General features: G+C 34.2%; 7 protein-coding genes, 3 long non-coding RNA genes and 1 pseudogene across 13 annotated transcripts; 4 read left to right on the forward strand and 7 right to left on the reverse strand.

The window, feature by feature from the left end:
• Nucleotides 1–1,658: 1,658 nt before the first annotated feature.
• On the reverse strand, nucleotides 1,659–4,880 carry LOC112718365 (uncharacterized). Its single transcript, XM_025770140.3, has 4 exons — nucleotides 4,749–4,880; nucleotides 4,370–4,612; nucleotides 3,034–3,193; nucleotides 1,659–2,223 (listed from the first exon to the last, which is right to left on the reverse strand). The coding sequence occupies exons 1-4, from the start codon at nucleotides 4,842–4,844 to the stop codon at nucleotides 2,099–2,101; spliced, it is 624 nt and encodes a 207-aa protein (XP_025625925.1). The 5' UTR covers nucleotides 4,845–4,880; the 3' UTR covers nucleotides 1,659–2,098.
• Nucleotides 4,881–13,135: 8,255 nt separating this feature from the next.
• LOC112716586 (uncharacterized) lies at nucleotides 13,136–15,538 on the forward strand. The gene is made up of 4 exons (XR_003160410.2): nucleotides 13,136–13,731; nucleotides 14,516–14,649; nucleotides 14,890–14,990; nucleotides 15,350–15,538. It is a non-coding gene; the product is annotated as an uncharacterized lncRNA (long non-coding RNA).
• A 9,200-nt stretch (nucleotides 15,539–24,738) lies between these two features.
• LOC140175771 (uncharacterized) lies at nucleotides 24,739–25,287 on the forward strand. The gene has a single exon (XM_072204324.1). It carries the CDS (start codon nucleotides 24,739–24,741, stop codon nucleotides 25,285–25,287), a length of 549 nt encoding a protein of 182 aa, XP_072060425.1.
• A 15,971-nt stretch (nucleotides 25,288–41,258) lies between these two features.
• On the reverse strand, nucleotides 41,259–43,486 carry LOC112716588 (protein CHROMOSOME TRANSMISSION FIDELITY 7). The gene is made up of 5 exons (XM_025768518.3): nucleotides 43,016–43,486; nucleotides 42,844–42,939; nucleotides 42,689–42,757; nucleotides 42,021–42,355; nucleotides 41,259–41,520 (listed from the first exon to the last, which is right to left on the reverse strand). Exons 1-5 carry the CDS (start codon nucleotides 43,421–43,423, stop codon nucleotides 41,331–41,333), a joined length of 1,098 nt encoding a protein of 365 aa, XP_025624303.1. The 5' UTR covers nucleotides 43,424–43,486; the 3' UTR covers nucleotides 41,259–41,330.
• Nucleotides 43,487–44,916: 1,430 nt separating this feature from the next.
• On the reverse strand, nucleotides 44,917–56,947 carry LOC112716589 (thioredoxin domain-containing protein PLP3B-like; annotated as a pseudogene).
• Nucleotides 56,948–65,497: 8,550 nt separating this feature from the next.
• LOC114924560 (uncharacterized) lies at nucleotides 65,498–66,436 on the forward strand. Its single transcript, XM_029289435.1, has one exon. It carries the CDS (start codon nucleotides 65,498–65,500, stop codon nucleotides 66,434–66,436), a length of 939 nt encoding a protein of 312 aa, XP_029145268.1.
• A 4,840-nt stretch (nucleotides 66,437–71,276) lies between these two features.
• Nucleotides 71,277–79,378, reverse strand: LOC112716590 (uncharacterized). 3 transcript variants are annotated; one of them, XM_029289798.2, is made up of 18 exons: nucleotides 79,132–79,378; nucleotides 78,356–78,525; nucleotides 78,079–78,228; nucleotides 77,361–77,504; nucleotides 76,593–76,653; nucleotides 76,132–76,442; nucleotides 75,402–75,533; nucleotides 75,200–75,319; nucleotides 74,441–74,527; nucleotides 74,182–74,313; nucleotides 73,910–74,033; nucleotides 73,701–73,826; nucleotides 73,378–73,512; nucleotides 72,924–73,063; nucleotides 72,659–72,799; nucleotides 72,017–72,343; nucleotides 71,721–71,886; nucleotides 71,277–71,574 (listed from the first exon to the last, which is right to left on the reverse strand). In XM_029289798.2, the coding sequence occupies exons 1-17, from the start codon at nucleotides 79,376–79,378 to the stop codon at nucleotides 71,803–71,805; spliced, it is 2,631 nt and encodes an 876-aa protein (XP_029145631.1). In that variant the 3' UTR covers nucleotides 71,277–71,574; nucleotides 71,721–71,802. The 3 variants fall into 3 exon arrangements, with proteins under 3 accessions (XP_029145631.1, XP_029145632.1, XP_025624305.1); XM_029289799.2 differs by having other exon boundaries at nucleotides 71,701–71,886; XM_025768520.3 differs by having other exon boundaries at nucleotides 71,694–71,886.
• A 144-nt stretch (nucleotides 79,379–79,522) lies between these two features.
• Nucleotides 79,523–82,840, forward strand: LOC112716591 (mediator of RNA polymerase II transcription subunit 27). 2 transcript variants are annotated; one of them, XM_025768521.3, is made up of 8 exons: nucleotides 79,523–80,022; nucleotides 80,183–80,348; nucleotides 80,799–81,246; nucleotides 81,383–81,442; nucleotides 81,534–81,602; nucleotides 81,706–81,749; nucleotides 81,846–82,041; nucleotides 82,149–82,840. In XM_025768521.3, the coding sequence occupies exons 1-7, from the start codon at nucleotides 79,689–79,691 to the stop codon at nucleotides 82,018–82,020; spliced, it is 1,296 nt and encodes a 431-aa protein (XP_025624306.1). In that variant the 5' UTR covers nucleotides 79,523–79,688; the 3' UTR covers nucleotides 82,021–82,041; nucleotides 82,149–82,840. The 2 variants fall into 2 exon arrangements, with proteins under 2 accessions (XP_025624306.1, XP_025624307.1); XM_025768522.3 differs by having other exon boundaries at nucleotides 79,682–80,022; nucleotides 82,135–82,840.
• Nucleotides 82,841–92,415: 9,575 nt separating this feature from the next.
• LOC112716592 (receptor protein kinase TMK1) lies at nucleotides 92,416–96,384 on the reverse strand. The gene is made up of 2 exons (XM_025768523.3): nucleotides 93,561–96,384; nucleotides 92,416–93,218 (listed from the first exon to the last, which is right to left on the reverse strand). Exons 1-2 carry the CDS (start codon nucleotides 95,911–95,913, stop codon nucleotides 92,710–92,712), a joined length of 2,862 nt encoding a protein of 953 aa, XP_025624308.1. The 5' UTR covers nucleotides 95,914–96,384; the 3' UTR covers nucleotides 92,416–92,709.
• A 9,350-nt stretch (nucleotides 96,385–105,734) lies between these two features.
• On the reverse strand, nucleotides 105,735–108,085 carry LOC112718366 (uncharacterized). The gene is made up of 4 exons (XR_003160782.3): nucleotides 107,905–108,085; nucleotides 107,759–107,813; nucleotides 107,534–107,662; nucleotides 105,735–106,061 (listed from the first exon to the last, which is right to left on the reverse strand). It is a non-coding gene; the product is annotated as an uncharacterized lncRNA (long non-coding RNA).
• A 4,229-nt stretch (nucleotides 108,086–112,314) lies between these two features.
• LOC140175906 (uncharacterized) lies at nucleotides 112,315–114,630 on the reverse strand. The gene is made up of 4 exons (XR_011866932.1): nucleotides 114,462–114,630; nucleotides 114,316–114,370; nucleotides 114,089–114,217; nucleotides 112,315–112,616 (listed from the first exon to the last, which is right to left on the reverse strand). It is a non-coding gene; the product is annotated as an uncharacterized lncRNA (long non-coding RNA).
• Nucleotides 114,631–144,179: the final 29,549 nt, after the last annotated feature.

Consider the following 144,179-nt stretch of genomic DNA (forward strand, 5'->3'; position numbering starts at 1 on the left):
TGTGGTTCAAAAGAAAGACATTTGCTTCCACTGCATAGGGACAGTGCAGTTCCTGTTAGGGTTTGCTAACCTGCCAGAATAATCTTTTTCATTCCGAAATTGAATCTTCAAGTCTTCGCAACGGGGACTCATTTCCACATCCGACACCCATATTTCACCGTAATAGATTGCCTCAACCTTAATCTGCATCCCGAAATTAAGAGACCCATCTTTCACCCTATCTTTCTCTATCTCCTCCACCAAACTATCCGTCGTCGTCCTCTCGAAGTTCAAGCGCAGTTTGACGTACTCCCCTTTGTCCAAATAAAAAGGGTACGACGAAGCGGAAGAAAGAACATCTTCGGGGTTGGTTTTGTAGAATAGGGTGAAATCAATGGTTCTGAAGTAAATGGATGAGACGTTGGTGTTGATGATGGTAAACTTTGCGTGCCACGTGGCACCGTTGGAGAGGTACATGGAATTGATGGTAAAAACGGGTGGAACAGGGTCCTGGGTGGGTGTCCCTAAGCTCCTATAGATAGGCAAGAAGATGAGAACGATGAAGACGGTTATGCCGAAGATGTCTTGAATCGTCTCGCATGTTCTTTCATACAATGTCTCGTCCTCCAAGCAGTAATATTTTGGCAACACCGGGGCTTTGGGTTCCACGGCAATTGACAATCCTTCATCTTCTTCATCTTCATCATCATGTTGGGTTTCTGATTGAGGCAAAGGGGAAAACCTGTAAGCATGGTCTCGCTCGTTTTGGGGCTCGCCGGAGGCCATGCTTATTGGCTCCTTCATGAATACGGCCGTACCAAGGGGAGGAGAAAACAAATGCAGAGAGATACAACAATAATAGCTAATTAATAGCTATATATGAGAGGCGTTATTTGTAGAAATTCATATAGTAATTACCCAGACCAACATGTTTAAACAATGTGAATAACTATAGTCCAGTAATAATAATTAGTTTCTTACAGCTAGTTAATATTAATTAATGTGGGACATTATATATATAATGCGGTTTGTAGGTGGCAATTGTTGTTTGGTAATTAATTACAATGGCTAGCCTCCATTGATCAATCCTATCTGTAGCTGATACGTGGACAGGTGTAGCTCTAATGATTTTTGTTTTCAAGTTGCTAATAATGACAGTAAATTATTGGTTAACCACACATGGGAAATATAGTTTAGCGTGATAAGAATTAAAAAATATCATGAATTTGTTCTAGAATAAAATTTAAAGTAAAAAAATTCAACCCAGAATCTGTGTAGGGCATTTTCTTATAAAAAATTTGTTCCTAATAATTCAAATGAAAGGTTAAGTTAAAAAAGTCAGGTAATATATTAGCATCTACAGTTTAATCTGTGTTTAACTAATTTGATCTAATTTATTATAAAATAGACACAAATTTAAATTTTTATAAAAGTCTTAAATTATTAATTTATTAAATTTAGATTTATTAATTAATCTTATTAGTCTGTCAAACCTGTTTATATTTGTTAACACATAATTATATATATAAATAATTTTTTATTATTAATAAAATTATAAAATATTTTAAATTTATTATATTTAATTATAAATACTTTAAAAATTTAAAAATTAAATATGACATATTATATATAAATATTTTAATTAAAAAAAGTTTTTTTAAATAATATTTTTATTTTTATAAAAAAATTATCAGCCTTTTAACAAGCTTCAAGTCATATCAGACTAAATAGTATGCCAAACTTAATACTTTAAGAAAAATCTATAACAAACTATATATAAACTAAACTCAAACTAATTAACTACATGATAGATCATATCCGTTAAGAACAAAGCCAAGCCTATTTTCACCCTTATACGAAAGTAAGGATTGATCTATGGAATTCAACTATATACAGCATCAAGCATAATAAAAGAGAAGGATATATCATCAAGGGAGCTATTTATCTTTTATTTATTATGCATATCAGAGCAAACATCGATAAGTTCAAAACCTTTATTATTAAACAGATTTCCAAAGGAAAAAAAAAAAAAAAACCACTTATATCATCTTTGTATTTTCCTCATATTTGGGCCATTAATTAAGACTTAATTCCTTTTTCTAGACTCACTAAAATTGAGCTAGTATGTCCACTCCTTAGGCAATCCCATAAGATCAGGAGGAGAAGGAATAGTAGTATTTTCCTGCCCTTCCATTTGCTGCTTCACCACTTCATCATCGTTTTTGTTTACGCGTTTCCAGATTCCTGCCATAAAACCAAAGATAATTAGTGATGAATAATCCTCTTTCAGGATATCACTGTTACTATATTATTTATTTACTTTTTTTTTTTGTAAAAGTGTTAATATATTATTTGTGGTTGGAGATATGTCAGACGTCTCATTAATTGAAATTATTATATTTTTTAAAAAAAATCTATAAAAACTTATGATCAAATTTTAAATACATTGGTGAACGAAGCGTTTTCGCCATTTTTATACAAATAAAGCTACAATAATAAACCCCTTTATGTAAGCAAACATTTGGGTAATAATGTCTATGCATGATATTCATCACAAATATTGCAATTAATTTGGATAAATTGGAGTTCTAACAAATGATTTATAGTCAGGTTAGTAAAGGGACGGAATTTTGTACAATCAATTTAACTCATCTAAATCTTGATGATTTCACTCCAGCAACATTGTTTGATATTTTCTGGCCGGATCAAGATCTTTTAAAAAAATGATAAATGGTAAAATGTGTAGTAGTTAAAATTATTTTTAAATTAAAATAATAAGATACATATTTTATAAAATTATAAAATAATGATAATTACTCTTTTTGATGTGTCAATTTTTGATTGGTTTATTTAAATGAGCGATTATTTAAAAAAAATAATTCTTAATAAAAGAAAAGAATAGTCAAATAATTTTTATACATAAAGTATTTGATAATTTAATAATAAAATTGTGTATCAAAGCAAATATATTAAATAGAATAGTACAAATAAATTAAAGTAGGTAAAGAAAAAGAAAAGTTAAACGCGGTAATATGAAATGACGAGAACACTAACCTTTGCAACGGGTGAGTTTGTTATTATGGTTGGTGTGTGACTTTTGAATTGGAAGTGGAGGATGATGGGTTGAAGAATGAGGAGGAGGAAGAAACACACCAGTGCCCCGGCTACCTGATGAGTCAGAGAAGGAGCCACTTGTCTGCTGTTTTCCATTTACCTACACATTGAAACCATTCATATTCATTGTGTTTATATTTTTTTTTAATTAAAGATAAAAAAACTCAAATTCGCGACTTATTAAGTGACTATGAAAAAGAGATTATTTCGTTTGAGTTATAATACATTGGCTATTGTGTTTATATCTTTTCATATATATTCCAAAAATATTTTACAATATGCAGGAAAATATACAGTATTACACAGGTGATGTTAAATCTATGAGAAAGTCTTTGAGTCAACGTTCCACAATTGAAGTCAATATTTAATACAAGAAAAAATATTAAAAATCTTATAAATAAGAATATTTAAAATTCAAACTTAACAGAAATTTATTTTTAGTAAGTTTTATGTTAAATTTATTTAATAATTTGTTATATGTTGACTGAAATTGATTGTCATAGAATTAATGTTCCTATATTAGTCTAAATAAATATTATTAAACAATAAATACAAATATAAAATTACACGTTAAAAATAGAAAAATATAACTTAAATGAATAGAAATAATAAAATTATGCTTTAATCAAATTAGTATTTAGTGTTAAAAACAATATATTATTGCCTACCCGAAACAAGATTATTATTCAAAAGGCAATATAATTAATATTCTACAAATTATTTAAAATTAATATTTGAGATCTAAGTTATATATTGTATAGCACCACTTTTAAGTATAACTTTTTAAATAAAATAGTTATAATTTATAATATATAATAACTACAATTAATTATGTGATTAGTCATTTTATAAAATATATATGAAAATATAAAATATACATAAAAAATAAATTAAATATTATCTATATTTATATACAAATATACAGCGATAAATTTAAGAAAAATTTCTAATATGCACATAATATTTTTGTAATAATTATTATGTGTATAAAGTAAAAAAAATTGTTTCATATTACATATACCAAAAGATGGAATAAATATCACTAATTTCCCTTCATTATTTAATATATATAACGATGAATATAATGAATAAAGGAGTGAAGCAATAATGCAAGCCAAAAACGCCAAAAATGAAGGTTAAGCGAAACAAGGAGAACAGAACAATTGATTTCCGGATAATATGGCCTAATAAAGGCCTTAAAAAAAAAGAAGAAATTAAAGAAAGAGAATATGACCATCTAGTGCATGTTCTGGTTTGGTTATTGGCTTTAAAATACCTGAAGGGGTTGAGGGCGTTGAGGCGGTGAGATGGGATGAATCGTCAGCGGAGGCAGTGGCTGATGAGTTGGCGTAAAACATTGATAACTGTAAATGCAAGGTGCAACTCCACTAAAACCACCAGATGGTGGTGGTGGTGGTGGTAGCGGCAGAATTTGTGCTACCGGCAGAAGAGGTGCTGGTGTAATAGTCCAAACAATTTGTCCAGCTGCTGCTAGCGGCGGTGTCAGAATTATAGCTCCCTATGAAATTAATCACAAAACAAATTAAAGAAAGAAAAAAAATAAATAAATAATTCGCGCCTACGCGGTATAGCAACTCAGCTCATTTTTTTGCTGTGTCTTGAAAGAGGAGAGAAAAAGAGAGAAGGAAGCAAACCTGTGGATACGGTGGTGGTGGTGGTGGTAGTGTCGGAACAGGGTTTGATATGCGAGAAAAGTGTTGTGGTGGTGGGAGTGGCTCCGCCATATTCATCAGGTCTTTGGAAAACAAGGTGCGCGAACAGCACTCACTCACTCACATATAAAGCTGGGAACCAAATACAATTTCACACCTTCAATTCTTCAATTATTATTATTATTATTATTATTATATTTTTTATTTTTTATTTGAGTTAATACTAGTTAATTTTTTTATTGGATTTTTCATATTTTCTAATACTTAATTAATTATTAGGAATAATAGAATTTCATTTTTATTTAATTTTAATAGAATAAAATTTACTGTTAAAAAATTTAGATCAATCTTTTCTAAAATAAAAACGTCAATAAAGTGAGTGACTAATACTATTGAATCAAGATAATAGACTAATACATAATATAAATTATAAATTTAATAATAATTAATTCTTTATCTTTTCACTTTATATGCTCATCACTTTAAAAGATTTTTTTTTTAAAACATTACAGCAATATATATATATATATATATATATATATATATATATATATATATCTAATTAATAAATATTATTATTTTTTGTTAATATTTAGTCAGTAATAATTTGTATTCATATTTATAGGAATTTTACACGTATACAAAAGTATATAATTTGTATTTATATTTATCAGAATTTTGTACACATATAATTTATACCCATATTTTTTTAGAATTTTCACACATAAATCAATAAAATTTATTTATTAAAAATAATTTAATATTTGTGTTATTCAAATAATTGACAAAAAAATATTAAAAATTACTAATCCCAATAATTTCTATATATATATATATATATATATATATTAATTAGAATGTAAAGTATTTATCATCTTAATTAACATACAGTAATATTAACTTTAAACTATATATTATTGATGCCAAGTCTCTATATAATCGTAAATTCAAATAAAGTACTAAATAAAAAAAAATATAAATAACTTGTGTTAAACAATATCAATTCATAATTCTTTTAAACAATTTGTTTAATTTTAATTTGGTCAATATTTTAAATTAATAAAACAATTTTTCCATCATACATTTATAATTTAATTTTTATAAGAGAAAAACTTTCTTGTTAATACTTATTATTGATTACTAAGTTGACTCAAATTTTACTAATATTAAATACTATAATATTATGTATATACAAAAAAATCAACTACCAAAATTATTATTTGTATAAAATATATTAAAGTATAAAATACATATTAAAAATAAATTAAAAAATATTTATTTATACATAAATATATAATAATTTATTTTTTATATGTATATGATATTTTTGTATTAAATATTATAATGAATCAATTAAATTATGTTTTATGTTATCAAATAATAGAAAAAACAAATTGACTTAATATACTAAAAATGATAAATTATTTATATAACTCATAAACTCAACTCTTCCTAAAAAAATTAAGAATATCTAGGCATATTAATGCCACTTTTTAATTTTGTTATGGAGATTAAAATGGGGTAGGATTCCAATATGGAGAGTAGACGTGTTTTACCTGCCTGTAGTGTCAGCGATGGAGTAATCGGACGGTGCGAATTGGAGCTGACAAATCACACGGTCCGAGTTCCTCGTGACAAAATAAATGGTCTGAGTTGTTCCTCTCCAACCACGTGTTGCATACGTGTTGCATACGTGTTGCTCTCATAAACAGTGCCCTTTTAACCCCACACCCCCTTCATTGCATGCACATCCACGCCCTCCGAGTCACTTTCTCCTTCATTCCCACCCAGCATCCATTCCTTCTTCTTCTTCCTCTTTGAACGCTGTCTGCTTCATTTACTTCACTCAAAAAAATTTAAAATGTCAAAGAAACAAAAATCTAAAAATGTTGATCGTCTTGAACTTCACATTGTAAAATATCTCAACCATTTTAATTATGTAAGTTTATTTCACTATAAGAAAATGGAACATTTGTAACAAAAAATTTGTATCAAATTTAAAATTGTTACAAATTACAGTTTTTTCGTAACAATAATTAATTATTGTTACAAAATAAGAATATTTTGTAACAACGTGATTGCTTTTGTTACAAATTATGTTGGCTTTCGTATCAAATCGTTGTTTTGTTACAAAATGTTATAATATTTTATAACAAAAGATTATATTGTTGCAAAAATTTATAACATTTTGTAACAAAATATCTATTTGTTTCAAAATTACTAATCCCATAATTTATATATATATATATATATATATATATATATATTAATTAGAATGTAAAGTATTTATCATCTTAATTAACATACAGTAATATTAACTTTAAACTATATATTATTGATGCCAAGTCTCTGTATAATCGTAAATTCAAATAAAGTACTAAATAAAAAAAGAAAATATAAATAACTTGTGTTAACAATATCAATTCATAATTCTTTTAAACAATTTGTTTAATTTTAATTTGGTCAATATTTTAAATTAATAAAACAATTTTTCCATCATACATTTATAATTTAATTTCTATAAGAGAAAAACTTTCTTGTTAATACTTATTATTGATTACTAAGTTGACTCAAATTTTACTAATATTAAATACTATAATATTATGTATATACAAAAAAATCAACTACCAAAATTATTATTTGTATAAAATATATTAAAGTATAAAATACATATTAAAAATAAATTAAAAAAATATTTATTTATATATAAATATATAATAATTTATTTTTTATATGTATATGATATTTTTGTATTAAATATTATAATGAATCAATTAAATTATGTTTTATGTTATCAAATAATAGAAAAAAAAAATTAACTTAATATACTAAAAATGATAAATTATTTATATAACTCATAAACTCAACTCTTCCTAAAAAAGTTAAGAATATCTAGGCATATTAATGCCACTTTTTAATTTTGTTATGGAGATTAGAATGGGGTAGGATTCCGATATGGAGAGTAGACGTGTTTTACCTGCCTGTGGTGTCAGTGATGGAGTAATCGGACGGTGCGAATTGGAGCTGACAAATCAGACGGTCCGAGTTTCTCGTGACAAAACAAATGGTCTGAGTTGTTCCTCTCCAACCACGTGTTGCATACGTGTTGCTCTCATAAACAGTGCCCTTTTAACCCCACACCCCCTTCATTGCATGCACATCCACGCCCTCCGAGTCACTTTCTCCTTCATTCCCACCCAGCATCCATTCCTTCTTCTTCTTCCTCTTTGAACGCTGTCTGCTTCATTTACTTCACTCAAAAAAAATTTAAAATGTCAAAGAAACAAAAATCTAAAAATGTTGATCGTCTTGAACTTCACATTGTAAAATATCTCAACCATTTTAATTATGTAAGTTTATTTCACTATAAGAAAATGGAACATTTGTAACAAAAAATTTGTATCAAATTTAAAATTGTTACAAATTACAGTTTTTTCGTAACAATAATTAATTATTGTTACAAAATAAGAATATTTTGTAACAACGTGATTGCTTTTGTTACAAATTATGTTGGCTTTCGTATCAAATCGTTGTTTTGTTACAAAATGTTATAATATTTTATAACAAAAGATTATATTGTTGCAAAAATTTATAACATTTTGTAACAAAATATCTATTTGTTTCAAAATTACTAATCCCATAATTTATATATATATATATATATATTAATTAGAATGTAAAGTATTTATCATCTTAATTAACATACAGTAATATTAACTTTAAACTATATATTATTGATGCCAAGTCTCTGTATAATCGTAAATTCAAATAAAGTACTAAATAAAAAAGAAAATATAAATAACTTGTGTTAACAATATCAATTCATAATTCTTTTAAACAATTTGTTTAATTTTAATTTGGTCAATATTTTAAATTAATAAAACAATTTTTCCATCATACATTTATAATTTAATTTCTATAAGAGAAAAACTTTCTTGTTAATACTTATTATTGATTACTAAGTTGACTCAAATTTTACTAATATTAAATACTATAATATTATGTATATACAAAAAAATCAACTACCAAAATTATTATTTGTATAAAATATATTAAAGTATAAAATACATATTAAAAATAAATTAAAAAAATATTTATTTATACATAAATATATAATAATTTATTTTTTATATGTATATGATATTTTTGTATTAAATATTATAATGAATCAATTAAATTATGTTTTATGTTATCAAATAATAGAAAAAAAAAATTAACTTAATATACTAAAAATGATAAATTATTTATATAACTCATAAACTCAACTCTTCCTAAAAAAGTTAAGAATATCTAGGCATATTAATGCCACTTTTTAATTTTGTTATAGAGATTAGAATGGGGTAGGATTCCGATATGGAGAGTAGACGTGTTTTACCTGCCTGTGGTGTCAGTGATGGAGTAATCGGACGGTGCGAATTGGAGCTGACAAATCAGACGGTCCGAGTTTCTCGTGACAAAACAAATGGTCTGAGTTGTTCCTCTCCAACCACGTGTTGCATACGTGTTGCTCTCATAAACAGTGCCCTTTTAACCCCACACCCCCTTCATTGCATGCACATCCACGCCCTCCGAGTCACTTTCTCCTTCATTCCCATCCAGCATCCATTCTTTCTTCTTCTTCCTCTTTGAACGCTGTCTGCTTCATTTACTTCACTCAAAAAAAATTTAAAATGTCAAAGAAACAAAAATCTAAAAATGTTGATCGTCCTGAACTTCACATTGTAAAATATCTCAGCCATTTTAATTATGTAAGTTTATTTCACTGCAAGAAAATGGAACATTTGTAACAAAAAATTTGTATCAAATTTAAAATTGTTACAAATTACAGTTTTTTCGTAACAATAATTAATTATTGTTACAAAATATTCTTATTTTGTAACAACGTGATTGCTTTTGTTATAAACTATGTTGACTTTCGTATCAAATCATTGTTTTGTTGCAAAATGTTATAAATTTTTGCAACAAAAGATTATATTGTTGCAAAAATTTATAACATTTTGTAACAAAATATCTATTTGTTTCAAAATTACTAATCCCAATAATTTCTATATATATATATATATATATATATATATATATATATATATATATTAATTAGAATGTAAAGTATTTATCATCTTAATTAACATACAGTAATATTAACTTTAAACTATATATTATTGATGCCAAGTCTCTATATAATCGTAAATTCAAATAAAGTACTAAATAAAAAAAAGAAAATATAAATAACTTGTGTTAAACAATATCAATTCATAATTCTTTTAAACAATTTGTTTAATTTTAATTTGGTCAATATTTTAAATTAATAAAACAATTTTTCCATCATACATTTATAATTTAATTTCTATAAGAGAAAAACTTTCTTGTTAATACTTATTATTGATTACTAAGTTGACTCAAATTTTACTAATATTAAATACTATAATATTTTGTATATACAAAAAAATTAACTACCAAAATTATTATTTGTATAAAATATATTAAAGTATAAAATACATATTAAAAATAAATTAAAAAAATATTTATTTATACATAAATAAATAATAATTTATTTTTTATATGTATATGATATTTTTGTATTAAATATTATAATGAATCAATTAAATTATGTTTTATGTTATCAAATAATAGAAAAAACAAATTGACTTAATATACTAAAAATGATAAATTATTTATATAACTCATAAACTCAACTCTTCCTAAAAAAGTTAAGAATATCTAGGCATATTAATGCCACTTTTTAATTTTGTTATGGAGATTAGAATGGGGTAGGATTCCGATATGGAGAGTAGACGTGTTTTACCTGCCTGTGGTGTCAGTGATGGAGTAATCGGACGGTGCGAATTGGAGCTGACAAATCAGACGGTCCGAGTTCCTCGTGACAAAACGAATGGTCTGAGTTGTTCCTCTCCAACCACGTGTTGCATACGTGTTGCTCCCATAAACAGTACCTTTTTAACCCCACACCCCCTTCATTGCATGCACACCCACGCCCCTCCGAGTCACTTTCTCCTTCATTCCCACCCAACATTCATTCCTTCTTCTTCTTTCTCTTTGAACGATGTCTGCTTCATTTACTTCACTCAAAAAAAAATTAAAATGTCAAAGAAACAAAAATCTAAAAATGTTGATCATCTTGAACTTCACATTGTAAAATATCTCAGCCATTTTGATTATGTAAGTTTATTTCACTACAAGAAAATGAAACATTTGTAACAAAAAATTTGTATCAAATTTAAAATTGTTACAAATTACGGTTTTTTCGTGACAATAATTAATTATTGTTACAAAATAAGAATATTTTGTAATAACGTGATTGCTTTTGTTACAAATTATGTTGGCTTTCGTATCAAATCGTTGTTTTGTTGCAAAATGTTATAATATTTTGTAACAAAAGATTATATTGTTGCAAAAATTCATAATATTTTATAACAAAATATCTATTTGTTTCAAAAGCTCTAAATATTTTGTAAAAAAAAATTAATTTATCACAAAATACTATATTTTTTTAACAAGTTATTTATTTGTCACAAAATTCAAAGATTTTTTGTAACTGATAAAAAATTTTGTTTCAACATATTAAATGCAAGACTTCAAATTTTTAAAAATTAATATAATAATTTATTATATTTATTTAAGATTTTATATTCAAACATTTATTCTACTAAAAATATTTAAGTCAAATTAATAATATTTTAAATTTAAAATTATTTTAAAAATTAAATAATAAGTCATTTATGATTTATTATATTTATTCAAAATAAATTTTTAGAGATTTATATATTAAATAGAATATTTTCTTATTTATAATTTAAAATTTTAGTAATTAAAAAATATAAAAATTTTATATAATTTAATTTGAATATTTAAGATTTTTGCTTTTAATAATTTAAATTTTATGAATAAAAAAAATTAATTTGAGTATCTGCAATTTTATCTTAATTAGTAATTATTTAAAATAATTATAAAATAATAATAAAATAATATTTTAAGAATAATTAATTTAATTACTCTAATTCTTAAAATTAAAATATTTATTTAAAAATAATTTAAAAATTTATAGTTAAATAATATCTGTATATAATTATTAAATTAAAATTAATTTTCAGTTACTATACTACCTTTATTTTTATTGAAAATAATTAAATTACCCAATCCCTAATTGTAATACAACTCACGTACCCCACTCCCTAACATTCTGAGTTTTTGGATAATTAAATTTATTATATTATTGATGATTTTTTTTAAAAAAAAATTATTTTATTGAAAGTAATTAAATAAAAACTTTATGATACTTTGAATTTAAAAATAATAGGTAAAGGACATTTTCGTCCCTTACCTTTTTTTTTACGGACATTTTCGTCCTCAAAGAATGGAAAATACATTCAAGTTCCTGACCTCTGAAAAACGTGGACATTTATATCCTTCCGTTGAATTCAGCCGTTTGTACTGAACGGAAAAGGATGAGCTGGCAGAGGTGGCGCTGAGGTGACCGTAACGGAGTACAGGTAGCATGGAGCATTTCGTAACAAGACGTATAAGTCCCTGTTACGAAATGATCCATGCCACCTATCCTCCGTTACGCCCACCTCAGCGCCACCTCTGCCAGCTCATCCTTTTTCGTTAAGTGCAAACGGCTGAATTCAACGGAAGGACATAAATGTCCACGTTTTTCAGGGGTCAGGGACTTGAATGTATTTTTCATTCCTTGAGGACGAAAATGTCCGTGAAAAAAAAGGTTAGGGACGAAAATGTCCTTTACTCTAAAAATAATTAGGAGAAATTATCTTTTTTGTGATTGAAAAATAAAAAAGAATTGTACGATTCAATTTAAGTAATTTCTATTATAAATAAATTATGTTTTATTTTATTCATTTACACTCTTAGAGATTAATTTATTAGAAATGATTAGATTAATTTTTATAAATATTTTAATTTTAAGTCAATTAATATTTATGTATAATTTTTATTATAATTAATTATTTTATAAATTGAAATTAAAGTTTCAGTTATAGAAAAATAATAAAAAGTTATATCATTTAATTGGAATAAATAATATTTTGAGTTTACATTATATTTTATAAAATATGATAATATGTTTATTTTATAATTTAAATTAAAAATAATTAATTGAACTTGATAATATGTTGATAAATAATGTTCTTAAATATTTTTAATAGAGTACATTTAATTTTAAAATTATTCTATTCCCTAATTTTATCAAAATATTTATTTATATCTATCCTTTATTCTTTTATAAAATTATATTTTATTTTAAAAATTATTCTACTCTTTAATTTTATCAAAATATCTATTCATATCTATCCTTTATTCTTTTATAAAATTTCTAATTTCTAATCATAATTCCCAAATTAAAAATTAGAAACCTAATTCTCAAATTAAGAAACCTAACCCTAAAATCCCCCTTTCAGCTTCGCATAACAGCCTTCAACACACATACCCCTTACAGCGGAGAAGAGAGAAAGAGAAAGTGAGGATCTGAGAGAACAGAGGAGAAGGTGGAGGGCTGCTGCCTCGCCGCCGCCGCTGTCGCACGCATCGCCACTCCGTGGAGCCGTACCTTGCTGCCGGTCTGCCATCGAACTGCCGCAGGCGTTGTCACCGCGGAGAGAGGGAGTAACGCATTGAAGAGAGGAGGAGGAAGGAGACCCGTGCACTGTCGGAGCCAATGTCACCCAGTCGCCGCTGTTCTCCGTTCAAGCCTCTGCCAAGTCACCGTCGATGAAGCTTCTACCACCGCCGAGAATCGCGAGCAGACGCATAGAGGGAGGAAGATGCAGGGAGAAGAAGGAGGCGCTGTTCGAGTTGCTGTGCCCAGTTGCCTTCCGCGGAGCCACCGCCGTCGATTGTCACTGGGGAACTACCGCCGTGCCTCTTGTCACTGGAATCACGGACTAGAGAGAAGGGGCTGCCTCTTCTATTGCTGCTGCTTCGTTCTTTTATCGTAAGCGATCTCTGTTTTCAGTTCCATTGAATTCATTTCTATTTTCGATTCCATTGAGTTTGAATTCTCCATTTTGCTGTTATTAATAATTGTAATGTTATTAAGTTTGGATTATTGCTGTGAATGTGACTGATTTTGTTGTTATGAGAGATTAATTGGTAGATTTAAGCTTGGATTGAGGTTGTGAAAATGTGATTGGTGTGGTGTTGAGACTATTTTGATTTGAGGCTGTGATTTGTGAATAATGATTTTAATTGTTTGAAAGTGACTAATTACTCGAATTCCTGGTTACACTGATTTCTTGATTTAGTTGTGAAATTGAGATTTATTTGATGATGGTAGATATTGTTAAAAGATTGTTTGAGAAATTATTGGTTATTGGATATGTTAATTTGAGAAATTATTGGTTTCTGATAGATCTCTGATAAGAACAGGTTTGGATTGGTCTATAGGAGGAGAGGTAAGGAGTAGATAAACTGAATTTTCATTGCTTTCACTACTTAGTTCATAATTGTTGCTGGTTGGCTGCTGGTTAGCTCCTTTAAGCTAGTTTAGCAGGTTAGGAGCAAGCATTCTAGGCTTAACTGCTGCATATAAATACTGGGGTTTAGTTGGTTTTAGTTAGATAATTTTTGTTCAGTTTGGTAGTTCAGGAGAAGGAAACTTTCTCCAGAGTTGGTTAGATCTAATAGTGTACTTCAATAAGGGATTGTGAAAATCTCCTATTTTCTGCTGGACACTATCAATCTCAAATGCTAATCTGTCCTAAACCTGTGATGTGCAGTGTATCGATCCTTGGCTTCATAGGAAAACATCATGCCCGGTGTGCAAGTCATCTATCACCTAATTTACCGCTGGTTTCAGATGGATAATTTCTTATTCTACTACAGAATGTTGGCTGTCCCATTTTGGTCTGAGGTATAGCAATAGATGATAATATATTTTCATTAGTTGATAAGTAATAGAAATGCTTCCTTTTTTCAGTATGCTGTTACTATCTGGCCTGTTAGATATATAAAAAGTGAATACAAAGGGTCTAGAACTTAAAGTTGGTGTTTTGTTTCTAAACTGCTCTGAGATATGATTCATTTTGCGGTATGCATATATAGGTAACTATTCTGATTCATGGTCTTGTAAGATGTAATTGATCACTTGTAGGTCCTAATGAAGTCTGCCAAACCAGTGGCAAGTCTGAAGGCCGCAGTTTTTTCCCCATGACAGATGAGTTACAAATATATCTGGTTGATGGGGCTATACAGGTATATACTGGGATTTAGACTTAGTAAATTTGTATCACACTATTAAGGGCTTGCTTGCTTTTCTACTTTTTGGAGGCATGCTACTGTTCGCATATAATATCTTGTGATTCCTAGTACAGTTTCATGAAACTAGTCATCACATCACATTTATGATTTATCTCACGTTACTTGATGAACAAACCCTTTAATTTACTTGATTATGTGCTCTACACATACATGTGTATCACTTGTTTTGGCATTTTGAATTGTTGAGAAGTGAATACAAACTTGCTTGTTTTGAAAATTTAGAAACTTTCTGAACTTAAGGAACTTTTGACTATGCACCTAACTTTTTGTTTTGTTTTTTTTTTTATTTACAGGAGTGCTGAAATGGTGACCACATGCTACTTTGAGAGCTCAAGAATATTTTGATTCATAGTGACACTAATCTATGTTAGAACTTTTAACTTTTGGTTGAACTTTTATGTTAGAACTTTTATGTTTTTGTTGAACTAATCAATGTACTCACTAGCTAATGTTATTTTGTTTCAAGACAATTTTAGCTAAAAGGATCTTATTTAACTTATGTATGTTTTTGCATATTATATACATGTAAACTTGCTTATTAAAATCGTTAATATATTAGTTAATTTAAAAAATAATTTAGTAAATTATGCATGTAATTTGTAATTAAAAAAAGTTGTTACAAAATAATTAATTTGTTTTCGTAATTAAAGAAAAAAATGTTACAAAATCATGTTACATTTTGTAACAAAATCTTTTGATAGGAAAAAAATTGACTGTCATGAAAAATACCTTCAAGATCAAAATTTGTTACCACTTTTTTAACAGCTTCTGGTTTTTTGTATCAGAAAAAATTGTTACAAAATATGGTATTGAATTGTAACAGTTCCATTTTTCGTTACAAAAATTTTTTGTAACGGGACTTGCTGCAATGGACCCTTTTTTTGTTACAAAAAACTTTTGTTTCAAAATTTTGACGTTTTGTAACAATATTTTTTGTTACAAATGCGCCTTTTTCTTGTAGTATTTGTTAAATTTTTTTATATTTTAAAATTATAATTATTATTTTTAGAAATTTAATTATAATTATTGTTGTTATAAGTTGAATTGAAGAAGATATATGTGACTTAATTATTATTTTTATTGATAAAAATTTAGAAATATATGTTTAAATAAAGTGTAAATGTAGTTGATTCTTGTTTAGAATTTTTTGTAATATAATAGATTAGTAATAAAAAATACTATTTTAGAATTTTTTGCAATAATATTAGAAGTTATAATTAAGTAGTTAGCTGTTATAATTAAGTTTAGAAATTTAAGAATATATGTTTAAATAATAATTAGAAATATCTATGTTTAAATGTAGTTAATTTTTGTTTAGATTTTTTTGTAATATAATAGATTAGTAATAAAAAATACTTGTATAGAATTTTTTGTAATAATATTAGAAATTATAATTAAGTAGTTAATTGTTATAATTAATTTTAGAAATTTAGGAATATATGTTTAAATAATAGTTAGAAATATGTGTGTTTAAATGTAATTAATTCTTGTTTAGAATTTTTCTCAATATAATAGATTAGTATTAAAAATGACTTGTTTAGAATTTTTTATAATAATTTTAGAAAATATAATTAATTAGTTAACTGTTATAATTAATTTTAAAAATTATAATTTTATAAAGCATAATAATTTTTCGTAACAATAGATAAACTAAATCGGTGTATAATTTTTTGAAATAATGTTGATCATTTTGATTAATAATTAGGATCTGTAAAGTATAATGTATTTACATTTTCGGTAATAATTATTTATTTATTATTAGCCTTTTAATTGACAGAAATATGTTATTGTAGTTGAGGTTTTAATATTATTACTGTAGAATATTATTAGTTAAACAGAAATTGAAAGTATCTATTAATTATTATTATTTGTAGTAAGTTAGAAATAAGCTCTAGGAATATTAATTAAATTTAGAAGTTAAAATATTATTACTTAGTAAATTGGATTCAGTAAAATTATTTGTTTTAATTAGATTTTTTAAAATTATCTATGATAGTTGTGGAATTTCAATTAATATTTGCTATGCTTTTGTAGAATTCACAGATATTGACATGTGATCACTCTGTCCCTCCGGATCGATACAATGAGAGGATGGAAGAGCATTTACGATCTACTGATTTTTACCATGTGGCCCAGATTGGAGTAGTCCAATATCAGAAAGTACTCGTAAATACTCTAGTCAAAAGGTGGCACCCGGACACACATATCTTTCACCTTCCTGTTGGTGAATGTGCCATGACACTGGAAGACGTGGCTATGATTCTCGGTCTTCCGACGGACGATCTTCCAGTCACAAGAATGACTCTGAGTAGTTTTGAAGCCTTAGAGATGGAGTGTCTACACCAATTTGGGGTTGCATCGAGAAGTCGAACTGTAGACGAAGCTGCATAAAACTGACGTGGCTACAGAATTTAAAAGAACGGTTACAGTTGACTGATGAAAGCAGTATACAGGTATATGTGAAGTACCACATTATGTTGTTGATCGGTACGATCTTGTTTGGAGACAAGTCTGGGGAATCTGTGCACTGGAAGTTTCTGCCTCTGCTCCGTGATTTTGCTAGTACCGGACAGTACAATTGGGGATCAACATGCCTAGTACGGGGCGTTATGCAGGGCATCACATTTTGACTATAAGAAAATTGATGGTCTGCTAACACTTCTGCTCGGTTGGGCTTGGATTCGCCTACCATATCTAGCGCCGGTTCCTAGAAAACCCCGCAGTTTTTCGCTTGCAAACAGCAAGTAACATTATCTTACATTTACCCCGTATCTTCATATTTAGAATCCATTTGTGTTAATGAAACAAGTTATATTAGGTGGCGTAACTGCGAGCGTGGAGACCGACTCATTCATTTCGACTGATGCAGTAGACAAACAGGTATAATCACGTTCTTACTGAGTTTCTCATGGCTCCACAGCATCCCTTAGATATTTACATGTACTAGTACCGTTCAAAATATGGCAATCACTTGAACTTGTCGGATCTTGTGATTAATTAAAGTGTATACAGGTGAGGCATGTACTCCAAGTGAGACAGGCAAAGGCTACAATCTCAGGGTTGATCCACCACGTCGTAGCGCTAGTCGATACACTCCATTTGTGTTCAATAAGGCTTTTGCAGGTATGATGCCTTGAATTTTCTCAAGAAGTTCGACTCTATATGCCTGATGCAAAACATGTGGAAAGCTCTAGGAGGTGACCAAGCTCTGTTACTGCGTGCCACAGCTGCATTTATGGATTCGTGTTGGTCCATCCCACACCATCCCGAGTAACATGTTGTCGCAGGTTACTAAAAAAAAAAAGTATCACGCATCAGAAGTCTCTCCCTCCACAATAGTAAATGCAATTGAGATGATATTGTTGTTACCATCCTTTGAAACAACCACTAACAGGCAACCCTTATACTTTCCGTACAAGTGAGTCTCATCCACCTGGACAAATGGCTTACAATGTCTGAATCTCTAATGCAGGGGTAAGAGCTCCAGAAGACTCGATGCAATACCCGGATATCACTTACCAAATCATCGCCTTGATATGCAGGCATAATCTCAAAATGGACGACAGATGATGGCTCTTTATGACACATGGCCTCAAACCATATGGGCAACGCTTCGTACGATACTTCCTAGCCTCCAAATATTTTTTCTACTGACTTTTGCTTAGCCAACCAAACTTTCCGATAACTGATGGTGTAGTTGAAATTCGATTTCACTTTTGTAATAACTGATTTTATCTTTAACGAGGGGTCAGGCTCAACCAACGGTTTTATGGCATCTGCAATTGTATTCGTATCCAGCTTCGAATGATCCTGAGAAATGGTAGCTCTAGTACAAGGATGACTGCCATTATACCTCCTTATAACCCAACAGTACTTTCTGCTGATCATGCTAACTCTGATAAGTCAATCACACCCTGACCCGTACTGTATACAATTGGCATAAAATGTCAACGGCTCCAACTCATACACCCGGTAGTCTACACTTCTTCAGAGGGTATACTCTTTCATCACCTTAATAACAGTTTCCCTAGAACTGAATTTCATCCCCATGGCAAATTCACCATCTGCGACAATAGAAATTTCTGTCACGACGGCAGCCATACCATAAGTATTTAATACGCGATTATTTAATAACCGAAATTAAAAGTAAATCAGTACTCACTACATCAATAATGATATAAATAAACTTTATATTAGGTTATTATCTCAATCTTAATAAAATAAAAACATAAACACATAAATAAATACTAATTAATAAATACAAATTAACTAAATAACTAAAAATAAATACTAATAAACTAAATAACTTAATAATACTAAAATAAATACCAATTAATAGATATTAATTAACTAAATAACTAAATAAATATTGATTCCTAAATACTAATTAACTAAAAATATTATCTTAAACTTGACTAAATAAACACTTTTACAAATGTTAATTGAGTATATTTTCACAAATCACTTAATTATTTGGTCCATCGATCAATATCAACTATTATAAAATTCTAATCCTTCTTATAAATATAGAAAATTACGTACCTGCACTCATATATTTCGGAAACTCCTGAGCATGTATGGCTTCCAAATCCAAAACTCGTATGAAAGATGGCTCCTCAAACGGCACTTCGTTTGCGAGTGCATTTGCCACGTCTGTCACATTCGGAGTCACAGTGCCGTCACCTTGATCTTCATCTCCATTTGAACCAACTTCGTAATTGCTTTCGAACTCTTTCTCACTGTCACTATTGTAATCTTCCCGTACAATATTTCGGTTCGCCTCAAATTGTTCGAATTCAATGTACAACTCGATGAACGAGATTTGAGCACGACTTTTAATATACATTGAAAACATCTCTTGCATACTCGCTTCGTTCGTTATATATTTGGTTTGAAATTGAACGAATCCACCAAATACTGGTATGGAATATCTGTATAAAATACATGATATTTTTCTTGACATCTCCGAATCTATCTTCTCACAAATCACACATTTGACCTCTTCAAATGAGATTGTGAAGTGAATAACAACATCTAATGGATATTTACAAATAAATTTTACTCCTTCAGATATTTGCAACAACATCTGACTAAAATAATACACCTTCAAAAGAATTCTATCATCCATTTCTCTCACTCACTTAAACAGAAACAGAAACTTTACTATCAATTTTTTTTCTTTATACCCAACAAGAGAGATATAGGACCATAACAAAGAAGAAGAACAAGTCGAAGAAGATGAAGAAAATTGGATTTAATAAGCTGTTTACGCGTTACACACCTTTATATATATATATATATATATATATATATATATATATATATATATATATATATATATATATATATATATATATATATATATATATATATATATATACATTCAAACTCATTCAAAAATTTTTAAACTCATTCAAAAATAATATATAATAATTAACTCGGACCATCAGATTTGATTTTTCAAAAATAAAAAAATTACTACATATACAAAATAGACGGTTCGATTAACTTCTATTAAAATTCAAATCATCCCTCCATAAAAAATAAATCCTCCAATTTATTTACAAAATTTTTCTCCTAAAAAAATCAGATGACCAAAACTGAGCAAAAACTGTCCTATAATCTAATACATCTAAAATTCATAACCAAACACAATTTTCATAACAAAAAAAATGACCCTAATAATGCTATTAAACTTTTTCCCGTTTCATATGGTCAATGATTCCTTAGTCCCCATATAGATTTGACCTACGACACACTGATTTTGTTTCTTCTGGATCTTAGTTTTAGTTTTTAAAAAATAAAATAAAATAAATTAACAATTAAATTTTGTCTAGGATTAATTAGTTTTTGAAAAAAAAATATCAATTACATCATTTTCAATTATAAACAGTGAATATATATATATATATATATTATTAATAGATAGCACAAAACAGAACAAAATTATCTATATATTTTGTTATTTACAGTAGTATATTACTATCACATGATGAGTATGAAAACGATATAGTTTTAAATAATGAAATATTCATTATCGGTTGAGTTTCTATAAACTTTTATCAACAGTATTCTATTTATTACGAATCTTACTAAAACAGGTGAAGTTTTATTTTAAAAGTTGTTATCTACATAACAATCTTTCATAAATAGACACGTTATAGTAATTAACGATATATATAAACATCACTGTTAAATTTTACATAATAAATTAAAAGAATAACATAACATATCCATGGTAAGCTATTATGAAAGACCAATTGATATTTTTTAAGAGCTAATTAGTTTAAAATAAAAAATTTTAAAGACCTAATTATCAATTTACTCAAAAAAATATTCCAATAATAAAAAATGTCATAAGTACTTACAGATAATAAACATAAATTAAATTTAAATATAAAAAATTACATTATATATATATATCCTATACTAAACTGTAAATTTAAAGTAAGTCCAAAATTTTAGTTTTAAAAAATTTTAAAAGATAAAAATAGAGATAGATCTATCAACACAAAAAGTGATGCAACATATTAAAAAAAATCGCTTAATACTAAATTCTCATTTGATCCGAAGATATTTTTCTAAACAAAAAGCAAACTTCAATATATTCTCCCAAATTTAATACATTATTATACTCACAGTACTCGTAAAAGAAAGAACAATAAAATACTATATAAAAAAAGAAAATATGAGTAAATTTTTATAGTAATTTTTTAGATTCACTCAATTACCTAATTTGATTTTCGAGATTTCAATTTTTTTATAGTGGTCCTTTACATTTAGTTTCGAGTACCATAATGATCTCTGGATTCATTTTCGGTATTGACTCAGCTAACGGGTGTTAATGTGACTATTTCTTACCATGCTGTAAGTAACCAAAACGACATCATTTTAATTTGGCGCCCAATATTGAAAAAAACGACACCTTTGAAGTTCAGTTTCTTGCGATTGATCAAACATAGAAATTCGATTGTCTTCTGCACTTTCACTATCGTTTTCTCTCTTTTTCTTATCTTCTTCTTCAATAATAAAAAGTTAGGGTTCAGCTTCTTGCTTGCAATTATTTGTGTTACGACTACCCTGATGATAATAATAAACTAGTGGGTTAGGTTATCTTCTCTTCACCTGGAAGCAAGTATTTGCGATATTATTATCTACAATAAAAATAACCTTTGTTTTTTATTTTTTAAAAAAAATATTGATTATTTCGTACAATAGTTCTGTCGGTGAATTATGATATAATGAATTTTTATAATTTTTTTGCTTACTAAGGTTTAAAAAATTTTGATAGTAAATTAGAATTTATATTTTGTTTTACAAGGGGACTGAATTGATCATTTAGAATAAATGACTTACAATAAAATCATTCAAAGAGACTTATAACTATCACATCTATTCAATTCTTGGACTATTTTTATAGAAAAAATATATGAATGCAATATGTCTCATGCTCCCACTTCCTATTATAGTTTCAGAAAGTTTTGATTAAGAAGAAAAAATAAAAATAAAAAGAAGAGAAATATAATTTAGATAATTGGGGATGAATTAAAATTTTATAATAAAACTAGAATTAAATTGAGTTCAATTATAATCTTGTCATTTTATCTAATTATTGGTAATTTTTAGCGTGATAAAAAATAATTATATCAATATTTGGTCAGTTGAGATAATATTGAAAATAAATTTAGAGACCATTATATTATTTGGAACTAAATGTAAAAAATTATTGTAAAAGAATAAAAAAGTTAAAAAATTAAATTAAATAATTAAGTGAATCTTAAAAATTATTATAAAAATTTATTAAAAAATATATCACACAAAAATAAACAAATTTAAGAATAAAATAGTAAAATAAAAGGAGGAGGAAAGAAAAAAATAAATGAGACAAAGAAAAAAGGAATAGAAGAAGGGAGGAGAGAGGCTAAACGAGGGCGGCACGGGGAAGGAGAACATAGGAAAAAAGGAAAAAGATGGTAGAAATGGTGAATGAAAAAAAAAGGACAAAAAGAAATTAAAAAATATGGGTAAAGAAGCGGAGAGAAGAAGGTGAAAGAGAGGAGAAGGTAAAAGAGAGGAGAAGGAGATCACCGTTTTTTTTTTTTTTTTTTATCTTACTACCATAGTATATATAAGATACACATTTAGGGCAATTCATTTAAATAAATTGTTTCATCTTTAAAATTATGTAAATGTATTGTTTCCAAAATAAAGATGCAAATGCATTGTTTCACATATCTATGGAAATTGCTATTCGTAATAGCGGTTTACACAAACATAGAATCAAAACACAGAATCTGCTGCTGTCAGCCGCGGATTACGTTGAATTGTGACAGCATGGAAACCACTATTACCTGCCGCTGCTGCTCTCTAACAGTTTACACACGTATCCCAATGCACATAAACCGCTACTAGTAGTAGCAGTTTATGACCAATCATAATCATACAGAAACCGTGACAAACAACAACAGTTTCTATGCTACCACAACTTAATGTAATCTGCAACTGACAGCAACGGATTCTGTGTTTCTGTAAACCGCTACTGTTAGTAGCGATTTCCATAAATATATGAAACAATATATTTGTGTCTTCATTTTAAAGACAATACATTTACATAATTTTAAAAGTAAAACAATTTATTTAAGTGAATTACCCTACACACTCACCGGATAAATTCGTTTTTATTTTTACACATCTGAGTAAAGCCGAATTCAAACTATGATATAATTCTTTGGAGGCACCTAATGTACCCCTTAAATTAATTCCAACTGCAACTTATTAACCCGTCACTTTATGGTCTTTCATTTGCAGCTAAACATTATTTTTTTTCTCTCTTAGTTTGACACATCAAAAATTAATTTATCGTAAATTCTATTTAAAAATATACTATTAGTTAATAAATTACTATATACACAAGACGAGATTCAAATTCTAATATTTATTTAAATAAATTAATGTCAGCTTAAATTGAGTTTTAAAAGAAGTACGTATTTTTTCTCTTTTCAAAAAATAATTAACAAAAAAAATTATTTCATATTTGAATAAGTTTTTTAAAAAGAATTTCAGGTGTTAAAAATATTTTTTGTTTATGTTTTATTTTTAAAAGTAAAATATTATTAGCTTTTAAATAAAATAAATAAAAAATTTATTTTTTTAATAGAAATATTTTATTTAACTAATATACTAACCCAAGTAAATTTGTAACAAAACATTATTGTTGGATCTTATTTTGGAAGTTAGGTGTTTTTGTTTTCGGTATTGTTCTTGGTTTATAGGCCTTTGGGCCGTGAACCCATTAAAAAGAAGTATCTCTCATGTACCACACATTGAAATTTAGTTCAGAAGTTCCAGACCAAAAAAGGAAAAAAATTAGTTCAGAAGTTGGTTAATGTAGAAAATAATGCAAGCATGCAACTTAACCCAAATAGGCTGCATATACAAGGTTTTAATACTGCTTCATAGTTAACTCCGTTTCTCTCAATAGGAGAGTCTTCAAAGAACTTCGGGTTCTTCTCCAAATTTAAGGGAGTTTATTCTCAATCTTGTTTTCAACAATCAAATCCACATTTTTACATAATCCTCATCTTTCTTGAACCGTCAAACCACTGAAACCTGAAACACATTACATTTTCCACATTAACCTCTGAACCTGGAACACATAACTTTTTCTACATCAACTTTCAACATGAACAACATCGAAGGAAAAGTCATAAAGCTCAACAAGCCGGGAGAAATGGGATATAAGAAAGATTGCTTAAACGTGGTGGGAAAGCTAATAAGTGACAAGGAGATAAATTTCAAAACTTGCAAAAATGCCTTACTCGAAATGTGGGGAAACCCTCAAGGAGTGGCAGTTACAGATATTGGAAGAAAGAAGATACTTTTCAGCTTTAAAGACAGGAAGAAAGGGTTGCAGATCATTCAGAATGGACCATGGAATGTCAAAGGTAATATGATTAATCTCAGGTTGTGGAGGGAGGGCGAGTCTGTTTTTGAAGTTGACCATGACTTCATGGAATTTTGGATTCAAGTGCACGGCATACCACTTGAATTCATGGAGAAAGAAACTGCTAGGCTTATCGGAGAAATGTTAGGAGTCTTAGTCGAAGCTGAAGAACCAAAGACAGATGGAATCCTCAAAAAGCCATATCTGAGAATTAGGGTGAGCATCGACATCACAAAGGCATTACCTACAGGATTCTGGTTAGATAGAGAGAGTCTGCCTCCACTGTGAATTTTTTTCAAGTATGAGAGACTGCCGGACAGCTACTGCTTCAACTGTGGCATACTAGGGCATGAGAAGAAGTCATGCAAGAATCCAACAGCCATGGCATGCTGGGATCCTACAAAAAAGAAATATGAACTGGGACTGGGAGCAAGTCAGGGTCGAACAGGATCAACCATGGGAGGAGGTGCCCCAAATCAAGGAGGACGGAACCAGGATGGGGAGATGCAGGCGCGTGAACAAAGGAATCCGGAGAGAGAGAGTAGCGATGAACGAAGCTCTGAAGAGAGTAGGATGAGGTCAGAAAGAGTTTCGCAGCAGAAAATCTGGGAGGAAAGTGTATGGGAAAACCAAATGAAGAGAGAAGAAGAGATGGCAGATGCAGAGGAGCAGGTAGAAGAAGTACCAAGAATCTCTGATTTTCAGGAAGAGGGGGATACGCATCATGACCTAGAAGCAGCCTATAAAATTAGCAATCTGATTGAAGAGATAAGAGAGAGGAAGAATGAATGGGCCAACTTCAAAAAGGCCCAGATGCAAGAAAGGAGGAATCAGGAAAAGGAATCAGATGGAATTGGTCAAGCAAGGGATATTGGGCCCAATACAGGGGCTTCACACCAGCAAGAAAGGATTGCGGGAAAAGTGGGCTAAATAAGTATGCAATGGAAAGAGAAGAAGTGAACAGCTATAAAATAGAAGATTGGAGAATGGGCCCAGGAAAAAAAGGAAAGGAAACTATAGGCCAAGAATTAAAAAGGCTTATGTTAGCAAGGAAGCTGGATAAACAGGAATGTGTAGCCAGAACAGAGGAAAAAGAGAAACAAGAACTTCTGAAGGGGGAAACAGAGGAGAATGCTAATGGAAGACTATCCAAAGAAGATCAGATGACAGAACATAAAGGAGAGTACCAAAAAACAAAGCCAGGGGATAATATCTATTATGTTGAGTTAGCAAGTGATGAAGATGAAGAAAAGGAAGCGGAAGCACAGACAGATTGGGAGACGCGACTTGCAAAGAAATTGGAACTGAATTTGAATCTGAAGAGAAAACGAGAAACCAAACAGATTCCAATGCTAACTTACAGAGAGAGACAAGAGGAACAAGAGGATAGAGAACCCAAGAAAACAAAGAACAACATCAATTCTAATGGTTCAGGGGAGTATCAGTTAGCTAGGTTTGTTACTGGTCAGATTACTGAAATGCAAATGGCTGAGGAGGTGGGCCTTATCAAGCCCCACCCTCAGCCATGAGTATCATCAGTTGGAATTGTCGGGGAATAGCGGCTGCCCCGACAATTTCTGAGTTGTATAACCTTTGTAAAAAAGTAAAGCCGCTTATAGTGTTTTTGATGGAAACCAGGGCCAGTCAAGAAAGAATGAGTAGGATAAGAAGAATGTTGAATTTTGACAAGCTTTTTTGTGTAGAACCCTGGGGCTTGTCCGGTGGGCTATGTTTGCTTTGGAAATCCAATATAAATATTGATGTTTATGAGTGGTGTGATAATTATATTAAAGCAAGTATTAATATCAATAATGTTATGAAATGGCAGGGTATTTTTGTGTATGGCAACCCAATTTTCCAAAAGCGAAGGAAACTCTGGCAGGAGCTTACGGTAAGTAATAGAAACAAGGAAGAACCTCAAGCTGTTTTGGGAGATTTCAATGATATCCTAAGTCAAGATGAAAAGGTAGGCCTTCATCATCAACCAAAAATTTATTTGGATACCTTCAGAAAATTTGTAGATGATAATGGTTTAATAGATATTGATCTTAAAGGAAGTAGGTTCACATGGTACAGCAACCCAAGAAACAACATTGTCACTAGGGAAAGACTAGATAGGGTATTAGTGAATTGGAAATGGCTTAGTCTACATTAGAATGTTGTTCTAAAAGCTGCTTCGACCATAAGTTCGGATCATTGTGCCTTAATTTTGGAAACACAGCCGAAAGTTAGGATAAAAAAAGAATTCAGGTATGAGGCCTTTTGGACTGAACATGAGGAATGTGAAGAGGTTATTAGGAGGAGCTGGCAGCAGGAAGATGGAAATAGAAACTGCTGGAATCAATTCATCAAAAAGAGTGGTAGATGCATAAGGGAATTGACGGAGTGGAGCAGAAGAAAGTTCAAAAGAGTAGACAAAGAAATAGAAAAAAAGAAGAACGAGCTACTTCAGATACAAAAAGGTGATATGACGGACAGGGATCAAAAAAGAGAGAAAGAATTGAAGAACCAGATAAATGATCTTTGGAAGCAAGAAGAAAAATACTGGGGGCAAAGATCAAGGTTGAAATGGCTCAAATGGGGAGACAAAAACACAGCTTTTTTTCATGCAACAACCATACAGAGAAGAATGCGAAACAGAATTGATAAACTAAAAGATGAGGCTGGACATTGGATACAGGGAGAAGCAGAAATCATGAGACTAGTAGAAACACATTTTGCCAAACTGTTCACCTCGGAAGGGGATAGGAACATGGAAGAATGCTTAAAACATATACCTATGAAGGTCACGAGTAAGATGAATGATAACCTAATGGCAAAGATCAAAGATGAGGAAATCAAGGAAGCAGTCTTTAGCATGGGAAGCTTAAAAGCCCCAGGTCCTGATGGGTTAAATGGTCTTTTCTTCCAACAGCATTGGGATATCCTGAATAAAGAAGTGTGTGGCGTGGTGAGGCAGATTTTTGAAGAAGGCAGCTTACCAGAGGACTTAGGAGAAACAACTGTGGTTTTAATTCCGAAAGTGAGGCAACCGGAGAATCTGAATCAACTCAGACCCATCAGCTGCTGTAACTTCATATACAAGATTGTAACAAGGGTCTTAGTCGGAAGATTGAGGAAAGTGCTTGATACTATCATATCTCCGGTTCAGAGCGCTTTCATAAAAGGAAGGCTCATACAGGACAATATAGTAGTAGTGCAGGAAGTGTTTCACAAATTAAACAGAAAAGGAAATCACGGAAGTAATGATTTAGCCATCAAATTGGATATGAATAAGGCTTATGACAGATTGGAATGGAATTTTTTGCAAAAGGTCATGGATAAGTTCAGCTTCAGTACAGAATGGGTGAAGCTGATGATGAGTTGTGTTAAGAGTGCCACTTATAGATTTAAAATTAATGGAAAATTATCGGCCAAGATCCACCCTCAAAGGGGACTTAGACAGGGAGATCCGCTATCGCCATATCTCTTTATCTTAGCAGCGGAAAGTTTTACTATTCTCATGGAAAGGGCATTGAAGGATAACCTGATTTCAGGAATAAAATTAGCTCCAACTGCACCAGTTATAACCCATTTGCTATTCGCTGATGATTGTATCATTTTTGCAGGTGCGCAAGAAGAGGAGATTTATCAACTAATTCAGATCATAAACAAATACACAGAGGCATCAGGACAGAGAATAAATACAGAAAAATCTGGACTGATCTTTGGAAGCCAAGTATCGATTCAGAGGAGAGTTAATATTGAAGAAATCACCGGAATAGCGTCATGGGAAGAGCCAGGAAAATACCTAGGATTACCAGCCACATGGGGGAGATCCAAGAACAAAGCACTAGAGTGGATTCAAGAAAAAATACTAGATAAAATGCAAGGATGGAAGGAGAAACTCTTAAATCAAGCGGGAAAGGAGGTTCTGATAAAGGCAGTTATACATGCGATTCCGGTCTATGCCATGAACATCATCAAATTTCCAAAGTCTTTTTGCAGGAAAATTGAATCAATAATTGCAAATTTCTGGTGGACAAAGAACGATAAGGAAAGAAGCATACACTGGAAGAGCTGGACAAAGATGACCAGGAGCAAATTAAATGGAGGCTTAGGATTTAAAGATTTTGAATGCCAAAACATAGCACTCTTGGCTAAGCAAGCTTGGAGACTGGTAAAGGAGGAAGATGCAATATGGGCTCGGATTCTAAAGGCCATATACTATCCAAATTGTAGCCTATGGGAAGCTGGAAGAGGAGGCAACGCATCATGGATTTGGAGGAGTATGTTAGAGGGTAGAGATTTTCTCAGAAGGAAGGTGGAGTGTAGGAAATGGAGCAGGGATAGATATCTGGAAAGATAATTGGGTGGTAGGAATAGACAAGTTGAGGAAAGTGAACGAGCTAATAAGAGAGGGCGAGGGATGGGATTTAGACAAAATTCGAAAAATTTTTCATGGAAATGAGACTGAGCTGATAACAAGAACGCCCATTAGTTTGATCAACAAGAAGGATCATTTGGTTTGGCCGTATAGGAATGACGGACAATATTCAGTCAAATCAGGATATCAGGCAGCGAAGGAGGAGAAGGATACAATGGAAGTCACAACACTAGGCAAAGCTTCAACAAGTTAGAATTCGAAGGAGATATGGGAGAGGATTTGGAGATTACCGGTACCGGAGAAGGTTAAAATGTTTCTTTGGAAAGCAGCACATGGAATTCTGCCAGTGAACGCGAATTTATATCAGCGCAAAAGTGCTCTCACTCCCAAGTGCAGCATATGTCATGAACAAGATGAGACAATTGAACATGTGTTGCTATTATGCCCGTGGACGAGAGCGGTATGGTTTGGATCTAGTATTCAAATCGTGCCTACGGCTTATGAGGTCAAATCTTTTGAAAAATGGTTGATAAACACAACTGACAAAATTAAGAAACTGGCAGGAGGTGAACAAGACAAAATTTTGTGCAAATTAGGATGTGTTTGTTGGTGCATTTGGAAAGCTAAGAACCAGTACATATTCCAGCAAAAGAAACTCAATCCACAAAATACAATAATTCATTCAGAACAGATTGCAACAGAATATCATAATGCAACAAAAGATCTCAACAAAGACATTAAAGCTATGGCAGATAGGAATGGAGAGAAGCGGAGGATTACCTGGAGGCCTCCACCCCGCAACAAGATAAAAGTAAACATAGACGCGGCTTTTCAAAGGGAGACAGGAATCGCAACAACAGCAGCAGTGTTCAGGGACTGGCAAGGCAAAATCATAACCGGAGCTTCATCAAAATTCAAATCAATATCAGCTTTAGCAGCTGAAGCACAAGCATACAGAGAAGCTCTTATTCTCACAAAAAATTTACAGATAAGGAACTGCATAATTGAATCAGATTGTTTACCTTTGGTTCAAGCGATCAAGGCAAGAACACCATTAGCTGAAGCAGACGCAATTATCAGGGACATTCTGCAACTGCTGGAAGAGGCGCCGGATGTGGGAGCTACTTGGACTCCACGAGAAGGCAACACCTTAGCTCACCAACTGGCAGCGATGGCAACAGTAAATCAGCTACAGAGGCAATGGACATTTACTCCGCCTGTACAGATCATGAATATTATCAGAACAGAGGCAGGATTCGCAATTCTTCAGAACAATCAACGCAATCGAATTCAAGACAATCAGGTTTCAAGTTCAACCAACCTTCAAGGAAATCAAAGAGACGAAGGATTACCTGGGCGGGTGGAAAGGGAAACCTGGAACAGCCATGCAACTCAAGGGAATCGGCGACTTCACAACCCGGTTTCAACTCGGCAAACGAAACCCACCAGCAGAGACACGTTCAATAACACAAATAGCCACAACAAAGGGAACGAAGACTCATTTCATATTGGGCAGATGCTCTCTCAGCACAAGTGCAGCAATGGTCACAACGCGGTTGAGAATTCAGCAAACTTAGGACGTGCTCAACGGCAGCAGGGGGAGCTTCAACGAGGAGGAGAACTCGCGCCGGATGAAGATGGGACACACACAATGATTGGCGAGAGAATCGAAGCTGGAGATATAACTCTGGACGGCCCGCAGCAGCATCGTAATTTTCACAGGGAGGCGCTGTGACGTAGGAGAAGCGAAGACGCACTCATCGGAACGATGAAGAGGGTGACGTTGCTTAGGGTTCTGGGTTTGGTCGGGCCTGGGAGTGGGTAAGATGAGCGGGTTCGGGTTCTGGATCTAGGCCAAGTTTGTTCTTCAGGCCCATGGCCATGTCCAAAAAAAAAAAAATACTGCTTCATAGTTCATACTTCATAACATGGTGGTTACATATGTTTAATCATTTGACTTCTCTAGATTTGTTAGCTAGACTTTTGTTGCACTATATTTCTCTTTTACTTGTAGTTGTAGATTTATCCAGATGAATCTAGATCTTTCTATGCATTACAGCAATGTGCAAAATGCATCATAGAAACTCATTTGAAGGGGCTGCAATAATTTTATATAATTAATTAATTGAAGCATAGGATTTTATATATCGCAAGACAAGGTAAAAGTGAAAAGTAGTTCAGTCTTATTAGGTTTTGCAAAGCCTAGCTAAATCGCTAGATATACACTTCAAAAAGCCACCACATATTAGTAGTGCTTGCCTGCTTGGTGCTATTGCCGCTAGCTAGTTATATTAGTGGTAGATAACTAGAGATAATGACGGATATGCACCAAGCAATTAACTGCTAATGACACCAGTGCTCTCTTGGAATTGGAGTATTGGACCAAGGGTTTTAGAAATTTACTGTACCGAAAAGATAATTAAACGAATAAATAAATTATCAAAAAATAAAAAATGTTAAAAATCAACAAATATTAAATATACATTTTTAAGATGTGATTTTTTTTTTCAATTTTTCGTTCTAAATATGCATCTAAATATTCTCACCACAATATAAAATTCATTTGTTACTTGTTAAAAAAATATTTTCTAATTATTTTTTTCAAGCATATAGATTCTCTCTTCCTCTCACTTTTATTTCCGCAACTTCGCACATTGGTATTTCAATCAAGAGAATTTGTTTTCCTAAACTCTTCATCTACCTTTTTTTTAACGTTTTTATGCTAAATGAGATTTAACAACCTGACTAATCCATTATCCATTATGTCAGCGAGTTGGACATACTAACGGACACACATTCAATAGCCAAACGATGGAGAACACACAGGAAATCTTCAACTAACAATTTATGAAACGTTAAACGCAAGAAAACAATATAAATTTAAAAAACCCCAAAAGGGGGAAAAAGCAGCATCTTTTTCTTAAATATTATTGCTGGATTTGCCTTCAACCTAGAGATTGAAATCACCATCTCAACTTAGAAGAATGATATAAAAAAGCAGCCCTTGCTGTCCCACGCCCACCATTCTGTTACAACTCATAATAATCCTTTCCCATCATAAACCATAACGACCAATTTTCCCACCTCAAACAAAACAAAAAAGAAAGAAAAGAAAATTGATCAAATAACAGAAAGCACCCTCTCTCCAAGCAAGGTCACAAAAACCATCGTCCTACGCCCAAAGTGTATAACCAATTATCAAAACTATAGACTAATGTTCACCTAATTATTAATTAATTGTATAATCAATGTCAAAAAAAGCAGTGTGGAAGTTACACCTTCCGTTTGCTATAGTAAACCACACCGCATCCGATAACTATCGCTTTTTTCTTAGTTTCCGAAAAAGCCCCCGAGCTTTTTCCATCTATGCTCAACTAATATTCACACCATACCATACGAGTCACCACCACCGAGAGGCATAAAGAGAAATTTGAAGTTTAAAACACGTCATTCTTACCCGGAACCCCTTACGGGACGGGCAACCGGACCAGCCGGTGACCTAAACCCAACTGTCACCGCATCATAAACGCACCAATGAAAACCGCTATCCATTCCCGCCGAACAGTGCTTGCAAGCCGCACCGCTGCCAGTGGCCATCTTCCACACGAACCTCTCCTTCTCCATCTGTAACTCCATCAACCGTTTCTCGTACTCCACTCGACTCAAAACCGAAACCCCCGCGCCGGCGTACGGAACGACGTTGTTCCGGCGAAGGAGAACCACGTTCGCCGGCGACGAGATGTTGTGATTGATGATGTTGTTGGCGCTGCCGTTGCGGGAGCCTTTGTTGCGTGTCCGGTTCCGCTTTGGACGCCGGGATCGCTTGACGTAGAAGAAGGATGAGGCGGCCGCGGATCTTTCGGCGGCGACTATGGCGGCGACGTTAACCTTTGCGGTGATTGGGATTTTGCGACTGGTGCCGAAGGTAGCGAGATAGACGGAGAAGTGGTGTGGGGACATTCCGATCTTCTGGCTGAGGAAGGAGAGGAACTTGTTGAAGTTGAAGGAAGCGTCGACGGTGAATTGGCCGAGGGTGGACTCGGTGTCGCCGTCGAAGTAGACGACGGAGATGGGGGCACCTTCGCTGTCGAACATTGTGTTTTGGGATGAAAATTGAAGTGACGACGACGCGAGAGGAATGATTGAAGGAGTGAAGATGTGGGGGGAATTAGAGGGTTCTGAACTAATCGAATATATATAAAAGAATAAAACGTATAAATAAATATGGGGTAAAAGAATGTGCCGTGGCAGTTTGGTAATTTCAGAATGGCGGTGAGGGGTAACATTGGAATTGGAAGTATGTGGAGACTGAATTGGTGACTTGGGGGTCAAGGAAAAAGGCAAAACCGAATTTTTTTGTGGGCTGCTGGGCTTCCCATGGGATCATCTATTTATTTAGGTAAAAAATACGTATCTTTTATCGTATAATTACTCAAAAAAACCATATAATTAGATAATAATTTAGCTAAATTTATTAAATTATATAATGATTCTTAGTTATTAATATCGTAAAGAAATAAATCTAGGTGAGTTTTTGTTATTTATTTATTATGAATAAATTACCTTTTCTTTAACTCTTGATTGACATTAGTATTTAAAAAAAACACTATTCATATTTTAAAACTTGGAAGTAGTATAAAATTACGTTGTTATTAATTAATTATATATTTAAATTATTTTTTTAATTAATAACATAAAAAATTTGTATTTAATTATTAAAAAAATATGATATAAAAACAATATTTATTATAAAATATATAGACATAATAGAATTGATACAGTTTTATATATTTGGAAAGGTTAATAATAATAATAATAATAATAATAATAATAATAATAATAATAATAATAATAATAATTTATCAAAAGCAATACGAGAAAGGAGATGTAAATTGAATATAAAACAAACTCCTAAATTTATATGAAAAAAAATTAACCATCAACTCAATATAAGTGTGTATTTGTATGTAAAGTTAATATAATATTTTTTTAAAACGAAATTTTAATTAAGCTCTTCAATATAGATAAAAATGATTATTTTTACACCCCTATTCTTAAAAGTTAAACTTATGTGGCATTCAAATAGAACCTTTGTAAATTTAACCGCGTAGAATTTAAAATCATATTATAAGATATAAGATTTCCACAGAAAGAGGTACATTGACATAGTGAATTTTACTCTCAACAAAATAATTGAATGGGATTCTAATTTAGACGAAAAGTATTTGTCTCCAATCAATCTTGCTAATGCTAACACATGTTTATAGAGGCCCTTTGAAAAGGATATTAAAATTAAATATAAACACACAGAGAATCATGCACCTCCTACATTAATCTTAGATTTGCATCAAAGAATAAATTATAATTAATTTTTGTGTGGTCTAACACTTAATTTTGAAGGTCACGTGTTATTAAAATATTTTAATTTTGTGGGATTACTCATAATGTCGTACGTTATGTTATTAAATCTATTGAATTCGTATTAAAATTATCTCAAATTTCATACATAAAATACAATGGGATGTTAATTGATAGTATATACAAAAAGTTAATTTTGTTTTTTCATACAATAACACTAACAGTAATAGTAATAATATTAAAAATTAGAATTTCATGCGTATTATCCACACACCCTGATCACTACTAGACTACTAGCTAGTAGGATTGGCAACACTATCCGAATCTGTAGATACCCATTCCGTCTCTATCTGTTCAGGGCGAATAATTACCTGCTCCCGCACCAGAACGGATTTTAGCGGAACGAGTTCTTGGAGGGGGGCAGGACGGGATCGAGTTTATGTTAAACCCGTCCCTACCCTCCCCGATATATATAATATATATAAAATAATTAGTAAAATGATTAATAATATTGTATCATATTTAAATTTTTACTTTAATTTATATTATGTATGTAAATAATGGTTATATAATTTTTAAAATTTAATTTTATTTATTGAATTTAATAATTATATGGGCGAGTAGGAGCGGAGTAGGTACCTGCAAGAGCGGGTTAGGATTTAACATTTTATTACCCGCAGAGCGAGTTCGATGCGGATTTTTGTAGGATGAGACGGGACCGAATAGAGCAAAAACACACCTCTATCCGCCCCATTGCCACCCCCTAACTACTGGTTAAATAATAAGGTTTTAAACTAAATAAATAATAAAGTCAAGTTTAGTAATAATTTGAGCAAATAATAATAAAAAAAAGTGATTCAATCTTCAAACGTTCCCTACTAATTCATGGGTCGTTTCCGTGGATATGTTTTGGCTGATAGTAGAATTTTCTACAATTTGGTTATAATTTTTTTTACTACTTTTTATAGTCTTCAAACTAGGAAAATTTCCTTTGATTGAATACAAAGGTGGATTTGCTGCTGCTGCTAGCAGTTAACTTGTAGAGATTAGAACAATGTAATCTTCACACACACACACATATATATATATGGTGAGTTCTATGGTGTAGAAAGAAAAAAATTTCTACACCTATAGATATGTGTTGGCTCATTGGAGAATTTGACAAGTGTTTAAAGAAGGAGACAAAGTTTATACTCTTTGTAGGAATGATATAAAAAAATTCTCTTTTTTATATAGAATTTAAGTGAGTAATTATTTTCATTATGACTAATTATGTTGACATAATAATAGACCTCATCATAAATTGGATTTCTGTTTTATTATTGTTCGAAAAATAACGACTCAGTTTAAGCTATTAACCATTTAATCTAAATTTATTTTTTATTTACAAAATATATAGTAAATTATTTTATATAGCAATATTGTTTAAAAATAAAGGGTTGTATGATATCTAATAAAAAAAATATTTGTGTCATAAATTTTATATTATTAAATTGTCTTAAAAGTATGTTTACCGTCACAAAATTTAAAAATTGTAAATAACAATATAATAAATAATTTTTTTATTGTTAACTTTTAATTTAATTAAACGTATTTAGTGAATTTAGATGCTAGCAAAAATTAGTGTAATTTATTTTATTTTAATAATAAAAAGATCATTAAGTATGTATTGCTCATAATATAAAAAAAAATTAATTACAAATGGATATTATTAGTATGACTAATTATGTAATATGTGAGTCATATTTCTGGAATACATTACAATTGTATTTTGGCTTACAATATAACACAATGAATATATTTTTTATTTGGAGCTTATTTATTCCATTGATTTTTATAATTTTATGAAATTTTTAATTAAGTTTTTATATTTTTTTTTAATTGAGTCTTTGCTCTAAAGTTTTTTTAGTTGAGTCTCTATACGGAAAAAAGGACCTAATTAAAAAAAATTAATGCATAAACCAAATTAAAAAAACATAAAGACCTAATTGAAAATTTTACAAAATTATAAAAACTAACAAAATAATTAAACATTTATTTGGATTTAACAAAGTTTACTATAATAGTAATAACAATAATAAATATGGATTAAAAATAAAAATAATAAATTAGTTTATTAAAAGATTAAAATGATTCAAAGTTCAAACAAAATAAAATATATAAACTGAAGCCTTTTATTGTAGTTGTTAAAGATCGATAAAAAAATAATTTTGTGGTGAGGTTTATCATCTTACTAAATTTAATTTTAATTAGTATAATTAGTCAATCAAAATTTTGACCTAACTACTTGCAGAAAAAACAAGGCCCTTGTACTTCTCCTGCAAAGAGTACAGATTTTGTCCTCCTTTAAACACTTGTCAAACTCTCCAATGAACCAACACATATCTATAGGTATAGAAATTTTTTTCTTTCTACACCATAGAACTCACCATATATATATATATATCCTTTCACTCTGATGTAAAAATTGGGGCCTTAGCATTTGGCATGATGGGAAAATGCTAGGAAATTGTAGTTCCTTTTGTCACCTTATATGCGAGTCACGAGAAAAGAATGGAGTAACAACAATCGATACATTGCGAAATGACAGAGTACATGAAAAATAATTTATAATGAGATAATATTAGTCAATTTATATTTATAATATTTATAATTACAAATTTATAATTTAAAGTTTTATAATTTAAGATAATTAAAATCATTTTTAACAATTAGTTGATATTAATAAAAAAAAATAATTATTTAATATTATTAATTGTTTTTTCTTAGAATCTTAGTTTCGTTCCTCTCATTTGCTTAAACCACGTAAAAAAATTTAAAAAATATAAATAAATAATTCATCCACTTTTATAAATAAGATAATTTCCCATGGTTAAACAGAATTACTAAAATAGAAAATAAACATTAATGTATATAAATATATATGTGCAGTAAAATTGAGCCAGGTTTAACAAGTTCGATAGAAGGTTTAGTTATAGAGAAAATTTTCTGTTTCTTGAGTATGCTTCCAAATTTCTTGAATAGTTATGGTATTTGCAATGCAAGCACCAACCATATGCAAGTTTATTCCCAAACTTACAATTTCTTTGCATTGACAATTTAATTATTCACAATTTGCTATGCTGTTTAAACCATCAATCCATTACTTAAATCTAATCTAAGAACAAACTAGACACCTATCCTAATCCTTATTAAGCCTAAGGGTGATTAACATCAGATCATGTCACTTCTACTAAACCTTTCAGAACGTCCTTTTATATATCACAATCTTTATATAAATTAATATATATATATATATATATATATATATATATATATATATATATATATATATATTAAAACTTTAATCTTACTAAGAATTTTTAGAGGCTTTTTTAATAAACAAATAAATTACAGAGTATAGATAATTAACTTTGCAGCTTATGTCATTCATTGCTTAACTCCTTATTCATTAGTAAGTCCAAATTTTCATCTATATGTTTCATATATATGAATCTAAAGTGTTTTTTTTATTAGATGTTAATCCAGTCTCAGTATCTCAGCATCTCTTTATTCGTCAATAGGTTTAAGTTCTTATCTATATATTTTATATACATGAATCTAAAGTGTTTTTTTAGTTAGATATGAATCCAGTCATACTATCTTCACCACGCCTTTATTCACTAATAGGTCTAAGTTCTTGTCTATACATTCCATATACATGAATCTATGAATCTAAATATTTTTTTATTGGATGTGAATTCAGTCACAGTCACAGTATCTCACTATCCCCTTATTCACTAATAGGTCCAAGTTCTTATCTATACATTCCATATACACGAATCTATAGTGTTTTTTTAGTTGGATGTGAATCCAGTCACACAATTCTCACCACGCTCTTATTCACTAATAGGTCCAAGTTCTTATCTATATATTTCATATACATGAATCTAAAGTGTTTTTTTGGTTGGATGTAAATTCCGTCATACTATCATCACCACGCCTTTATTCACTAATAGGTCCAAGTTCTTGTCTATATATTCCGTATACATGAATCTATGAATCTAAATATTTTTTTATTGGATGTGAATCCAATCACAGTATCTCACTACCCCCTTATTCACCAATAGGTCCAAGTTCTTATCTATACATTACATATACACAAATCTAAAGTGTTTTTTTGGTTGGATGTGAATCCAGTCACACTATTCTCACCACGCTCTTATTCACTAATAGGTCAAAGTTTTTGTCTATATGTTCCATATACATAAATTTAAAGTGTTTTTTTGTTGGACGTGAATTCAGTCAGAGTATCTCACCAACTTGTTATTCATCAATAGGTCCAAGTTTTTATCTATAAATTTCATATATACAAATCTAAAGTGTTTTTTTGGTTGGATCTGAATCCAGTCACATTATCCTCACCACCCCCTTATTCACTAGTAGATTCAAGTTCTTGTCTATACATTTCATACAGGGTTGGAAGTGAGCTGAGCTGAGTCGAACTAGACCAAGCTCAAGCTCGGCTCACCAAAATTAAGCTTGGCTCATGGCTAAACTCATTAACAATCGAGCTTATTTCTTAAGCTTAAACTCGGCTCACCGAAAGCTCACGAGCTGGCTCAAATAATAGAAATATAAATACAAAATCTATAATTTTATATCAATAAATTATAACTTATATATTTTAAAAAATATTTAAAAAGAACAATTTTATATATTGTTTATCTATCAATAAATATAAATTTTTTATTTATGTCCTACATCAAAATTATATGTAATAAATAAATATAAAATTTTAGGTGAATTATAGCATACAGATGTAAATTTATACAGAGACATATAGATATTCATTTTAAACCATACAAATTATTATTTAATAATGTTAGTGTCACTGTTGATATAGATGTGTAGTTATTTTTAACCACAAAAACTTAATCTGTACAAAACAAATCTTTACAGTAGTGCTTCCCAAAATTTTAAATAATTAAGATCATTAATATATATAATTATATATTATTATTTCATATGTATATATATAATATTAAAAATATAGACTAAATGCATATAGGATATATATATATATATATATATATATATATATATATATATCGAGCCAGCTCACGAGCTAATGACTGAGTTTATCCAAGCTCAAACTCAACTTATTTAATTTATGAGTTCAATTCCAGGCTCAAATTTGGCTCATCAGCTCACGAGCTTAGAGCTATTAACGAGCCGAACTCGAGCTGACTCATGAGTTGGCTTGACTAACTTCCAGCCCTAGTTCCATATACATAAATCTAAAGTGTTTTTTTATCCAATTACAGTATTCTCCTCAAACTTTTCGCATTTCTTCGATCTAACATGTTTTTATAAATATATATATATATATATATATATATATATATATATATATATATATATATATATATATATTACCCCACTTTTAGAATTGTGATCTCACCTGAGAAATTTTCACGATAGACAAATGAATTGCAGAGTACAGATAATCCAACTTTGTAACTTATGTCATCCATTGCTTAATCCCTTGTTCGTGCAAGTTGTTATCTATGTGTTCTATATACATAAATTTAAAAGTGTTTTCTTATGTGAATGTAGTCCCAATGTTCTCCCTAAATTTTTTCGCATTCCTTCAATCAACATACTTTCATTGAGAATTTTCATGACTTTTGATAGACAAATGAATTGCAGAGTACAATAATTCAATTTTGTAATTTATGTCATTCATCACTTAATTCTTTATCCATCGATAAATCCAAGTTCTAACTTACATCTTTCATATATTTAAGGAATTTTTTCTTTTGTAAAATATAAAAAATTTTAATTTTTAATATAACTTAAAATCACATTATTTGTTAAGAGTTAATTCTTTTTACCAAAAATAAGATACTACTTCTTAAATGAATATAAAAAGAGTCACTAAAAAAATAATATGAAAAGAGTATATCATTTGAACTATAACTCATTTAAACTAAAAAAATAAATGAACTCGTATTTTTTTAACTTAAAAATTTTACGTTAAAAACTTTTAAATAAAGGTTTTCTTATTATTTTAAAAAATTTAAATAAACATCTTCATATCATTTAAAAGAAATATATTCTTTTAATTTAAAAATAATATGAATGTATTTATTTTTTTAATTTAAAATTAAGTTTTTAAAATCGAATAAACATAATTAATCATACGAGTACAATAGTATAAATATATTTATTTTTATTAAATTAAATTAAATTGTTAATTCCAATTATATTTATTTAAAATTTATATTAAAAATTTTATAATTTAAAATTATTTAAATAAAATTGAATTAATTGTAAAAACTAAAAACATAAGTAAATTCGCCAAACTTATAGGCAAGTTCATAGATGTGATGGGTGAACTTTATAAAAACACAAGAAAATTGAATTTTGAAAAATAATTGTTTTTATTTATTTTGGAAATTAAAAATTTTATATTTTATAAAAGTTTCCCTAATAACAAAATTAAGTCAGTGATAACCTAGTCTTAAAAAAAGTGATGACTGATTGAAAATTGAGCAAAATTATATGGAAGGATAATAGCATAAATTAGTATAAGTAAACAGACAATAGAGATAGTTTTTAATTACTAATCACTAATCAAAGTATGGGTTGTTTGTTGGGTTCCTTTTTCTCTATCTACAACTGTTTTATCAGCTTTATACACCAAGAATGATCCAGTGCCAGTGTAACTAGAAGCTAATGCCTTTCCAGATGAGGTTGGCTGAGAGAAAGCTAGCTGAGTGCGCTCAAGTGCAGAGCCAGCGCAGAAGCTTTTCCTGCCATCAATCCAAAACAGGCAAATTGGCAAAAGAAAACAAATCAATGTGCTGCACAATTTATTTAAGATTAAGAATAAACAAGATTAAATCCAAGGGGGAGGATATTATCACTCTCAATACAAAAGAACAAACGTTTACAATAAAATCTTGTCAAATTGAGAGTGACATTATAAAAAATAAAGTGGCAATATCCACTCCTAAACAAAGGTAGTATTGAAAACTTGTAAGATGTGACATGTTTTTCATTTTAGGGTACGGAAACATAATAATCTTTCCGTTCTCTTTTATCTATTACTGTGAAAATTTGGTACATAGATATAAGAATGTGCCAAATTTCCATAGTTATAGATAAAAGAAAATGGAGTATTGCTTATTCCATCATTATTAGCATGTACTGGAGGTTGGAACTTTTGGTTAATGAATTGCCATGAGTTGGTTCAAATGATCTTTAATTTCACATGAGAAATAGACCTACTATATAACTATTATAAGTTTACCTCACTGCATCTAGCATATGGACTGCAATGTGTTTTCTCCTGTTGGAGGGAGTAACCCAAACGGCTCGAATGCCACAAACACCTGCAACTGCCTTGTCTTCGCAGAAGATTGCCCCACCAAGCTCCATCACATCAGAGTTATTCGCTGAAACTGTTCTTTTCTTGACCTCTCTTTGAAAAACTATACTCCCAAACTGGAGAGTGGTTGATTTTGTTTCCCTTTTCTTTCCAATATCAGAATGTCCGGTAAAAGAAGAGATCACTTTAAATGCTTCTTTGATTGGTTCAGCAACTAGACACCCTACAATCCTCTGCTGAGATATGAACAGATAGACCTGCACAAATACATAGTGTACACCAATGAACAAATCATTGAGATATATTCACTCAATATTATAGTATCCCCAATACTTGTTCAATAGGAACAGAATTTCAAACAGAAGCAAAATAAAGGCATAAGTTTGTAAGAACTACTAAGAAGTAATAGGTTACACGTGCGATTTTGATGAATTACACTTGAATTGGTGAATTGTAACAATAGTAATCTACTTACTAAAATGAACTTTAGCCGTTTTAAAATTTTCAATTTTTGTCAACAGATTCAACATTACTTCTCAAGCTATGAGAAAGGGGAAAAATGATGATACGGAATGTAAGAATTGGTCAACCTTACAGAGTTGATGAAGAATCCATCCAGTTCCAAGCTCAATTTCCATCATTCTCACCACATCTTCAACCTGCCACCACCAACAAAATCCCAATTACGCTACCCAAAAATCAGCAAAGAAGAGTGAAAATGTTGATAAGAAACATCGAAAAGTACCTTGTTTCTGTGAGCAGGAGGGTCAGTGTCCAAGACCAAAACGATTCGATCCGTTTTGAGGGTTGGCATCGTCAGAACCCTTTCATTGCTCCAACCCTAAACACAAAACATACCAACTAGGAATCAAATCATCAATAGAATGAACACAAGTACAAATTGAAATTGAAATTACTCTGAAAGGGATCCCCTGAGTGTAGCATTTGTGGAAATCGTTGTGCGACTTCTCGCCGTCGAGGTCGCCGGGAGTGAAATTGAAGCCGCAGATGGAACAAGTTCGCAAGAGGAAATCGGATTGACCGAAATCGAGATGAACCTGGGCGTAGCTCCTCTTCTTGTTCTTAACGACAGTTGTTCCGGTTATGGCGGCGGCGGTGGACGGTGAAGAGGAAGAAGAAGCAGCCTTAGGGTTGGGGCGCGTTCTCTTGGTGTAAGTGATGGAGATGTGATGCTTCGTGTTCTCCCACGTGGTGAGAGGATCGTCATTGTCGTGGGGAAGGGGTTTGGGATGGGAGACAGAAGCAGAAGCTGAAGCTGAAGAGGAAGAAGAAGATTTGAAGAAAGCGCTTATTTTAGACTGCATCTCTTCTCTTGCAATGGAATATGCACATTCTCTTCTAAGTTCTGAATCTGAAGCCACCCACTTTGATTCATATTTGCCGCCAAAACCACCATCAAATTTTCGAGTCAGGTTGCCAGTTTTTGTTTCCCGCGCTCGTTGTATTGTATCTTTGAATAAAGAAGATTAATTTTATTCTCCGGTGAAAAATTAATAAAATGAGAGAATAATTACAATTGAATTTATAACTTTTATTACAGATCAGTGTTGTTATCTTGATTATAGGTCAGTGTTGTTATCTTTATTGTAAATACATTTAATAAAGAGATCAAATAAAAATAATAGTTAATAAATAAAATAATAGTTAATTTAATATAAAAATAAAAAAATAATTGTTATGAAAATTAAAAAATAAATTTTATATAATTATTTAACCAATAATTCAATAATTAAATAAAATATATAATAATTAAATCAGTTCAATATATCACTCACCAATTAAACTAATAATTTGACAATTTGATTACTAATTTGGTTATGGTAACTGTGTATAAATATATGCACATTGAACTTTTAAATATGTATATATACTTAGGCCCAACAAAGAACAAACAAGGGTGTATTTGTTTAGGAGGATGGAATACGGGGATATAATACAAAAATATAAAATCGTGTTTGATAAGTGAGATATAAACAAAAATATTATATTCTAGAATATTGAATTAGTATATTTTTTGTCTTTTCTGTTAGAAAAGACACAAAAATAGGTCAGTTCATTCGTCTGCTTAAACAAGTATGGGAGTTCGAATCCCGCTTTGTACATGCAGTAACTCATTGGCCAGCGACAGATCTTTAAATGGAGTTCAGATCCGCGAATATAGTTTTTGACTTGTAAAATTGAGGAATACCGTTCGGATAAACAAAAAAAAACACAAGTTATTTTTTCATTATTTTTCTTTTATTATCCGTTTAATACTATCAAATTTTTATGATTATATTTTTTATTATTTTATTTTTTATTCTAAATTTTGTGTGAAAAAAAAATAAAGGTCAATTAAACTTTTTATTATTTATTTATCTTATATTTAGTTTATCACCAAATAAAATATAAAAATACTATTTTTTGTTTCATATTCTCTAAACCAAACACAATCCTAATGTTGCCACGTAAGAAGATGCATATTATATTAACGTAGTAATGGCAATTTAAGCTTGTTTATTAAATATTAAATACACCTAGTCCTATGCTAATCACCACTTCCAACATGTACATTCCTTGGGATAATGCAAGGCTTGTCCCCTTAAAGGAACACGTCCCTGACCTTTTGTAAGTTCGGATGTATAAAAAATTCTTTCTATACAATAACATTACCCTTAAATAAAAAGGTTAATTTTCATATACTATTTAAACCCACTATTTAAATCTAACCGCATGAATCAGATTGGTAATGGATAACCATGTAAAACTCTTTTAAAAGTTTAAATTAAACTCTAGTATATGAAATGTTGTACTCATGGCTTACTAAGGAACTTTCAAATAACAATCCTACTTTGACTGGGTGGAAATCTCTCAACTTGGTTTGGCCCTAAAGCAATTCAAACCGGTTATACAAGCATGGTTTCAGTATTGATTGCCACGGATTTAATTTTCCTCTCATAAATAAACATCAATTTAACAATGATGATTATACAAACCAGAGATCATGAAAAATAAAATATGAACAATTAGTAGATATTTATTTGATCAGAATCTGAATCAGCAACGACCGATGATCTGACCATTCTGCGTGTATTTTCATCATATCCATCATTTTCATCATCGTCATCTTTCTTCTCATCAATTATGCCTGTCAACCAACAGTTAGAGAACTTTCCAGTCCATAAGAAGTGAAAGGAATGCAATGCAAACATTACCCTTCTTTATGAGCAGAGCTTCCAGTGTTCTTGTGGAAAAATCATCTTTCCCTCCCAAATCTTGAAATCCTACCAATCTATCCACCGCAATGCCTTGCCTGAGAAAAAGAAACACCATAGCCAATATATTGAGATATTAAGTTGTTAATCTTCTATATATAAAGGTGATTCAGGGGAATTTAGTACTCAATTTCTTCCATAGAATAGCCTTCTCATGTACTAATAAAACAACATTTTATTATTTCTTATAAAACTTGAACCTAAGACCTCTTAATAGAAGAATAAAGTACTTGCTATTTTGACTATTCCATAATTATTACTATTATACACATTACAAAGGTGGACTGATAGACATATTAGTCCATAAAAAAGATATCATTATTCAGTTGAAAATGGTAAAAATTAGTATTAAAAAGAAAAGATAGGTAGTTATTTTAGCTAGTTCATATAGGCAGTTATTTTTAAAATAGTATGGGTCCACTTACACCATATTTAAATCTTATTGACTTACAATGCTGAAACACTAATGTATTCTAAATTTCATCAATTCAACCATTGAATCATGTCATACTATTTTGATAATCAAACTCACCAAATTTCGAGAAATTCGAACATCAATAAATGAGTTATCTTAAAGTAGATATTTACTTGTACTTTTAATACTATATTATAGTTCAAAATTAAATGAAGTTTTATATTTTTGCAAAATTAATCTATATGATAAATGTCTTATTTTAACAGATGAAAACTGAGTCTATAAAAAGTTATTCACATGTGTAAGTCTTGTTGAGTTACATCGTCAAATAACTTCTTAACAAAAAGATGGGAAGTTAAAGAGAGATCATTTTTGGATTTTGACACAAATGCGAGAATCCCCTATACATATGTAACCGATAATAGATATTAGATAATAAGGATTAATAGTCAAATTCGTCCTTGAACAATCATTCATTCTTCAAATTGGTCCCAAAAAGGCTAAAAGATTAAATTAGTCATATTAGTTCTTGAAAGATAAAACCTAAGTCAAATCGGTGTTTTCGTTAGTTAGATAATGACATGTCATATTAAATGCCATGTGACACAATGACATGATAGATTAATACCACATGTTACAAGATGATCAGTTGACGTGTCAAGTTATTGACATATGGCATGCTATGACTTATCTGACATGTCATAAATTTATTTATAATCGAATCAATCCCTAAAAATACACAGGTAAGTCATTTCCGCCCCAAAAATATTAAAAATTGATCAAATTTGTCGTCATATAAATGGCTCTTATTTTTTTTATAATATTAAAGTTTTAATATTTGTTAATCCTACTAATTTTAGTTTCATTTTTTACACCTTAATAACAAAATTTCCTTCAGATAAAATAATAAAAATAATCAAATTATTACAAAGTTATTTTCTCATTTGCATTTTCAGATTTTACATTTTCAAATTCTAGTTTTTTGTAGTGAGATTTTTTTATATAAATAATTTTATCAGACTATTGTTAATTATATACTAAAAGTTTTAATCTTTTGGATCTCACTAAATAAACATAGTAGTATTTTAAAATTTTAATCATTTAGATTTCACCCAAAATTTAGTTCAATCTATCACTAATTGTCCATTTTTATCTTTCTATATTTATTTTAGTTTAAAATTCTTTTTAACAATTTTTTTTTAAAATCTGACAATTAAAAAGATAAAGAGAAATGAGGGCAATTTACGCATCTAAATTGTTTGAGCCCCAATATTACGCAAATACATTGTTTCCAAATTCAATACGCAAATGCATTGTTTCACTATTTTATGTAAACCGCTACTGGCAGTAGCGGTTTATAGGTGTGCATAAACCGCTACTACCTACCGCGGTTTATGTGTGGGAGTGTGTGAGTGTAAACCGCTGCTGCCAGCAGCGGTTTACGTGCGTGTGTGTGAGTGTAAACCGCTACTGGCAGTAGCGGTTTACGTGTGTGTGTGTGTAAACCGCTACTACCAGTAGCGGTTTACGTGTGATACTTTGCCTATATAAACCGTGGTTGTAGCTGCGGATTATGCATTTAGATGGTTTGTGGAGTTTTTTAGAGAGAGGAAATTCTAGAGAGAGGTCAGAGCAAGTTGTGAGCGGGCCCGAGGTTTCTCAGCGGCGACTTCTGGCGAGTTATCATGGCAGGCAGGACCCTGTACCGACTGAACGGTGTTGCGCATATTGCCGGTTCTATTGGTGACGAGGTTAGTTAACATTTATTTTTTTCTAGGCTTTGCATATGTTAGTCAGAAAAATGGTAGGTTAGGTAGACGAATTAGAATTTATAGATTATTCCCTCTAGTTTGAAATTAGGCTTCGCATGCTAGGATGTTAGTTCACTGATTTTGGTTTAGTATTTTGAGTTTTTCTTGGTAAGTTATAAATATGCCTAGTTACCTGAATTTCAAATCCCTTCAATGAATGTTATGCTATATGGTGTTGGTTTAGTTTAGGGAAAGGGATAGTTGACGTTAGTGAATTATTATAGTTTGTTTAGGATATTTGTATGATATGAAGTTTTAAATTTTAAAGCTTTACAATATTTTAAAATTTCTGGATGTTATTTAGTAAAGTATGTGTGTTGTTATTTTCCCTATCCTGACTAGGAAATTTTTTTTAATACTATATAGGAGAATTTGTTGTTGGTTTAAGGTTAGATATGGGAATTTGTTTAAGGATAGGAGAATTTAATTGGACTCTGTTTTTCTTTGTTGTTCTGTGCAGCCCACTAGGTGTATATACAGTGTGAGACGGCAACAGAATATGCCCATGCATGACAGGATCATCCCGTATTTAGAGAGGGTTGGATTGTACCATTTGGCAAGGCTAAACAGCCAATGGTTCTGGTTGGATGAGCCACTTGTTAGTGCGTTCGTTGAGAGGTGGCGTCCTGAGACGCATACGTTCCACATGCCTTTCGGAGAATGCACAGTGACATTGCAGGACGTGGCATTTCAGCTAGGGCTGCCTGTGGATGGGGAGGCTGTGAGTGGTTGCCTTGGTGAGTTTGAGAAATACATGGAGGGTGGCCGACCAGCTTGAGAGTGGTTTGAGGACCTATTCGGTGAGCGGCCTCCACCGAATAAGGTCAAGCAGATGACAGTACACTTTACATGGTTTCACGAGAGGTTTAGGGTGCTACCACCATATGCGAGCGAGGAGACTGTCCGCATCTACGCACGGGCCTACATCATGATGCTGTTATCGACTCAGTTATTTGGGGACAAGAGTGCGAACCGGGTACATATACGGTGGTTGCCATTTGTGGCAAACCTTGATGACATGGGCAGGTATAGCTGGGGGTCGGCCGCTTTGGCGTGGCTGTACCGATGCATGTGTCGAGTAGCGAACAAAAATGTGACTAATCTTGCGGGCCCGCTCCAGTTGCTACAGAGTTGGATATTCTGGCGGTTTCCGTCTTTGAGGCCGGCCGGGTTTGAGGTTTTCTCTTTCCCGCTAGCATCCAGGTATGGGTTATGCTTTTTTAAGTTTAACAAATTTCTTGGGGTTTTTTTTAAGTTTGTGTCTCATATGACTTAAATTTAGGTGGTCTGCCTACTTACCTCCTAACGATGGAAAGGAGCAGAGGGTCATTAGGTATCGGCTTGCGTTGGATCGATTGACCGCTCGTGATGTAAGTTTTATAGCAGTTAGAGTTTCATTTTTTGTTTGCTCTCTAGTCGTGACTAGATATATACTTGTTATTGTAATGTATGATGAGTTCTGAAATTTCAGATTGTATGGGAGCCCTACTCCGCGCTTGATGTACTTGCCGTGGTCCATCCAGAGATACTTACAGAGGAGCATAGTCGCATGTGGCGAGCCGTGACTACTTTGATATACTTTGCGGTCATCGAGTGGCATCAGGTTGACAGGGTTGTTCCACAGCTGGGTGGAGTACAGCATATCCCCGAGGATGCTTTGAACGCAGACTGGCTGCATGCTAAGGACGGTAGGGGAGGGGATAGGTGGTTTCCCCACTACTATCGGGTATGGCATGAGCACTGGGGGAACCAACTTGATGCAGTCATTTCCATTGAGCGAGTGGCAGATCCTGGCCCATCTGCTGATTACCTAGATTGGTGGTACCACGAGGCTGAGCGGTTCCTTAGCCCGGGCGCTGCATTCGCGGATCCTAGAGGCACCCAGATACCTCCGGAGGCATTTCAGAGAGGATCCCCGCAGGTCCCACGCAGATCACAACTACCTGATATGCCGGACAACCGTCGTGTTGAGAGACACCGTCGTGTTGGTACTAGGGACACCGGTCGAGAGTGGAGGTGGTTACGTGATGCTTTGCAGGAGGATGATGCAGGCGGAGAGCCTAGAGCTGAGGTCGATCACCGTGTTCGTCGGTCTAATGCCAGACGTGGGAGAACTGCAGATGCTACACAGTTCGGAGGTGGAGTTAGTGGGACCGCAGCGACTGAGGCTGGAGGGGAGACATTCACCAGCAGATCTTACTCTCAGATGCCGGAGTTGACGCCGATGATGACTATGGATTTAGATGATCAGCTGGTGAGTCCACAGTTTTATGCAGACTTTGCTGAGTTGATTAGGGATGATGCTGGCACGTCGAACGTGCAGTTTGGTGGCCAGTCTTACCAGCGGCAGATGCCGGAGGTGCAGATGGAGACCGCAGCTTACCAGCCACATATGACGGAGATGCATTCCCAGTCACCTGATTATTAGGGTCAGTATGGGGTGGATCTGAACGTGCCTGCAGGTAGCCCGTTGGATACTTGGTTCACCATAGGGGGCACCCCCAGTCCGCGATCGGGTTAGACCATTCAGGTGATGACATTGGACAGGAGGCGGCCCGACCGACTCGAGTCAGGCGTCCCGCTCGATGTGGGACAGGATCTCATCTCCTTGGTGACTTTCATGATGCTGCTAGAGATGATCGCGATGGTTAGCACCATGTGTTATTGTTTTTTATTTGTCGTTATGTTGTTTATGTTCCGCTTACGGACTTTATGTTTATTCTCGTTGGATGACTGTTATTTTGGTTAGTTGTTACTTTATGTTTATGTCGATGGACTTTATGTTTATTCTCGATGGAGGACTTTTACTTTGGTTAGTTTTTACTTTATGTTTATGTTGATGGAATTTATGTTTATCGATCGTATAACTATGATGGAAATTAAGCACGATAAGTCTAGAAAAGTGAAAAATAACTACTGATATTATCATTAACATTGAAACCAATAAGACTTAAAACTCATAACTGATACAAGCAGACACGTTTGTAATCACGAAGACTACGACAAACGAACTAAATAAAGATAAATCTATATCCCGCTAGTAGAACCTCGCTGAGGGCAAACCCTTCGGGTATGACCGGGCTGCCTGCACAGGCCACACCTCTTAGGTCGGCTAGTGTCGGCTTCGTCCATGTTGTTGCGGATGCGGGTGGACCATGGTCGTCCTTTTCTTGCCCTTCTCATGCCCGGGTCGGGGATCATTGTCGGCCCGTCATATGGTGGCCAAAGCCCCTCTGGAATACAAGGTGAAAAGGACATCTCATACACCTTAAAGACCTCAGACATGGTGTACACCTCATCGATATATGTGGCCCAATCTAGCCGTGACTGCGCACAGCATGCGAGGGCATGGCAACAGGGGTAGTGCAGCGCCTGGAAGTATCCACAATCGCAGGTGCGATCCCTTAGAGAAACCCGATCGCTACCCAAAGAGAATTTGCCGGTGGGCGTCGTCTCAGCCACTGTATAGTCAAGGTGATGTCTATCAAACACAGTCACCGTGAAGCACCTCGAATCCTTCAGATTACGCTCAATGGCCTTAACTACTGCCTGTGAAAACCGGTGACCGGACCCTAACTGTGCCTCTGCCGTCTGCCCCCGGACAACAAACAACTCGGCCAGCCGGAGATATGTCGACTTAACCAGAGACGTCACGGGTAGGTTTCTTGTGCCCTTCAAGACAGAGTTCACACACTCAGAAATGTTGGTCGTCATGTGACCGTATCTTCTCCCCCCATCCTTGTGCTGTGTCCACCTCTCATACTCTATTCTGTTTGCCCAATCGCACATGGTCGGGTTCTCCGTCCTCATTATATCAAACCAATAGTCGAATTCTGCTTCCGTCTTCGCATACGCGGCATTTACCAACCACCTCCTCGCATCCTGTCCCTTGAAAGTGAGGGCAAAATTTGCAGCAACATGTCGAATACAAAATGCCCGATAAGCATGGGGAGGTTGCCAACCACTATCGGGGGACTCTAGTGCAGCCTTGATGCCGTTGTGTCTATCAAAGATCACGAGAATACCTTGCTGTGGAGTGACATGCCTTTTAAGGTTCGAAAGAAAGTATGACCAAGACTCTGCGTTCTCCCCCTCCACGAGTGCAAATGCAACAAGCAAAATATTCGAGTTACCATCCTGTGCGATTGCCAACAACAATGTCCCGCCATACTTGCCATACAGGTGTGTGCCGTCGATGCTTACCAGCGGCTTACAGTAGCAGAAAGCCTCAATACACGGAGGGAATGTCCAAAACATCCGACGAAAGAAGACTCTATCTTCGTCAACTTGGTCACTCACCCTAACCGGGGATGTCTTCAGTAGAGCAATGGAACCTTCCATCGTGCATGTGACCCCAAGGATCCACCGAGGCAGATCAGCATATGACTCCTCCCAATCGCCATATATTTGCGCTACTGCCTTCTGCTTCGCCAACCACACCTTCTGATAACTAGGCCTGAATCCATAAGTCGCCTCCGTTGCCTCTTGCAACACCTTAATAGACACCGACGCATCTGCTCGAACCAATGGATAGATTCTCGCACAGATGACATGATAATCAAGCTGCTTGTGGTCGCTTGATATCGATGTGGCCATACACGTGTGCGGACCGTTGTACCTCCTAACTTCCCATATGCTCTTCATTTTCCGCATGACTATCCGAATCAACCACGTGCACCCGTTACCAAACTCCTTGCATCTCCCTTGGTATTTCAGATTGTCGGACTCCATAACCTTGTACTCAACTCCACACCGAATACTGTAATCTTTTACACTCAACACAGCTTTCTCTTTACTCTGGAAGGATTGGCCAATCTGAAATTCAGTCATAGATGTCCCATCATGCATCCCCTGCCCATCAAATGTTGCATCAGCATTCTGCTGTTGGCCGATGGCTTCCAAGTTCAAAGAAGAGAGGTGGGGAGGGTACTCCTGTGTTGCAGAACCGGAACCTCCATGGGCTGAACGTCCACCTCTTGGAATATCATCATCACTGTCCCCACCAATATCGACAGGCTCCTCATCCGAATCATCGTCAAACAGTGCATTCTCAACTCGATCCGTTCCGGCATCGCATTCAAAATCAGGAACAACAGAACCAACATATGCATGAACAGCCCCAACACGTTCGGGCTCCGCATTCGGAACTGCCACTGCTACCACAGGCATCGATGTTGATGCACCACCAGTTGGGGTCGACTGAGGATTAGGTGCCGATGCCCCAGAGCTATCCACACCATCTTCCAACTTCGCAAACAGCTCAGTTACCCTCACCTCCGGAAAACTACGCCTGCAGTGAAACAAGACCTGCAAGTCTTCATCCGACCCGATCACGAAGGTCTCATATCTCACACCAGTTGAGACAACATCAATGGGAATCTTGTAAAATAATTTTTTACCCACTTCGTCCCACAGGTACCGAGCTTCCGTAATATGCTTTGCTTAATCTCCGCCAACGTATTCGACGATCGGATAAAAACACTAAGCGGTTCTCTATCTGTGAATTTTACACCATGCCTTTTGCTCTTTTGAATTTTTCCAGAGCAGTGAACCAGAGCCACAAAACTATTCTCCCCCTCCATTTGTGAATAACACTCTATCTCTCCACATTTGGCCCCTCTACGGTTTATATAGGCAGCCCCATTCAGCCTATCACACGTAAACCGCTACTGGCAGTAGCGGTTTACACACACACGTAAACCACTACTGCCAGTAGCGGTTTACACTCACACACACACACGCACGTAAACCGCTGGTGGCAGCAGCGGTTTACACTCACACACTCCCACACATAAACCGCGGTAGGTAGTAGCGGTTTATGCACACCTATAAACCGCTACTGCCAGTAGCGGTTTACATAAAATAGTGAAACAATGCATTTGCGTATTGAATTTGGAAACAATGTATTTGCGTAATATTGTGGCTCAAACAATTTAGATGCGTAAATTGCCCGAGAAATGATGATAACTAAATAGTAATGATATTAAAAAAGAACTACATAATAAGATTCAACGAGTGATCGTACAAGCCTGCTTTTTCAATTATTAAGTTCTACCACATAAATTAAAAAATAAAAAATTTCTAAATTCTAAAAAAATAAAAGATTTAAAAATAACTATTATATTATTTAGTGAAATTCTAAAAAATTAAATTTGTAAGTATATAATTAATAATAGTTTGATAAAAGCATTTAAATAAAAAAAATTTCATTACAAAAATTTTTTTGAAAATATAAAATTTTAAAATATAAATGACAAAATAACTTTGTAAAATTGTAATAATCTAATTATTTCTATTATTTTATGCAAAGAGAATTTTGTTTATTAAGTTTAGAAAATGATATTAAAATTAGTAGTATTAAAAAGTATTAAAAATTTAATATTATGAAAAAAACAAAAGAGATTTATATGAGGACTAGCTTGATCAATTTTTAAAATTTTAGAAATGAAGATGACTTATGTGTGTATTTTCAAAGACTAATTTAACTCTAAATAACTTTATAACATGTTAGATGACACGTTGCATGTCACGTGTCACTGACTTGACACGTCAACCAATCATATTGTGACACGTAACATTAACCTACCATGTCATCATGCCATGTGACACTTAACGTGACACGTCCTAACTGACGGAATGATCAATCTGACTTATATTTTATCTTTCAGGACTAATATGACTAATTTAATCTTTTAGGGAACAATTTGAAGATTGAGTGATTTTTAACCCTAGATAATAAGTAATAGATGAAGTATAAACTGGTTTGACAACATCATCCTTTTTATTTCTACAAAGCTACTAACAATTAGTCACAAGGAAAAAGCATGATTGTCATAGGCACTTGGAATGTAAAAAGTCTATTGCAGAGTAAAGATTGTTGATAGTCATTTTTTATTTATTTTTATTTCAATTTTTATGAAATCAGCAACACACAATATGCTTTGTGAATATTAAAAGCACTCAATTAAATGAGGTAACAGATGTAAGCCGCACCTGAACAGTATGACACAAGGCAAAGTCTTTATTGCCAGTTTTGCGACAAAGAATGGTGCATGCTGAATTTCATTATCAACAAAGAACACTTTTACGCGATTTCTTTACCAAGAGAAAAACAGTGATGTTAAAGTAAAAAGACTAATGTCACAATTAGATTGGCTTAATGATGAGAAAACAGTCAAACATAAAATCTTCTCTACTGCAAATAATAATAATGTAAGCGTTAATGCTGACCTCTGCATCAAGCTTGATGAACTTCGTATCTATATGCTTTGGTGAAAGGGACTTTAAATGCTTATCCATTATCCTGGAAACATTTTAAGCATGCGTGAAAGGGTGAAGGGGGCAGAGATGTCTTTAAGTCTAAACCCAGAAAACATACTTGCACCGATAGAACTCCTTATGGTAGAAATGACAAATCACTTTTTCACTTCCGGTGACTTCAGCTAAGAAATCCCCTGCAGTTATCTCTCTGTACTCCCCATGACCTTTCCTTCTTCCATTCCTGCCGTTTCTCTGATTCTTTCTAACAAGACAAATCTAGTAATTAGTACTGAGGTATTTAATAAATAATAACATTGTCATGAATCCTGATACATACGGAATACAAATATTCGTACCTTTAGAGCTGCAATCCTATCTGCATGCAATTTTTCCAACTCAGGATCCTGATATATCCATTTGAATTAGTAGGGGAGAATATCGGGAATGGATTTTCTCATGTCAAACTCAAATATTCACATGATCTTGTCACGTACAGATTTTCAACACTAATTAAGAACGAACAAAGGACCGCATCAGCATCTAATTGAAGGTACAAACTAAAACATGGCAAGGTCATGTGAAAACTTCACGTGAGAAAATCTATTCTAAGGTGTACACGAATAAACATATATGACAAGGTTGAGAAGTTTACAAATCATACATCTATTAAATCATCAAGGTCAACCTCCTGGTTAGAAGAACTTGATGCCTGCGCCTTCTCTTGTGCAAGCAATTCCTGCAGGAAGCATAATATTAGTCAGATCACATCAGCATGAAACACCTATTGTGCTATGAGCGTGAGGTGTGTGCTATGAATGCCATAACATAATGTATGTGTTACTGTGGTTATAAGAGTTCCCTATACAGATTAATCAGCTGCTCATCATCAACTATGGTAAGGTTCTTAAATATTTTGCCATAAGAACAACTTAACAAGAAAAGAAGAAAAAAGATAATTGCAGAACAGTTTCAAGTTCTCAACAACATCGAAAGTTCAAATTATTGAAAAAACAGGGCAGTTCAATTCCATGGACACCTAGTTCGATTTGATGTGCAAGAAAATAAAAATACATTTCAAGTGTATAGCAGAATTTAAGCATTAAAAAGAACAGTCAAATACTGTTAGTAACAAGTAACAACCACCCTTATATATTCTAGTGTGTTGGTGGATGTACGAGATGAACTGCAGCAAGACATTAATTTCAGAACCACCAAATCACACAATTCTAACAAATAATCTGTCATGAAATCACTTGTTCCAAAAAGCTTAAACTGATAGAAGAAGATACATGAATAATATATCTCAAGCTCGCCTCTTTACACAAGAACCTCTTTTAGGTTTGTGTGGATTTTTGTATAGGCTTTTTTATTTTCTCCCTTTTTTATTTGTAAAATTGCTAAAATTCTTTCTTTTGGGTTCACAAGATCAAACTTTTAGACTTTTTATTAATCATAGAAGCCCTAATACTGTATATGCTGTCACAAAAGCTTCAGCGCGCGGACACATAATGTCCCTAACATAATTTATGGTAACTTCAAACAACTGTCTCAGAGAAAAATATTGAACTACAGAATCAAAGGAAAAATGTCCAAAGCACTGTAAAAATATTATAACTAGTATTAGAAACATCAACGGCGACTTCAACCAACGGATTAAGCCATTAACTAAAACAGGGTTAGGATACCAAATCTTCACCTAAAACCTTAAGACAATGGATTTATGACCTTCACCTCTCACACTTGATATCTCGTTGACAAGGAAAATGCCCTAGGATCTCATACAGCTATTGAATGGAAACCACTAAATGAAAATGAAAATGAAAAAATGTAATGAGAAGAATTAGATAATGAACCTTCTGATAATCACGGGCAGCTGCAGCCATTATGTTTCCAAAGGCAAGATTTGACAAAGTGGACTTTACCGCGTTCGGATCCATTTTCGAACCACAAAGGGAATGGGAGAAGCCTGGCTTTTTTATATAAATAAATATTCAAAAAACTTTAATTCCGAAAATACGCACCAAAGCAAATTGTTCCACAATTGCGCATGGGCAACTCAAGGCCGGCGCCTGCGAAATGGAGTTCCAAGTCAATCCAGGTGTGGTGCCCGCGAAATGGGCCTGACAGCACCAGGGGCCACCTCTTGAGCGGCGCCCACGAAATGGTAGCGCAGCCATTTAGTGGCCGGCGTCCACGAAATGACGATATCAGGAGGCGGCCACGAATTGGTTCCAACACAGGGGTACTACACGCGAGATGGTGCACTTCATTTATTCCCCATGGTGCATGCTGATACGACGATTTGTGTAAAGTTGTTGCAAGGATTGGTAGAATCAGTATATGGGTACAAGGTGTCGTACAAGAAGGTTTGGCACGCGAAGCAAAAGGCAATCGCCAGAATTTATGGTGATTGAGACGATTCGTATGACCAGTTGCGTAGATACTTCAATGCGCTGCAAGCTTTCGTCCCAGGTATAACTTGCATTGCATTCTTATTGGTCTTTGCTATTCATTGTCCATTTAGTCCTTTATATGTTTGACTAAGTAAGCATTTTCGAACTAGGGACAATTGTTGACCGCCAAACGCGGCCGTACTATGTCGGGAACACTCTAGACCGTGATAGTGTCATGTTTCATCAGGTTTTCTGGTCGTTCCCGTCATGTGTTGAAGCTTTTAAGCACTGTAAGTCCCTGGTCTCAGTGGACGGAACACACCTGTATGGTAAGTACGCGGGCACCCTTCTCATGGGCATAGCACAGGACGGAAATAACAACATTTTACATGTCGCTTTCGCAATTGTGGAAAGAGAGAATACATATTCATGGTATTTCTTCCTTACCAATCTGAGGAGGCATGTGATGATTAGATTTTTGACGGTTTAGAATTTCTCAAATAAAATCTCGTCGAAGTATAGTTTCTAAACCAAGCAATAATCCTTTCATACAAAAAGTTGTTTGTCACTAAAACAAACCCCTAAATTTATAAACCGAAGTATTCAAACCTCGGGTCGTTCTCCCTAGGAATTACAATAAAGTGTCTTGTTATTGGTTGTGAGTTATTTTGGGGTTTTTGGATAAGAAGCATGAAAAGTAAATGGCAAAGAAAATAAACTAACAACTATAAAAGGCTCTTGGCAAGGTATGAAAATTAGAAGTCCTATCCTAGTTATCCTTCTCAACTGTGATGAGAATTGTTCATTGCTACCACTTAGTTAACCCTTACTAAATAAAGGAAAGTCAAGTTGATGAATTGACTTGAGCCACAAGTCCTAGCCAACTCCCAAGGAAAGACTAGCTTTAGTGCACTCCAAACCAATTAGCAATCTCTCCAATTATCAATCAACAAAGGAATTAGATAACTCAAGAGTCACTAATTACTCTACCTAGGCCAAGAGGAACAAAATCTATACTATATCTAGAAAAGGCATTTCAACAAACACATAAAAGGCAATAAAAGTAAACAACATAAATTGCAAGAATTAAAGAGAGATCTAACTACAAAGGCAAGAGATCAACAATAGAAAAGCAAAGAAGAACAATTATTATGAATTACCTCTTATTGAATTGAAAGAAAATGGAAGGAACAATAGTAGATATACAACAAAGCATAAGAACAACATAAAGGAAATTACAACAAAAGAATAGAAGAAGATGAATGTAGCAACAAAGAATTGAGAAGATAGAAGTAGAAGAAGATGAATTAAACTCTAGATCTAAGAACTAAACCTAATCCTAATCCTAATCCTAGAGAGAAGTGAGAGCTTCTCTCTCTAGAAACTACTCTAAACTAATCCTAATGAGTGTGAATGAACTAATCTCCCTTTGCTCTTCAATCCTTGGCTTTAAATAGCAGTTTAGGCGCCAAAGTTGGTTGGAATTGGGCCCCACAACCCTTGAGAATTCGTTGGTCACGTTTTCATTAAAAAATCATAAACCAGCACCAACGCATACGCGCACAGCACGCGTACGCGTCCATGGGGTGATTCGCAGGTGCGCGCAAGCGCCAGGTGCGCGCGCGCGTCCATGGGCGAGTTCAACTTCTTTGACTTTTCATGATTTCTCCACTTTGCATGCTTTTCCTCTTCACTCCTTTGATCCATTCCTAGCCTTTTCAATCTGGAATCACTAACAAACATATCAAGGCATCTAATGAAATCAAGGAGAATTAGATTTAGTTATTTTAAGACCTAAAAAGTATGTTTTCACTCTTAAGCACAATTAAGGGAGAAGTTATAAAACCATGCTATTTCAATGGATAAATGTGGGTAAAAGGTTATAAAATCCCCTAAAAGCAATACAAGATAAACCCTACAAATGGGGTTTATCAACCTCCCCACATTTAAACCAAGTATGTCCTCATGCTTAAACCAAGAATGAAGTAAAGGGTATGACATTTATTCAATGGAACTAACTAAATGCAATCTACCTATATGCAACTATCTAAATGAATGCAATTGCTTGGTCAAAATAAATCAATTCCCAAGAATCATATATAAGCACAAGGGCAAAAGGTATTAACAACCATGCCAAACTACAATTGAATTGAGCTATTAAATATTTTTACAAACTTGCATGAAAGGAGATGATCATTGGTGGAAACATGTAATTGAGCATCAAACCCTCACCGGATGTATTTGCACTCTATTCGCTCAAGTGTTTAGGGTTGATTCACTCAATTCTCTCCTAATCATGCTTTCTAAGATTTGTTTTTCTTCTAACAATCGACATATATTTCATGCATGCATATAAGTATCATGAGGTCTTTTCTTTAGGTTGTAATGGGGCTAGGGTCAAGGTAGGATGCATATTTGGTTAAGTGAGTTTGAAATTTGAATCTTTGATAAGCTTAAACTTCCCACCTAACCTATGACATGCTATACAATTAAATTCCAACCTAACTACCCATTTTTCACTCTTTCACATACTCATGTATTCCTTTTTAATTTCACAACACCTATGCATTGATTTTATTGGACTATACTTTGATTTGGGGCATTTTGTCCCCTTTTTATTCCTTTCTTTTTTTTTCTTTCTTTTTTTCTTTCTTTTTCTATATTTTTTCCATATTATATTTTTTTCTTTTTCTTTTGTTTTTCTCATTTTTTTTTCTATATACAAGAATCTCAATGCATAAGGTTTTACAAATGATCAATACATGAGTATGTACCCAATTCCCAATATTTTCAATAACAATACAAAATTACCCTTTTATTCACCCAATGTCCCAAGATTCCCACACTTGAATGGTACTCACACACACTAGTCTAAGCCAATCAAAGATCCAAATTAAGGACATTTATTGTTTTCCGCTTTAGGCTTGTAATGTGCTAAAATAAGAACAAGTAGGTTAAGCGTAGGCTCAAATTGGCTAACAATGGAAGATAAAAGGTAAGGCTATTTGGGTAAGTAAGCTCAATGAAATGATGGCCTCAATCATATAAATGCATGAATACACAAAATAATGGACATAAAGAATCAAACAAATCAAAGATTACAATCATAGAAAGAGAATAATTGCACACAAGAAGGAAAAATAAGTGGTTATAAGATGTAACCACACCATTAGACTCAAATCTCACTTGCTTGTGTTCTTAGCTCAAAAACATGATCCACAAGATATATAATTCAAGCAAGTTTAATGAAAAGTTTTCACTCAAATTAATTGGTGCCCTATAGATAGAAATCCTTGAAAAATTTCATTATTTTGACTAAGCTTATTGTGTATACATATGCAAAAATTAAGAAAATGCAAGTACAAATCCTAAAATCTTAAAATGAAATGCAAAAGTGTTGGGATTAGAATTTTGTCACCCAAAATCGCCGACCGGTCGGACGACCTCCCCACACTTAAAAGTTTGCACCGTCCTCGGTGCACTCAAAGATGAGCAAGGGGGTACGGCGACTCTCCGGATTGCTACGTGTTCTTTCTTCCACTTCCATGTGTGCTTGTGGTGCATTGTTTATGAAAAACAAAAATATAACACCATAAGATGAGAAGATATAAAAGCAAGGAAACATACATTGTTGGAATGAGGTAAATCACTAGAATTGAGTGAGTGAATTAGTGTGACATTAAGAAATATTAGGTGTGTGAATTCTAAATTGCGCGGTTTAGAACACACATTAGCATAAAAAGCTATGTCACCAAAGAAGCATGCACTTTACTCATTCTAGTATGCTTGAGATGCTTTAAGTAAACTTGTAAGGTAAAACAAGTATTAAAGAAGCATGAAAGCATTCAAGTCAAACACATATGGATGCATATGATCATGAAATACCATGCATTAAGGTAAATGCACATCATCATCCATCATCAAGAGGTTGCCTAATCACAAAATAGGGCTCAAATCACATGGTGGCCAAAACATGTAATTCAAGAAGAGTTACAAGCTCGAAGGCAATTCTCATCACTTGGTATTTTTCAAAAGATAAGCATGAAAAACTCAAGACCAAGTAGCAAAATATAACCTCAATCATAGGATCCAACAAAGATTATCTAAAAACATTAATGCTAAATTAGCATTTAGGCAATAAGGGGGAAGCAATGCATAGTAAACAAAGTCAATAATCCAACACTTATGATGAAAAGAGAGAAAATAAAATGAAAACTAAACTAAAACTAACTAACAAACTAACTAACTAACTAATTAACTAACTAAAATAAATGGTTATCCATGGTGTTTGGAAGTGTTGGATGAGGGGTAGGAGAAGGGAAGAAGAAAGGGGAAGGAAAGAAATGGAAAGAGGAGAAGAAAAGAAGTGGATGGAAGAAAGGGCATCCACGCGTACGCACGCATTGCGCGCGCACGCGGATGGTTTATTTCGAGAGTGGCGCGCACACGTCGTGTGCGCGTGCGCGCGAGTGGGGTTGTGCCAAAGGCACAACATTGGCGCGGCGTAGGCACAACTCTCGGGTCAATGTATGGAAGGTGGAACTTCTCAATCCACGCGTAAGCACGCATGGCGCGCGCGCGTGGACGGTCGAAAATGCTTGATGCACGCGTACGCGCACAGGACGCGTACGCGTGGATGGTGCTCTGTTTTCAAAATTTTTCTATGTTTTTGCACCATTCCAAGCTTCCAAACATCTACCAAAACACCTTAGAACCTTATTTAACATACTAAACTATCAACTATACTCAACAAATCAACCAAACACATGAATTTAGACTAATCACTAATATGTACAAAAAGAGAAAATGAAAAGAATTTACCATGGTGGGGTGTCTCCCATCTAGCACTTTTGTTTATTGTCCTTAAGTTGGACTTATGGGGAGCTTCTCTCAAGGTGGCTTGTGCTTGTACTCATCTTGGAACTTCCACCAATGCTTGGACTTCCAATAAGCTCCATCATTCAAGATTAATATCTCCAAGCTTTGATGGAGTTCTTCACAAACCATGGGCTCCCAATGTTGATCCTCATGTGTTCCCGGATCCCATATTTTGTCTTCACACCCATCTCCAAGTTGATTATCATTAATCCATGTGGGTGGTGAGCAAGGTGAATTCTCAACAAAGTGACCAAACATCCTTCTAGACCCATGTACGCTAGTTATACACCAACCTTTGCTATCAAGCTTTGGACATGTGACCATAATAAACCTAGAATGATGCTTCCAACCACTAACCATCTCCTTTTTACTCTTAAAGCCACTAATTTTTCTAAGTTGACCATCCGTTTCAAGCAAACCATATTCAATGGGAATAATAAAGCTTGAGTATAAGGAATTTACCCACTTGAATGAGAGAGTGGATGGTGGTGGCTTGGGGAGAGGTATTTCCAATGTGCTAGTAAGCTCCACTCCCTTGTTTTCGTCCTTGTCTATATCCACCTCTTCATAAACTTCTTCATTCTCAATCCTTTGTTCATCAACTTCATCTAACTCTTCTCCATCACTCAAATCATAAATGGGAGGTTGAGAGAAATCTACCTCCACATCACTTTCAAATTCATTGGGAGAAGGTTCTTCAAATTCAAAGGATTCTTCACCAAGAAGGTTGGATGCATGATCTTCATCACCAAGGGAACTCAGTTCTTGCTTTACTCCTTCCAAGTCTTCATATGGGATATGCCTTGGAGGTTGTGCACATTCCTCCTCAACATCAACTTCAATCTTCTTGGAGGGGTTTTCTATAACTCTAGGTTCCCATGGAAGTTCCACATCTCCTAAGTCTTCAACCACTTCTTCCTTTTCTTCAATGATCATAGGTTCCTCCAATTGTTCTAACACAAAGTAGCATTCCTCCTTTTCCACCGAAGTTTCCAATCTCTCCTTTAAGCTATGCTCCTCTTTAGATCCTCCACATGTAGCCATGGGAGTTCCTTGAGTGTCCAAAAGTTGGGATGCTAGCCGATTTACCACATCATCCAAGGCGGTCATGAATTGTTGCACATCCCTTGTCATCTCCTCTTGTCCTTGAAGAAGAACACCGAGGGTTTCATCCATTAGAGATTGGGGTGGATGGGAGGGTTCATCATTTTGGAAAAAGGGTTCATTATAGGAAGGTGGTTCTTCTTGGTAAGGTGGTGGTGTGTATTGAGGTGGTTCTTGGGAGTAGTAATCTAGGAATTGTGGTTCCATGTATGGCTCATATGGTTCAAAAGGAGGTTGGTATGGTGGGTAAGGATCATGGTCATATGGAGGCGTTTGTTGAAAATAGGCTTGTGAGTGTGGTTGAGGTTCATGTTGAGGATATGACTCATAGGCATATGGTGGTGGTTCTTGAAAATCACAAGGAGATTCACCATAGCCATTGGATTGGTATGCATCATAGAATGGCTCTTCTTCATAGTGCATTGGTGGGGGTTGTTGCCATGAGGATTGATCATAAGCATATGGCTCTTCCCACCTTTGATTATCCCATCATTGATACACAACTTCATTATAGTCCTCATCGCCTACAACATAGTTGTAATCACACTCATAGCCGAAGTGAGAATTCATGGTAGCAAGAGAAAGTAAAAACAAAAGCTAATAGAAAACAAGAGAAACAAAATTCTACAACTAGCAATTAAAGCAAAAAGCAAGATATTCACATTATTCACATATATACAATAACCAATAACATAACACCATTGCAATTTCCCGGCAACGGCGCCATTTTGATGATTAGATTTTTGACGGTTTAGAATTTCACAAATAAAATCTCGTCGAAGTATAGTTTCTAAACCAATCAATAATCCTTTCATACAAAAAGTTGTTTGTCACTAAAACAAACCCCTAAATTTATAAACCGAAGTATTCAAACCTCGGGTCGTTCTCCCTAGGAATTACAATAAAGTGTCTTGTTATTGGTTGTGAGTTATTTTGGGGTTTTTGGATAAGAAGTATGAAAAGTAAATGGCAATGAAAATAAACTAACAACTATAAAAGGCTCTTGGCAAGGTATAAAAATTAGAAGTCCTATCCTAGTTATCCTTCTCAACTGTGATGAGAATTGTTCATTGCTACCACTTAGTTAACCCTTACTAAATAAAGGAAAGTCAAGTGGATGAATTGACTTGAGCCACAAGTCCTAGCCAACTCCCAAGGAAAGACTAGCTTTAGTGCACTCCAAACCAATTAGCAATCTCTCCAATTATCAATCAACAAAGGAATTAGATAACTCAAGAGTCACTAATTACTCTACCTAGGCCAAGAGGAACAAAATCTATACTATATCTAGAAGAGGCATTTCAACAAACACATAAAAGGCAATAAAAGTAAACAACATAAATTGCAAGAATTAAAGAGAGATCTAACTACAAAGGCAAGAGATCAACAATAGAAAAGCAAAGAAGAACAATTATTATGAATTACCTCTTATTGAATTGAAAGAAAATGGAAGGAACAATAGTAGATCTACAACAAAGCATAAGAACAACATAAAGGAAATTACAACAAAAGAATAGAAGAAGATGAATGTAGCAACAAAGAATTGAGAAGATAGAAGTAGAAGAAGATGAATTAAACTCTAGATCTAAGAACTAAACCTAATCCTAATCCTAATCATAGAGAGAAGTGAGAGCTTCTCTCTCTAGAAACTACTCTAAACTAATCCTAATGAGTGTGAATGAACTAATCTCCCTTTGCTCTTCAATCCTTGGCTTTAAATAGCAGTTTAGGCGCCAAAGTTGGTTGGAATTGGGCCCCACAACCCTTGAGAATTCGTTGGTCACGTTTTTATTAAAAAATCATAAACCAGCACCGACGCGTACGAGCACAGCACGCGTACGCGTCCATGGGGTGATTCGCAGGTGCGCGCAAACGCCAGGTGCGCGCGCGCGTCCATGGGCGAGTTCAACTTCTTTGACTTTTCATGATTTCTCCACTTTGCATGCTTTCCCTCTTCACTCCGTTGATCCATTCCTAGCCTTTTCAATCTGAAATCACTAACAAACATATCAAGGCATCTAATGAAATCAAGGAGAATTAGATTTAGTTATTTTAAAACCTAAAAAGCATGTTTTCACTCTTAAGCACAATTAAGGGAGAAGTTATAAAACCATGCTATTTCAATGGATAAATGTGGGTAAAAGGTTATAAAATCTCCTAAAATCAATACAAGATAAACCCTACAAATGGGGTTTATCAGCATGTAGCGACTCAGCCAGGAGTTCTGCTTATCTCTGATAGGCATGCGACAATAAAGGCCGCAATGGAGCGGGATGGGTGTGGATGGGAACACAATGTTTACTATGTACGACATATTGCCTCCAACTTTGCAACCAGTTTCAAGAGTAAGGAAATCAAAAGACACCTGGTTAATGCCGTGTATTCGAAGACGCAAGAGCAGGCGCAGTACTATCTGGAGTTAATCAGTAGCAAGGATCCCGTAACATCTCCGCAGATGATGGTCTGGATCCGAGGGTTAGAGCCACCTAAATGGCTACAACACCATGATGACGGGCGACGATATGGTCACATGACGATCAATCTTTCTGAGTGTATCAACTCCGTCCTCAAGGGCACTAGAAATCTACCAATATGTGCAATTGTCAAGTCTACCTGCCATCGCTTGAATGAGTTATTCATCATCAAGGGTCGACAAGCACAAGCGCATATTGTATGCGGTCAGGTGTTCTCGCAGTTCCTGCAAAAAGCGATATTAGCGAACCGTGAGGGAATTTTTCATATGCTAGTGACGTCGTACGACAGAGCTACTTCCATATTCACAGTCGATGAAATAGCATCTGTAGGGGTGCAGTCTCAGTTTCGGGTTTACCTTGAGCGTTACAGGTGTGACTGTGGTTACTTCCAGGCATTACACTACCCCTGTGCTCATGCTCTGGCCGCTTGCGCATATGCGAGACTGGACTGGCAACAATATGTCGAGGTGGTTTACCGGGTTGAGAACGTATTTTGGGTCTATGAAATGGAATTTCAGCCAATGCCGGATGAGGAGATGTGGCCCCCGTATGAAGGACAACATGTTCATCCCAACCCCTTCTTACGGCGTACGATGGAAGGATGTCCGGCGTCTATGAGGATTCAGAATGAGATGGACGAGGTTAAGCCGGGACCAGGTAAGCGGTGTGGCCTTTGCAGGCAACCAGGACATACAAGGCGACACTGTCCGCATGTTTCTGCCACCTAAAAAGCCACCAATTTCATTTATTGTACTAAGTTAGTGCAGTATTTGAGCTTCGTTGTACTGAAAAATGTCAACTATTTGTTCTTGCTTTATTTAATGCTATTTATGTCTGTTGTTTATTTTACTGCATTGTTGTTGTTATTGAATAACCGTAAGAAAATGAGAAACCATCATTACTAAAACTACATATGTATATCACATGAAGATAAGCAAGTAAAACAATACTTAATGGAAGCAACTAAAATAATACATAATGGAAACAATATATGTCGCGCCTGCGAGGACAACGTCAACTTGTGGATCATGCAATGCTTTAGGGGCAGACAAAAACCTCCTTGTTCTGTTGCAGTACCACCTATAGTAATTTTGGCTGGGATGCAATCTTTCTGCATGATCAATCCGCAACCGGTATGCCTCAGTGCGATGGTTAGCCCATACCTCAAACCACGCGGATAGTTGCACCGGCCACCATCCGTCATCATTGCAGGCCAATTGCCGATGGAAGGTATCAATATTTATTGGAGGGTTTGGAGGTCTTTGCTTTCCCCCAAATTGATGCAACACCCTGTCAACATTAAGGATATCAATCCACCTGAAAAATATGAGAGGCACAACTGCCGTATAAAAATCTCCATGTGGGTGGCCAAAAAATTTAGCAGGAACTTTAGACAGAATTTGGGGGTCCAGTACGACTGCCAAACAAACTACACAGAAAAGGAATCCCGTCACTACAGGTATATACGCAGTTATTAAAAAAAATTTAATAACAACCACCACCTACCTCATCCACCTGCAGATTGTCCAACCTCAGATGGTGTCTCAGTAGACACTGCTCAACATAGTCATTTTGTCCCTTTTTTCCCACCCACCTAATGGACAACAACAACCTTAAAATAAATCTATTTCCAACCTCAAAGGATAACTGAAAAAGTCACAAAGTGAGAAGAATCATAACATAGCTCGTGGCTAAAGGAAAACTGTATGGTGTCATGACATTTGGTGCCCAGAAAGGTAATTTGTAGTATATCCACGACATAAGCAATGTATGACACCCAGCCATACCCTCAACATTGTAATCTGTTGCTAGGTACATAGCACGATATAACCAACAGAGCACGGCGCTACCCCAACTGTAGGTACGGATGGCATCATAATCAGCCAATAACGGCAGATATCGAACATGCACCGTGTTGTTGGCCTTGTCCGGAAGAAGCACGCCTCCCAATAAGTAAAGTATGTAACAACGTGCATACTGTATGAGGCTATTATCTTCTAAGTCAAGCGGCATCTGCTGAAGACGATTCCTAAGCCACCTCAACTTGATGTTGAATTTCGTTGTCCCTACGTGACCGGCGGGAACCTCACTTAGAAGTTCATGACACCATTCCCAAATATCTCTTTGGTGAAACTTGCTCCATGACCTCAAAGTACCACTGACAGGCTGACCATCAACAGGTAGACCTAACTTCATTACAACATCCTCTAGAGTGATGGTACACTCACCCCAAGGGAGGTGAAATGTGTGTGTCTCGGGTCGCCATCGTTCGACAAAGGTGCTAATAAGTGAATTGTCATACTCGAAGCGCTTTATCAAAAAAGCATGGTAAAATCCTGTCCATCTCAAATAAAGCTCAAGCCTCTGCCGCCTAATTTTAATGCTTGGATCTGCAGGATCTGACATAAAAACGTCGACGAGTGTGCCATGAGGAGTAAGAACACGTGTGGACTGCAATATAAGATAGCAAGAAAGAAAATAATTAAAAATACTATAACAAAATTTTTATATTGAAAAAATTAGTTCCAAGGACATTGCTAACAAGATCAATAAGCTTAACGACGTAAACTAACCTTATGGAGCAGATGTGCCGCTATGTGAAGTTCGTCCAACCAATTCAGGTTCTCCTCCACGTTAACCCCACCCCCACTCATGTTAAGTTAATTTTTTTTTTCAAACACAGCACCACACAAACACCTCTTTCCAACTTTCTTTTACCACCCACATTTTTTATCACCCCCTTTTCCTTTGAACCGTGCATGAGGTCCCTTCCCCAACACCCTTTTATAATTGTCTTAGCTTCCTTCCCAAGTGTCCCCTGCCACCCAACACAACCAATGCATGTGAGGTACAGATTCTTCTGCTTACTGCTTTGACCACCCACTTCGTGGGCACCACGCACGAAGATCTCCAATTCGTGGCCGCCGCCTGCGCAATGGAGCATTTCGCTGCCGCTGCCCTTGAGGTGGTCCACTTCGTGCGCGCCAGGCTTGGAATGAGGCATTTCGTGGATGCCAGTCGCAAAATAGTGATACCTGCCAGTGTCAGTTCCATTTCGTTGCCTCCACCCATGAATTAAAGTGCAATCCCATTTCGCAAGCGCCCCCAAGAATTGGCCCTGCGCATTTGTGGAACAATTTGCTTTGGTGCATATTTTCGGAATTAAAATTTTTTGAATATTTATTTATATAAAAAAGCCGAGAAGCCTCTGGCTCAAACGATTGATATCTATGTTATGAATGCGCGAATTGGAAAGCGAAAGGACGAGGGAGGAAGAACCAACCTCTGTTACTTGTTAGTATTGATGCAGAGGGAAATGGTGGCAAGGATCGTGAAATAATTATTTAAAGTAGAGAAAAAAAATTCTAAACGGCCTAACAACTTTTTTTTGAAAGACAATGAGGTTCTCAATCAAAAATATGTTTTTTGGTCTCTTATATTTATTTGTGTGAGATTGATTAGTTTTTCTATCAATATTTTATATATATATATATATATATATATATATTAATGAAATAAGTTTACATTACCAATGAGTTATACCTCAAATGACATAGTCTCCTCATATTCACTTAAGAGGTCGCGAATTCAAAACTTTCTATCTTGGATAAAAAGAAAAAAGAAATAAGTTTACATGATATATTAAACTGTTAATTTATCCAATAAAAACTAACTAGAATTAACAACCTTTGTTTTGTTAGAAATTTCATTGCCTTTTAAGGATAATTATTAAGGTTATTTAGTTATTTTTTAAATATTTTTATTACTTTTTTTAAATATATTAAAAAGAAAAAAGAAATAAGTTTATATGATATATTAAACTGTTAATTTATCCAATAAAAATTAACTAGAATTAACAACTTTTGTTTTGTTAAAAATTTCGTTGTCCTTTAAGGCTCATCCTTAAACGCTCCTTGCTAAGTATGGAGTGTTGCACACCTTGTGAATTCATTAAATTTGAATTCTTTATTTATTATATTTTATTTGAATGGTCTAAATTTAAAAAAATAGCCTGTTAATCAGGTTAATCATTTTTTTACAAGTTTTAGATTTTTTTTGTAAATATCAGATATTGGACTGAAGTTTAACATAAAAAAATAGTATATAAATATTAAAAACAACATGTCTGTACAAAAAAAAAACTTTTTGAACTTTAGAATTAAAATAAATAATGCATAAAAATAAGTTAAAAATTCATGTACTAAATCCAGAAAAAAAAAGATATATTAGAATCTTGAAAAAAATAATATTAAATATATATTATATATATAATATTAAAATTTAAATAAATTTTGTTTTGTGTGAAATATAATATTAAATATAAACACAATGATAAAAAATTGTGTTATATATATAATATTAAAATTTAAATAAATTTTGTTTTATGTGAAATAAAATTATAATATTAAATATAAAGACAATGATAAAAAATTTTGTGTATATATATATATATATAATTTTATTTTGTGTGAAACAAAATTAAAACATTAAATATGAATAAAATGATAAAAATTTTTGTATTATATAAATTTAATTAAAAAGAACATATATACAACATAAAAAGCAAACAAACATATAATAATTTTATTTTGTGTGAAACAAAAATTTATATAAAATTATTTATATAATTTTTTATTAACAATTTTTTTTGTTGAAATATGTTATTTTATTATATTTATAATATATTATTTTGGATAATTATATTATTTTAGTTAATATATATTATTTAAAAAATATTTAAAATTTATTATTTTGTATTAAGAATATTATTAAAAATATATTATTAATTTTTTTAAAATAATATTTTCTTTTATTTGGTTCAAACACTATAACAATCTTCTGTTCTAAAGTACTATACTAAATTGTAATTTAAATTTATAATTATTAGATAAAAACTTATAATAATATACTATTTTTATTATATTAGCTAAAAATAATATATTTTAATATTATTTTTTAAGATTATTAACATTAAATTTTGATATAATTTGAACAAAAAATTTTAATGCTTTATGTTTTAAATTTTTTTTAATAGAACAATAAAATTACTTAACACGTACATAAAAAAATTATTATTTTTATACATCTAAATATTCAAAAAATACAAATAAATTCTTTTAATAACACTTTAACAACTCATAAAAATTAATAAAATAAATAATTATAGATCAAAGTGATAGACAAAATATAAAATTGTGATAATAGTATTTGATAATAATTAAAGAGAAAATGAGAGGAAAACAAATAAAAAAGAAAAACAAGACAATATAACAATAGTAGCAAGATAATGTCAGACATGTCTATAGAAAATAAATAATAAAAAAATAATAGTGTGATACAATAAAAAATATAATAAAAGTATAAATTAATAATTTTAAAAATATAATAAAATTAAATATAATTTAATAAATTGAATATAAAATTTAAAATTATGCTTAAAAATAAAAATACTTTGAATATAATATTTTATCTTTATTTTAAATTAAATACTGTTTTTTTTTTTAACCAAAGACAGAGACAAGGAGACTCGAACCCGCAACTTCTAAGTCAGTATGGAAAACTATGCCGTTTTTAAGTTATAAATATTTATAAATAATTACTAGCAGTCTAGAATAGCAAGAGATAATTAGTCACATTGGGTATATACAGAAATGGGATTTTTTTTCCCAGTATTCCACACGTGTATGCTACTCCCTAAACCCTAAACTGCTAGCATACCTCAAAATTGCTAACAAACCGAACTTTCGAAAAACTAATAGGCAGTTGAATAGTTGATAGTGGCAAGCACGAACTCAGATTTCATAAAACTGATGCCAAAATTCCTCCGACAAAGTCTATCCTTAATCAGTTTGAATCTGGAGTTTCCCTGTAAAATCAAGACGAAAGGATTACACAAGCAATCCAAAAGGTTTAAAGAAAGAAGAGGATAAAGGAAACTAAGTCCGTTATGTTTATAACGTGAATACAAGTTATAGATTTATTTACCACAAACCATTTTCCAAATCCTTCTACCTGCCATGAGGAGTATGTAACAAACTATTTGCAGCTTGAAAAAAAAAATCACATGAACCAGTTTCTCCCTCCAAAGCATCCTTTATCTCAATAAGATTTTTAGTCGATCATATCTGCATTTTATTTTATGCCTTTCTTCAATTGTCATACTTATCTTCTCGGATGACTGCATAAAGACAGAGAAAAAATAAGCAAGGAAGGACACCACTGGAGGGAGAGGGAAAAAATAGGAAAAGAAGAAAACTAAAACCAGCAATCAATAAGGATGCTCATCTTCATCAAAGTGTTATACATACCTGTAAAGAACTAACATTCTGTATAATGCTATCAACACCTTCCTTGCATGAAGACATTATCTGTTGCATCTTGGGATCCTTGTTTATCAACAGAAGTACTGAAGCAACAGCATTCACCCTAACCAACCAGTTATTGGGATGTTGAGTGCAATTATCAGATATTGGCCACAAACTACTTTCAGCTACAGCTGATCCCATTGTCTTTAACACTAGATTCAGAAGTTTATGACACCGATCAAACAAGAAAAAGCAAGGTAGGAGATAGTAATGGACAGTGGTTAATTGAGTAGAAGATTTGCACTGCTCATCATAATCTTCTGGAAGGCACTGTGGGACAGTAAAAGACATAATGAGCTAAATTAGATTCCATTATTATGCTCAAAAGTTTTGACATACAGTTTTGAAGAGCTTGTACAAAAAAGGCAAGGGTCGAAGGAAATGGAAAACAGAGATAAAAACAAATTGCGAATCCCTATTAAATAGGATAAGATACCATATCAGTCAGTCATGTATTTCAAAGATCTAAAAATTTTGACTCTTAAAACAAAAATAAGAAGCAACAAAATAAGGCAAGTGGCAACATCAAGTGACAACATCATCATATAATGTTTGATGGTCACAGGATTTTCGACAGCTACTCACTTGTGCAGCATCAATCAGATATTGGGAAAGATAAGTGCCTAGTGTGATAATACTTTGTTCAGAAAGTCTCGTTGGCTTGGAATCAACTGTAACAATCATTCTTAGGAGACAACAACTGTTATCCAGAGGAGGCTTTAGCAGCTGTAATAAAAAACTGCTATCAGAACTGAGTGAGCAAATACAAAACACCAGGAAACCATCAAAGGATAATAGGTTCTTAAGTAACAAAAATCAGTGTCACACACATATTAGTGTGTCAACTTACTATATGATCAATTATGACTTTCTCTATAATATTTAGAACAAGATAATTGCCTCCAATTTGTGCCATATATGAGCAGAGAAGAGTTGTCATTGACTTAATCGTTTGACAGAATATGTCACTCTTCAAACCAGAAGAACCTTCTGCAAAAGAAAGAGCAACATTGTTGATGCCATAAGATTTCGAACATTAGTTAAAAGATTGATAAGCATAGCTAATTCAATTATATACTACTAGATGACTGAATTACATTTTATTTCAGTATGGAAGTCAACATAAGCTATCAAGCATTGTTATAAAAAGATGTCAGTAAGTAAACATTTTTCACATTACAATGACTTTGCTAGCACAAATAAAAAATGTAAAATGATATATATATATATATATATATAACTAGTTTTCATACGTTAAACAAGAATATATGTTATCAAACGTTTTAAGTGAGTCTGTAAACTACCAGGAGAAACTTTAAAATGCAGGACCAAGGTGATGAAGATACTCAAGTGATCTGCAATTTTTATATGCCCTTCCCTATAGGCTGAATGAAGAATCTCAATGATACGGAATAACACAGACGGATCTAGTTCAGGACCTGCAATAAGCAAAAGAACAGTAAGTATCATCATAAGCTTTGACCCGAATCCTACAAAAGTCGCAATGGCTACATTGCAAATTAAAGGATGTAGTGAAGAAAAGAAATGGAAAAAATAATTGTTCACAGTTGGATTTTAAAATAATAAGAAATTGACCCTAAGTTTTAAACAGGGTTGGTGAGCTTACTTAAGCAACAACAAGCTATTGACTTTAAAATAGGCAAGTCCAGATGAGAGAGATAGTAAAGGCAACACAAAGAGAGCTCTTGACATTCTCTAGGAAGCCTCACAAAAGAACCGCAGCATTTCTTTCCTGCATGATGAAAAAGCATTGTGATTGGAAGTTAATAACTGTGGGTAGTGTATTACTGGTAGTGATGGCAACAGCATGTTTACCTTCTTCTCCTTGACATGTGCAATAAAAATTTTGCAACTTGTCTTGGATGTCATCATACATGCAAGCAAGTGATGAGTTTGAAAAAGCACGTTGTCCTATATGAAGTTGAAGACGCAAAGCAACCTAGAGTGAACACTTAACAGTTTAGGGCCACTAAGTACTAAATTGGAAATTTCGGATCATAAATGCTATTACTACAGCATAATTAATCTCTATAATTTTGTCAAACTCAAGGATGAGAACTCATTTTCAAAATAAAAATAACGATTACCTCAGAGCAGGCTGGGTGATTATCTCCAAGCTGGATCAGCAAAAGAGGTAGCTCCGCAATCCAAGCCATTAAAGATTCTTGAAGTTTTAAATTTTCTGGATTGCTTGTCTCCAGAGAAAGCATGGCTTGGATCTGGAATTCAACCAAAAATAAAAGAGCAATACTTTAGAGAGATGCGTAGAATTGCCAACACAAAGATTGTCCTTGACCCAAGAATTCCAAATATTTCTCTCCGAGATAGAGACAAGGCTAAACTTACAGGAGTTAGCATGTCTTCGATTGCAGATAGACAGGCCAATTTCAATAAGGAACCCGGTTTGCTTTCCCTGAATATATACGTAAATGCCTGCAAGTTCCCATGAATTCCAATTTACAATAGAACACATGCAAACCTTTTATAAAAATATTAAAGGAGAGAGAGGTTGGGGGTGGAGGGAGAGGGAGGAAACCTACACTTGCTGTTACACATGTCAGCAGCAAGGAAGATCAAGGGGGGAATGGGAAAATTACTCCTTTTCAAATTATGAAAAGGAGAGGCAAGAAGAAAATGAGGTCCAGGGAGTAGGAGGAAACAAGTTTTAGGGAGTTTATTTGAGGTGTATAAATAGAAAAAGGAGGGAGTAATTGGGAGGTTAGGAAAAAAGTAGAGTAAGAATTGGGGAGAGAATTGGCCTCTCAAATGCAAATATCGTTTCTGTTATTTCTTATACATACGCTCATATACACTAACATAATACAATTCTTCACATATTTCTGTATTCCACCGTCTTCTATTTCTATTCTCTTCTACTAATTCCTACTGCATTTGTATACTGCTTCTACCATAATTGTGTTTTACATCCTGTTATATCTGGGAGCTTTACGCTTAAATACGCAGAGTAAAAAAAAAAAAGACTTAAACATGGTACAGGAAAATAGGAAATCATAGAATTTAAATATTCAGAAACTCACTGTATTCAGTAAATTGCTTCCAACATAAAAAAAAATTGATCTTCAGAATTCTAGTAGAAAGTCAAACCTGAAGAAGACGAGTTGTCCAATAGCTTGCCCCACGTGAAACAAATTTTGGAATAAAAGGAAGGAGCTGAATCAAACGCTTTTCCGAGACAGCATTATCAGATCGTGCACCTTCACATACCTGCATGCTAACAATTTCAGTCAAATTCAGTTGTAGAATGACCACTTTTCAAATTCATGAAACTTAGAATTATGTATTGAACCTGCCCAAGCAGTGCATGTTCCATAAACTCAAGAAATTTCTCCAACAAATCAGGAGGAAGACAGATCCATTCATTTAATTCAAAGAATATTTTTGCAACAGCCATGTTCAAGTCAACCAATCTATTGTTATCCTGGAAATCACAGTAAAGGAAAGAGTTAGTTTATTTGAAATTACAATTCCTGCTCCTTCCCATCTTATGCCTCAAACGGAAGGGGATTACTATTAAAAAACACACACACACACACACACACACACACACAGAGAATAATATATAGGGAGAAAGTCTACATTTAATTTTTAAACGTATTTGGCCCCAAATCCCTAACAGACCAAATATGAGTTCTAACTTCATATGTTCAATGCATATACATACAAGAAGAGGAATTCAAAACTGCATCATTTAGTTTCTGAATTAGTACTCATGAAGTTAGAAGGCTAGAATGCGTCAATTATATACAAACATATATTCCTCAAAAAGCAGACCAGTTGGAAGTTGGAACATTAGACTGGCCTTATCAAAGAGAGGTAAAAAGAAACTAGTAAATCCAATAAATGAACAACTAACTTACCAAAAAAGTACTACTTTGACAAATTAAATCAGGTTTACACTGAATGGGTTAAAAAACAGGAAACTATCTATTCTGAATAATTTTATTCTCTTTAAACGCCAATTTGACAACTAGTCTCGTCCTGCCAAATCTGAGGAAAACAAATTAAAGAATGTATACCTTTTCTGAAAGATGATGAGCTGGACTGAGGGGGAAGAGAGGAAATAATTTCTTCAACAGTATAGAAGAGATTTTAACATCCCACATAGCCCCATTAGGTTCACCTTCCATACTTGGAGATTCTGAATCTTTATCAGCCCCATAAACAAATGACCTGATTATAAGATCTATGCCATGAAGAATAGATAGCATACAGCCAAAAGACTTTCCTTCAATACTTGCCATAGCAGTAATCGATGGAGTAAATTCCAGGAAACTGTTTATTAATAATGGCGCTATATCCCTCAATTTCTTTATGATATGGGAAAAACCTACACAAAAATGTAATGCATAGAACAGAACAGTCAAAAATTATAACTAATACAAGGCCCAACAAAACCTTTTAGACATTGGAAACTAAGCAAACTGATGTAACGCCAGTTAATTATTATCCTTTCAAAATCTGAAATGCGGTTTCATACCATTGGGGCTCCTAGGCATGTCATCATGAAAAGCATGCAATAATATTCGACCATTCTCATTCTGTTAAAAGAGAACACATCATAAATGAATTGGTAAAGCAAAAAAGCCAAAAATGACTGGCAAGAAACAAAGGCTGCATAAATCACAGCAAGAAAAACAAAGCAAGTAATTTGAGGAGTTTTTCCAAAAAGGTACCCACCAGCATCTGAAAAGCCAAGAATTTAGGATGTGTTTTGTTGTGATTTTTGTAGTAAAAAATTACCCTTTTCCATATTTGTGAAATTTTTGGAAAATAATCCAAATCTCAAAAAGAAGGAAGAAAATATTTTCATCTTTTCTATAGAAATTGGTAAGAGTAGCTTCTGAGAAAAATAAGATTTTACATTTTACAATCGTATAAAACGGTTAAGTTGTAAAATGATCTTTTTAAGAATACGAAACAAACATATCACCCATGATACTCAGTTCATTTTAACAAATTTCAAGCTAGTAATATGTATCGTGATATGTGTAAAGATTGCATCAAAATGTACCACACTTTCAGAGTTGTCGATTCCAGTTGCATGTAATTTAATCAGTTAAAGAATAAAGTTGCAAGGAGAAAATGTCACGGATAGAGAAGAATTGCAAAAATGCCAAAAAGGTTTATGCCACATATAGATTAATACTAAAGCTCAGAAGCTTAGAAACAAGAATGATGCATTTACAATGTCATAGTTCATCCATGTCAAAAGGAATAGCCAGCATATTCACAGCATACAAGATACCTTATTAACCAAATTAGTTTCTCCTTTATTCCATGGCAAGAGTGACAAGCAGCGGATCAATCCAGCAAGGGCATCCTTTAGTTTTCCTCTGTCCTGGGAAAAGTACTGGTTCTTCCTTAGAATATCCTCATAATTCTGAAAAATCTGTTAACCATGACCAAGGTAACGTAAATTCTATGCCCCCATAATCCAGAAATAGGACAAAGACAATAACAAAATCAAATTCAGGAAAGGTTTGAACGAAAAAAGTACGAGAGTCAATAGGTAAATAAAACTGGAAAGGAATTAGATAAAGAGGTTATATTACAAAATCTAATTATTATAAGCCAAAGGAAGTACAAATGCAATGTAGTGTGCATTCTACAACCAATAAGAAAATTGTGGTGATGCTATCTTAAGCCAATTTCACAGTTTTTGCCAGCCGAATATGTCCAAATTCAATTAAAAGAACACTATGAATAATAAAAAAATTAGAATATGTTGAAAATAAAAGGAAATAAACACCAAAAATATTTTAATCTTTTGCCAGATTTGAGATCTAGCCACTAAACGAATTTCTATCAAATGACATGACATATTGAAGCATTAACTTATGTTTCTATTACTACTATATATTTATATTATACTATAATAATGGATGCTTCTTAAAACAAAATACATCCATATGAATTTCGTGTCAATCCCAGCATACTGTTAAAGAAATTTATTAATGATATACCTTTTCTGCAAAAGAAGAAAAGGAAGGAGGATAAAACAGGAGGACGAGGTCTAAGAAATCAAATGCCATGATCCGAATGTCAAATGAAAAATGTGTCATAGCATTAAAAATGTAAGCCATCAACAAAGAAACGATCAGCTCTTGATTATCCTACAAAACACCAAAAGAACCAAAGTATAAAATAAGGTGAATGCAATTCAAAAGACAGTAATATTTCATGTAATAAACTAATGACAATTCAGGAGAAAATTAATTTATCAAACAAATTAGACAGTACCTCTTTACACCCAGGTAAAATCACTGATTTAAAAAGATCATACAAAGTTTTTCGGACCACCTTATCATCATCACCAATACGCTCACGAAGTTTTTCAATGGCAGCATACTTATGCAACTTCATCTCTGTTGGAAACTTATTGAATAAATCCTTAATACCCACCAATGCATCTGTATTTTAAGGGGGAAGTAGAATATTAATATCAGTACATGAGAGCTACACAACCTAAACGAATATTCAAACATGGTCAAAGGAAACGGGCTCAAGGTTATTTTCAGAGGTTGAAGAAGTATACAGTATATTCGAAGGAGGATCGCCATCTCAAAGAGATAGTCAGTGTAACTTTTATAGGTTGAGTATCCAAAAATACAAAATAAACTGCCATCTTAATTTTCATTTTGGCAGGCGGTGGAATAATTGTAAATACAGTTACAGTGATTCAGGCTGATTTCATTTGAGGCTTAAAGCCTTAACCCAAACCAAACTCAACTTAGTTGATACTTGGATTTTAAAAACAACCATACCACGGGAACTTGGAAGTGACCATACCAATCCTATCAATGATTCTGGTTCAGGGTCCAGTTATAACTTCAATGTTCTTAGTTCATTCAATCTGTAACACTAGTCTATTACTCATAATAACACAATACACCTTACGATTGTGTAATTCATAGAATTATCCAAGTAGTTCATACAAAAGTCACGTTATCTGTTCTCCAAGGTGCAATATGCATTCGGCAGAGATTATTAAAACACATATCAAATGAGAAACATACCTCTCCGAACTTTGGCATTGTGATGAGATGTTTGCTGAAGTAGCTCTTTCAGAGTTAAACCTTTCTTGTTCACCGCTAAGCCGGCTTTATCCGCCGCTACACTCTGCTCCGGAAGAACAATCGCTTTAGATTTTATTTCCGTGTTCGTTGCATTCTTAGGCGGCGGCAGCTTCTTCCCAATCTTCCGCCGTATTTTCTTGAAGTCCACACCACGATGTTTCTTCGAGTTCGCTTTGGAACGAGTCATCTTAAGCTATTAACAAAGCAGAAGAAGAATCGAAACTAGTTCAGAAAACAGTTATGGAAGCTCAATGCATTCAGTTTCAGGTTTCAGCAGCAAACACCGTTCACCACTTCGCGCGACGACACAACAACGGAGGAGGAAGGTGATTATCAGCTAGGTATTTTATTTCAGCATTAGGACTAAAACGGCGCCGTTTTTAATCAAGTGACGGAGGGAAGTGATAAGTAATTGGGCCTAATGGGCTATTGAGCCCATAAGGATGGCCCATTAAGCCCAATCCTAGGTGTACGAAAGTACTACCGGAGAAGGATCCATGTTTTCTTTGTTGGGATGTGAAGCTCTGAAGACTGCGCAAATGCAACAGAGTCAGCAAGCCCCACCACACTCGACCTCTACTCCTCCTCCTGCTCCTCCGTCGTCCACTGGTGGCTCAGCGGCTGAGGCTCCGCCGAAGCAGGTGGCGCTCGCGATGGACAAGCTCGGAGAAGCCGAACGCATCATTGCCGACATCAGGATCGGCGCCGACCGAGTCCTCGAAGCTCTATTCGTCGCCGCCTCACAGCCTCACCACGGCACCAAGCCTCTTCAGCTCTTCCTCAAAGAAGATGCTTGTATGCGCCGCTACCTTCAGGACCTTCGATCCCTTGGTACTTATTTTGTTTTCCTTCTCCGTTTACTGCATTTTATTGAATCTTCGTTCCTTGCTATCTGGATTAGGGTTTTAGGAGTTTAGGATTTTAGGTTCTGCATGATTTTTGTTCCTGAGCTTGCACGTGAGAGATTTAAGCTTGATTTTGATTTTGTTAGGGAAGGAGCTGGAGGAATCTGGAGTTCTCAGTGAATCAGTTCGGTCGCGAAAGGATTTTTGGGGATTGCATATGCCGCTGGTTTGTCCTGATGGTGCTATGGTTGCTTACGCTTGGAAACGACAGCTTGCAGGGCAAGCCGGTGCTTCCGCCGTGGACAGGACTAGGTTTGTTTTTATTTCTGCTGTAGACAGGAATTTAATCTTTTGTAGTTCAGTTGGACGAATAATATGGAAAAGGAATGGAGTGAAAATCAATGGAATCAACCATCTAGTGTTTTGTTTTGAATTTTGTTGCATTATGTTAGAAAGAGAGGAACGATTGAAGTAAATGCAGGGAATGATTGATTCATGCATACTCTAAGATAATGTCTGCAGTTTCAGTACAATTCAGCTTGACTAAGACACTAAGTTTACTTCGTATTTTATCCTTCCTCCCAGGGGTCTGTACAACATTTTATTGATTTTCTTCTTCGACTAGTGGAAGATAAATTAGCTTCTAATGTCTTCTTTATTGTGTTTTTGTGTGTATTATGATTTATAATTATCGTACTCTTTTCCCAGTGCTGCTAACTCATGCTACATTGGCTGCTTACTTTGACTTTTGAATGACTTCAGGTTAGCTCTCAAGGCCTTCACTGATCAGAAGAGGCGTTTCTTTCCTCATCTTGATTATGGTCTTGAAACTAATGAATCAGCCTCGAAAAAACGTTGTGGATCAGTAGAAAGTACAGTGGATCCGAAGGAAGAAAGTAGTTTTCTTAAGATCCTGCCAGATGTTCTGAAATCAGTAGAAAAGGAAGTACCAAACTTGAAAATTTCAACTTTTGAGCGATTGGACTGGTTAAAAAGAGCTTCCACACTTACTTCTTCTACAAATGAGAATTCTTTGGAACATAATTATCCTGGTTCTAACAAGCTAAGGTTAGGATCACTGGGCAATGTTGCTGCTGAGAAAATTGCGGTGATCGAGATGTTGGTGCCATCGACATTCAGAGTTGTTATTGCCTTGCATCCTGCTGGTTCTACTGATCCTGATGCCGTTGCATTCTTTGCTCCAGAGGAGGTATACTAAGTAACATTACCGTGACACTAATCAATATGACTTAAATAATGTTTAATGAAATTTTTGCATCCATGAATTCCACTGTTGTGTCATTGCTTTAAGACCATGTTTATTTAAAACTGTACAACTTTTACAGAGCGGAAGCTATGTGCATGCCAGGGGGTTTTCAGTGCATCATGTATTTAGACATATCACGGTAATGATCTTTGTTGCTAACCAATTCATGCATCCGTTTAACAACTCCTTGAAGTCATTCTTATTTTAGGATTTTTGGTCTTCCATTGTAGGATTATGCAGCTACAGCTCTGCAATATTTTCTTGGGAACCAAGTTGAAGCGTCTCTGTATTGTCTTTTGGTATGGAAACTATTCTGCTTTTACAAATAATGAAATGGTTATTTTGGTTAGAAGCTGTTCATTCCTGCATGGTATAATTTGCTGTCTACCTTTTTTGTTGTAGCACTGGATTTGCAGCTACCAGACTCTGTTTTCAAGACCATGCAGGTTTCATTTGCATTTTCCGGAACATCTAGCTTTTCGTATCTTGGTGTAGAATTACAAGCCTTTTTTTGTTTTTTTTTTTTTTTTTCTGTGGTGCAGCAAATGTTCCCGGCTACTTGCAGCAGATAAACAATCAGCTTTTCTGCTGCCTCCAGTGCTCCGTCCTTATTGGCAATTTTCCTTATCAAAAATTTTGTCAACAATTTCCTCAAAAGACCATACTTCAGATATCACTCCTGCTTATCATGTTGGCTGCTTCTCCGAGGAATTATGATTGTGTACAGCATTGATTTAGGTAAAGCTCAGCCCAATTATATTTGAAGCTACAAAGAGTAAGAGCTCCAATTTCATTGTTGTATTTCTATTTATCTTTTTTAAAATCTTTTAGATTCTGATCTTCAGGAAGCTGATCAGTGCTTGGCATATTGTATGAGCATCAAACGAGCAACAGCACCTATGAACGATCTATATCATGTTAATTTAAAGACTAGGAATTTTTGGATCCAGAAATTCCCTAACCAGTTTGATCATTACCTCACGACAACCGGTTAGTACAAGACAGTTATGAGCTTCATGAGTGCACAATGGAAATGCCAGCTGATTTTACATTTTAGAAGTTCTTTTAGCTTAAGAAAATTATTACACTGTACGTTTAGGAATATATATCTGCTTTAAGAATCATACTTCCTACTCTCCTGTCAAAAAAAAAAAAAAAGAATCATACTTCCTACTCAACTCTTACCTGCTCTGCATGTACTAGTTTCTCCATCCAAATATAAAGTCTAAGGGCGGCCAGTCTTTAGGATTGAACCGCTTGTACAGTTATATTGTGATGGATGCTATAAACATTCTTGTATAAGTCGATGATGTACTGGTTCTCTAAAGCCATCGCAGCAGAGCTTCATAGTTGTACACAACTACAAAATTAGATTTTCTTTATTACATATTTCATCGTAGGAGTTGAATTAATTGTAATTAGTGAAAATTTTTCAAGTTCTGCTGCTTTAAGAACAGTTGCTGTTCCCAAGTACTGTAAAATCATTGTTCGTAGTTGTGGATTTTGTGTATGTAGAATTTATTGCCGTTATACTTTATCATAGGTGTCTCAGTACTGGACCGAAATCGAGTATTATTGTGTGATGTTTGAGGACAATACAATTGTAGAATAAATTTTTTTGTTGGAAATCAGGAAACCCGCCCGGACCAAAACCCACAATTCCTATCTCTGAGACTCTGACTATCCCAAGACTTGTTCCTTCCCTTTTGAAATTAAAACCCATTAACATTGCACAGAAAGAAAATAGTGAGAGAAATGGAAACCAAGGAGGCTAAACTCTAGATCCTACCCCGCAGCCCATGTGACTGCCATATCTAATTAGTCTTCTTCAAGCTCAATGGTGGCGGTTTCTTCTTGCTATACTACGCACACAGGCTTACCAAAAATTGGCTTTTTCCAGGGAGCGAATTACTGGTCACGAAAAAATGTAATAAAGAAATATATTTAGTAGATTGTAGCAGAGACCAATCCTGCTTGTTCAATATGGGCAAAACTGATAACAAATGTTTGTATCTTATATTCGGTCAGCATATTCAATGAATCTTCCTGTGGTTCTCGGTTATGCAATTCATCGGATATAAGGATAAGTCAGAAACCAGCCATAGGATAAAGACGAATAAGTAAAGAGATAGAAGATAGATTCTAACGAGGAACCTGGGTTTTTCTTGCTTGTCCGTTATAAATAGTCAATTTTCAGAATGGCAAGTGTTGCCTAGTTTGAAAGATCTGAAAGCCCCAAGTTGTACAAAATTATGTCATGCAAGTTATTGACCATGCATCCCTAATAAATAAGCTTTAGCTCTTTGGATAATTTTACCAAAGAAAAATAATACCATAGTGATCTATTAACTTTCCGACAATTGACTTAATTGATAAATTTGCATAATTGTCAAAAGTAACACTGATGGTGATTCGTGCGAAACAGCTGGGTACTTCAAAAGAATAAGAAATGGAGAAATGATAGTGTGATTGGTACTCGGTGCATCCAAAAGGATTGAAATTGAATTCCGACAAGATCGATGATGAATTCCACACAGAAACAAAAAGATAATTAGATAAAATAAATCAATAATTGCGTTCATTGATATATCTGTTATTCACCCAATTCATAAAATACGCACAGATAAAATTTGTCACGAGCAGGAGTGATAAGCCAGCTGTCGACATGCGTGGCGCAAGCCGCAAGGTAATTAGTGTACAATAGAGATATTTTTTAATTAAAATTAAATGATAATTAAATTAATTAATTATTATTTATTTTTTAATTTCAAATTCAATTCAAATAAACAATATATTGTATATATTGTACACTAATTATATTGGCTCTCCATACTTCTCCTTCAAATATTTAGCAACTATTTTTTCCCTTTAATTTTATGAGATTGAAATGCAAAATTTTATTTCAAAAGAATAATTTCTAAACTAATTGAGCTAATTAAATATGATGAACAACATCAACTTTTGCCTAGCTAAGAAAAACTCATGGTATGATCATGATAGGAAATTGTTATTTATTAATTGAAGCATATATCTCATGTACATGTACACACAATAATATTTTTTAGTTAGTTTCACTAATAGAACAGAATCAAGTGATAGTTCACGTTCTCCTACACCATGTTCATGTTCCTTAGGGAACTTGTATGTGTGGCATCTGAGTCTGGTGTATAATGATTTGAAGGGTTCCCAGTTCCCTTCTCATGAATTGACAGCTCCATGACGCTGCAATGAATTGAAGCTATGCCAATGCCACGTGAAATTAAAATCAGTAATCAATAATTAATAATAATCCACATCGAATACCAACATACTTGGCTGGCTTCTATGCAAGCAAGCAAGGAGAGAGGGAACAAAGGGGCCCACAAAACTCTATATACTTATTGAACAATTTTATAATATCTTTTATTTAGTATCTAATTTTTGTTTAATTTATTTTTTATAATAATTTTTAAATATTTAAATTTTTTAATTTTTATATTTTAAATTTAAATTAATTATTTAATATTTTTTAGTAATTAAACAATAACTTGTAAATTACGTAACAAAGTGAATTTTATAGTGTTTATCAATTGTTGCTTAATTTTTGTTTAACTTATTTTTTGTGGTAAGTTTCAAATTTTTTAAAATAATTTATTTTTATATCTTTTAAATTAAATATTAATTTTTAATCATTTTTAATAGATAAACATTACATTTTAGACATCATAACATTCACCTCGTAATAAACTCTGTACTTAATACTCATTTGATAATGAGTTCAAATCTCTCCACATTTATTAAACACCAAAGTAGTTCCTAAGATTCACAAAATGCACCGATTTAGTCCCTAACTTCTCAATTACACTATTTATGTCCTTGACTTTGGAAAAAACGCACCTAATAAGTCCCTTCCCCCTTTTCCATCGAAACTCCTTCCCGGCAGTAATGATGTGGCAATTTTTTGCCATGCTAGAGCAACTAACGGTTACATGACGTGGCCATCAAAAGTTTGTAACCCAATGTAGTCCCTGAGCCCCTTTTTAACCTTAACTGCTTATAGAGGAGCGTATGACTTCTTTTTCTTTTTCTTCTTCCCTGTTTGTTTCATTGTGCTGGGTTTAACCATGGTTGGACGTGCAAATGAGGTAGACGGGGGTTCTATTCGATCAACGACAAGGACGCCTAGTCGCAGCAAAGCCTCACGAGTGCCAAAGCACTGTGGATGTGGAAAGCGCCCTGTGCTCCGATGGTCTGGAACAGAGACTCACCCAAACAAGCTGTTCTTCGGATGTCCGAATTATAATGTGAGTTTGAGTCTAAGAGATGTTGTTTCTATTTTTTACTGCTCACAGTGTAGTAGAAAACGGTGGTGTGGATTTTTCCTATGGGCAGACGTTGTAGAAGATGATAATGACAATTTTGAAGAAGCTGCAGCATATAACAATGAAGAAATGAGCGTGAGTCTTGCTTTGAGGATTGGCAATTTGGAGGCTGAATTAAGGAGCCAGAAATATGTAATACAAATGTTAGGATTGTTAGTTTTTTTTCCTGTTAGTTGTTGTACTAGTTGTGATTGAAAAAATGTATCAAGTGTGTATTGTTTTTTAATGAATGGGCAATCTTTGGATTATTGGTGTGGTCTGTGTAAATAGTTTACAAAGATAATAACGAAACTGAATAAATAGAACAGAACAAGTAAATTGATAAAACCATATTTTGATTATAACTAAGATATTGTCAAACACTGTCAATGGAGTAGCACCTGATAAACACCATAATACAGCACCAAAAAGGAATACAATAAGAGCTCCAAGTTTAAAGGTTTATAACTACCAAAAGTAAAAGTTAACCATTACAGTCTAGTTATGTGCTAGAATAACCATAAAAAAATAAGGAAACAACTAGTGCCCAAATTTCATATGTAATGAATCAGACTTCAGCAGCCACAGCATCCAATTACTTAGTGGTTTTTTTTCTTGGTGGTTTAAACCCTGGAGTTGGAATAAACTTCAAAAAATTTGCCAACCTAAAAGACGTTGCTGCACTTGCTCCTTGCATGGGATCAACAGAAGCAGTTACTGGTGATGGTGAGTTCCTCCTTTTGGTTAGTAACTTATCTGGCCTTGTTGTTGGTGGTAGTGGTGGGGCCTGAGAAAAATTAGAAAACTAGTGTGAAAAATGAGCAATTAAAAAAATGTCAGAAACCATTATATACCATACATGTACCTTATCTTGTGTAACACCATAATTTGGTTGGGATAAGTCAATCTCAGTGGCAACCGGTGGTGGTGGAAGGTTGTCTGTAACCTCTACTTGAGCATGATTCTGGACAACTACACCAGGAGGAGCTTCATCTACTTGTGGTGTCACATTGGTGGTGTTCATAGCTTCAGATGCAGGTGTACTCTCATTTGGGACAATTTTGGATTTGGTTACCGCAGCGGCAAGCTCATCGGCTCTTTTTTTTTTACATCCCCTCTTGGTGTGGCCCTTTATTCCACAGTATGTGCATGTGAACGGCTTCAGCTGTCTCTTTAGAGTAACGGTTCCCTTAGGTTTCTTGTTTTCACTAGTACCCTCATCAGCATCCTTTCGTCTCTTGGTTGTTAGTTTTTCAGGTTTACGTTTAATGTTAGGAGCTTGGGGCTGATTGTAGACTAATTTTTCCCATAGGAATTGGCCTGAGAGAAAATTGATGTGATGTTCATATGTCTTCTATAAGTCCATGGTGACCAAGGGATGACAGAAGTCCTCGGGTCTCTTGTTCACACGTGCAAGAGCAGCACAAGCATGAACACAAGAAATGCCTATAGTGAATAAACCAAGAAATAATCACCTCCACAACAGCCAATATAATCAATGAAGTAAAGCGATTTATAATGAAGAAGAGAATAAAGTTGGTGCAAATAGGATAAAATATCACCTGTTAACATCCAGAATTGGCAGGTGCAAAGTCTCTTACTTAAATCGACAACCATGTTAGTTGGACGTCCATGGACCTCAAATTTTTCATATTCTTCATCTCCAGTCCATATAGGAACCCAATTCTTTGATTTCTTGCAAACCTTTTCCAATCGGCTCTGAATAACAGGAGGTAGTTTTCCCACATGGTTGTTCAACTTTACTTTATTCTTTGCAATCGATCGCATAACAAACATCCTTACCTCTTCAAGCAATATGATGATTGGCTTGCTCCTAGCCTCCATGATTCGTGCATTAAACACCTCACAGGCATTGTTGCAAATATTATCCAGCTTTGGCCTGTGGTTAAATTGAGACTTTGTCCATAAATGTCTTGGCCACTTGTTCAGGTATGTCTATGCCTCCTCACTGACCCTCTTTATTTTGTCCATGTTATCAATAAACTCTTGAAATGTGGTTGACCTAGCAGCATCCCAGAGGAGTCTCCTCAGCTCAAGATCTTTTCACTGTTTGTTAAAATTTTGCCATGGGTGCCATACACAGAAATGATGCTAAACCTGTGGCATGACCTCTTCTACAGCAGAAGTCAATTCCTGTTTATGACAAACACATGTAGTAGAAACTAAACTACTTAAGTAGGATCAACCAGTATGAAATATTCACATAATCAAGCAATATCCATGGCTTAAGGAACTACTTATCATAGAATGAACCAATCTCATACAGTACTATATAATCCAAACTAATTAAGTAGGATCAACCACTTCCACATATTTATGCAAACTTCAGTAAATTTATGTTAAATGGAGAATCATATAGTTTATAAAGTCCAAATAGGATCAACCAGTATGAAATATTCACACAATCAACCAATATCCAAGAATAAACCAACTACTTATAATAGAATGAACCAATCTCATACAGTATCATGTAGTCCAGAAAATGAACAATTTAACAAATGTGTAAGTAAATGAATAACACAACAAGTTATATTTAGAATTTGGTTACCTTCTATATGCCAGAAATGAAACACCATCCGTTTGCCTTATAGTCTCCTAAATTATCGTGGAGTAGCTCAAGAAACCACTTCCAGTTCTCCTTATTTTCAACATTGACTATAGCCCAGGCAATCACATATATGTGATGATTTGCATCTTGGGCTACAGCTGATAATATCTGGCCTTCAATCTGTATCTTCAAAAATGCACCATCGAGTCCAATTAATGGGCGGCACCTTGATCAGAACCCGTTCTTGCAACCACTCAAGCAAACGTACATTTTTTCAAAGATGACTTGTTCATCAAGCAATGGAATCACCCCAATTTTCACAGGAGATCCGGGATTCGTTCTTAGAAGCGTTTCAGCATAATCCCTTAACAAGGCATACTGTGCCTTCTCATCGCTATAAACAACATTCCTTGCATCAGCTAAGGCTCTAGCTATTGAGTTTTTATGCAGAATCAGATCACATTTCGACCTAAAGTACACTGCAGCCTCATATTGCTTGAAATTAGGATACTTTCTAACCCCTTTATCTGCCAGCAACAGTTCTCATGATCTCTTGAAGCATACACAACCCATGACCACTTGACAAACTGTCCTACACCTGATATTATCATTCTTAACGAACTTAATCCCCCTTCCTTCCTGAATGGTAAAATCTCTCACAGCCTCCCTGAATTCTTGTTTGGTATTGAACTTCATGCCCACTTGAAGTTGCAGCTCACCAAACCTCTAGCCCCCTTAGAAGATGGGAAATTCATCTGAATCTCCATCAGATTCCAGCTCCTTCTCAGAATTAGGGGGAGTTTTCATCTCCTCCGAGTGTCAAGAGTTGGCTCCATCAGATTCTACACCAGGGTCGAGAGTTTCATACCAAATTCCTTCACCTGGATTTTCTATGAAACCTAGGTCCACCTCTACATCTGATAAATCCTCAACTATTGCATCATCATCTTGCATTATATTATCTTTTCATATCTTCTCCTTCCCTTTAGCCATGCCTGCCTTCTTTTGAACATTTTTGACCTCTTTTCTAATTGATTTTGAAACTCTTGCAACCAATTCTTCATCATTGCTAAAGTTGGCCTCTTGCATTGGGACATAAGATGTATTCTCTGAGCTGCCATCATCACTTGTTGATTCATTGACAATTAAATCCACATGAAGAGGTTGCTTGTCTTTGTTAGTACTCCTCTCCTTTGCCTGAGATCTTGTTATTCTTTTAGGTGGTTTAAATTTGGGTTTGGGTTTGAAAGTGAAGTTGGACTTGTACTTTGATTGAGTTTTGTTGGACTTCAGAAGGTTCTTGGGCTTTGGAGTTGGCTTGTGATTATACTTTGGAGTTATCAGGTTCATCCATGGGGTTGGACTCTTCATTGGTAGAATTTGTAGTGAGGGGGTCAGCAGCAGGATGGTTTGGATTGAAAGTTGCAGTAGAAGAAATTGTGTTTGCAGTTGAGAGGTTTGGAGTTGGGTTTGTAGTTGATTTGTCATCTGGGGTTTGATTTGAGCTATCCACAGGTGTTTCCTTGTTAGTCTGTAAGTCACCATGGAAAACCTCTTCTGCTTCATAATCAAGTAACATCACAACCCCTTTTCCATCCATCAGTTCAGGTGTGGAAACTCCATGTTCAAAATACACATAAAGTACTCCATCATTCCTCTCTGTATGGAAGCACATCTCCTTAGTTCATCATCACTGGTCAGAGCTCTCAGTCCCACCTCCAAGCTCCTTCCGGGAACCAGCCACCAGCACTCAACTACCTTGTCATATCCCAGCTCCTTGAAATAGTTTCTCACGAAAAAACATCTAGGGTATCCTCATCTAAATCTCCTAAACAACTTCTATTGTCAGGTGAGTAAAGCAATTTTCCATCATCATTCTTCTTAAACGTCCCACCATGGTGGAACATGATATCAAGCAATTTTTTCATCTACACTGAAAAACAGGTATAACAATTTATCTAACATATGCTACTGATAATAAAATCAACAAACTACAGTACAAAATAATCCAATATTATTTAAAAACAGATACTTCATCACATTGCCATTATAAAAACACCCTCATTTCCTGTGTGAAAACAGAGCATTCACAAAATCCAAACCCACACCATCCAGTACCCTAAACCCTACCTACTAATATAGCATTCAATGATTTTTCATCAACCAACACAAAATTCCCAACTCAAACTCACAACAATGGATACCTTAACACTATAAAAGATAAATAAAAAATATTTTATTCACTGCATGCCTACCTCTGTGTCAGGGGATTCATGAGGAAACTTTGCTCCTTCCTTCTCCGATTATGAACGACCGATGAGCACGTTTTGACCCTTTCTAATTTGCGTCACCACAAAAAATCTCAGCAGTACTTGCGAAACCCAAGGTATGGAGCTTTCAGTTCGAACGTGATGAAGAAGATGAAGTGGCGAAGTAATCTCTTTAAATATGGGGGTTATAAGTTTTGGTAACTCCTTCGTTCTTGAAGCGGCATCATTTTCATTATTTAGCGCCAAATTCTAATACGACGCTATTTTTCATAGTCCATTATGGCAAAAAATTGTCACATTATTGTCGTTGGAAAAGAGTTTCGACGAAAAACAGAGAAGAAACTGACTAGATGTATTTTTTTTAATTGAAAAGTCAGGAATTAAATCGGTGCATTTTGTGAATCTGAAAGACTACTTTATTGTTTAACTGTACATGATCACAAAACGGGGAGTGAGGAATCCATTACGTTACTGTCGCTGAGAGTGACTAAGACACGGTGTTACCAAAATACCAACCACGTTGTCACACTAGTAAAAGTAGATTTTGGTCAAAAGGTTTTCACATTTGAATGTTCTTATTAACATATGGTGTAAGGAATATGCGACGCGTGTCCAATATATTTTAGTGTTAATAGTTTCTTCGTATCAAGTTCATTGAACAATTCATTTTCATTGATATTTTTCAGTTTATGGCAAATTAAATGGAAATTAGTGGCAGAGAAAAAAAAATTGTATACAAGTAAGTGTAAATGACGTAGAGGATTAGCTGGGTTCTTTTTTTAGTTGAGCTTAAGTCAACTATACAATTAATATTACGCATAATAGTTTTGTTGGACTCTATAAATTTTATGTACTTGCGGATAAGGGTTTTACTACAAATTGGAGCACGAAACGATCATTTTATTTCGTCACCAAACTTCATTACATTGAAACCGAACAAATAACGCAAATATTCTCACCCTTAGATAAATAGGAAAATATGTATAAAAAAATAAGGTTTTTAATTCTAAAAATTATTTTTGTTCATATTTAACCGAGAAAAAAGATGCTCTTATATTTTTATTGCGGTTGCAAAGTATCAAAAGCTATTATGCATAGACACTAATACAAAAAAAATGCTCTTAAATTTTTGTTGCGGTAGTATCAAAAGCTATTATGCATAGACACTAATACAAAGTACCATATTAGATATATGAAAACACAAATTTAAAATTTTATAAGACATATATATATATATATATATATATATATATATATATAATATAAATTAATTTTTTATTTTTTTAATATTTTTAATTATATAAAATATTTAAAATATTTTTTATTTTAATAATTAATAATATACATTATTTTTAAATTTATTTCAAAAATATAAATTAAGAATAAGACTGATATATAATAGTATTTAAGTATATCCAAATATATTTTATAAAATTTTTTATTTCTTATTAAGATATAATTTAACACAAAATACATTCATTTCGAACAAATATCAATAAATATTGTGTCCAAAATGTGATCGACAATACCCAACAAATCAAGAAATCCAAATATATTTATAAAAATTTTTATTTCTTATTAAGATATAATTTAACACAAAAAACATTCATTTCGAACAAATATCAATAAATATTGTGTCCAAAATGTGATCGACAATACCCAACAAATCAAGAAAGTGTCCGCATCAGTAGTTCAAAAGCGACACCATCAAAGAGTATGTTAACAATATACTTGTTTCTGTGTGCCTTATCTCATTCATCGACACATAATTGTATGTAATAATCTAAAATGCAAATATGTCCTTATCAGTTTAGAAAAAATCGAAAAATAAGAAAAAAAAAAGTCGAAATAAAAATAAAAAACTAAAAGTAACAAGAGCAGGCAGCTGGCAGAACCAAAAACAAAGATTACATCTAAAACTTTGAAATGTAAATGGATGAACAAGTAGCAAGCATTCTCATTGATCGTGCCTCACTATCTACAACCATTAACACTTAAATGTCACAGTTGAAAATAGTACAAATATTAAAGCATACAAATGAGATTTCAAGAGCATATGAAATCTCAAACTTACCCATATTACACCACAGATGTTACACATTTTTTGCAAGGCTTTCTTTGAGATAGAAAAAAAAGCATGATTATCTACACCTATTGAAAATTAAAAATAAAAAAGGAGGGAAAAGAAGGTACAATCAAGAAAGTAACGAACCATATTGTTTCACTTTCATCTACCATCAGCTGAAGTAAAAGAATCTGCAAATCCAGTAGGCCTTGCTGGAATACTACTCTTGCTGTCTTCCAAGTCCATATAACTCAAGTCCTTTCCTTCTGCTTCCTGCCAGTCCTTCACCATCTGGTTAAGAGGAAGGCTATAATCAATGCCGGAATATTCCTCTGTGTCATCATCAAATGGTTTCCATTTTTCAACGAGTGGCGCCAGAACATTCACAGCATGACCCATATCAGGCCGTTGGCTTGGTTCTCTGGCAGTGCAGTGTCCAGCTAACTCGGCAATGACGCAGATGGTCTCGAACGTTTCTTCTTTTATGTCAAGGGATTGATCAATGGCAGCCCTTAGTTTCTTCTTGTCTGATTTTATATGCCAGAACCATGCTGCCAAGTATTGGCTTTCCTCAGATCTACCCTCATCAAGTGCCATCAATCCCGTCAACAGCTCCATTAGCACAACCCCAAAGCTGAAAACATCTGCTTTGGTAGTGATTTTTCCCGTCACTGAAATATATTGAAAGATAAAGATTAGTATAATATTAACTGATTTTCTTCAATCATTTTGGATGAGACACCACATCCCACTATTATTCCATGCATATAATGAGGTATAATCAAACATACTCGGAAAAAGTTACATTGAAGAAAGTAAATACCCATAGAATAAGTTGACTTACCAACAGAACTAAACCTTAACTCCAAAACAATAAAGCAATCCCAAAACTACAAGCTTAAAGGCTACCAATCTAGAGATATTAAGTATTCTATATTAAAGAAGTTGGTGATTAAATATTTAAATAAAGAGTATATGTAATTTCTTCAAGAACTAGTGAAAAAAAAAATCACCTGCATATTCTGGCGCCAAGTATCCGAAAGTCCCTGCAAGCCGGGTCACTACAGACTTTTCACCTTCAGGAGCAAGTTTTACCAATCCAAAATCTGATATTTTTGCTCTGAAATCATCAGCAAGCAAAATATTCGATGACTTAAGATCTCTGTGAATGAAGCTTTGGTGGGCCATAGAATGAAGGTACTCCAGTCCTCTAGCAACATCCAGGGCAATATTGAGCCTCCTCTTCCAAGAGAGTGGCTCCATTCCAAAACTCTTCCAATGGAAAAGATGCTTACTTAGTGCACCTTGAGGCATATACTCATAAACTAGAATTCTCTCATTCCCTTCAATGGAATAACCCAAAAGAGACACTAGATGCCGGTGTCTAACTTTTGATAGAACTGCAATTTCAGCCTGGAATTCATCTAACGCTTTGCTACTAATCACACCAGCTTCCATTCGCTTCACTGCAATTTTTGTGCCATCATCCAATTCTCCCTTATAAACAACACCAAACCCACCACGACCAAGCTCGTTCTCAGAGGCAAAATTCTTGGTCACATTTCGTAGAACCTGAACAGAGATCACAAGATTGCCAGCTTCAATGACATGAGAATCCCCAATGCCACTGCTGTTTCGACTCCCAGACCCACTCCCTGTTAGAGTTGAGATACTTCCATTGGTATTATTAGCAACAGCAATCTTTACAATACGATCCGAATCAGATGGATCTCTTGGGTGAATCACCAGTGAACTAGGAGCCAATAAAGCATCCTTCCTTCTTCTCCTGAAACAATACACATAAATTGGAATGAGCAGAAAAGCTGCAGCCGCCACACCCGCAATGGGAGCAACAATAGTAACCAACGCTTTGCCTTTGGATTTCTTTGCTTCATTAGAACTACTTGGATTGTTATTGGAGTGTGCGGGTGTAGACCCCGTTGAAGGCTCATCATTCCCAGATCCAGTCGACGGATTATTGTTCCCAGATGAAGGAGCTTGGGAGTGTGGATCCAACAGAGGATTCCCAACCGTCACAAGTTTCACTCCAGGGCGAAACTTGGGCATTGGACCGGATATGTTATTGTCACTCAGATCCAACAACGAAAGAGACGACAAGTTAGTCCAATTAGTAGGTACCACACCACCAATATGGTTACCACCCAACCTAATTTCAGCAAGAGAACCCAAGTTTGCAACAGAAGGACTCAACGTCCCATTAAGCTTAAAATTTGGCAAATTAATCATAGAAACCTTGCCATTAGTATCACACTTGATTCCCAACCATGGACCTGAACAAGGGTCATTACGAGTCCAAGAATCCACCAGATTAGAAGGGTAATTCAACCCACCAAGAAATTGCAAGAGTGCCATGACCTCAAAGGAGCATGGAATCCCAGGCTTGTCTTGACAAAAATCATTGTTATCAAAAGTAGCATTAACAGCTTTGAAATCAGGGATAGGACCCATCAAATGGTTATTGTTCAAATCAAGAGTGTCCAATTTCATGTTACCTAATGCATCAGGTACAAGCCCAACTAGCTGGTTTCCGTTGAGATTAAGATCCTTCAACGAATCCAAGTCTCCAATGTTCTCCGGAATCGACCCACTGAACTTGTTTCCATGAAGCCACAAACTTGTCAGTGAAACCATAGTGGAAACCACATCAATTGTCCCAGTAAGCCCCTCACCCTGCTGGTTGTTCAGCCACAGAACCTGCAATACGGTGCCGTTTAGTGTCGCCGGCAACTCTCCGGTCAAATTGTTGTCGGAAAGTTTCAGGAACGAGAGAGAGTTCATCTTCCCCAGAAAATCCGGCAAGGAACCCACCAAATTGCAACTCATACAAGAGAGATTGGTCAACTGAGTCGAACCCTGAAGACTCGGCGGGAGACTCCAGCCACCATTAGTAGCATTTAGGTTGTTGTGATCCAACGCAAGAACCTCCAAGCTATCGAGACCGTCGAAGCAATCTGATGGTAGAGAATCGAAGTTGTTGTAGTCCAAGAACAAGTACTTGAGGTCCTTCAAACCCTTGAAAGACGGTAAAGGACCGTTGAGACGGTTATTCTGGAGGCCAACGTTGGTGAGTGCGGTGAGTTGGTTGAAGGTGGTAGGCAAGGGACCAGAGAGGTTGAGATTCTTGGCTTGAATCTGAGCAACTCTGTTTCCGTCGCAGAAGATGTAGTCCCAGCGAGGAGTGCCGCATGGGTCGCCGCCATCTTCGGGCCATGGAAGGAGCTTAGGGTCGTCAAGTCCTTTTCGGAACTGGTGGAGGATGCTAACGTCGTTGGGGTCGGTTTCGGCGAGGATATGGCGGACAGCGAGGAGGAAGAGGGAGAGGAAGAGAGAGAAGGCGGTGGACATGGCGGCGATGAGTGAGGTTCATGAGGTTGAGAGAGAGTGCAGAGGAGGTGTTTGATGAAATGACACTGAGAAAGTAGTCATGTTATTATGGAAAGTTAGAAAGAAGAAGAGAAAGGTGGTTAGTGATGAGTGAAACTGATGAGGGAGGGGTGTAAAGACAAAAGAGGGAATTATTGAATAAAGTGTGTGTGTGTGTGAGAGAGAGAGGGTTTTTCCTTCTTTCTTTTTGTGGCTTTTGAGAGTGGGGGAAACAATTCTCAGATTCCAAATTCGTACTTCCCGTTCCTGTTGTTCTCTCTGTCTCTCTCTCTCCCCTCCTCCTCCTCCTTCTTCTGCTACGGTGAATTGCTTTCTCATCTCTCACAATATTGCCACGCCACGTCGCCACCTTATATCATTATTTTTATGGTTTTTTTTTTTTGTTTTGTATCACAAACAATAATAATAAAATAATATGTGTCATTATTCAGCCTGCCAGCTGCAAGGGCCGGGACGCCGGGAGGGATTTAATTTTCATTTCAAATTTTTTATTTTAGCTTCTAATTATAATAATAAGAAAAATTTTATAGATTTTTAAAATTTAACGTTGACACAACACAAGCCTGTCATGCTCAAACCGATGACTATGAATTTTAATTACCTTTCTTTTTTGCTCTTGGTCATTACTTTCTCTGAAATATAAATGCAGCACCTTAATATGATGATGATTGTCATACTTGTACTCTTGTAGTAGTCGCGATACAGAAAAAAAAAAGGATCAGATGCTGGGAAAACTTTTTTTTTTTTTAATATTAGAAGTTTGTTGGATGGAAAAGATTGGATCGACTTGAATTGAATTCCAAGTCAGCGACACTACAGCGTCCTAAGACCACGGGTGTTCCCTCACGGACGCCCTTAAATTCATGAGTCATGCATCTTACGTTCTCTTGCGATTTTTGTTTAACTATTGTAAAACTCGGACTACGTAGGTCAAATATTATTTTAATATAAAAATTTATTATTACTTATTTATTAATATTAATAATTATTATTTTTAATTTGAAAAGGTTTTTGAAATAAAAATTTATTGTATAAAATATACTATTATTGTATTATTTATTTATAAAGACTGAAATAATCTTATTATTTTTTGAGTTTATATTAGTTATTATGTATATGTGTTTAAAGAAAGGATTAATCTCTACATACAAGTGATTCTGTTATATAAGTTTTACAAGTTCTTTAATTGATATTGTGCTCAAACGCGCCTCTAACAGATTTTTAATTTTTGAAAGAATTCTGTTTCTTTTTTCGAATTTCTTGCCTTCTCTTTCTCCTTCTTCATTTACGTGTTTTTCTCTATGTTCTCTTTCTTCGTTATTCTCGATTTTTATTATTTTTTGACACCAAACTCTGAAATCGTTTTTGAAGTGTTTCATCTTCATCGTCGTGTTTTTCCTCGTTCTTCTTTTGATTTTGCAACATTATGTATTCTTTTCTTCTTTGTTTAATTTTTTCCTCCAAAAAAGAATTATGAGAATATCAAATAAAAAAAATGAAGAAGAAGAAGCAGCCGAAAATGAGGAAGGAGAAAGAGGAAGAGTTCTGAATTATGCATAAGGTGTACTTCAACGAATTTTGGGTGTATTTTTTAAATCCTTTGGGTGTATTTCTTAAATCCTTTGGGTATATTTCTGTAATCCTTTGAGTGTATTTCTGTAACCGTTTGGGTATATTTCTATAATCCTTTGGGTGTATTTCTGAAGTTCCATTATTTTCAAAACGATTTCAATGAAAAGGAGAAGAGAGAACGCACAAAGGAGATCGAACAAATTTGGCAAGAAACTTGTTTTCATGGAGGAAGAAGAAGAGTCGTTCATAATGCATGGTGAGTAGTGTGTTTAGGAAACAGAAAGTGGTTGAATAACGTGCGTGTATTTACTCTTGAATGTGGGAGTATAATGCACGTGTGTTTGATTAGGTTTGTGCCAACTTATAAGACTTATAAGCCAAAAAGACTTTGTATGTATAGTAAGCCTCTTAAATAAAATATTATTACTCTGTTACTGTTATAAATCCAAACAAATTAAAACTTTCATAAAAATAGTTTATATTCTAATTATACATACAATAAATATTAACTATAAACAATAAATCCACAAAAAACAGTAAGATTTGAAATGTATTATAGTTTGATTTAACTCTCCACCAAATCCATCACACAGTCACACACCAACACCAAATTAAGAATAATAGAAAGACTTAATTTTTTATGTCCAATTCTAATATACTCACAATAACACCAATTTTATTGGAGCTAAACAATTAGCAAGCAATAATAACAATATATATTAAGACTTGGAATGAAAATCTCTGGGTCACCGTAAATTTATAATGTCAAGAAGATCAAACCTATAAATTGGATTTTTGTTTAATTTGTTGGATAACTGTGTTGACACGCCAGCCATAACATTTCAGTAGTAACTAATACGCTTAATTAAAAAAAAATTAAGGATACGGGTAAAATACTATATTTTGTCTCTAATTTTTTTATTTTATTAAAATAATTTTAATATTTAATTTTATTTTTTACATTTTTAATTTTATAAAAGTATCCGCAAATAATTTAAGTATTACATTACTCAAGTCAACGATTTAGGCATAATTAACATCTAAAAATAATTTTAACATAAATTAAAAATATTATACATAAACATTAAGAATAATATAAAAATAAATAAATACTTAAAATAGTATATGAAATTTGAGATTATCTTTAAATTGGTTTTTTAAGTTTTAATCAATTCAATTTAGTCCCTCATATTTTTAAATGTTACTCACATTTTTCTTTGTGATGATTTCTATTAATAAAAATTTCCACTCAACAAAAATAGCAACGTTAATTTTGGAGAACTTGAGACTCGTTTTAGGTTTTATAAGCAATTGAAAGAGCTATTTTGAGCAAGAAACAAATTTCGTCAAGTTATTTAATTATGAGACCCGTTATATATTTAATTTTTTTTACAATTAAATCTAATTAAATTAGTCTAAATTTAACAAAGATCATTTTTATTATACATAGCATGTACACACGTATTTCACTAACACAAATGAAACATTCACTTCACAAACATTTTGTGTGTCGATTTTAAAAAGTATGAAAAATGGTTCCTATCTTCTTGCGTTTCCTCATCTTTTTTTGATTGGTGTTATTATTTTTGTTTCTTCTTTTTTTTATTTATGTTATTATTGTCATTTATTCTTTTTTTTTCTTTTTTTTTTTTTAGCTTTATTTCTCTCAAAAGAGTCAAACAAAAAGAATTATAAGAAAATGAAAATAAGAAGGAGAAGATAAAGAAAAAAAAGATAAAAGGGAAGAAGAAAACAAAGTAGAAAAGGAGAAAGAAGAAGAAAAGTTTTGAATTATGTAGAATTTATCAGAACAAATAACACCGAAATTTTTTAACAATAACACATATATTTCTTAATTTTTACACTGAAATTTTCCTACAAAAGTACAAAAATGTCTTTTTTTAATTCTGTATTTTTTTATTCTTTTTTCTTTCTTTATTTTTCCTGTTGCTCTTATTTCTTCTTTTAAGAACATCGTTTCTCGTATTAGATTTGAATGAACATGTGTATTACAATTTTATTTAGTTGAATGAATGTATGTTCCTCTTTTTTCTACTGATTTTGCAGTATTATGTGTTTCTTCTTCTTCTTTGTTTGTTTTTTTCTTATTTTTATTCTTGTTAAGAGAGTAAAACAAGAATAATAATGAAAATGTAAAACCAGAAGGAGAAGATGAATAAGAAAAGAAGAAGATGATAATGATGATAAAAAAGAAGAAAGATGAGAAAGAATTTTGAGTTATCATTAAGTAATTTCGTGTATTTTGGATTTAAATAAGCTTTAGAATAATCTTTGTAGAATTTTCTAACTTTTTCAAGCGTGTTAAAAGTTATTTTTTTTAAGTAAAAGAGCTCAACACACTAATGTGAAGCAAAAAGCAATAGACTGTATAAACAAGTAGGCAACTCCAAATGGTATCATAACCAAAATAACAGAAATCTTCATGTCATCTCCGGCATAGCCATCAATAACACTAGGAATATACACCCTCTACTCGTCGCAGCTAAGTATGGTCATGTTGATGATATCTTCTACGCCTTTACTTTTATTCTGAAATATCCTCCTATTTCTCTCCATTCAAATATGTCAAATGATCGCACAGAAACACCTCAAACGCTCCTTCCAATCCTCTTTTCTACACAGCTCATCTGTCCAACTTAGGAAGTGGTCCTTCACTAACTCCAGGAACGACCAGTGCTGGCCAAACACAGATATTCAAGTACTCCACACCTGCCAAGCAAATTCATAGCCAAAAAACAAGTGATGTACTTGCTCAACATCCTTATTACATAAAACACAACTCTTATCATCCTGGCTAATAATCCCGAACCAACTTAGCCGTTCCTTGATATTCACCCTGCCTACCAGGACAAACCAAGCAAACAGCTCCACCTTTGGTGGTACCAACCCTTTCCATATGGTCTTTGTGAAGCTGTAACTGGTAACGTCTTCTGATAGCATTCCTTCTTGTAGCACCTGCAAAAAGGAGTTAGTCGAAAATATACCAAATCTATCATATTTCCACACAACTTTATCCTCCCTATTATTCACTTGCCTTACAGGTCTCAAAACCTCATGTAACTGACTCAAAAGGTCTAACTCCCACTGAAACAGCTCTCACCTCCATTAAAAGTTCCAAACCCATTCTAACCCATCCCAAAACCCACACTCCCCAATAACCGAATCACATTTGTTTGAAATAGAGAAGAGCCTGGGGAGCCGATCTTTTAAGGATCCACAATGTAGCCAAACATCCTTCCAAAACCGAGTTCACCATCCATCACCAATCTCCATAGCCAGACCGGTAATCATCTTATCCCTTAGATGTGGCTCCTTAATTTGTATATGGCAAATATCCTTCTATGGGCCTCCTCTAGTGCGCAGTACCTGAGTAGACAATAGCTCATTTGGCCTCAGATTATTACAGGAACAGACCGCCTTCTTCCACAGCGGGCACTCTTCTTTAGCAAAGCGCCACCACCACTTAAACAACAGTGCAGTGTTACAAATCATAGCGTCTCCAACTCCCAATCCACCTAACTTCTTAGGGGCTTGAACCAACTCCCATCTCACCAATGCCATACCATTCCTCCCATCCTCCTTACTTTATAGAAATCTTCTCTGTAATGAAATCAACTTCTCAGCAACTGGCTTCGGCATCTTGTATAAACTCAAATAATACACTGGCAAGTTGTTCAAGACTGATTTGATAAGCACTAACTTTCCCGCTTTGTTTAGCACCTTAGCTTTCCAAAGGCTTAGTATGTCTTCCACCTTATCGGTTATAGGCTTCCAGGTCTTAACCAGCCTTGGATTAGCTCCTAAGGGGACTCCAAGGTACTTAACAGGGAGGGTATCTTCCTTACAACCCCACAAACTACACATATGTTGTACCCACAGGTCTTCAAAATTGATTGGAATCAAACTGGATTTTTCGTAATTAATACTGAGTCCAGACATTAACTCAAACCATCGCAGCAGCCACTTGTAATTCTTCATAGTCTCATTTTCTGGTGGATAAAACAGAATAGTGTCATCAGCAAACTGAAGGTGTGATAGCTCCACATTGTCTCGACCAACCACCAGGGGGAATACATCCGATCCTGACTGCCTCACCCACCATTCGATGCAGAACATCCACAACCAGCACAAAAAAAAAAGGAGAAAGCGGGTCACCTTGTCTCAAGCCCCTTTCCATTTTAAACGGTTTAGATGGCGAACCATTAATCAAGACTAATATAGAAGCTGTGGTCACACACTCCATAACCCACGCCCTCCACCTACGCCCAAATCTCATCTTTTGCAGCACAATATCCACAAAACTCCTCTTGACCCTGTCATATGCTTTTTGAAAATCTAACTTGATTATGGCTGCCTCCTTCTTTCTCCTTTTAAGCCAGTGCACTGTTTCACAGGCTCTGAAAGCCCCATCATAAATTTTCATACCCTTCACAAACGCACTCTGAGTCTCCCCTACTAATCCTGGCATCACTACTCTCATCCTCATAACTAGCACCTTCAAGATAACCTTGTACACACATCCAACCATACTAATAGGTCTGAGGTCTTTAATCTCCTTCGCACCAATGAACTTAGGGGCCAACGCCACCCACGTAATATTGGAATCTGCCGGTAACTTGGATGTTTGAAAGAATCCCATCACAGATGCCGTAAATTCTGCCCCAATCTCATCCCAACACCTTTTTATGAAATTCATGTTGTACCCATCACAACCTGGCGCCTTCGATGACTCACAATCCCACACTGCCTCTTTAATTTCCTCAGTCGAATGCATCGCCTCCAAGGTCACATATTCTTCCTCATCTATCCTTTTCACCAAACCATCTCTGAACCCCAACAAAGGAGAGCTTCCCTGATGATACAGATCTTTATAAAACTCTCTAATGGCTATTTTTATTCTAGCTTGGTTCCTAACCAATCTGCCATTAACTATCAGAGCATCAATCCGATTATTCCTTCTTCTTGCCGACGCTATATGGTGAAAGTATCTTGTGTTCCTGTCCATTTCCTTTGCTTGTCAAGATCGAGACATTTGCTTCCAGTGAATTTCTTTCCTGACATACTACCTCTCACAACAAGTAACTAATGCCTTCCTTCTAGCCTCCATAGTTCCATCATACACTCCATTACTTACCATGCCATCTCCCTTTTTTATCTCTTCCTCAAGCTTCAAGATCTTCTTGTCCATCTCACCAAAGTTGTCTTTATGTCATCTTCCCAAAGGTCCCGTCAATGCCTTCATTATTTCTGTAAACTGCAACTCCCTTAACCCTCTCCATTCCTCCTTAACCATTCTAAGAAAACCTTCATGTGTAAACCACGAATTCAGGCTTCAAAAAGGCCTAGGACCTCCCCTCATCCTCTTATCTTCGATAATAATAGAGCAGTGATCTGACAAGCCCCTTGGTTCGCCTCTTAACCAAATCTCATGGAACTCTTTCATCCATTCTACACTAACCATAGCTCTATCAATTCGACTGCACGAATGACCTCGAAACCACCTAAACTTGCGGTCTATAAGTGGCAGACCCATTAAGTGCATATCGTGCATCCAAGACTTGAATTCTTCTGTAGACAGAGGTAAGTTAACGATGCCTTTCCGTTCCTCCACATTCACTATCTCATTAAAGTCTCCCATAAAACAGCAATGTAACTTAATTCCTCCCACACATAACTATTCTCCTCCCTACTATGTGCACCATAGACCAAGAAAAAAGCACATTGGAAGCTATTCTTTAGCAAGACACCTTCAACGCATAACCATCTTTCTCCTTTATAGTAATTATTCAATTTAAAAAATATGTCATCACATGTCATCAAAAGACCACCAGATGCACCATCCGACCCTACATATTCCCATCCCGCCCCAACATTTCCCCAAATCCTTTCAACGTCAAATCTAGTCACAACCTGTCTTTTAGTCTCAATCAAACCTACCATGCTTAAGTTATTTTTCTTTTTGAAATCCTTCACCATTCTCATCTTTCCGTCACCCCGTAACCCCCTAACATTCCAAGAACTAAAAGTCATTTAGAACTATATTCACACACCTATTTTTTAGTTTTGGGTCTGCACCGCCTCATCTTCGCCTTTTGTTTTGCCAATTTTCTCTTTTGTGCTATTTCTTCATTTTGCGCTTGAAGAATTGCCATGATGTCATCTTCTTCATTATACAACACAGCACCCGATTCCCTCGCCAGCTCCCAGGTCAATTTGTTTTCCAACATTTGCTCCTCAAAGCACTGAGAGTCACTGTCCCCATTCTCTTTAGCACAGTGTCCTTGCCCCGGTCCAACACCTCCACAACCTTTCCCAGCCCCTCCAACAACCCCACTACCTCCACTTTGGTCCTGAAAATTTCCTCACCAGCCCCCAGCGTAGCATGGTTCCCGTCTTGGTCCCCATGCGCTGCAGCCGCATCATTCTCCAGAGACAGATCCGCGAACGACTCGCCCTCCATCGTAGCACCGTCATCAACTCCAACCGCCCTTACTCTAACCACCATCCGTTTCGTGCCGCCAAAGGCTTCATCTTCCACGAACCGACTTGGTGAGACTGCTGCTCCACCGGTCAGACCAGCCCCATCGGTTTTCCATCACCAGCTTTTCTGGTAGATCGAGTGCGGCCATCCCCACCACGGACCAGGAACCTTTCCCGATCTGCTGGCCGAAGGCTTCCACTGTTTCCGTCTCCGACGTAGCGGTCACCGTCCCCTTCAACCGAGATCACGCCATCTAGTTCCCGTTGGTGCTGCACAGGAGAAAGAAGATGTTTCGAGCTCCCATCCCCACCGGGTTGTGTCCAACAGCCGAAGAGGCAAGGCCCAGCCAGCTGGACCCATCTTCCCTATCAGTGCTATTCTTTTTTCCTGGCCCAGCCTGTATAATAGCCTTCTTTTTCTTTTTATTATTTTGTTTCTCCTTTTTTGTAACCCTATTCAGCCCATTGCACATAGAACCAAAATCACATGTAATTGTCCTATCCGAGTCTGCTTTATAGTTAGCACCGTTTCCAACTCCAAAAGTAGAAATCCCTTGATTGTTGCCACTAACGACTTGATACATTACTATTTTCTGGCAATTGCGATTGGTACTACATTTAAACCATTCATTCAAAATATCATTCAAAATATCATTCAAAATTACTAATATGTCCTTGTCATCATCCTCCTCTCCCTGTTGCACCACCATCATCAACCCTTCATCATGGCCTTCCTCCTTTGATGGGTTCGGTTGCCTTCTCTGCCTGGTATCCTTTGTTGTACTTGGTTTTGTTATATCATGGTTTAAAATCTCAAAGTTGGTGATGTCATTATCATAGAAAACCCCTTGCACTGTGCAGTACATGCATCATGACTAACCTCCTTCACCAAGACGTCATAGTCCCTGGAACCAACAGTGTGACGAATTCTTTTCTGAATCACTTCCATGACACAAGTATCAATATGCACACGACCTACCGTCAACGTGCTGCACAATGCTATCTCCTTTGCACATTCAACAACCGCTCCCCACTAGCCTCCTATCAATTTGAAGGTAAGTGATAAATCACTATTTTATGGTTTATATTGTGTTTTATTGAGTGGTTTTATCAAGCTTTTCACCCACTTATTCATATGATTTGCATGTATTTACAATTCCTTCCTAAAAATATCCTATGATTAATAACTTGCTTCCTAAGGACCTTTTTGTTGTATATTTTTATCTTCCTTCGTACCATTCGATGCCGTGATCTGTATATTAAGTATTTCAGGCTTCATAGGGCAGGAATGGCGTAAGGAATGAAGAGGAAGCATGCAAAAATGGAAGGAACACAAGGAATTGAGGAGATGACCAGCGAGAAGTCACGCGGTCGCATGGCTCACGCGACAGCGCAAAATAGAAGGAATTACCATGACGCGCTCGCGTGCCTGACGCGACCGTGCGGATTGGAAGCTGCACGAACGACGCGAAAGCGTGGACGACGCGCACGCATGGTACGAGAAATGCTGAGTGACGCGAACATGTAACACCCTACCACACTAAGCTTTACGCTTAAGTCGTAAAACAAATGTGGCGTGGTATTACGACCTCTAAAATAAAATGAGTACATATAATAGCAGAAGAATTATAATATGCTAGGAGCCTTGAAGAAAAAGGGGAAAATAAAAATCGCACAATAAAGGCGCAACGCTCAAGGAACGAGTTAACTTACGTGCTAAGAAAACCATAACTATCAAACATAAGCTAACAGAAGTGGGAATAGAGTGCCAAAGATACAAAATATCAAGCTCCTAACTCAGCCTGCGAAGTCAAGACTGGCCGGAGAATATTTACACATATATACATACGTATCCAAACCCAAAAGTACGTACACACAATCCTGCCTCTCCATAAACCTCTAAGAGGATCAAAAAGAATAAGTCATGCGGAGAGAAATCTAAGTACATATATATACATCATAGCATAACAAAATATCCCAGTAACCACTTCGCTTCAAGAGTCCAGACGCCTAACGAGATGCCTCTCGACCTGCATCTGAAAAACAACAACATAGTATGGAATGAGAACCGGAGGTTCTCAGTATGGTAAAGGTGCCACACACATAATATATAAGGTCCTGGGAATGCCAGAGGCAATCCTAGAACACCGACACTCAGATTATAGAGCTTAAAGTATTAAACAGAAGCCATAAAAGGTGGTTCTCTAAAAATATTTAATCCTAACTTAACCTTAAATCTAAATCCCATACTGTCATTCCTCCATACCTCCAACTCCATCATGCATTTTCACAGACAACTAAACAGACAAAGGCAAACACAAGAAGGTTACAAGTACTGCAGATAACAAATATACATTTAACATGGCAAATACAGATAGGCACACCCAATTAGAGCACAAGCAAGTAATTCAAGTAATATGCATATGATGCATGCCTGTCCTATGGCTGATGAGGCTCATCTGTCGGTTATCCAGCCAACCCGACAAGTCTGAATTGTCCTTAGACGGTCCCCCGACGTGCATCCCCAAGAGTCTATGCATAGATTTTTCTCAAATAATCAATATTGCTCAATGGGGGTAACATTCCCGGGAATTTATATAGTGCCCGGTCACACTTACGTCGTAGGGTCAACAGAGTATCGAGTTTTCAACCTGGTACACGTGGTGGCAAGCCACGGCACTTAATCCAGGGAATCTCGTATCTCAGATTATTCAAATTCATAAGCCATTTAAATAATTTAATTATAATTCATCAATATCCACATCATTCTCAATCACATTTCATTCATCATCATACATCAATCATATTCAATCCTTATCCTTCATTATCACACCTCCCACTCCGTCTATCAATAGTTCTAATCCAAAACATAATTCATTCTTTTCTAAATGAATCAAACTTAAAACATGCTCATTTTCTTAATAACTCAAAATCAAACCATAACCTTTAAATCTAAATCTTTTTAAATAATCATATAAACAAAATCTCTAATTTTTATAAAATTTCGGCAGCATTTCCTCTAAAACTCGGACTTTGCCACCCTTTTCGGGTCCAAACCTGCATTCTTTTCAATCCAACATTCTCTTCCTCATTATCATAACAATCTCCACAAAAATCTACTTCAGATCAACAATTAAACTCATACAATATTCAAATCCAACAACCAAAATTCAACTAAGAATCATAGTTCACAATTCCTAGGCTTTTAACACAAAATACCTCAAATCAATAATTCACCGAATCATTAATTAATCATTAATTAATCAACAAGCACCAAACCAACTATGTTCATCAACAATAACATTCAACTATAACTCGTTCCAAATTAACATAACAACATTCACCATCCAAAATTAATAACTAATTATCCAATAAACTTCAAACAACTATATTCATCGACAAATCACTAAATATTAAACATACACCTGCATTCCAGCTTATCCTATGGTCATCTAGCCTAAGTTTTCACAGAACATTATATATTAAATGCAAGAAACCTAAACCATACCTTAGCCGATTCCCAAGTGTTATTCCAAGAAAATTTTCCTAAAAGAACACAGCCCTCAAAACCTCAACTAATCCGCTTCCTCCAAGTTCCAATATTAACAATTTCAAGCTCCAATTATTTATTCACAACCTAATACACATTCATAACATATATATATATATATATCCAATTTAATACTCAAAGCTCAAATTCAAAGAAAATAAAATAGAATTATCGTATCCTCACCTTACCCAAGCTTCACATAAGCAAGAGTGAACGTTTCTCTCAAGTTAATTGGATCCTAAAACATCAGAAATCAAAGAAATTCAATATTCCCACTTAAAATTCGAAAATTGGAGGAAGATGAAGCTGAGAGTGATTAAACAAGTTACCAGTAAAATTGTTCCGGTAGAAATGTAGAGCTCGACGCGGTGGACGCGTGGCCGCAAACGGTGCGGCGATCGGAGCTCGGACGGAGAAGTTACGGCGTACGGAAGTTTGCCGTAAAGGTTCGGCGCTACTTCTCTTCCCTGGGTGCTTCACGCTGCTATCGGGTGAAATGTGGGAGAGAAGAGCTGTTGGGCTCATTTAATGTGATGGCCCGGTTGGACCGATGGCCCGGTTTGGGCCCGGTTCAACCGGTTCGGTCCGTTCGGTCCAATCTTGGACCATTTTCTTCGAAATTAGTGTCAAAATTCTCGTTTTGATGAGCTCTACCCTAATTTAATATAATATTCACATTTCTAATCCTCCTTATTAAAAATTAATTTATTGACTAATTATCTACTAATTTAACCGGGGTTTACATCCTACCCACCTAATAAAGAATTTTGCCCTCAAAATTCAAATCTAGTGACCTGAAAAGAGATGTGGATAGTCCTTTCACATATCTGATTCGAGTTCCCAGGTATGTTCCTCGATACCAGCTCGACTCCAAACTACTTTTACCAATGATACTTCCCTTCCTCGTAATCGTTTAACACTGGTGTCATCAATCCTCACCGGAATTACTGGGAGTGTTAGATCTTCTCTCACTTGGATTGGTTCTGGTTCTAGAACATGACTTGCATCAGGGGTATACTTTCTAAGCTGTGACACATGAAATACATCGTGCAATTTCGAAAGGTACGGCGGTAAGGCAATTCTATAAGCCACTGGCCCAATCCTCTTCAGAATCTCAAACGGTCCAATATAACGGGGATTTAGTTTCTTGGTCTTAATAGCTCTTCCCACGCCAGTGGTTGGTGTAACTTTCAGAAAGACATGTTCTCCTTCTTCGAATTCCAAAGGCTTTCGCCTCTGATCAGCATAGCTCTTCTGGCGGCTTTGGGCTATAAGCATTCGACTACGAATCTTCTTTATCTGCTCAGTCGTTTCAGCTATCATTTCAGGCCCTAATAAACTCCTTTCTCCAGTTTCATACCAACATAGTGGAGACTGACATTTTCTGCCATACAGAGCCTCATATGGAGCCATTCCGATGCTTGCATGATAGCTATTATTATAAGCAAATTCTATTAATGGCATATACCGATCCCAGCTCGTCGGCTGGTCTAAAACACAAGCCCTTAACATATCCTCCAAAGTCTGAATAGTTCTCTCTGACTGACCATCTGTCTGAGGGTGATACGCAGTACTCAAACTTAGCTGAGTCCCAAATGCACGCTGAAAAGCTCCCCAGAATCTTGATGTAAAACGAGGATCCCTATCAGATATAATGGTAGAAGGCACGCCATGCAACCTGACAATCTCTTTAATATACATTCGTGCTAATTCCTCCATTGTGCAACTTATTCGGATAGGAAGAAAATGAGCTGATTTCGTCAATCGGTCCACAACCACCCAAATAGCATCACAACCAGACCAGGTTTTAGGCAAACCTATCACAAAATCCATTGCGATACTCTCCCATTTCCATTGTGGAATCTCTAAAGGCTGAAGGGTTCCTGATGGTCTCTGATGCTCAATTTTAACCTTCTGACACGTTAAACATTTAGATACATGCAATGCCACATCATTTTTCATCCCTGGCCACCAGAACATCGCTTTCAGATCCTGATACATTTTAGTACTCCCTGGGTGAATTGAGAATCCACTCTTATGAGCTTCCTTCAAGATTCTCTGTCGCAGGTCTCCAATATCTGGCACAATAATCCGGTTCTTGAACCTCCACAAACCATCCTGTCCTTCTGACACTCTCCACTGTTTCTCCTGTTTGACTGCTGGTAATACCTTACGTAACGCTTCACTGTCTCGATGAGCCTTCAGAAGTTCTGATTTAAAATCACTAGAAATTTGCAACTGACTCAAACACAGGATTTCAGATTCTTCTCTAACTCCCAAATTCAAACCTTGGAATGCCTTCAGTAACTCTTCCTCCTGTAGCATCATCCAAGATGCATATAAAGACTTTCGACTCAAAGCGTCCGCCACAACGTTCGCTTTTCCTGGATGATAATTCAATTCAAAATCATAATCTTTCAGAAGCTCCATCCACCTCCTCTGACGCATATTCAACTCTTTCTGCTCAAAAAGATACTTCAAACTCTTATGGTATGAGAAAACAAGAAACTTAACACCATAGAGGTAGTGCCTCCAAATCTTTAAAGCAAACACAACAGCAGCAAGTTCTAAATCGTGTGTCGGGTAGTTCATCTCATGTGGCCTTAATTGCCGTGAGGCGTATGCTACAACATTCTGGTGCTGCATCAGGACGCACCCCAAACCTTTCAGAGATGCATCACAATACACTTCAAACGGTTCACTTGGTTCAGGTAATATCAATACAGGTGCAGTAGTCAACCTATGCTTCAATGCTTGGAAGCTCTCTTCACCTTCTGGAGTCCAGACAAAAGGCGTATCCTTCCTAGTCAATTTAGTTAAAGGTAAGGTGAGCTGTGAAAATCCCTTAATGAATCTCCGATAATACCCCGCCAAACCTAGGAAACTTCTTATCTCTGTCACTGAAGTTGGTCGCTCCCAATTCATCACTGCTTCCACCTTAGCAGGATCCACAGCTATTCCCTGCTTACTCACCACGTGGCCGAGAAACTTCACTTCACTCTTCCAGAACTCACATTTAGATAACTTAGCATATAACTTCCTATCTCTCAGAATTTGCAGCACAGTTCGCAAGTGATCAGCATGCTCCTCTTCAGTCTTAGAATAAACAAGAATGTCATCAATGAAGACAATAACAAACTTGTCCAGATACGGTCGGAAAATCCTGTTCATATAATCCATAAATACTGCCGGGGCATTAGTTAACCCAAAAGACATTACTGTATATTCATAATGACCATAACGCGTCCTGAAAGCAGTCTTCGGAATATCCTCATCTCTAACCCTTATCTGATGATACCCTGATCGCAGGTCAATCTTAGAAAACAAACCGGCACCCTGTAACTGATCCATTAGATCATCGATTCTAGGCAACGGATATTTATTCTTCACAGTGATCTTATTCAATTGCCGATAATCGACACACAGCCGCATACTCCCATCCTTCTTCTTTACCAGTAACACTGGCGCTCCCCACGGAGAAACACTTGGTCGGATAAAATGCTTACCCAACAGATCTTCCAGCTGAGCCTTCAGTTCAGCCATTTCTAAAGGCGACATCCTATAAAGAGTAATTGAAATCGGACCGGCTCCAGGTACCAACTCAATTGCAAATTCAACCTCTCGGTTAGGTGGGAATTCATTAATATCATCCGGAAACACATCTGGAAATTCACATACAACCGGAATCTGCTCTAAACTCTGATCATCACCTGATACTCCCGCAGTTAATAACATAATACCCTGACATTCAGTTCCAGAATAGTTTACTATCATAGAATTCAAATAGTAACTATTCACCACAACCGGTGCTTCTGACCTTTCCGGCATAAACTGTACTGACTTTTCAGAGCAATCAAGCAAAACATGGTTCTTAAATAACCAATCTCCCGACTATCACAGTGTCACCTGCCTGCAGGATACATCGTGTCCCCTGTCACCCATACTAAACTTCATCTTGCAACTGATAAGTTTCAAATTCAACCCATTACTCCTCAGGAACCTGTTGTGCCTGTAACGCCCTTTCCAGAGCCTGAATCCAATTATATGCATCAGTGGGATTGAGGTTCTCCTAAAGGTCGGAGGGTGAACTTTTAGAAATGTAGCAAGTGTCATAGGACCGTCCTCATCATTATTGTTCCCGTGATTACCCTGGTTTATCTTATTACCCAGTGCCTCGGCTGTCACCTGCATAACTGCAGCCATATTTTCCAGGGCAGCCATAAAGTCTACTGGATCATTCCCTACTAGGCTAGGAGTAACGATGCCTATCCTACCTCTATCTCGCCCGCGACCGCGTCTGCGAGTCGACATCTGGTCCTTATACACACCAAACAAGTGATATTAAGTTGATCAGTCTCAATATCGCAGGTCTAATGCTTTAAGTTCCAAATGCATGCTCACAAACGTTTATGCCATATATATCAATCAGATATCCTAATAGCACATAAACACATATACAGAGCATGCATAGAAGCACAATCAGTCCGTCTTTCAGGCTCTATAGGAACGAACTGCTCTGATACCATAATGTAACACCCTACCACACTAAGCTTTACGCTTAAGTCGTAAAACAAATGTGGCGTGGTATTACGACCTCTAAAATAAAATGAGTACATATAATAGCAGAAGAATTATAATATGCTAGGAGCCTTGAAGAAAAAGGGGAAAATAAAAATCGCACAATAAAGGCGCAACGCTCAAGGAACGAGTTAACTTACGTGCTAAGAAAACCATAACTATCAAACATAAGCTAACAGAAGTGGGAATAGAGTGCCAAAGATACAAAATATCAAGCTCCTAACTCAGCCTGCGAAGTCAAGACTGGCCGGAGAATATTTACACATATATACATACGTATCCAAACCCAAAAGTACATACACACAATCCTGCCTCTCCATAAACCTCTAAGAGGATCAAAAAGAATAAGTCATGCGGAGAGAAATCTAAGTACATATATATACATCATAGCATAACAAAATATCCCAGTAACCACTTCGCTTCAAGAGTCCAGACGCCTAACGAGATGCCTCTCGACCTGCATCTGAAAAACAACAACATAGTATGGAATGAGAACCGGAGGTTCTCAGTATGGTAAAGGTGCCACACACATAATATATAAGGTCCTGGGAATGCCAGAGGCAATCCTAGAACACTGACACTCAGATTATAGAGCTTAAAGTATTAAACAGAAGCCATAAAAGGTGGTTCTCTAAAAATATTTAATCCTAACTTAACCTTAAATCTAAATCCCATACTGTCATTCCTCCATACCTCCAACTCCATCATGCATTTTCACAGACAACTAAACAGACAAAGGCAAACACAAGAAGGTTACAAGTACTGCAGATAACAAATATACATTTAACATGGCAAATACAGATAGGCACACCCAATTAGAGCACAAGCAAGTAATTCAAGTAATATGCATATGATGCATGCCTGTCCTATGGCTGATGAGGCTCATCTGTCGGTTATCCAGCCAACCCGACAAGTCTGAATTGTCCTTAGACGGTCCCCCGACGTGCATCCCCAAGAGTCTATGCATAGATTTTTCTCAAATAATCAATATTGCTCAATGGGGGTAACATTCCCGGGAATTTATATAGTGCCCGGTCACACTTACGTCGTAGGGTCAACAGAGTATCGAGTTTTCAACCTGGTACACGTGGTGGCAAGCCACGACACTTAATCCAGGGAATCTCGTATCTCAGATTATTCAAATTCATAAGCCATTTAAATAATTTAATTATAATTCATCAATATCCACATCATTCTCAATCACATTTCATTCATCATCATACATCAATCATATTCAATCCTTATCCTTCATTATCACACCTCCCACTCCGTCTATCAATAGTTCTAATCCAAAACATAATTCATTCTTTTCTAAATGAATCAAACTTAAAACATGCTCATTTTCTTAATAACTCAAAATCAAACCATAACCTTTAAATCTAAATCTTTTTAAATAATCATATAAACAAAATCTCTAATTTTTATAAAATTTCGGCAGCATTTCCTCTAAAACTCAGACTTTGCCACCCTTTTCGGGTCCAAACCTGCATTCTTTTCAATCCAACATTCTCTTCCTCATTATCATAACAATCTCCACAAAAATCTACTTCAGATCAACAATTAAACTCATACAATATTCAAATCCAACAACCAAAATTCAACTAAGAATCATAGTTCACAATTCCTAGGCTTTTAACACAAAATACCTCAAATCAATAATTCATCGAATCATTAATTAATCATTAATTAATCAACAAGCACCAAACCAACTATGTTCATCAACAATAACATTCAACTATAACTCGTTCCAAATTAACATAACACCATTCACCATCCAAAATTAATAACTAATTATCCAATAAACTTCAAACAACTATATTCATCGACAAATCACTAAATATTAAACATACACCTGCATTCCAGCTTATCCTATGGTCATCTAGCCTAAGTTTTCACAGAACATTATATATTAAATGCAAGAAACCTAAACCATACCTTAGCCGATTCCCAAGTGTTATTCCAAGAAAATTTTCCTAAAAGAACACAGCCCTCAAAACCTCAACTAATCCGCTTCCTCCAAGTTCCAATATTAACAATTTCAAGCTCCAATTATTTATTCACAACCTAATACACATTCATAACATATATATATATATATATATCCAATTTAATACTCAAAGCTCAAATTCAAAGAAAATAAAATAGAATTATCGTATCCTCACCTTACCCAAGCTTCACATAAGCAAGAGTGAACGTTTCTCTCAAGTTAATTGGATCCTAAAACATCAGAAATAAAAGAAATTCAATATTCCCACTTAAAATTCGAAAATTGGGGGAAGATGAAGCTGAGAGTGATTAAACAAGTTACCAGTAAAATTGTTCCGGTAGAAATGTAGAGCTCGACGCGGTGGACGCGTGGCCGCAAACGGTGCGGCGATCGGAGCTCGGACGGAGAAGTTACGGCGTACGGAAGTTTGCCGTAAAGGTTCGGCGCTACTTCTCTTCCCTGGGTGCTTCACGCTGCTATCGGGTGAAATGTGGGAGAGAAGAGCTGTTGGGCTCATTTAATGTGATGGCCCGGTTGGACCGATGGCCCGGTTTGGGCCCGGTTCAACCAGTTCGGTCCGTTCGGTCCAATCTTGGACCATTTTCTTCGAAATTAGTGTCAAAATTCTCGTTTTGATGAGCTCTACCCTAATTTAATATAATATTCACATTTCTAATCCTCCTTATTAAAAATTAATTTATTGACTAATTATCTACTAATTTAACCGGGGTTTACAGAACACGTAGACGACGCGGACGCGTGACGAGCGCGATCTGCAGAATTACAAAAGTCACTGGCACAGATTCTGGGCCGCATTTCAACCCAGTTTTCAGCCCAGAAATACAGATTAAAGTCCGGGAACATGCAGAGACTCAGGACATCAATTCATATCAGATCATAATTCAATTTTAGGTTTTAGATGTAGTTTTTAGAGAGAGAGGCTCTCTCCTCTCTCTTAGGATTTAGGATTAGGATTAGGATTTCAACTTCTTCATCACAGGTTCAATGTTCCTTTAATTTATTTTCTACTTTTATTTATTACTTTAGTTGATTACTTGATGTTGCCAATTTGGCTTATGGATTTCTATGTTCAATCTAACTTTCTATTTAATATAATTTGAGGTACTTTCAGATCTATGATTTGTTTCTTTTATTTATGATATAAATAATTTAGATTTTTCTACTTTTTGGCTCTGGTTGATTAATTGGTGACTCTTGAGTTATCAAACTCATTATTGACTGAAAATTGAAATTCTTCAAGAATTAATTTGAGTTCCACTAACTCTAGCCTTTTCCAAGGAAAGACTAGGACTTGAGGAATTAAAATTAATTCATCCACTTAACTTACCTTCATAGTTAGAGGTTGACTTAGTGGGAGAAAAACCCAATTCTCATCACAATTGATAAGGATAACTGGGATAGGACTTCCAGTTCTCATACCTTGCCAAGAGCTTTACTAGTTATTATTTTGACGACTTGTTATTTTATATTACTTGTTCAACCCTTTTGAAAACCCCAAAATATACCTTTGCATAACCAATAATAAGAACATACCTCCCTGCAATTCCTTGAGAAGACGACTCGATGTTTAAATACTCGGTTATCAATTTTAAAGGGGTTTGTTACTTGTGACAACCAAACGTTTGCACGAAGAGATTTCTGCTGGTTTAGGAACTATATCTACAACGCGATTATTTTTATAAAATTCTTTACTAGCAAAAATCCTAACGTCAGTAAGCGTGTTAAAAGTTATCCTAACCTTTAGCACAAGCTTCTCATCAACATCTCACAGAAACTGAAAATATACTGAAAATATTTTTAAAATATACCAATTTATAATTTCAAATACATTGAAATTGGGAACGGAATATATTCATCAAAATAATAATTCGGATTCAGAACTAGTACATTACATTCAAATTCAAATCATCAACCATGAATAGCAATTTTTATCAACAAAAACAAAATTATTCAACTACAGAATCATAAACTACTAATGAACTACATTAACAAAATTTGAATCACATAACAACTACTTGATTTGATTCAAAATAATAATACAATTCGTCCTGGTTCAATTGGCAGCCTGAACTTAAAAATGCACCGAAAGCATTTCCAAAAATACACCAATTTATAATTCCAAATACACTGAAACTGGGAACGGAACATATTCATCAAAAATAATAATTCTTATTCAAAACTCGTACATTACATTCAAATCAAACCATCAACCATGAACAACAATTTTCACAAACAAAAACAAAATTATTCAACTACAGAATCATAAACTACTAACGAACTACATTAACTAGATTCGAACTACACCTCAACCACTTGATTCGATTCAAACAATAATACAATTCGTCATAGTTCAATTAACAGTCTGAACTTGAAAATACAGCGAAAGCATTTTCAAAATACGCCGATTTATAATTCCAAATACACCGAAACTATGAATGGAACAGATTCATCAAAATAATAATTCAGATTCATAATCCGTACATTACATTCAAATTCAAACAATCAACCATGAGCAACAATTTTCACAAACAACAACAAAATTATTCAACTACAGAAGTATGAACTACTAACGAACTATATTAACTAGATTCGAACCATACTTTAGCCACTTGATTCGATTCAAAACAATAATTTAATTCACCCTGGTTTAATTGACAGTGTGAACTTGAATCATTCATTGTCTTCAAAAAGAACTTTGATCCAAATATTCAGATAAAAGAGCATTGATCTTGAACGAAGATAACATAGAAAAGGAAGAAAAACGCAGAGATGGAAGAGAACGTTAAAAAATGCAGAAAAATGTTGAGAAAATTCGAAAAAGAAAACGAAATTCTCATAAAAAAGGCAGTAATATATATTCGTATGTTAAGTCAAAAGTTTGTTAGAAGTAGTAACGCATAGAACTGATAAAAGTGAATTAAGTTAAAGCTACTTCATTAGACTTAATTGGTTAAATAACTTGCATGTAGAGATTAATTCTTTAATTATTATCCCTCTACCATGGACCATGGTGTTCTCTATGCCAAGTAGATCATTTTGTTAAAAGTTAACAATAATCATACGAGAGACAAACGTAAATTATGTTTAAAAATTTGAGGGTTGAATCGAGTAAATTGAAATTTAAAAGAGATGAATTTAAAAATAATAATAAATTTTAAAGACTATTTTAAAATTTTACTTTAAGAGAGAGATCTTAATTCTATCTCAAATTTTGAGGCATCCGTTAAATAGATGCAAATCGCTTGTCTTTGTCAAAAAAAAAAAAATTCGCTAGTCTCTGGTCTAGTGTACATTTTTCATCTTTCTACTTTATTCTATCATCAATATTAATCTACGTTCTTCGGATTAACAATTTTCCGTAATTTGAATATCATGTATATATTTGGAATACAATTTATAATCATTTTTCATTAAGACATAAGATGTAGAAGATTATTAAAATGAAAGAATAAGATGGTCAAATGATGAGCACTCACATGATCACATGATGCGTGATCAGTTGAATCGCTCGAGTGAACAACCATCACCAAAAGGAGGTTACGTTTTTTGTAGATTCAAAATATTTTAAGTAAGAAAATACTTTTAAATGTGCAACCACACAAGGAGGTGCTTAAATGATCCAGACAAATATTTCTAGTCATCATGAGATGATCCAGCTCTTCGTTTTAATATATAGTTTTAATTTAAGGGAAAGTACGAGGAGCCAATAAAATATTTATACAATGTGTACAATGGAGGTTTATGGAGTATTAGAGATATAATCATTAGTGTTACATTTTACCATCAGCTGAAGTTTTTGGGATGAATGGTATCATGACATGGTATTAAAGCGCTAGATTCGAAAGGTCAAGAGTTCGATCCTTGGTGAACTCAAAAATTAAACTAATTTTTCGAGAAGATGTTTATTATCTCTTGTACTTATTCTAAATAGTATAGGGGATGTTCATCTCATAACACATTGTACAAATATCCTCAATTTAATTAACTCGCGTCCAAAAAATCGTTCATGTGTCTCTATCCATGTATAGCTATAGTGTTTCTGGATTTGCAAACACAACAACCACACACTAGTTAATCATTGTATGCAGTAATGTCACTTCCACAAGTAATAATTACTAGCTAATAACGGCAAATGTTATGAACTTAATCATGACTTTGGTTTAAAAGGAACTTAATCTGCCACAAATCTCGATTGATTAGAAGGGAAATCTGCCACGGATAATTAATTAGGAGCCCCTCCTAAATGTTTGGGCAGTAGTCCCATGTCCATTGCAAACGTCCGTGTATCAAAATAATAATAATAATAATAATAATAATAATAATAATAATAATAATCTGACATAGAAAATGCAAAATATGAACTATTTTTTAAATTTGAAACTAATTATCCAAATATTACTTTTTTTATTAAGTAGCAATTAATTTATTATTTTATTTTTAATTATACTTCATTATAATAATAAAAAAAATTAGCATATGAGTAATTAATTTGAAATAATAATATTTTAGTATTAAATTTCAAAAAAATAATACATTATTCGTAGAAAACGAATAAAATCAGACACCGTCCAAAATTGTGAAAAAAAATCAGTTCCAAAACCTATTTTGCACAAGTAATAAACAAGAGAGCTGAAACTTGTGGAAATGTAGTGATAAAGTTATAGCCATAGGTTTCAACTTGACTTTCGATAAAATAATGCGAATTATTATCTTGTTTAATTAATTGGGTGCAAAAAGCAAATAAAAATGAAAATGTTATTCATATATTAGAATTAATTATCAAAATTAGTTACTAATATATTTACGTATAAATACATATGTACTTTAATTTATTTTTAATATGTATTTATATTTTAACATATATTTTATACTGACTTTAATAATTATTAATAAGTTATAGTTCAAATGATATTATCTTCTTATATTTATTTAAGAGATTACAAATTAAATTTTTTTATCTTTAATTAAAAAAAAACTGACTTTAATAATTAATTTTAATATATACATAATATAATTGAAAAAAAAATATAGTGAGGTGATTTCAATTAGGAGCACATGAGTGAATAAGTCAATCTTATAATAATTATCTTGAACCATTTCGTATACAATACTTCAGTAATAACTAAGTGGAAGAGTAGTTTATTATGGTTACATTATTACTCTTTCCTTTAAATATTTGATGATGTGCGTGATGCTATGATGTTTTTAAGAGGGGAAAAGAATCACTCTCAACCGGCAACAGTGAAATAATGTATCCGGTGAATATTTTTTTTTTGATTGAAATAAATTAAATAAAAAAACAAAACAAATAAAATAAAAAATTGTTTAAATAGATGGACAATCTTATTTTAGATTATTTTTAAATTTTTCCAAAAGTAAAGGAAATTCCACATATAAAAATTGTAATTTTATCGTCATCTTTGTCATAGTATTTGCTATCGTATTTGCATCTCTCATAATTAAATAAAAGTCAATATGCCAATTCCAATGCATGATATCTTTTATTTTGAGCACCAATGAATCAATAAACCCAAAACCATCTTGAGTAACAAAATTAAATGCTTCCACACAGTCCGTCTCACAAATAACATCTCGTTGATCCACATTCCAAGCTAAAAGATATCCTCTCCAAATAACAAACAATTTTTCTTGAAAAATACTATTACTCTCAATCATTTCTAAACATCTCCTTTGTCAATTTCCATTACAATTTCTAATAATACAAGTAAAACCAACACTATCACCCGAATCAAAATAACTAGCATCACAATTAGTTTTAAAAATACCAATGTATTCGGTGAATATTCGCATATAATTGTTTTTGTATAAAATTAAAAATTAAAAGTTATTAGATAATAATTTAGTTAAATATATTAAATTATTTAATAAATTTTTACTAATAATTTTACATAAAAATAAATATATATAGATTTTCGCTATATATATCATGAAAAGATAAAGAAGTTCATAAACGTAATGAATTACGAAATTTTATGGAGCGGACATACATATCTTCCTTTTTAGGTTTGTGAAGTGTACAAAGACAGCCAGACATGGCTAAATAGGTGAATTCGAACAGTCTCCATGCATGAACTGAAAGTTTATTATTTTATTTTATTTTATTTATAATAAAGACTCTCATACTATTGTTTATATTATATAAAGTTAATAGTTAAAAAATTTAGATAATAATTTAGTCAAACTTATTAAATTATCTAATAATTATTAAATATTAATTTTATGTAATTTTTTTATTTATTTATTTTAATTTTACAATAAGTGTTCTTAGTTCGTTCAAATTATTCTATTCGTATATACGTTTATAGATATCATCTAAAACTTTTATAATTAAAATATTTAAAATTTAATTTTTATTAAAAATGTATTTGAGAGATATACTTAAATATGATTTTAGATTACTTTTGATATTTTTCATAAGTTGTCTACTTAAAAAAAAATTAAATCTTCTTTCCCCCATTTAAATTTGACATGTTTACCTGCGAGTAAATAGTTTTTATCAATTTTTATGTGAATGAAAAAAAAATTAATTTAGAGATCGAGTTTTTTTTTCTTAATTTTGTATGTACTTTTTAATTAAATATTAAAATTTCAACAAAAAGTTGGATTAGACATATGAATTGTTTTATATCTGTGAAAAAAAAAATTGGTGTATTATATTTGTCAAATTAAAATCATCTTTAGAAAGCCAAATTTCTCTTTTGGATTTTCGCAAACTTTATAATCATTCTTGTCTTTTTTTTGTCTTAATATTTTATGCTGTTTTTTTTTTAACAAAAGTCAAACTATAAACATTTAGTTTATAAAAATTTTAATATTATATTATAAAATTACTTATCCAAAAAATTAAGTAAATAAATAAGAGATATATGAATCATTGTATTGTTATTTTGTTAAAAATAAATCTTTTGGAACCCACAATGATAATTTAATTAAAAAAAAAGGCACACAAATTTTACATAAATCTAAAACAGTCTTTTAAATGAAAAGACATGTAACATATATAGCTATTTATGGATATTTTTTAGGACAAATAATAATAATAATAATAATAATAATAATAATAATAATAATAATAATAATAATAGAAAAAAATTAATCTGTTTTAACTGAATTTTTTTTTTTTTGTCTTTCAAACATTAGTGATAAGCCAATAAGATTTCAGTAGATAAGAAATTAATGGAAAATTCATTGTTATGTTTTTCTTGTCTTAATAACTAATTAAGAATAATAACCAATAGAGTTTGAGAGACACATGCCATTACAGCATTGAGAACAATGGTTAAACCTCCCAAATAATAATGATGCTATAATGCCACTAATTGAATATAAGCCTATAAGGTCCACTCGATCAACTTTTTTAAAGTGAATGAAGATGCCTAAAATAACAACCTGGTGTTTAATGTATCTTTTTGTGTGGGAGAATAAAATGGCAGTTGATTTAAAGATATACGAATTTAGGTCATACTTCAATGGATTTTGGTGACCCTTGCCAGACTTGAATGTATGGTTTCCAAGCCAAGTCTTTAAAGTTTAAAACCCTATACATCTAAATTCTTTTATAAACTAAGTGCAGTGAAATAAAATAAATTAAATCAGTTATAATTAATATTATTTTAAATTTTATTATTTAATTTAATTAAACTTAATTTATAAAAGAATTTGAATGTGTAACATTTTTCAAGTCTTTATTTATTCTATTCAAATGATTTCCATCAATATTATTAATACATATTGTTCACACTCTTGCAAAAAAATATAGCCAAACCCAAAATAAATAAATGTCTAACCAAAAGAACCTATTTTTACTATATCTACCCGATTTTATAAAGGTTACGTGACTATAACAGTTTAGCCTACTTATCTAAATAAGTAACTAATTCATAAGATATCTCTCATTTATCTAGAAGAGAGATCTCAAAACTTTCATAAAAAAAAACAGTTATCTACCATCAAAAATGAAATTACACTAAAATGTGGTTATTTATTCTACTATAAATGCACTAACATCTTTAGATATATTTAAAACTCAATCAACTAAAAATCTGCTTAAACTCTTGCTAACTTAAACATTAGAGTATCTTGCAGGTATCACCTCCTACTTTCTCACGAAAAATTTGGACGACAGCATCTCGTTACCAACAAAAATCGTACACTGCTTATAAAGAATTTGAACCTCACGTTTAGGTTAGGAGAGATGATGAAGAGCAAGAATTTTTTTTGCCTCAATAAAAAAGGAAGAAAAGGGATAATGCTTATTTACTTATTTTATCAATATGGAATAATTAGAGTTACTGAAAATTATTTTAAATATTTTTATTTTGATAATATTCAATTGGAGAATGAAATATTTTGTTAGTCCAAATATTTTTGTTATAGTAGAGACTAAATTAAAAAAATTAATATAAAAATTTAATTAAAAAATATAAAAATTTAATTAAAAATTTAATGAAATTATAAAAATTAATAGAATAATTTGGTAAAACTAAAGAAAAGAAAAAAGTTTCGTCGTATCAGGAAAAGTAAATAAGGTTCTTCAACAATATCTACATTAAAAAATAAATAAATGATTATTTGAGATGTGATTTTGTATTACTTGTGATAAAAAAGGAACATATGCAAAAAATTCTTCAGTGTGCATACAAGGATACAGTGGTTATTATTTCCACAATTAAAGTCACTAATTAAGATTGCAACCCAGCTAGCTGTATTATATTACTTATATATATATAGTTTGGTCAAAATGGAAGAATACGATCCTTTCAATGTTTGAATAACTAAATAATAGCAATGAAGTAATCAATGGTGCAACTAATAAAATTTTGCAAATGTTGCTTAAGGGGGAAAAAAGAAAAGAAAGAAAAAAATGATAGCTAAAATCGTCTCTACTTTAATTTGTCGAGTACCACACTCCTTCAATATTATTTATATTATATAATGGAAGTTGGTGGTAACTGGTAACAGCTGCAGAAAGTTAAATGGATAAAGCTAATACTACTAAGTACTCATTAATCAGCTTCAATATATTGGGTAGTATCTATTAGATAGCTGATTAATTTTGAAGATTTCTGTTGCTTTCTGTCGGTGGGGAAATTAAATTAAAATAAAAATAATATAAGAATAATTTCGTATATATTATAGTAGGAGTAAAATATCATTATAATCTCCGCCCTAATATTTAAAAAGTTTTATTTTTATTTTGAATATGTTATTTTATTTTATTTTAATTTTTAATTAAAATTATCTTTTTTTCAAAAATTTTTTATTATAATTTTTTAAATAACAATAAAAAACTATAATTATAATAGTCATAGTGATTATTATAATATAATTTAAAAATAAAAATGATAGAATAATAAGAAAAATAAAAGATAATAATAAAAAAAGATATTTTTATAAAAAAATTAATTTAACCAGATAAATAAAATAAAATAAAAATAATAGTTTAACTTATGGAAGTATAACTAGTCAAAGAAGAATGGATGATGATGGTCTTAGGTTGATGGGGAGATTTCTGGACCAAAAGAAAGGCATTGTCCGTACGCTCCCTAAAGTTTATAAATTGACAGGCTGGACTTCATACTTCATATGTCTTCTTCTTCATGGATTAAACACACTAAATATTGTAAAAATTATTGGGATTTAGTTAACATGTGTTTTTAGAGTATCTCTAATATTAGTTTTAAATTTAATTTAATTTTTGATTTTACAATATAACATATAAATATTTATAGAATTATTTGTTATAAAATAGTAATTTGAAATTAAAAGTGATATTTGTTCTTTTAATGCTTAATGTTAATTTAATTATAATTTGTTATTATTTTTAATTATTTTATCAACATAATTATACGAATGACAAAATTTTATTAGTTTTTTATTATCTCTAAAGTGATATCAATTTGATTTTATCAAACAGCTTTAATATAGATTTTAATTCTAAATTAATTTATTTTTTAAAAATATCAAAAATAATACTTTAAAAATACTTCATTAAAAATGGTTTTAAGATATATAATAAATCTATTATTAATAAACTGTTTAAATTTTTTTAATAAATATATTAAAAATATTAAAAACTTTTTTTTATTTTTACAAAAATTAAATTTATAATTTTAATATATATTTTTAAGATACAAAATAGATAAATCCTGTATATATTTTGCGCGGCAGTTAACAATGTTGCAACAGCAGAGTAATTGATCCACTTTAAAAGCGATATCTACTTGAGTACCTTACTTGATTTCGTATATTAATGTTATGCATCATATCATTTCTACATTGTACATGTTTAACTAATAATTAATCGTTAATAAATACTCATGTTCAACAAACATACCAACAATGTAGGGTCATTCTATGTCTCAATCTATCATCGATCATATATAAAAATTATGTTCTTAGTTAAAAACATTACATCATTTTTGTTATTTATTTTTTGGGCTGTGTGGGGTAAGGCACACAGCTAAATTCACAATGATGAGTGTAAATGATGGTGGGAGAGTAAGTCCATGTCACATTATTGAGGGTGCAAAGTTGGCTTTGTAATGAACCTCAGAGCACAAAGAAAGATGAGGGAACATAATTTGGGCCACCATATTTGTTTGGATTGATTGGTGATTATTGAAGATGGTGTATGCATGGTAGTATGTACTTTGCTCAAACTACCAAATAGGCGAAAATTGCAACCGCTTTATATAGCTATTTCTCTAAAATCTGCATGGAACTCACCATTGTGAAAATTGATATCACTTGCTTTCTTTTATCCGATTAAAATTTTAAAATATAATCATATTAAATGTATATTAAAATTAGCCATTATATATTTATGTATAAATACATATGTTATTTAATTTATTTTTAATATATATTTTATATTTTAACATATATTTTATATTAATAACTAATTTTAGTATGCAAATAACATTTTTACTTGTGATATGCAAAAAGACATATTAAAGATATAATCATTTATATTCTTTTTTTATTAGTTTAAATTAAAAAAAAGTGATTTCACAATATAAAAATAAACATAAACTAATGCATGGGATGTTAGGAAATTATTTGATTTCCTAACTTATTTGTGGGTAATACATATATTAATTATAATCACAAATTATGCTATTTCAAATTAAATGACTTATATAATGATGATCTCATTTATTGTTTTAAATGCTAATTGAATAAGTCATTATTACTTTTGATTTGAAATTAAATGAAAATAAAATCGGATATTATCTTTTGTTCCTTAGATAATTATCTTTTTTGGATTTTAGATATATTATCTTTTAGACTTTAGATACTATTTTATTTGGGCTTAAGGGTTTAATGGGTGCCATACTCAAATATAAATAGACCTTCGGGGTTTCGGTCTCCTATATACCAAAACTTGCTCTTTCCCTATCAAAAGAGTTACAGTTCAGCCACCTAAGAATACAGAAGACTTTGGTTGAGGAAAATCGAAAGAATCACAAGATCCAAATTCTTCCATCAATTTCTGACTCTTATGAATACAGGTACGTTTCTGCATTATAATATTTTAGTGATTTAATATGAATGATTTGGATTATTGAAATTAATTTATTTTAAAAAGTGATATTAGAACTATCCATAATTTAGTCATAAAAAATATCAATTTTTTTGTAATATTCTTTCGATATATATATATATATATATATATATATATGTATGTATGTGCGCGTTATATATATATGGTACTGAGGCACGAGCACAAGGATTTTTTTTTTTAATGCAAATATTTTCTATTGCAATTCTTTATACACATACGTTTACCATGGTTGTGCTACTGTACTGTGCATATATGTATGGCTCTATTAAGCCTTTTGGTGTGGGTTTAATATGATTGCGTATATATATATATATATATAATATATATATTATTGCCCGCGCATATATATATTTTACTGTATCTATTTTTTTAATTTGATATGATAATTGATTTATCCTATTAATTTAGTATACAATTGATTAATAATTTTTTTGGGATATAAAAATTATTATGTATATGTCATTTATGCGAATATTAATCTATCAAAAAAAAATCTATATTTGGCCAAATTATGTGTACATATTAATGATATTTGAATAATAAAAAAATATTATTTAATTGTTACATAAAGAAACTAGTAACAATTTGGATTAGTATATCCATCTATTTTATAAAGATTTGGTTTTGAAATAAATTGATTGAACATTATGCTGCCAAGGTAACCTCTTTTGTGAAAATTGATTTATTTAAAACATTACGAATATGGTGATATGTAATTCATGCGAATATTGGTCGGCCCAAAGAAAGGTCTGTATTTGGCCGAATTACATACACATATTGATAGTAAATACATATTTGGGTAACTAATTAAGAATAAAGTAATGCTTATTATTTATGCAAACAATAATCGGCCCAAAGGAAGTTTATTGTTTGGCCAAATAATAAGCATTGCACACTTTTGTTTATTTTCTATTAATTATGCGGTCAATAATCGGCCCAAAGGAAGGTTATTGTTTGGCCAATTAATAGAAAATATATGCGGTAATAAATAGGTTGCAAAGTTTAAGTTTTCATGTGCGCATTAAGTCGGTCCAAAGAAAGACTTAATGTGTGATAGGAATTTTGACAATATTTGATTACTGCAATGAGAGTATCACTTACAGTTAATTTTTCTATCCAAATATTGAAAATTAATGTTGTGCTAGATATCTCAATATGGATTTTTTCCCATTAATTAACTAATATTTACTGCATGTTCTTTTTGTTCTAATCTATAAATTATGGCTTCAGCTACCAATGTTTCTGCACAAATTAGCAGTATCCCTATGCTGAATGGTTCAAACTTTAAAGTTTGGAAAGATACCGTGGAGATTATCCTCGATTGTATGGATCTAGATACAGCTCTTCGAGAGGAGAAACCCACTTCCACTCTGGAAAATCTCAATGAGGTTAAAATAGAGAAGTGGGAGAAATCCAATTGAATGAGCATTATGATCATGAAACGCTCAATTCCTGAGGCGTTTTGGGGCTCAATTACTGAGGATAAAGATGCCAAACAGTTTCTAAAGGGTGTTGAAAAATTCTTTACTAAGAATGAAAAGGCGGAGGCAAGTAGTCTTTTGAGCAAACTTGTCTCCATGAGGTATAAAGGTAAAGGGAACATTAGGGAGTACATTATGGAAATGTCTCATCTTGCTTCAAAATTGAAAGCACTAAAGTTAGAGTTGTCTGAAGATTTACTCGTGCATTTCATTTTGATTTTCCTTCCTGCACACTTTGGGTAATTCAAAGTGAGTTATAACACTCTGAAGGACACTTGATCCTTAAATGAACTTATATTTCACTGTGTGCAAGAAGAAGAGAGGCTACAGCAAGATAAGACTGAAAGTGCTCACATGGCTTCATCTTCTCAGTATAAAAGAAAGCATGATACTACTGCGGATATACCTTCTCAACAGAAAAAGGCTAAGAAACAGGATCAAGTTTTAACCTGTTTCTTCTGTAAGAAGGCGGGACACATGAAGAAGGATTGTACCAAATATGCCACTTGGCGTGTAAAGAAGGGGTTGCCTGTGGAGCCGACCGCCAAGTGATGCTGAAAGATACATCTATGTGGCAGACGGTAATATAGTTGCAGTCGAAGCTATAGGAACCTTTAGATTATGTTCCACGAGTGGATTTTACTTGTATTTATTAGAGACATTTTATGTACTGTCATTTAGACGAAATTTGGTTTCTGTTTCTCGTTTGGACAAATCAGGTTATTTTTGTTCATTCGGAGACAATAAAGTCAGTCTCTTTTATAATTCAAATAATATTTGCTCTGGTCATTTGGTGGATAATCTATATAGGCTTGACTTAAATTCTTATAATAATGAAATACTGCAAACGGGTACAAAACGAAAACTAAATGAGAATTCGGCATCATTATGGCACAAATGCCTAGGTCACATCTCTAAACAGAGAATTCAGAGGCTTGTATCGGATGGAATTCTTGGACCCCTAAATTTGGCGGACTTTGAAGTCTGTATTGAGTGCATAAAGGGGGAAAACAAAAAACAAAAGAAAATTAGGTGCCGAGAGAGTTAAAGATGTCTTAGAAGTGATACATACCGATATATGTGGCCAATTCCCTACTGTCTCTTGGAATGGACAACGGTACTTTATTACGTTCATAGATGATTACTCTCGTTATGGATATATATTTTAATTCATGAAAAGTCCCAAGCCTTGGATGTTTTCAAGTCTTTCAAAGTTGAAGTTGAACTTCAACTTGGAAAGAAAATTAAAGCTGTCAAATCTGATCTTGGTGGTGAATACTACGGAAGATATGACGGTTCAGGTGAGTAACGTCCTGGGCCTTTTGCTTTTTTCCTAGAGGAGTGTGATATTGTTTCGCAATACACCATGCCAGGCAAACCTAGCATGAATGGTGTTGTAAAGCGAAGGAACCGAACTCTTAAGGACATGGTGAGAAATATGATTAGTCATTCTTCCTTGACTGAATCACTCTGGGGAGAAGCCTTAAAGACTGTAGTGTACATCCTTATTAGGGTACTAAGCAAAGCAGTTAACAAAACTCCATATGAAATTTGGACTGGGAAAAGATCCAGTATAAAGCATTTGCATATTTGGGGATGTCCAACTGAGGCGCAGCCTTATAGGCCGCATGAAAGAAAATCGGACTCAAGGACAATTAGTTGCTACTTTGTTGGTTACGCTGAGCGTTCACGGGGGTACAAGTTTTACAATCCTCCATTAAAGTCTATTTTTGAAACGGAAAATGCGAGATTTCTTGAGGATGTTGAGTTTGGGGGGAAGGAAATATTAGGAATGTTGCTTTTGATGAGGATTCTATAACTGACAATGATCAGGTCTTTGTACCTATTATTGTTCAAGACACAGTTATAGTATAAGAGCACAATGAGAATCTTACTGTAGATCCAATTACAGTACAGGAGAATAATGAGAATATTGTTGTTGCTCATAATAGTGCTACAGCACAAGAAAATAATGAGAATCCTCCTCAATCCCAATCCATACAGCAAGCTCAATAACCTCAAGTAGTGTCATTATTGAGATCCAATAGAGAAAGGAGAAAATCCATCTATGGTCTCAAACAAGCTTTCCGTCAATGGTATCACAAGTTCATCAAGTCATTATCTCATGGTTTTGAGGTAAATATCATAGATGAATGTGTATACCGCAAGTTTAGTAGGAGTAAATACATCCTTTTGGTCTTATATGTTGACGACATTCTACTTGCCAGTAGTGATATAGGCTTGTTGCATGAAACTAAGAAATTTCTATCGAACAAATTCGAAACGAAAGATCTTGGTGATGCCTCTTTTGTATTAAAAATCGAGATACTAAGAGATCGCTCTCAAGGTATTCTTGGATTATCACAAAAGAACTATATCGAAAAGATTTTAAGTAGATATGGCATGAAAAGTTGTAGACCAATGGACACACCCGTAACTAAAGGAGACAAGTTCAGTCTCAAACAATGCCCTAAAAATGATCTTGAGAGGACAGCAATGCATGATAAACCTTATGCATCAGGACTAGGGAGCTTAATGTATGCTCAAGTCTGCACAAGTCCCGATATATCATTTATAGTGGGAGTGTTGGGTAAATACTTGAGCAATCCAGGCATGGATCATTGGATAGCTATTAAACGCGTAATGTGTTATCTAAAGAGAACAAAGGATTACATGCTTGCTTATCGGAGATCAGAAAATTTTGGAGATCATTAGGTACTCTGATTCCGATTTCATGGCATATGGTTGCGAAACTTTGTCATTGAGCTTCATATAGTAGATGATATTGAAAGGCCATTAAAGATATTTTGTGACAATAAGTCAGCAGTATTATACATCAACAACAATAAGAGCTTGACAAAATCGAAGCATACAGACATCAAGTTCTTAGTTGTCAAAGAGAACGTTTAAGAAAAATAGATTTTCATAGGACATATAGGAACATAGTATATGCTAGCAGACTCAATAACCAAGGGATTGACCCCTAAAGTCTTTCATGAGCACACTGCTCGGATGGGTGTCAATATTTGTGATGCCTTGGTTTAGTGGGAGTTTATTTTACGCTATATGTCCTATGACAGATATTGAATTATTTTTCTGCAGAATTAAGTTGATGGTTTATTTCATGTTATATGAAATGTTCATTTTGTAATATTTGTATTGTGTTTGATCTCAATAAAGTTGGACCAGCTGGAAATAGACATGCATGAGATCACTTGGCATGTAATTTCCATATTACTCATCCAAATTTGATCTATGTCGTTGAGTATATTAGGATGGTGATTGGCGTGGTTTAGTCACGGCATTTAATGTGATAAAAGCTGCGATAGTTCCATATCTAATGTATGAGACGGACCAGATTGTTAAAGTAATGAGAGAAATAGCATTCAGATGCGCGCATAAAGTTTATAAAGAGGTGATTATGTCAAGAAATAATATCTGTATAGCCCAAGTGGGAGATTGTTAGGAAATTATTTGATTTCCTAACTTATTTGTAGGCAATACATATATTAATTATAATCACAAATTATGCTATTTCAAATTTAATAGTGTATTTATAGTGGTGAACCAATAACCATTGTTGGAGTAGTTCCACCTTTTAAGGTGGATAACCGTCCGTTTATCTTAGGGAAGTTGAGATATGGCTCCTGGAAGTGGGCTGAGAGATTTTAGGGCAGTTACTTATTTGAATAGGTATTATCTGCCAGCTAACCTTCGATCCCGACTTCCTCAGAGTGAAGTCTATGTCGAATCCGACCTCTTTAGAGGAGGTTGGTTACGCGGGGGAGGCCAATCTTTGGATTGGGCCTTTTCATTCTATTTGGACCTGGGCCTTAGTGTTGGGTTAGGGTATGAACAGTGCCCCTACTCGACTCCAATCTCTTTTACTTAAGAGTTTGGACTAGTGTATTTCATCTTAGTTGCACAACCGATGTGATTTTTTGAAACCGACGTGATTCAAGATTCTCAACAGTCGCGTCTAATAAAACGTCGCGTCCGTTAGAAATTTTGTATTTACACGTGAGGAGCAGTTACATTGGTAATGGCTCGTTCCTTTAATGATTGTGCTAATTTACTTTTATGCCCTTTATGTGTTTATAAATACTTTTCCCTCTTCTTTCCTTGTTTCTTTTCTGAAAAAGAAAACTTCTTGTTCGCACTGAAATAGAGACCTTTTAGCCTTCCTTCTTCGAGTGCTTTGGTTGTTGCTGCGCTTGGTCTTTTTCCGCTTCTTGTAAATGACGGTTAGTTCTTTCCCTTCTCCTCTTTCCCTTTTACATTGATACTGTATGTTAGAGGAGGTTTTATATGCTTTGTTTCGCATATTGGAAGAGGTCCTGTGAGTCTGTCAGTAGGTCTAATGATTTTGCTTTATTGATTAGACTGTTTCGGCCTTTTAGGAACCCTGTTATTGATCCTTCCCATTTCTTCTTTGTAGGTTTCATTGTCTTTTTACCTATTGTAAAAGATGTCTTCCATTGAGTCCCTTTCGTTATGGGTGGACGACACTGTTCTTGGGGACAGCCCATTAGTAGATACAGACTATATCACTGACCTTCGTACCAACCATAGGATCTGTGGTTCTGATAATGCGAGCCAAAGTATGAGTTGATTGTCCCGAGTCCAGAAGACCGGGTTTGTTTTGGGAGGGCTTCTGATGCTGATCCTCATTTCTTTTTTATGTACGAGAGTCTTTTTATCCGCCTGGGGGTTTCTCTGCCTTTTTCTTACTTTGAAATAGCTGTTTTGTCTCACTGTCGCGTTGCTCCTACCCAGCTTCACCCCAATTATTGGGATTTCCTGAGAATTTACCAACTTGTTAGCTGGGCACTGGATTTTCTTTGAAATTTTTTTTTATCTTTTTCATATGACCAAGCCCTTCAGTGGGCAAAATAATAAGCAACAGTGGATATCTTTTCGAGCTATTCAAGGTCGGAAAACTTTTTCTATGTTTGAGGAGTCCTTCCATGATTTCAAAAATTTCTTTTTCAAAGTCCTGGCGGTAGAGGGTCATCACCCTTTCTTTCTTGATGAAGACTCAAACCCCCTCTTTCCTCTGTACTGGCTAAAGGCCTCTCCCGTGGAGAAGTACGGCCCTGATGATTTGGATGAGGTTAAAGAACCCATAGTGGGGTTCTTCCGAGATGTTTGGGGGAGAGCCCCTTATCTGCACACAAAGTTTCTTCAGGGGTCTCCGAGTTTTGTTTGGACCCAAATAGGTAGATTTGTTGTTGTCTTTCGATAATTCCCGACTTGATTTTGTTGCTTCTAACTTTGAAATCTCCCGAGTTATTATTTTCGAATTTTAGTTTAACTTTCTACTTTCTTTTTCAGAAATGGTGAAGAAAAGTTCCAGCTCTTCCTACTAGAAGGTCTAGGACACCAAGAAGAGGTCTCGGCCCCGAGTCGAAGCTGCCAGGGCTGTTGGCACTTTTCCTCCTCCTCCTCCTCGCGATTTGGGGACCTTCTCCCGCCCCCATTATGGTATCCTCTTCTTCTACTTCTTCTTTTCCTCCTCCTCGGCCCCGACCTTCCCCTGAACCTGAGAAGAGGAAGAAGCGCAAGACTTCAGAGTTTGGCTCTTCTCTTTCTGGGGAGACTAATTTTGATGGTCCTCAATTCGTTCGGAATCACATCTATCCCCATACTAGAATAAATATGGATGATGTTTCCGTTCAAAACCATCTTAACGTCCTAGTTCAGGGGAGTGTTCGTGCGGCTGGAGTATGTACAAAACTTCTTGATATTTTGGAGAAGACTCCCCTCAGCTCTTTGGGTTATACCAAAAAAGTTGAAGAGCTAGAGGGGAGGATCTTCCTTTATCAAGAGGAAGAGAAAAGGCTGAAGGGGGAGGTCGCTGAGTTGAAGGAGGAGAGGACTCGGCTTTAGGAGAGGGAGAAGAAGTTGATGGGCCAGTGTGCCATGACAGAGGGCCTTAAGAAAAAGGCGGAGCAAAATTACGTCAGGCTCTTTGGGGAGAACCTTGATTTGAAGAAGGAGCTAGCAAGATGTCGGGATGCTTTCCAGGACCTGGAGGATTCAGTGGCTGAGGGTTCGAAGGAGGCCTGGAGGATCTTTAAGGAGCAAGTCAGAGTTATTGCTCCTAACTTGGACCTTTCTCCTCTTGACCCTGACAAAATTGTGGTAGATGGGCCATTGTCTCTCCTCCCCGACCTAAGATGGACTCTAACCTAAAGACTCGAGGGCAGAGGATATTTGAGTCTCCTCCTCGTGAGGAGCGACAAGATGGAGACCTCCCAAGTTCTTCCAAGGTTCCCTCTCAAGGTCCTGAATAATCTGCTCTGTCCTCTCCTGTTGCTGTTTCGACTTCTCTCCTTGCTGACCTTCCTTCTAGTGGTGGTGATCTTCCTTCTAATTGAGATTTGGCTATTTGGAGGCCCGGCCTGTGGGTCCCTTATTTTTAAACAATTCTATATTTTGTTTGTTGGTGGTGGTTCGTTTTTGACATTTTCTGGCCTTTTATGGCCGTAAACCAAAGTGCTTTGTCCCCCTTTTTTGGATAAGGGGTTTTAAGTATAATTGGCGTGTGCATGCTTTCTGATTTTTCCTTCGTCAGGCTTTTCGTGAAAAAAAGAACCCTTTTTGATCTTTTTGTTTTTGGAAAAACCTCTTATCTTGGCAGGTTGTGTTTTGCCTAAATTATTTTTGGATTTTTAAAGGCTTGACACAGCTTCTGCCTTTTGCTTTTAATGGTTTTCTTTTTATCTCTTTTTGATATTCCTTACTCACTCAAATCTTCTTTATTTGAATTTTTTGTGACTTAGGTTATTTTCGCGATGCATTTCCATTCTTCTAGGTTTTAACGACTTGCAAATTGATTACTACTCGAGTTTATCATGATCTGCTTTTATAACCTCTTTACACCGACTTGTACCTCGTTGTTTTATCCTAACAACCTTTTAGGCTGATTTATGGGATTTTCACGTTTTGTTGAGCTTAAGTTCGGTGCGTTTTGTGGAATAACTTAATGGAATTTACAAAGAGATGTAGAAAAAGATCTTTATTTGTTTTGCAAAGGTACTTTTTGCTACTAAGGGGTTTAAAAATTGTTGCCCCTTAGCCTCCACTTTGATGCCTCGTTAAAAAACCCCCTTAAGGAAAATCCTTTCTTTGGGAAAAAACCATGAAGTCAGAAAAAGAGTACATTAGGAAATGGAGTTCGCTTTTAACTATAGTACCTTTTCATATTACAAGCATACCACGACCTAGGTAGCTCGGTGTCATTCAAGTTTGTCACCTTGTAGTAGCCTTTTCCTAAGACTTGCCTAATTTTGTATGGCACTTTCCAATTAGCAGCAAGCTTTCCATCTCCAGATTTGTTAACTTCTATGTTATTTCTGATCAAAACCAAGTCGTCTAGAGCGAAGCTTCTTCGAATGACTTTTTTGTTGTACCTGTTCGTTATCCTTTATTTCAATGCTACTTCGCTTAGCTGGGCTTGTTCTCGGACTTCAGGGAGTAGCTCGAGCTCTTCTTTGTGCCCCTGTACGTTTCCAGCCTCGTCATAGAAGCTCACCTTGGATTTTGCTCATTAATCTCAACTGGTATCATGGCTTCTATGCCATAAGCAAGTCGGAAGGGTGTTTCTCCTGTGGCAGACTGAGGTGTGGTCCGATAAGCCTATAGTACTTGAGGGAGTTCTTCGGCTCATGCTCCCTTTACCTCTTGCAACCTTTTCTTCAATCCTGCCAGTATGACCTTGTTAGCCAGCTTGGCTTGCCCATTTGCTTGTGGGTGCTCTACCGAGGTGAACTAATGCTTGATCTTCATGCTGGCTACCAGGTTTCTAAAGGTAGAGTTGGTGAACTGAGTGCCTTTATCGGTGGTGATGGAGTGGGGTACCCCATACATTGTGATAATATTTTTGTAGAGAAATTTCCGACTTCTTTGGGCCGTGATGGTGGCTAATGGTTCTGCTTCTATCCACTCGTGAAGTAGTCTACTCCCACTATTAGATATTTTACTTGTCCATGCGCTTGGAAAAAGAGACCTAGCAGGTCCAATCCCCGTTTCGCAAAAGGCCATGGAGAAGTTATACTAATGAGCTCTTCGGGGGGAGCGACATGGAAGTTTGCATGCATTTGGCATGGCTGGCACTTCTTCATGAACTCGGTGCATCTTTCTGCAAGGTCGGCCAGTAGAATCTGACTCGGATAACTTTTCTAGCTAATGACCTTGCTCCGAGATGATTCCTGCATATACCATTATGGACCTTCTCAAGTACTTCCGACGTCTTTAAGGTAGGGACGCACTTCAACAATGATGTTGATATTCCCCTTTTATAGATGATACTTTTCACCAAAGTGTAGTTTTGTGCTTCCCTTCGGATTTTTTAGCCTTTTTTTCCTCTTTGGGTAGGATGTCGAATTTCATATATTTGATTAGGGGGTTCATTCATCCGAGTTCTAATCTGGATACTTTGACGACGTCTTGTCTGGCTTCTGCTTTTTCAATAGAGGGTTCTTGGAGGATTTCTTGGATTAAGCTTCTATTATTCCCCCTGGCTTGGTACTTGCTAGCTTGGAGAGGGCGTTTGCTCTGCTATTGAGATCCTGAGTTATGTGCTTGACCTTAGTTTCCACAAAACGCCTAAGATACTCCAAGGTTTTGTCTAGGTACCTCTTCATATTGGGGTCTTTATCCTGATATTATCCATTGATTTGTGAGATGACCACCTGGGAGTCACTAAACACAAATACTTTTGTTGCGCCGACTTCTTCTGCCAGTTTTAATCCTGCAATCAAGGCTTCATATTCTGCCTGATTGTTTGAAGCTGGAAATTCGAATTTGAAGGAGACTTCTATTTGGGTTTCCTCTTGGTTGACTAATATTATGCATGCACTGTTTTCGATTTTGTTTGAGGATCCATCTACATATAGTTCCCTTGTAGTGGAGACTTCCTCTTGATCCCCTGCATATTCTGTCACGAAGTCAGTGAGGCATTGGGCTTTAATTGTCGTCCGAGTTTCGTACCTTAAGTTGAACTCGGATATCTCTGTTGCCCATTGAACCATTCTACCCGCAATATCCGTCTTATGAAGGATTTGCTTCATGGACTGGTTCGTTCAAACCCTTATTGTATGGGCTTGAAAGTAAGGTCGTAGCCTTCGTGAGGCTACTATTAAGGAATACGCAGACTTCTCAAGTTTTTGATACCTTAATTCAGGGCCTTGTAGGACTTTGCTGGTGAAGTATACAGGATACTGCCCGACCTCGTCCTCCCGTATTAGAGCTGATGCTACAGCTTTGTCTGCTATGGACAAATACAGGACGAGTTCCTCCCCAACTTCAGGTCGGGTCAGAATAGGAGGTTGGCTTAGAAACCTTTTGAAATCTTGGAATGCTTCTTCACACTCAAGGGTCCATTCGAACTGGCATCCTTTTCTTAGTAGAGAGAAGAGTGGCAGGGATCATAATGCCGATCCTGCCAAGAACCTGGAGAGGGCTGCAAGTCGGCGTTCAGCTGTTAGACCTCCCTTAAACAAGTCGGGCTTTTCATTTCTAGGATTGCTTTGCACTTGTCGGGGTTCGCTTCAATTCCCCTTTGCGTAAGCATAAATCCTAAAAATCCTAAAAAATTTTCTGCCTCCATCGCGAAGGTGCATTTTGTGGGATTTAACCTCATTCCGTGCATCCTTATGTAAGAAGGCGGGACACATGAAGAAGGATTGTACCAAATATGCCACTTGGCGTGTAAAGAAGGGGTTGCATGTGTGGCCGACCGCCAAGTGATGCTGAAAGATACATCTATGTGGCAGACGGTAATATAGTTGCAGTCGAAGCTATAGGAACCTTTAGATTATGTTCCACGAGTGGATTTTACTTGTATTTATTAGAGACATTTTATGTACTGTCATTTAGACGAAATTTGGTTTCTGTTTCTCGTTTGGACAAATCAGGTTATTTTTGTTCATTCAGAGACAATAAAGTCAGTCTCTTTTATAATTCAAATAATATTTGCTCTGGTCATTTGGTGGATAATCTATATAGGCTTGACTTAAATTCCTATAATAATGAAATACTGCAAACGGGTACAAAACGAAAACTAAATGAGAATTCGGCATCATTATGGCACAAATGCCTAGGTCACATCTCTAAACAGAGAATTCAGAGGCTTGTATCGGATGGAATTCTTGGACCCCTAAATTTGGCGGACTTTGAAGTCTGTATTGAGTGCATAAAGGGGGAAAACAACAAACAAAAGAAAATTAGGTGCCGAGAGAGTTAAAGATGTCTTAGAAGTGATACATACCGATATATGTGGCCAATTCCCTACTGTCTCTTGGAATGGACAACGGTACTTTATTACGTTCATAGATGATTACTCTCGTTATGGATATATATTTTAATTCATGAAAAGTCCCAAGCCTTGGATGTTTTCAAGTCTTTCAAAGTTGAAGTTGAACTTCAACTTGGAAAGAAAATTAAAGCTGTCAAATCTGATCTTGGTGGTGAATACTACGGAAGATATGACGGTTCAGGTGAGTAACGTCCTGGGCCTTTTGCTTTTTTCCTAGAGGAGTGTGATATTGTTTCGCAATACACCATGCCAGGCAAACCTAGCATGAATGGTGTTGTAAAGCGAAGGAACCGAACTCTTAAGGAGATGGTGAGAAATATGATTAGTCATTCTTCCTTGACTGAATCACTCTGGGGAGAAGCCTTAAAGACCGTAGTGTACATCCTTATTAGGGTACTAAGCAAAGCAGTTAACAAAACTCCATATGAAATTTGGACTGGGAAAAGATCCAGTATAAAGCATTTGCATATTTGGGGATGTCCAACTGAGGCGTAGCCTTATAGGCCGCATGAAAGAAAATCGGACTCAAGGACAATTAGTTGCTACTTTGTTGGTTACGCTGAGCGTTCACGGGGGTACAAGTTTTACAATCCTCCATTAAAGTCTATTTTTGAAACGGAAAATGCGAGATTTCTTGAGGATGTTGAGTTTGGGGGGAAGGAAATATTAGGAATGTTGCTTTTGATGAGGATTCTATAACTGACAATGATCAGGTCTTTGTACCTATTATTGTTCAAGACACAGTTATAGTATAAGAGCACAATGAGAATCTTACTGTAGATCCAATTACAGTACAGGAGAATAATGAGAATATTGTTGTTGCTCATGATACTGCTACAGCACAAGAAAATAATGAGAATCCTCCTCAATCCCAATCCATACAGCAAGCTCAATAACCTCAAGCAGTGTCATTATTGAGATCCAATAGAGAAAGGAGAAAATTCATCTATGGTCTCAAACAAGCTTTCTGTCAATGGTATCACAAGTTCATCAAGTCATTACCTCATGGTTTTGAGGTAAATATCATAGATGAATGTGTATACCGCAAGTTTAGTGGGAGTAAATACTTCCTTTTGGTCTTACATGTTGACGACATTCTACTTGCCAGTAGCGATATAGGCTTGTTGCATGAAACTAAGAAATTTCTATCGAACAAATTCGAAATGAAAGATCTTGGTGATGCCTCTTTTGTATTAAGAATCGAGATACTAAGAGATCACTCTCAAGGTATTCTTGGATTATCACAAAAGAACTATATCGAAAAGGTTTTAAATAGATATGGCATGAAAAGTTGTAGACCAATGGACACACCCGTAACTAAAGGAGACAAGTTCAGTCTCAAACAATGCCCTAAAAATGATCTTGAGAGGATAGCAATGCATTTATGCATCAGGACTAGGGAGCTTAATGTATGCTCAAGTCTGCACAAGTCCTGATATATCATTTATAGTGGGAGTGTTGGGTAAATACTTGATCAATCCAGGCATGGATCATTGGATAGCTATTAAACGCGTAATGTGTTATATAAAGAGAACAAAGGATTACATGCTTGCTTATCGGAGATCAGAAAATTTTGGAGATCATTAGGTACTCTGATTCCGATTTCATGGCATATGGTTGCGAAACTTTGTCATTGAGCTTCATATAGTAGATGATATTGAAAGTCCATTAAAGATATTTTTTGACAATAAGTCAGCAGTATTATACTCCAACAACAATAAGAGCTTGACAAAATCGAAGCATACAGACATCAAGTTCTTAGTTGTCAAAGAGAACGTTTAAGAAAAATAGATTTTCATAGGACATATAGGAACATAGTATATGCTAGCAGACTCAATAACCAAGGGATTGACCCCTAAAGTCTTTCATGAGCACACTGCTCGGATGGGTGTCAATATTTGTGATGCCTTGGTTTAGTGGGAGTTTATTTTACGCTATATGTCCTATGACAGATATTGAATTATTTTTCTGCAGAATTAAGTTGATGGTTTATTTCATGTTATATGAAATGTTCATTTTGTAATATTTGTATTGTGTTTGATCTTAATAAAGTTGGACCAGCTGGAAATAGACATGCATGAGATCACTTGGCATGTAATTTCCATATTACTCATCCAAATTTGATCTATGTCGTTGAGTATATTAGGATGGTGATTGGCGTGGTTTAGTCACGGCATTTAATGTGATAAAAGCTGCGGTAGTTTCATATCTAATGTATGAGACAGACCAGATTGTTAAAGTAATGAGAGAAATAGCATTCAGATGCGCGCATAAAGTTTATAAAGAGGTGATTATGTCAAGAAATAATATATGTATAGCCCAAGTGGGAGATTGTTAGGAAATTATTTGATTTCCTAACTTATTTGTAGGCAATATATATATTAATTATAATCACAAATTATGCTATTTCAAATTAAATGACTTATATAATGATGATCTCATTTATTGTTTTAAATGCTAATTGAATAAGTCATTATTACTTTTGATTTAGAATTAAATGAGAATAAAACCGGATATTATCTTTTGTTCCTTAGATTATTATCTTTTTTGGATTTTAGATATATTATCTTTTGGGTTTTAGATACTATTTTATTTGGGCTTCAGTTTTAATGGGTGCCATGCTCAAATATAAATAGACCTTCAGGGTTTCTGTCCCCTATATACCAAAGCTGCCTTTGTTGCTCTTTCCCCATCAAAGGAGTTACAGTTCAGCTACCTAGGAATACAGAAGGCTTTGGTTGAGGAAGATCGAAAGAACCACAAGATCCAAATTCTTCCATCAATTTCTGACTCTTATGAATACAGGTACACTTCCGCATTATAATATTTTGGTGATTTAATATGGATGATCTGGGTTATTGAAATTAATTTAATTTAACATGGGAAATATGAGTAACACTAATATTTTATGGTGCATAATATAAAAATAGAGAAGTGCTAAGAGCCAACAAATTTTGTGATTTGTAGTCATCAATTAGTCATCATTAATATTTTTAATGGTGTAAAACTACAACAAAAGTGGCAGTTAGCGGCTGTTTTGAACTGCTGCAAAATATTTCGCGGCGGTTTTATGAAACGTCGAAAGATGGGCCGCGGCTACATGGATAGCGGCGATTTTTTCCAACTGCTGGAATAACAGCCGCGAAATGAAACTTAGGTTTTGTGGTGGTTCTTACCCACTGCAATATGTGGATGAAAAATGTAATTTCTCAATTTGCGGCGGTTTGTAACCGCCGCTAAATGTCAGGGACTTGAATTCGATGCATTTTTGTGGCGGGTGATAACCGCCACTAAATGTATGGGGAGAAGCCAATATTATTGAATTGCGGCAGTTTTTAATTTGCCATTAAAATTTGATTTTTCTATTATTTTTCCTATTTCGAAAAAGTATGTTTATTAAACATTAATTTTTTTACTTTTCAATTAATTTAGAGAAATTGCAACCAAGTAAAACATCTCAATTAACATAACAAACTAAATTAAATATATGCAAATATAACATATATAATAAAATTGTCATAACATCATCCAAAATAAAATAAGAATGCTTAAGTTGAAGAAAATAAGCATAAAGCACTAAACCAAATTAAATGTAAAAGTATCTAAGAACATTGATTGAAATTCAAAATTTTTGTTGCGGGTCGTGATTGTCATATGAAGATGGCCCTGCGCATGACGAGTCTCGTGTACCGCCCAAAAAAACCCAACTTTGCAGCAACCTTAGCTGGCAAATTGTCTCCTTGCTGTTGGACTAGATATTCCAAGACCTTATGTATCGACTGTCTCTTTGCCTGCTCTTCTTCTAACTTAGCCGTCAATTCTGTAATCCTCTTCTCGTACTCTTCATTGGGCTCTGTAGAACCCGACGGTTGTCCAGCAGCGTTACCAAAGACTTGGGTGGGACATGGTCCAGCACCTAGGGCACGAACTCGTCTTGGGTGCTCCTTTCTAAAAACTTATGATGGCAAATCATTTTGTGAAAGGTGCTTAGAGGATCCATACTGCCTCTCAGCATTCGCAATTGCTTCCTATAAATATACAACACATTGGAGAGGCATGAGTTAATAGTAGCACGATATATACAGTAAGCTAAGTTGCTTCAAATTTTCAAACATGACTTACACTAACAACACGTACATCGGGATGGATATATGAGCCATCTTTTTTCTTATGAGTTATGATAAACAACTCTCCTCTACCGACGGGCCTTCCTTCTTCTTTCTCCTATATCTTTGATATCGACACAATTTAGTAAACAACAACAACATATTTAGGAAGATTAATCAAAATTTTAATGCAAATAATGACTTATTACCACTTCGTCTTTTTTTCTTGCCAATGTTTTGGAGCCCCCAGTATGTGTGTAAAGTTACTTGCTCCGATTTAAAACATTCTGTTTACACTTTTTCTGTGACCAAATAACAGAACAAATGTAAGTGAGAAAGATATGTTGAATATAAAATGTAAGGCGAGTAATATGTATACACATGTATGTTTTTGTGGAAATAATAAAATATACCAAGGCTTACCTTTGTTTCTTCCTTTTGGCGATAGTCAATGAACTTTTTCCATTCATTTTCTTCTATTCCTTTTGGGTGATGCTTAAGATTTTCTTCATAAGTCCTTTTTTCTTTGTAACACCTATGATACAAGAGGTGCCTTGTATCTTTCCAGATCTTTCCTATCCTCTTCATAATATTGCGCTTTATTTTTCCTTCGGCATCATTATCATAGTGAAAGACCCGCTGCAATTAGTTGACATTGTCATTAACCAAGTCCAACTAACAAGCCAATTATATGGATCTTCAACCAGGTAAGTAACATTATTTTTCTGCGTCTCATGTATATACTATTTGAAACCTTTTTTTATAGTTTTTCTAATTTCCGTCTAAATCAAAAGATACGCCCCTTGAAAAATTAAATCTTTAACCAAAAAAAGTATTCAACTAAAAAACTAGTTCACAATAGCATATAAAAATTAACAAAATTCACAAAATATGATACAATTCATGATCAGTACCTTAACCCAGCAGCTCAAACAATATTATCAACAACACATTAAGAGAACAAATCAAGCAAAAAGTCAATATCAAAATTTTTAAAAAGTGCTTAATGCTAAATAAATGACTAGAGGTAGGGACAGATAAACATTAGAAAAATACGCAACAATATTATTATGGCAATCTCAGCAACTCACAATACACAGAAAATATAAAATCACAGCAATTCAATATCAGTGAACTATCCCAGTAAATCGATCAGTAATTAATTATTATTAAGAACAGATCAACAAAACAAGAAAAACCAAACTCAATAAGCAGTGTTTAAGCTAACTAGAGGAAAGGATAGAGAGATAAAGAGCGAGCTTGAAGGCGATAAAGAGCGAGCTCGATGGCAACGACGAGTAGAAGAGAGACCTCGACAGCGACAGTGAAGATAAGAGAGAACTTGGTGCTGACGGCGAGGAGAAGAGAGAGCTCGACAATGGTGACAGCGAGGAATCTTGAACCTTGCTTCCGATGACCAGACGACCCCGACGAACACTGATGCAAACCCAATCGGCAATGAGGTTGACGCGATGTTGCAGGGCGGTGGGGCTGCGGTAGTTGCGCTGGGCGATGGCTGCGGTACGGGTTTAAGAGAGGGCGGTGGCTGCTAGGATTTGTTTCTTTGTCATTTCAATTTTCAGATAAGAGGGGAGATGAGTTAGGGCCTGAGAGAAGTGGGGGGCTTGTGGGTAGTCCATTAGGTTTAAGAGTTTTTTTCTTTTAATAAAAATCAAAGCGTTAATGTTTTGGGTAAGTAATGTACATAATTAGTAATCTTTATAATGTTATACCTATAAATAATTAATAATTATAAATTAATGATATTTATTATATAAATAGCTATTATTATATTTATAATACCTATAAATATATTAAAATCATAATAGCTATAAATATAATAATTATTAAATAATAAATTATAATAACTATTGATAAAATTATTATAATAATTGCGTATAATAACTATAATAATCGAGAAATCAAAATTGAAACTGTAAGGGATCTCTTATTACAAATTAAAAAGTGGCTGACAATAAAATATAATTTATTGATTTAAATTTATAATTTCTTTTAAAATAAGAATTGAAATCATTATTGAATTTTAATATTTAATTTTGTCAATAATAGTTAACATAAAATGAAAACAATTTCAACCGAGTTGCATGACACCTAAACAATAATTTAGTTAAAACAAGTAGAAATAACAAAATATTTAACAATGTCATTAATTACACATTGTTCACTTTAAAGTACGTTGACAAAAACTTAAAATAATAACAATGCCAAAACCATAAAGAATGCTAATAAGACTACATGTGGTTGTATTTTATGAGAGTATTATTCATCACAATTTTTTTTTATGGGAGTAAGCTAAGGAAACATAATTTTTATATTGTGCTAACCATTTTAAATTTCATATTTCTTACATCACTATTAATTAGTTCGATATATTTTGATACTATACTAGATGTTGATAAAACCTGGATTTCAAAGTCACGGAATAATGTGGAATATAGGCAAGGACTGAATAACTTTTTAGACTTTGCGTTTGCGAATGTATCCTCCGATGGCATGATAAAG

Source organism: Arachis hypogaea, chromosome 10 (assembly GCF_003086295.3).
Source record: "Arachis hypogaea cultivar Tifrunner chromosome 10, arahy.Tifrunner.gnm2.J5K5, whole genome shotgun sequence".
Classification (NCBI taxonomy): Eukaryota; Viridiplantae; Streptophyta; class Magnoliopsida; order Fabales; family Fabaceae; genus Arachis; species Arachis hypogaea.

Coding starts and splice junctions, on each gene's coding strand:
- LOC112716590 (XM_029289798.2), bottom strand. CDS start 79,378: ATGACTCGTTCCAAAGCGAACTCGAAGAAACATCGTGGTGTGGACTTC. Junction 74,314..74,440: donor TCGAAGACATGCTAACTCCT/GTAAGTTTAGCC, acceptor GTTGAATTCCAG/ATCCAAGCCATGCTTTCTCT. Junction 73,513..73,700: donor AATAGCTTGTTGTTGCTTAA/GTAAGCTCACCA, acceptor TGCTTATTGCAG/GTCCTGAACTAGATCCGTCT.
- LOC112716591 (XM_025768521.3), top strand. CDS start 79,689: ATGTTTTCTTTGTTGGGATGTGAAGCTCTGAAGACTGCGCAAATGCAA. Junction 80,349..80,798: donor TCCGCCGTGGACAGGACTAG/GTTTGTTTTTAT, acceptor GAATGACTTCAG/GTTAGCTCTCAAGGCCTTCA. Junction 81,247..81,382: donor CATTCTTTGCTCCAGAGGAG/GTATACTAAGTA, acceptor CAACTTTTACAG/AGCGGAAGCTATGTGCATGC.
- LOC112718365 (XM_025770140.3), bottom strand. CDS start 4,844: ATGAATATGGCGGAGCCACTCCCACCACCACAACACTTTTCTCGCATA. Junction 4,613..4,748: donor CACCACCACCGTATCCACAG/GTTTGCTTCCTT, acceptor TTAATTTCATAG/GGAGCTATAATTCTGACACC. Junction 3,194..4,369: donor AACGCCCTCAACCCCTTCAG/GTATTTTAAAGC, acceptor TTCAATGTGTAG/GTAAATGGAAAACAGCAGAC.
- LOC112716588 (XM_025768518.3), bottom strand. CDS start 43,423: ATGCAGTCTAAAATAAGCGCTTTCTTCAAATCTTCTTCTTCCTCTTCA. Junction 42,940..43,015: donor CTCAGGGGATCCCTTTCAGA/GTAATTTCAATT, acceptor TTTTGTGTTTAG/GGTTGGAGCAATGAAAGGGT. Junction 42,758..42,843: donor CTCCTGCTCACAGAAACAAG/GTACTTTTCGAT, acceptor TGGTGGTGGCAG/GTTGAAGATGTGGTGAGAAT.
- LOC112716592 (XM_025768523.3), bottom strand. CDS start 95,913: ATGTCCACCGCCTTCTCTCTCTTCCTCTCCCTCTTCCTCCTCGCTGTC. Junction 93,219..93,560: donor CTTGGCGCCAGAATATGCAG/GTGATTTTTTTT, acceptor AATATATTTCAG/TGACGGGAAAAATCACTACC.
- LOC140175771 (XM_072204324.1), top strand. CDS start 24,739: ATGAACAACATCGAAGGAAAAGTCATAAAGCTCAACAAGCCGGGAGAA.
- LOC114924560 (XM_029289435.1), top strand. CDS start 65,498: ATGGAGCGGGATGGGTGTGGATGGGAACACAATGTTTACTATGTACGA.